At 27.3% G+C, this 139,184-nt stretch overlaps 1 protein-coding gene across 1 annotated transcript; it reads left to right on the top strand.

The window, feature by feature from the left end:
• The first annotated feature begins 24,346 nt into the window (after positions 1–24,346).
• Positions 24,347–136,718, top strand: LOC123294197 (steroid receptor seven-up, isoforms B/C). The gene is made up of 5 exons (XM_044875307.1): positions 24,347–25,069; positions 34,267–34,416; positions 74,635–74,933; positions 75,741–75,999; positions 135,672–136,718. The coding sequence occupies exons 1-5, from the start codon at positions 24,757–24,759 to the stop codon at positions 135,944–135,946; spliced, it is 1,296 nt and encodes a 431-aa protein (XP_044731242.1). The 5' UTR covers positions 24,347–24,756; the 3' UTR covers positions 135,947–136,718.
• The last annotated feature ends 2,466 nt before the right edge of the window (positions 136,719–139,184 follow it).

The following is a 139,184-nucleotide window of genomic DNA, read 5'->3' as shown; positions in this document are numbered from 1 at the left end:
TTCTCAGAAACTAATATTCGAATCATCAAATGAATACGATTTTGTATTTTTTGGCTCAAAATTACCTTTTATACAAAGTTCGGGCGAAATTGGAGACATAAATATTACTCTCGATTTTTTCGAATTTTTTCAAAGGGGGGGTCGGCCTCAGAAAATTAAAAAAATCGAGTAAACAGATTGGCTCCGATTTGGATAAAAATCATTTTCTAGAGTAATTTCAACCTGGAAAATACGAAAATCGTGTTCATTTGACGATTCGATGCTTAGTTTCAACAATATCGGCAAAAAATTATACCATAATGTCGATTTTCTCAGAAACTAATATTCGAATCATCAAATGAATACGATTTTTTGTATTTTTTGGCTCAAAATTACCTTTTATACAAAGTTCGGGCGAAATTGGAGACATAAAATTACTTTCGATTTTTCGAATTTTTTCAAAGGGGGGGGTCGGCCTCAGAAAATTAAAAAAATCGAGTAAACAGATTGGCTCCGATTTGGATAAAAATCATTTTCTAGAGTAATTTCAACCTGGAAAATACGATAATCGTGTTCATTTGACGATTCGATGCTTAGTTTCAACAATATCGGCAAAAATTATACCATAATGTCGATTTTTCCTCAGAAACTAATATTCGAATCATCAGATGAATACGATTTTTGTATTTTTTGGCTCAAAATTACCTTTTATACAAAGTTCGGGCGAAATTGGAGACATAAAATTACTTTCGATTTTTCGAATTTTTTCAAAGGGGGGGTCGGCCTCAGAAAATTAAAAAAATCGAGTAAACAGATTGGCTCCGATTTGGATAAAAAATCATTTTCTAGAGTAATTTCAACCTGGAAAATACGATAATCGTGTTCATTTGACGATTCGATGCTTAGTTTCAACAATATCGGCAAAAATTATACCATAATGTCGATTTTCTCAGAAACTAATATTCGAATCATCAAATGAATACGATTTTTGTATTTTTTGGCTCAAAATTACCTTTTATACAAAGTTCGGGCGAAATTGGAGACATAAAATTACTTTCGATTTTTCGAATTTTTTTCAAAGGGGGGGGTCGGCCTCAGAAAATTAAAAAAATCGAGTAAACAGATTGGCTCCGATTTGGATAAAAATCATTTTCTAGAGTAATTTCAACCTGGAAAATACGAAAATCGTGTTCATTTGACGATTCGATGCTTAGTTTCAACAATATCGGCAAAAAATTATACCATAATGTCGATTTTCTCAGAAACTTATATTCGAATCATCAAATGAATACGATTTTTGTATTTTTTGGCTCAAAATTACCTTTTTATACAAAGTTTCGGGCGAAATTGGAGACATAAAATTACTTTCGATTTTTCGAATTTTTTCAAAGGGGGGTCGGCCTCAGAAAATTAAAAAAATCGAGTAAACAGATTGGCTCCGATTTGGATAAAAATCATTTTCTAGAGTAATTTCAACCTGGAAAATACGAAAATCGTGTTCATTTGACGAATTCGATGCTTAGTTTCAACAATATCGGCAAAAATTATACCATAATGTCGATTTTCTCAGAAACTAATATTCGAATCATCAAATGAATACGATTTTTGTATTTTTTGGCTCAAAATTACCTTTTATACAAAGTTCGGGCGAAATTGGAGACATTAAAATTACTTTCGATTTTTTCGAATTTTTTCAAAGGGGGGGGTCGGCCTCAGAAAATTAAAAAAATCGAGTAAACAGATTGGCTCCGAATTTGGATAAAAATCATTTTCTAGAGTAATTTCAACCTGGAAAATACGAAAATCGTGTTCATTTGACGATTCGATGCTTAGTTTCAACAATATCGGCAAAAATTATACCATAATGTCGATTTTCTCAGAAACTAATATTCGAATCATCAAATGAATACGATTTTTGTATTTTTTGGCTCAAAATTACCTTTTATACAAAGTTCGGGCGAAATTGGAGACATAAAATTACTTTCGATTTTTCGAATTTTTTCAAAGGGGGGGTCGGCCTCAGAAAATTAAAAAATCGAGTAAACAGATTGGCTCCGATTTGGATAAAAATCATTTTCTAGAGTAATTTCAACCTGGAAAATACGAAAATCGTGTTCATTTGACGATTCGATGCTTAGTTTCAACAATATCGGCAAAAATTATACCATAATGTCGATTTTCTCAGAAACTAATATTCGAATCATCAAATGAATACGATTTTTGTATTTTTTGGCTCAAAATTACCTTTTATACAAAGTTCGGGCGAAATTGGAGACATAAAATTACTTTCGATTTTTCGAATTTTTTCAAAGGGGGGGTCGGCCCTCAGAAAATTAAAAAAATCGAGTAAACAGATTGGCTCCGATTTGGATAAAAATCATTTTCTAGAGTAATTTCAACCTGGAAAATACGAAAATCGTGTTCATTTGACGATTCGATGCTTAGTTTCAACAATATCGGCAAAAATTATACCATAATGTCGATTTTCTCAGAAACTAATATTCGAATCATCAAATGAATACGATTTTTGTATTTTTTGGCTCAAAATTACCTTTTATACAAAGTTCGGGCGAAATTGGAGACATAAAATTTACTTTCGATTTTTCGAATTTTTTCAAAGGGGGGGTCGGCTCAGAAAATTAAAAAAATCGAGTAAACAGATTGGCTCCGATTTGGATAAAAATCATTTTCTAGAGTAATTTTCAACCTGGAAAATACGAAAATCGTGTTCATTTGACGATTCGATGCTTAGTTTCAACAATATCGGCAAAAATTATACCATAATGTCGATTTTCTCAGAAACTAATATTCGAATCATCAAATGAATACGATTTTTGTATTTTTTTGGCTCAAAATTACCTTTTATACAAAGTTCGGGCGAAATTGGAGACATAAAATTACTTTCGATTTTTCGAATTTTTTCAAAGGGGGGGTCGGCCTCAGAAAATTAAAAAAATCGAGTAAACAGATTGGCTCCGATTTGGATAAAAATCATTTTCTAGAGTAATTTCAACCTGGAAAATACGATAATCGTGTTCATTTGACGATTCGATGCTTAGTTTCAACAATATCGGCAAAAATTATACCATAATGTCGATTTCTCAGAAACTAATATTCGAATCATCAAATGAATACGATTTTTGTATTTTTTGGCTCAAAATTACCTTTTATACAAAGTTCGGGCGAAATTGGAGACATAAAATTACTTTCGATTTTCGAATTTTTTCAAAGGGGGGGTCGGCCTCAGAAAATTAAAAAAATCGAGTAAACAGATTGGCTCCGATTTGGATAAAAATCATTTTCTAGAGTAATTTCAACCTGGAAAATACGATAATCGTGTTCATTTGACGATTCGATGCTTAGTTTCAACAATATCGGCAAAAATTATAACCATAATGTCGATTTTCTCAGAACTAATATTCGAATCGTCAAATGAACACGATTTTCGTATTTTCCAGGTTGAAATTACCTTTTATACAAAGTTCGGGCGAAATTGGAGACATAAAATTACTTTCGATTTTTCGAATTTTTTTCAAAGGGGGGGTCGGCCTCAGAAAATTAAAAAAATCGAGTAAACAGATTGGCTCCGATTTGGATAAAAAATCATTTTCTAGAGTAATTTTCAAACCTGGAAAATACGAAAATCGTGTTCATTTGACGATTCGATGCTTAGTTTCAACAATATCGGCAAAAATTATACATAATGTCGATTTTCTCAGAAACTAATATTCGAATCATCAAATGAATACGATTTTTGTATTTTTTGGCTCAAAATTACCTTTTATACAAAGTTCGGGCGAAATTGGGGACATAAGAATTACTTTCGATTTTTCGAATTTTTTCAAAGGGGGGGGCGGCCTCAGAAAATTAAAAAAATCGAGTAAACAGATTGGCTCCGATTTGGATAAAAAATCATTTTCTAGAGTAATTTCAACCTGGAAAATACGAAAATCGTGTTCATTTGACGATTCGATGCTTAGTTTCAACAATATCGGCAAAAATTATACCATAATGTCGATTTTCTCAGAAACTAATATTCGAATCATCAAATGAATACGATTTTTGTATTTTTTGGCTCAAAATTACCTTTATACAAAGTTCGGGCGAAATTGGAGACATAAAATTACTTTCGATTTTTCGAATTTTTTCAAAGGGGGGGTCGGCCTCAGAAAATTAAAAAAATCGAGTAAACAGATTGGCTCCGATTTGGATAAAAATCATTTTCTAGAGTAATTTCAACCTGGAAAATACGAAAATCGTGTTCATTTGACGATTCGATGCTTAGTTTCAACAATATCGGCAAAAATTATACCATATGTCGATTTTCTCAGAAACTAATATTCGAATCATCAAATGAATACGATTTTTGTATTTTTTGGCTCAAAATTACCTTTTATACAAAGTTCGGGCGAAATTGGAGACATAAAATTACTTTCGATTTTTCGAATTTTTTCAAAGGGGGGGTCGGCCTCAGAAAATTAAAAAAAATCGAGTAAACAGATTGGCTCCGATTTGGATAAAAATCATTTTCTAGAGTAATTTCAACCTGGAAAATACGATAATCGTGTTCATTTGACGATTCGATGCTTAGTTTCAACAATATCGGCAAAAATTATACCATAATGTCGATTTTCTCAGAAACTAATATTCGAATCATCAAATGAATACGATTTTTGTATTTTTTGGCTCAAAATTACCTTTTATACAAAGTTCGGGCGAAATTGGAGACATAAAATTACTTTCGATTTTTCGAATTTTTTCAAAGGGGGGGTCGGCCTCAGAAAATTAAAAAAAATCGAGTAAACAGATTGCTCCGATTTGGATAAAAATCATTTTCTAGAGTAATTTCAACCTGGAAAATACGATAATCGTGTTCATTTGACGATTCGATGCTTAGTTTCAACAATATCGGCAAAAATTATACCATAATGTCGATTTTCTCAGAAACTAATATTCGAATCATCAAATGAATACGATTTTTGTATTTTTTGGCTCAAAATTACCTTTTATACAAAGTTCGGGCGAAATTGGAGACATAAAATTACTTTCGATTTTTCGAATTTTTTCAAAGGGGGGGTCGGCCTCAGAAAATTAAAAAAATCGAGTAAACAGATTGGCTCCGATTTGGATAAAAATCATTTTCTAGAGTAATTTCAACCTGGAAAATACGAAAATCGTGTTCATTTGACGATTCGATGCTTAGTTTCAACAATATCGGCAAAAATTATACCATAATGTCGATTTTCTCAGAAACTAATATTCGAATCATCAAATGAATACGATTTTTGTATTTTTGGCTCAAAATTACCTTTTATACAAAGTTCGGGCGAAATTGGAGACATAAAATTACTTTCGATTTTTCGAATTTTTCAAAGGGGGGGTCGGCCTTAGAAAATTAAAAAAATCGAGTAAACAGATTGGCTCCGATTTGGATAAAAATCATTTTCTAGAGTAATTTCAACCTGGAAAATACGATAATCGTGTTCATTTGACGATTCGATGCTTAGTTTCAACAATATCGGCAAAAATTATACCATAATGTCGATTTTTCTCAGAAACTAATATTCGAATCATCAAATGAATACGATTTTTGTATTTTTTGGCTCAAAATTACCTTTTATACAAAGTTCGGGCGAAATTGGAGACATAAAATTACTTTCGATTTTTCGAATTTTTTCAAAGGGGGGGGTCGGCCTCAGAAAATTAAAAAAATCGAGTAAACAGATTGGCTCCGATTTGGATAAAAATCATTTTCTAGAGTAATTTCAACCTGGAAAATACGATAATCGTGTTCATTTGACGATTCGATGCTTAGTTTCAACAATATCGGCAAAAATTATACCATAATGTCGATTTTCTCAGAAACTAATATTCGAATCATCAAATGAATACGATTTTTGTATTTTTTGGCTCAAAATTACCTTTTATACAAAGTTCGGGCGAAATTGGAGACATAAAATTACTTTCGATTTTTCGAATTTTTTCAAAGGGGGGGTCGGCCTCAGAAAATTAAAAAAATCGAGTAAACAGATTGGCTCCGATTTGGATAAAAATCATTTTCTAGAGTAATTTCAACCTGGAAAATACGATAATCGTGTTCATTGACGATTCGATGCTTAGTTTCAACAATATCGGCAAAAATTATACCATAATGTCGATTTCTCAGAAACTAATATTCGAATCATCAAATGAATACGATTTTTTGTATTTTTTGGCTCAAAATTACCTTTTATACAAAGTTCGGGCGAAATTGGAGACATAAAATTACTTTCGATTTTTCGAATTTTTTCAAAGGGGGGGTCGGCCTCAGAAAATTAAAAAAATCGAGTAAACAGATTGGCTCCGATTTGGATAAAAATCATTTTCTAGAGTAATTTCAACCTGGAAAATACGAAAATCGTGTTCATTTGACGATTCGATGCTTAGTTTCAACAATATCGGCAAAAATTATACCATAATGTCGATTTTCTCAGAAACTAATATTCGAATCATCAAATGAATACGATTTTTGTATTTTTTGGCTCAAAATTACCTTTTATACAAAGTTCGGGCGAAATTGGAGACATAAAATTACTTTCGATTTTTCGAATTTTTTCAAAGGGGGGGTCGGCCTCAGAAAATTAAAAAAATCGAGTAAACAGATTGGCTCCGATTTGGATAAAAATCATTTTCTAGAGTAATTTCAACCTGGAAAATACGATAATCGTGTTCATTTGACGATTCGATGCTTAGTTTCAACAATATCGGCAAAAAATTATACCATAATGTCGATTTTCTCAGAAACTAATATTCGAATCATCAAATGAATACGATTTTTGTATTTTTTGGCTCAAAATTACCTTTTTATACAAAGTTCGGGCGAAATTGGAGACATAAAATTACTTTCGATTTTTCGAATTTTTCAAAGGGGGGGTCGGCCTCAGAAAATTAAAAAAATCGAGGTAAACAGATTGGCTCCGATTTGGATAAAAATCATTTTCTAGAGTAATTTCAACCTGGGAAAATACGATTAATCGTGTTCATTTGACGATTCGATGCTTAGTTTCAACAATATCGGCAAAAATTATACCATAATGTCGATTTTCTCAGAAACTTATATCGAATCATCAAATGAATACTATTTTGTATTTTGCTCAAAATTACCTTTTATACAAAGTTCGGGCGAAATTGGAGACATAAAATTACTTTCGATTTTTCGAATTTTTTCAAAGGGGGGGTCGGCCTCAGAACATTAAAAAAATCGAGTAAACAGATTGGCTCCGATTTGGATAAAAATCATTTTCTAGAGTAATTTCAACCTGGAAAATACGATAATCGTGTTCATTTGACGATTCGATGCTTAGTTTCAACAATATCGGCAAAAATTATACCATAATGTCGGTCGATTTTCTCAGAAACTAATATTCGAATCATCAAATGAATACGATTTTTGTATTTTTTGGCTCAAAATTACCTTTTATACAAAGTTCGGGCGAAATTGGAGACATAAAATTACTTTCGATTTTTCGAATTTTTCAAAGGGGGGGTCGGCCTCAGAAAATTAAAAAAATCGAGTAAACAGATTGGCTCTGATTTGGATAAAAATCATTTTCTAGAGTAATTTCAACCTGGAAAATACGAAAATCGTGTTCATTTGACGATTCGATGCTTAGTTTCAACATATCGGCAAAAATTATACCATAATGTCGATTTCTCAGAAACTAATATTCAAATCATCAAATGAATACGATTTTTGTATTTTTTGGCTCAAAATTACCTTTTATACAAAGTTCGGCGAAATTGGAGACATAAAATTACTTTCGATTTTTCGAATTTTTTCAAAGGGGGGTCGGCCTCAGAAAATTAAAAAATCGAGTAAACAGATTGGCTCCGATTTGGATAAAAATCATTTTCTAGAGTAATTTCAACCTGGAAAATACGATAATCGTGTTCATTGACGATTCGATGCTTAGTTTCAACAATATCGGCAAAAATTATACCATAATGTCGATTTTCTCAGAAACTATATTCGAATCATCAAATGAATACTATTTTTGTATTTTTGGCTCAAAATTACCTTTTATACAAAGTTCGGGGCGAAATTGGAGACATAAAATTACTTTCGATTTTTCGAATTTTTTCAAAGGGGGGGGTCGGCCCCAGAAATTAAAAAAATCGAGTAAACAGATTGGCTCCGATTTGGATAAAAATCATTTTCTAGAGTAATTTCAACCTGGAAAATACGATAATCGTGTTCATTTGACGATTCGATGCTTAGTTTCAACAATATCGGCAAAAATTATACCATAATGTCGATTTTCTCAGAAACTAATATTCGAATCATCAAATGAATACGATTTTTGTATTTTTTGGCTCAAAATTACCTTTTATACAAAGTTCGGGCGAAATTGGAGACATAAAATTACTTTCGATTTTTCGAATTTTTTCAAAGGGGGGGTCGGCCTCAGAAAATTAAAAAAATCGAGTAAACAGATTGGCTCCGATTTGGATAAAAATCATTTTCTAGAGTAATTTCAACCTGGAAAATACGATAATCGTGTTCATTTGACGATTCGATGTTTAGTTTCAACAATATCGGCAAAAATTATACCATAATGTCGATTTTCTCAGAAACTAATATTCGAATCATCAAATGAATACGATTTTTGTATTTTTTGGCTCAAAATTACCTTTTATACAAAGTTCGGGCGAAATTGGAGACATAAAATTACTTTCGATTTTTCGAATTTTTTCAAAGGGGGGGTCGGCCTCAGAAAATTAAAAAAATCGAGTAAACAGATTGGCTCCGATTTGGATAAAAATCATTTTCTAGAGTAATTTCAACCTGGAAAATACGATAATCGTGTTCATTTGACGATTCGATGTTTAGTTTCAACAATATCGGCAAAAATTATACCATAATGTCGATTTTCTCAGAAACTAATATTCGAATCATCAAATGAATACGATTTTTGTATTTTTTGGCTCAAAATTACCTTTTATACAAAGTTCGGGCGAAATCGACCGAACGAGTAACCGAACGATAAAATACGTTTTGGGTCATTTGTTATTAAAAGTCTCAAGAAAGATCAATTGAAAACAGAAAAACAAAAATTACAACAAAAAAATTTGATGGAATTCCCAAAAACTTAATAAATAAACGGAAAATTATTTTTAAAATTATTTTGTATGACTAAAAATTGAACTCCGATCACCACATAACTTCCATATACACTGGAGAACTGTTCAAAAAGCGTTCTTGCGATTATAATTGCAAACTCAATAATGAATTATTTTGAGATTGTCTTTTACTTTTTATTTTACTCTAACTTAGCCCTTCCGCTTTTTCATTTAAGGTGATGAAATGAATGGCATTTGTGTGTTATTTCTTCTAAAAGTAATTTTCTCCGAAACTTGAGGTATCAATATTTCAAAAAGTATCGATTTTACCAAGTTCAAATAGAGAATCTATCGTGTAGAAATCGTCGTAAATACTTTTATACATTCATTTCTTTGCGTTTGTTACTTTCTGGTACCTCCTGTACAGATGATACGTATACCCACACATAAAAATGAAATCCGTTCACTAAACAATATAAAGCTTGGTTTTGTAAAGTTTTGATAACAATAAAGTAAAGAATGATAATATATATATATATATATATATATATATAGATATAAATCCTACAATATTGTTTCCATCGCTATAAGTCTATAATAGACTGTAAGACTATAGATCCATAGACTATTTACAAACTATAGACTGTATATCATAGACTTTGTAAATAATATTTTCTTTTTATAATAATTAACTATGAGTATTCATTCATATTTCTCTTTATTTAAACTTAATATATTATTTGTATAACAAATGTTTATGGTTTGACTAATTTATAATTATTCGTGAATTTTCTATTCATCGAAAATGTGGGCTCTTGATTTTGTAACTACGGAACGTTTAGTATACAGGGTGACACAAAAATCATAAGGATTCTGTGAAGATTATATTAAAATATTTTTTTGCGTGTGTACTAAATCATGTTGGACGGATTGGAATGAGTCTGGATAAACATAAATAAATTATTTCTTCCTGAATCCAATTTTATAAGTCGCATGCAGGGTCTAAGTTTCTTGCCATTTTATTGTTGACAATAAAATTAATTTCACTAGACCAAGTCTCGTCTTTAGTTTGTAGAACAACCCTTACATAGAACGTTGAATGTCCTACCTTTTATATATGTTTAAAGTACTACTTTCTCCCCCTTCGGTTTATACTGAATGCTTGAATAAATTAAATAAAAGTATTTATTTGATTTAATAAATAAATACTTTAGTAAAGCTCTTTATAAATTGTTCAATATCGCATTTATATTCATGTTTATAATATTTTTATTAGACCGTTAGCCCATAACCAAGTGAACTTTCTGTGATTCTTTTTGGGTGGCTTGTCGCGAGCTGCGTAAGCTAAGCGGATTCTCTTAAAGATTAAAAACCCTACACATTTTTCTTAAAATCACAGTATTGTATTTTTAGTTTCCCAAGAAGTTTTATTTCGAAAACTCTTCTATAACAACAAATTTTTTGTTTCATAGCTTGATTTCAATGAATTGGCCACTAGAGCCATGATTAAAATGTCAATTTCTTTTTTAACAACCCTTAAATATGCAGCGGAAAAGAATTACATAAAATGTGTCCTTTATTATGGACGCACGGTCTAATTTATTAGTGATGGCATTTTGATTTTTAAGTGGAATTTAAACAGTTTTGTATTTATTATAAAAAAGCTACTTAAAGCTACAAAACACTTCATTTCATTTCATTTCATTTCACTTCACTTTAATTCAATTCAAGTGATGATTTTATATAAAAATCTATTACACTTCGATTATATTTAAGCCATGTAAAAAAAAAACATCATCAGCTTATTTAATTCATTTTAAGGGTTCCATTAAAAAGAAAAGGTTCCTTTATAAGTTTCTCGTATGTCGAAAAAAATATTTTTAGCAAAAAAATGTTTGTTTTATCGTAAGTTTTGATAAGTGCTGAAGTTCTATCACTTAACTTTGAAACAAGTTCATACTTCGGCTTCAGTTGTAGATTGTAATAGTTAACTGGAACATCCTGTATATACAGTAGAATCTCGATAACTTAAACCTCGGTAACATAAAAACCTCTGTTACTTCAAAAAATACTATGTTCCCTTCCCATCAGAGCCCAAAACCTCTATAACTTAAAATACGCAACCTCTATAACTTAAATAAATAATCTCTGTATAGGCCCTCAGTACCTACATAGAAACATGTACATACCTCTATATTAACTAGGGTACATAGAAACATGTACATATCTCTATATTAACCTTTACCTAACATAGACACTTGATAACTTAAAACCTCTATAACTTAAAATATTTTGTGTTTCCCTTGGACTTTAACTTATCGAGATTCTACTGTAATATTATGAATCATATATGAATAAAATTGTTTGTTTTGTCTTGATCAGCTTGTTGCCTTTAGATCTCAATTCGTAGATTAGCAAAGAAAACAAATAAATAATTTTATATTTTTGTTGAACCCATGAACCTTTAAGACCTTTAAAGATAGCTTCAGTTCAATTGAGATTTGAGTTATGTTAAGTTGAGACTTGTTAAGTTTATAAAGGTCGATCTGTTGTAGATCCATATAGTTAGATCAGTTTAAATTATCGTCCACAATTCAATGCCACAATATCGACCATTTTTTTCAACCTTAAGTAAGTTTTGTAATGCAGTTAAACTTTATAAAACGATAAATTATCATTGATTAAGGCTGTTAGGGTAGGTAATACATGTTTAGTCGATTCATAAAAAATATCCTAAGGAAATTTGCGACTTGTAAGGGCGTAATTTTATAATAATAATTTCCAATACTGTTTATAGACCCTTCATGGAAAACTGCCTTCATTTAATTTTACCTATTTTCGAATTATACACGTTTTATTGATAGCCAGTTTTCTTGTATTGCACCAACCACCTTAATAAAACTAGCATATGCAATAATAATAATAATAATAATAAGTATTGTTTTTTTTGTAACTTTATTGAATTCAATATAAAATATTTGTCAATAAAATCAAGATAATCGAAAACAATTCGCATACAATAGTATTACCTACAGTTTGTAAGTCTGTCTGTAGCAGAGGTCTAACAGACCCAACAAACCATTACAGACCCAACAAACCATTACAGACCCAACAGAGTTTTGATACATGACTGTAATAAAATTTTATCAAAACAATTTTAAATTTAATAAAAAAATATCATATTTATAATATTTATTTTATAACTAGCTGTAATCTGTCTGCATCGTTCGTAGGAAAACAATTTTTGATATTTTTAAATCTTTCTAAAAAATCGAATAAAAAATTAATTATTTTTACGAGCCTTAGGAAAAATTATGTTTTGAGATCATTTGGCACTTGTTGGAGATTTTCTCTTCGGGAAAATTACCCCTTAAGTTTATATCCAACCCCTTCAACTAAAAGTAGATTACAATAAATAAATAAATAACAATATGTAAACTAATCAGGGATTAAATTACCTATTACGAACTTAAAATAAGGTTTAGTTTTAAAAAAAAGGAACAAATAATGTATAAAATACAACACCGTCCCTTATTTACAGGATGTTTCACGTTCAACTTCCCATGTCATATAAATATTATGGAAGATAATAAATGAGAACTCTAGGATATATCGAAATAAATTTCGATTTTTGCCCCAATTTCCTAGATCAGTTTTTTGTTTTTTTAAAATACGTATTTTCGACTACCAAGTAGTCATCTTCAGTAAGAATTAGCTAGTGATTACTCTTATTATGAATGTTACTCTTTGCTAATTTGGTGGCGGACTGCACCAAATTAGCAAAGAGTAACATTCATAATAAGAGTAGGTAATCACTACCTAATTCTGCATATATAAGTTAATAAAAACTTGACTGGTTGACGATCATAGTAAACACCCTGTATATTTCTATATAAGTTATAGTTTCGCACTAATTAGTTAACTCTTAGTTAATTATTTTCTGCAGCTAAAATGTATACAGCATATATTGTTTAGCTGCATTTATATTAAATTTGATAAACCTGCAGATCCAGGTAGGTTTACGTACTTGTATTGTGTAGCTTTGAATAGCTGTCAATTCTATCATTATACACATGATATTATACAATATTTTATTTACGTACAGGGTGTAACAAGTTATTGGTGGCATACAAGTGCCATGGGTTTTATTACATTAGGAATGATCAAACTAGGAAGTTAAACACTTTGTTTGTGTGATGAAAATAACTTTAAAACTGCAATTTTATATATTATTACTCCAGCGAAATTTTTTTATGTCCTATCCTTACGGTCTAAAAATGTACCGCTTAGGAAAAAACACGTTATACAAATAACTTCATCAAAATAATATCATAAATTGATCACAGACGCAGACAGAGCGGTCAAAATTATAACACTTCTTTTTTATGGTTGAGGGGGAGTTAAAAATGATCTTGAACATCCTGTACTCGTATAACTTATAAGGTATTCATGTTTCATATTCAAATGTGTCAGAATGTATGGCATGGCGTTTTATAAATGATGTTAAAAAGAGAAATAAATAATAATGAAATGAAACTCATCAACAAACTTAGAGCTAAGCTATAAATAAAGAACACTTCATTCTGTTCTCATCTGATCTGATCGCTTGTTGTTGATAATGATCAAATATATTACAGTTCTCTCATCTCATCTCAGTCAGTTCTCAGTTCTCACTTTAGAGAGCTAATCAAGAATATGATTCGATTAACAAATTTATTTTGACATATGAGAAAAAATATTAAAACAAGGCTGGGTTCATGCGTAGCATTTGACAATCATTTTAGAATGATTAGAAAATTGGAAAAAATATGAAAAATTCAGTGTTTAGTTACGTGGTAATCTTGAAATTGATGAATATTCAACGGTGGCAACGTTCAAACAGGAAGTTAGTCGTCTGATTCTTACGAATATTGCAACTTTTTAAAGTGCCGCCCAACTCCCATGGAAATCTGATTCTTTGTGTGAGCATTGGACACAAATGCTAATTGCATTTTAATACCCTGTTTATATGAAATATATCAAGGTATGCTAGGTTTAGTCCCAAGTTTGCAACGTTTAAAAATGTTAACGATACCAACAAAATTTTGGTATAGGGGTTCATAAAATCACCTAATTAGTCCATTTTCGGTTATCCGTCTGTCAACACGATAACTTAAAAACTTAAAAAGTGATGTTAAGTTCATAAACCAGTAACACGGGTTCGTAGAACCCATTCTATAAACTGTTAGAGATATAGTGAAAGTTGAAAACGTTCTAAAATGATTGTCAATTTCTACTAATGACACTAGACTAATAAATATGATGAGGTGTTTGTTTGGTGATGGTTTTGACCTCCAATAAGTAATGACTAGCAGTAGATCTCTGCTCGTCTGTCTGTCTGTTTGTTTGTCTGTCTGTCTGATAATGACTATCAATCAAATCTTTAAACTTATGAAGATGAATTATATGATTTTACGTATTTTAAACATTAAAAAATTTAAATTTTAAACTCAAACACCTTCGTTATCAACCCTTTCTTTATTATCCAAACCTAGCGAAAATAGCGGATCTCTGCCCTACTCCACTAGGAGCCATTCAAAAGTTCAAAATAAAAGCTTGATTTGAAAAAAATATTATTTCGAAATAAAATAATTCTATGATTAAATATTCAGTTGGTGATTATTGATTAGATTTGAAGTATTTATTAATTTAGTCGATCATGATTGAACACCTAAGAATTTAATCAAAACTGACGATCATAAACACATAAATAACCTTTGAATAGTAAAAAAAATTTAAAAACGGTAAAAAATTTGTTTAGGTTGAAAACCTTTTTGAACCTTACATACAAGAATAAATGCAATAATAGATACCTATATTTACAATCAATACGGGAGAGAGTATTGATATTGCACATTCTGGAATTTGTAAATATCATAGAGGTCTGTTTTAACTTCGAACATAATATGCAACATTTAATTGGGAATAGTATTCTATTGTGTCAGATAATATTCGATAGCGTCAGGGGTCAGGTATATAAATGCTATCAAAACGTACATTAGGGCTGACTGACCAGCTATGTTCTTACATTTAACTGACTGACTAACATAACTGTTATTTATATGCAATTTACAATCTGTATAACAATTATCAGATTTAACAAATTCATTTAAAAGCCATGGCAATCATAACCGTTTTAATAACATATAACTGAACCTTGTTCTACCGTTCGCTTGACTGATCGCAGTATTTGTGTGTACACAACTACTATAACCAATCCTCAAATGATCAGCTTTAGTAAATTCAGAGAATTGTTTTTGATCTGACTTTTAATCCATAATGTGGGTACCATAAAAATTATTCTCGAATATCGGCTACTTTCATATTCCTGATTCGAATTCAATATAATTAGGAAAGACCACTTAAAGCTAAAACCGATTTGAATACATTTGATAAGATTACAGTACCTTTTGATGTTGAAGCTAGGGCTATGTTCGTCGAAGATGTTAGCCAGTAACAAATGTATGTCCCTACCTATCTAGTGTAGTTGTATACTGTAGCTGCATTGATTTTGTAGCCTGTGACCGTAGATAGATAGGTCCGTTTCATGCATACCTGGTGCTAGACTAGTAAGTGCATGTATTTATTATGAGATCAGAGGTAGCCAATGTTAAGATGCTGCGCTGGTCTGATGTGATGCTATTGTAAACATTTATACAACGTAATGTTGTAACGTAGTTCTGTATGCAGTTTGAAGTTGACCCCAAAAGGTCATTATTGTCATCTTAAAGTTCTTTCACTATATAGCATACAGGGTAAGATGCATGTGCCTAGGCTTGGTTCAAATTTATGTTAAACCTATTAAGTGTGGAGTCCGTGACAGTAAAACTACACTAACATCAGATTTCGAAATTTCGCATAAAAATCAATTCTATTTAACGATAGATACAATATGGACTAGGTGTGCCAAAAGTTATCCTGGCAGAAATAGTATTTTGAACTTTGGTGTGACAGCTCTTATCGTGGCCTAAAGGTCTGTCACGCAATTTTACTATTATGGGCATTTAAATTCTCAAAAAAAATGTGCATACTGTTGATGATAAAAGTGCTATAAACTTTTACAACTTCTATTGTAATATTTGAAAGCATGGCCTTAAGAATCACATAAATGTAATTCCAGGCACTACACTGTACCCTGTACATTATACATTCAAGTACATTCACTGCGTATAAATTCACCAGCTAGCTAGGTAGTCGCGTGGACGATTGCCAAACATCGTCATTCTTAAATATATTGATAGGATTATCGATTCCACATGTAGGTAAAGGTACGATTTCCTTCTGAATTTTCGAATCTACTTTCCCTGTTCGGTAACATGACACAGAAAAGTTTAAAATTAGAAATCTAATAAACAAAATTCGGAAAACTTTCGAGAAAGTTTTTATATTTCCCAGGCATCTCAAACGAAAATATAGTGCTCATAGTAAGAACTTCCCAATTTCGATTGTAAGGATATCTGAACGTAATGCCAATAATTCAACCGTTTTTATTATTCCTTAAGGCTTTCCTTTCAGTCATAGCAGTCATGTTTAACATTACAATTCCAAAGCAAAAGTAAGTTCCAAAATGTGACCCAACATAGAGCACAGTTATGGCCCGATATCTTTTCTTTACAAACAGCAGCGATATGATCTCCTAAAATTCGCATTTGACGAAATTGGTTGATGAACCAAAAGAGTCCAAACTTGATATTACTTGGATCGTTACGAAGTCAACTCTTTACAAAATAAACAGTTGATAATGCCAGCCCTGCTACAGCTAACTTTACCCAAAGACTATTACATTGTTAGTGACTAATGGTTATAGCACTCGCATGTTATAAAGTTGATTGTGTTGCGCGGTCAAGGAGTCAGGGACTGACTCTACGATATTTGACCTGTCTATATAATCTCTATCCAATTCTAAGTTTAGAATTCAAACAAACACAATGTTTTCTTGTTCATGTTCTAAAGAAAGTTATTTGTGACTTTATAAAATAATGCTTTTTATTTTTATGCTAATTAATGCATTCAACTACGGGTCCACGTTTGCCTAACGATTCAACTTAAATTCAAATAATTACGCTCTGTTTTGTAAAAATTTAAATTTAATTAATTTTTGGATAAGTAAATTTTTTTATTGAAATCGCACAAATCGATTCATGAATCAATTAAATAATAATGATGATATCAGGGTTAAACCTCCGTTTTTCAAACATCCATTTATAACAGAGGCCAACCACATCATTATTTTTAATTGATTAGAGTGTCGCTGCTTGGATTCGAACCCGCAATCTCCGAGTCAGTAATCATACAGTTAAAGGTGATAGCCCTTTACTCTCTCAGTTATACTGTAATCTGCTGGAACACGATAATCTGATAAAAGAATATTAATGAATAATTGACAGACTTGTCAACCAGAAATATGAATATGAATTAAAATTCATATTTTATTCAATTCTTATAAATAAATATTTTTGAAAGTGATCTTTTTAAAACGTAACGCAAAGCAACGCAACGCAACATCATTTAATTAATTTTAATTCAAAATACAAATTTAATAACAGAGCAAGAAACACGCTCTATTTTATTATCTACTGAGTGTGTTAAGTAAAACGGGCACATGTACCAGCAGTCAGTTATTATGAAGTCTTTTTAATCTACAATCAAGTCGTATGTTGTACGGTGGTGGATTAAACGTCTGCTGTCCGCCCAACGTCTTGCGGCTTCAATACGATGTCGAATTTGCAATCTTACAATATAAAAATGCTACTGATGATGATTGCGTTGCAATCGAAATATCGTTTATCGTGAAATGAAAATGTATTTTATGTTTTGAAATATTTTATTTCAAGTATCGTGGTATTTCCTTCAATAACTATGTCTCAACTCGAAATCATTCTTACATTAAAAATCATTTCTTTTTCACCTAATTTTTGCATGTTGAGTTGTCTTGATTATTCTGTATGGGTGCCATAATTTATTCGCCACACACTAGATTTATGTATAATTGTTTAAACACCCTGTAAATAGATACAAAAATTAACAATAGTGATTTATTAGATGTAAGTTTATCAAATGAAGAAATAACAGTTTTTAAAAGTAACGATGCGACGCGACACAGACTTATGAAAGAAATATGAATAAATTATTATTTATTTTGTAAAGAAGGAATGGTTTTGGTTTTCTTATAAATGTCCTTTATATCCTGTTAACGTTCCTGTGTTATCCTGCCTACTAGCTAACTAACAAGGAGCAGTAATATAGCAGATACTTGCTTGATTCTATTTTTATAAAATTGTCTTGTCTGTCTTATATAACAAATATCACACAGCTATAACAAGTTTTAATTTACAAGGAATATGAATGGTATAAAAAAACAGAAAAGGACTCATTCACCCAAGGATGGGCTATGACTATGACTATGAATGTGTAGAATGAATAAGATTCGTTAATAAAACTTCACTTCCTTTGTAAACGATATCTAATATTTCATCATATCCTTCTTTATATAAATATATATTATTCAAACAACTAATCAATTTATGTTATATGTATCAAGTCTAGTGCCAAGCAAAGTATTTGACGGTCTGTTGATTCTTTGTATAAAAATCTAAATATAATTCTCAATTTAAAAAAAAAAACGAGAAGTGTCGTTGGACACTCGGTTGAAACTATGTTCCTATCGTGTCTTCGTATATTAAAAATGTAGCGCTTACTTTTTTATTCAGATTTGCTTTGATTTTTTTTGACTATTACAGTCGCTGCCTGGATTCGAACCCGCAACCTTTGTCTAAAAAGCAACGTTCTAAAACTAGCGCCTTAGACCGCTCGGCTATTTAGGCTCATACACAATTACAGAATACTTTAAATTATTTCTATTATGTTTCACTTCTTCTGATAACTCACAACTCATTTTTTTGATTGAAAAATATACATTTTGGTTAAAAAATATAAATTGACAGATTGTAAATTATTCTCAATATATTCTCAAAATTCAGGACAAGCTGAATTGATTAAAAAAATTTTGTTTCCTAGCTAACACATTCTCGGTTTTTGGGGTAGTTTAAATTGTTGCACATTTTTTGGTTTTATCTCCCAACCAGCAAACAAATTATAACGTGTGATAAGGAACATAGTTCCAAAAATGTTTCAATCCATTTTAACATGTCTATCAAATACCATGTTCGGTCTTAGACCTACTACATAAAGCTTCTTTTAACTATAAAGCTTTTTAAAGCTCACCAAAGCTGGTTGGTACCATTGCTGGATGTTTGTTGATAGCCTTTAGTGATGGAATGAAAAGAGTTTTTTCTTTCTTTTTAGAAAGATTTGTTTGTTCGTAATTAAAAGTTGACAAATATAAATTTTCTTTTCCTGTGATGTTGAGGAAATTGTTCAAAGTAAAATTTTATTAAAATGGGAATAAAATGTTTTTATTTTTCTTTTAAAACGTAACCAACAAAAACATAAATTATTATTTTATCATCAAAAAGTTTTTCAAACAGGATCTCTCTTCAAGATGTCACCAACCTTACCGCATTCCCTCCCACAAACTGCCCACTGTGATTTAAGATCTCCTAGTATTTAATCATTTTCATATGATTTTCATTGAATGTTGTAATCAAATAGTCGGAAACTCGAAGACTAGCTCTTCCTCGTGATTCCACCCGCGATTTTGTTCGTAAAGAACTGGCAAGATCTTTAAAAAGTGAAAAGAATAATATGAAAATTTGTTTTTCTTCTGATTTTAATTAGTGCGAATTATTATCGCCAGTTGGCGAGTTGTGCGAATTGAAATTACATCTCGAATAAAAAACCATTTATTATCGAATATAGAAAAATCTACATCGAAAATAAAAATAAGCAATGCATAAACATACCTTCCTATAGATAGATAGATATGTGTGTGTATTCTAGAAGATTCGAATACAATATTCTAGTTAGAATGAATCTGAAATGATATGATATGATATGATGATATAATACTAGGTACTGTACCAACGATTGGTTAACTTTAATGGTGGGGGGTGACCTTTGACATGCGCGAGGTTAAATAGGCACGACCCTTTCATACACATATCATCATCTTATTAGTTAGAAATTTCTTATTTGTAAGCGCCCCAGCTCTTCCAACCATTAACAGCAACACCTGCGAAAATCTATTAATAAAGCTTTCGTTGCACACACGCATTTCAAAATTGGAGTTGTATGATTGGTTCACGAGCATAGTAGAATTTTCTAGAACTACCTACCTCGCTAAAAAATTACAACATTTTGAAATTTTATTTCGTGTTAATAATACAGGGTATCACTCACAAAATAAAATAATAAGTTCTCGAACGTTGGTTGTTTGCGACATTAAAACTGCACTTACACAAATTTCGAAATTTCTCGAAATAGCTACAATATGGACACATTAAATTCATCTTGTACCTATCTCCATGGATATTATGCTCCAAGGATATTATCAGGGCTCCAAGGATATTATGAGGTTACAATTTTTTCTCCCTTTTTGCAAAAAATGAGTCTTAAACAAGCAAAATTTTGCTGGAAGCAATTCTTTTTTTTTCGTAAATCAAATAGATTTTTTGTTACAATTGAATAAAAAATATTTTTTGATACAAATAAAGCCCTCCGTCAAACAATTAGATGTTGACTAAAATACAAAAAAAGGTATTGAATAGAATTAGGTTTTGGTTGAATAAAAAAATATTACCTTTTTTATATGTGAATGAAAGTACCTTCAAGCAAACCAACACACAGCATCCAAAAAACAGGATCTGATCTGATCTGATGTGATCTTAAACACGTGTCATAATCACGTGTAAACATGATACCTTTCTAATAATAAATAATAGAGATTGTTTGTTGGGATTCAAATCCTTTTATTATCTATCGAAGAGGTAAATAAAAAAAAAAATAAGTTAAACTTCATTATGGTATAGATTACACACCTATGAGCCTTTGATTCTTTTTATTATCACAATCCGTTCAAAGGATTTAGGGTAATAATAATCACATGAATACTAATTGAGATAAATATATGATCCTTACAGGAGAAAATCTGTATAGAGCCACGCGTAATATTTGTAAAATTTTTAGAATTTAACTTCTGTAAGGATATGTTCCTCCAAAATTAGGTTTTCTTAAAATTATTTTTAATATTCCTTACGTAACTACTGACTTGAATTGAAAAATTCGTTTAGTGTTGGATAGCCTATTTATCGAGGAATTACTACCCTTCATAATTTAATTTATGGCAATTATTTCGAAAACTATGGAAGTTACGAAGTAAACTTACGCATAAAAGTTGTAGATAATTAAATTTCGTATAAAATATATGCGCAGCATTTTTTCGTATCTCTGATAGTTTAGTCAAAAAAATCGATTAAATATTCTAGAAAAATTAAATTTGTGCCATTTTGCCATTTTATTCTATACCACTCAAAATCTAACTTAAGCAAAAGTTGCAGAGTTTGATAAGGGGACATCATGTTCGGAAGTCAGATTGGACCTAGTTCTTCGGGTTTTTTAATAGTTAATTTAGATTCTAAAAGGTAAGTGGTAGAATAATACTTGGAAAATCTCGAAAAAATTTTTCCTAATTTTAAAAGAATTCATTCATCAAAATTCGTAATTGTAGTCTCAAATATATATTTTAAGCTTGTCGAGGAAAGTCTTGCCAAATTTCCAAGCCTACTAAAATGTACTTTGAAGTTAGAAGTATTTAATTCTTTCAAAAATAATTTCTAACCACAAAAGTTTCTTTAAATAGCACAAAGTTTCCTTACCCTCGAAAAATATATAAAAAAAGTTTCATTATCTTTTATTTCGAAGCGTGTCATATTGTCACATAAACACGTGTGAAGCTGCGGTTTGTTTTTAATAAAGCTATATTGTATTTATATTTATGAGATGTTTTTTACTACATGATTGATTTTAACCCCTTATAATTTTATTTTGCTATAGAAATCCAATTGATTTGTTTGAAGGTGTCAATATTTTTATTAATCAATTTTTTGATCACAAGAGGCATATAGAAGTGTGACAAATTCGACTTTTATTCGAAATTTCTATTCATCAAAGTCAATCATAAACTTATTTAGAAAATATTTCTTTTTTTATTAAACATTAGAGTGTGCGAAATCTTAAAATTTAATAAAATTTATTGAAACAGAAATATTTCTATGTTGTTTTTTATTGGATGTATTTTGTGGATTTCTTCTTAGAAATTAAAAGGTGTCATGTTTCTTCATTTGTGTGGTAAATAATCGACAGTAAAAAACAGCGATTAATTGAAGATTATTGGGCCCATAACCTGTTCACCTCATATATCAATAACTTTTTTTGTGTTACATTTCTATACTCAAAGTCTGCTAATGATTAATTAAATTAATATTTAAACAGATTTTCATATTTGGAGAAAAACTTGTTTTTTATGAAAATAAAAGCCATAAAATTGTTTTAAAATTTTAGACAAAACATATTTTCTGGTAAAATAAAAAATAATTTTATTATTCTTGAAATATTTAAAAGAATTATGTTTCTAAAATTTTTATACAATTCAACAATTTTTTCTCGAATAATCATACACTAAAAATTTGACCATTAATGCACGATTAACAGTTTTTAGCTCGTGAAAAGGAACGGAAATTTCCAACAGAATTGGAATAGTTTTAACGTAATTCGTATCAAATTTTTACAAAAATCAACGTTATTTTTAGAATAAAATCACTTAAGCAACTGAAAAACTTCAATTTTCACATCAATTTAAACTTAAAAATTTCATTAAAAATCTGTAAAGAAAAAATAGAAAAAAGGTAATATTTTTTAATTTTTTGTTTCATATTAGCCAAAACAATTTTTTTTAATAATTCTTGTATTTTAAAAAAAATAACCGAAAAAAAAAATATATTAAAAAATAAATAACTGTTGCAAAATATACAAAAGTGGAGAAAATGAAAAATTTAAAAAGAAAATTTAAAACGTCACTTTCGAAGACAAACAAAAAACAATTCTAAACAAAACTTAATAAAATTTAAAGTAAAAAATTCCGAAGGCAACAGAAATAAAAATTAATAAACAAAAGAAAAAAGTAATAATAATAACAAAAAAAAATAAATAAATAAATTTCAAAAAAATTAGAAAATAAATTTCACAAAATCCGTCGAAAATTAAAATAAAAACCGTCACTTTCGTAGACAACAAAAAACAATTCTAAATGAAAATTAAAAAAATCACTTCCTCAAGACTGGCAAAAAAAAAAAAAATCACAAAGTTTAAACCTAAAAAAAAAAAAAAATACAATTGATTTGATAGAAAATGTTTTGGCTCACAAAACATGTTAGATATGTAATTATTGGTAGATGAGTATTTATTTGTAAGGTACGAATGAGTAAGTAAATAAGTGTTTGATGAAGCTGTTTTCTCTGTAGCTGTGTGTTAAGTGTGTTAAAAATAAGCTACACACAATGATAAGTCATGCACTAACACACTGTAACTACAGCTACAGCTACAGCTACAGAGACACTGTTAAAAATCTGATCTAAAATTAGCAAACAAATAGAATCAGAAGCAACTACAAACTTTACAACAACATTACAAACTGTGTAAAATGAAAGAGACGACACTATGCTATGTATATCCATTGCATTCTAACTTGTTACAAATATATATATCTATCATCGTTTAACATAAACAGAGTACAGAGTGGTGGGGAGAGATATATGAATTGAAATGTATATAGTTAGACAGGTTGTGGCGTGTTACAAGGAGGTGTAGACCTATGTAACCATGAGCCAATGAGCGATATGTCTTGGCCCATAACCTGGCCTAGGGAGGGCTGTATAACACACACTCTGTACACATAATAGTATACAGCAGTGGCAAAGGGGCATCGGTTAGGTCGCAGTACCACGGTCGTGTCAGTATACCCGACAGAGGGCTCACATAAAGTGCACAAGCCAGAGTTGTTCAGTTGCAAAGGCCACTGAAACCGCTCTCTCGTTTTTTGAGTTCGTGACCTGAGTTCGCAGACAAGTGAGACTGGCTGTGTGGTGTTAGAGAAAAGTTAACACACATATTATGAGAAAAACTATATATCGTTGCAAGAAAATGTCATGAACTTTGTTATGTGAGAGAAATATACCAAAGTCCAATTTTCTAACATATCTACGTTTATTTTTTATTTTTGTTCGAAATCGAATTTTTTCATTTTTCAAATAAACTTTTCGGATTTTCGAACTTATTTGTTTTTCATCATACAGTGTGATTTTTCAATTTTAAATGCAGTGCGAAAAATATTTTTGGGTGAAATAGTGAGACTTGTGTGTTCAAGAAGGGTCAATCGAAGGTTAAATTATTTAATTTTTGTGCAGTGCCAAATTTATTTATGTAGTAAAGCTTTTTTTGGCTGACTATTGATTAAAAAACAAAATCGAAATTTGAACTTTGCGAGAACAAATCGTTGCGTGTATAATAAAGCTCACCTGAAATATAGGTGTGTACGTGCGTGGTGTATAGTAAACCGGCGTCATCATAAAGATAGAAACGTTAGGTGGGTCTTTGGCCGAGGGTACAGTACCCGGCGGCACCATTATAACCCACGGTTGTTTAACGGGGACGGGTCCCGGCGTTGAGCTCGGGTTCCCCAGATCCATGGCGTTAGTAGCACCTCCATGGCGTGATCCCAGTGGAAGTGCGGCTCCATTACTCGGTACTGGAGGTCCTACGGGTAGCAGTGCTTCAGCATTGGGAGTACCACCCGGTGGTGGATCCAGTGATGAATGTAATGTGGCCACGGTGCCATCATTTATCTCGTCACGTGACCTACAGCAAGCTGCAACGCCTTCAAGTCAAGCGAATAGTACACAATCAGCAGGATCTCAACATGATAAAGGACAAAATATTGAGTGTGTTGTTTGTGGGGATAAATCCTCGGGGAAACATTACGGGCAATTTACGTGTGAAGGTAAGTTTATCAAAGTTTATTTTGTAGATAACTGGGCCCATAACCTGTTATCACCTCTTTTATCACTAATTGTTTTATTGTCTGCTTAAGATTAGTAAAATAAAAAATGTTGGCAAATTTCCACGATTTGCGAGGAAAAAAAATTAAAGTTAAAGTTTTCCCTCCAAAAATATCTAAGTTTCACTGCTCTTGTAGATTCCGTCGCCTAAACTAGTTTCTACGCATAATTTAAAAATATTCGTAAATCTATAAATTATACGCTTGATAGAAACTACCAAAAGCAGTTCATTAAGTCTTTAATGGTCCGTTTAAATATTTGCCAAATTGAAAATCGTTGGCGGTAAATTTTTTTAAATAGATTATTTAATTTCTTTTTCTTTGAAGTTTTCGATTTATCGAGTACTTCTGAGAGACATACATTCAATATTTTTGTAAAATATTTTCCAAAAAATATATGAATTTTTGTAATTTAAGTTAAAAAAAGATAACATATAAATCATATTAAAATTAATTTTCATCAATTTTCTTTGTAATAAAAATTTGAATTTTACCAATATATTAATCTAGAAATTTTTTAAAATGAAATCTATCAATAATCAATTCCAGAGAAATTTTAAGGACACTTCTTTAACATATGGAACAAATAAAATTCCTTCAAAATTAATTTTATGGCAATTATTTCGAAAACTATTAAAGTTACGAAGTAAACTTACGCATAAAAGTTGTAGATAATTAAGTTTTCTATCAAAAATATGCACAGCATTTTTTCGTAGCTCTGATAATTTAGTCAAAAAAATCAATTGAAAATTCATGAAAAGTTGAATTTTAAAACGTTTCTAAACTAATCAATTCAAGCTTTCGATAGTTTTTCCATACTTTTAATTTTATTCTCTTTATTTTTCTGACATATTTCGTATCCACAAATTAAACATTTTGCATCCACAATTTGAATATAAATTTTTTTATATAAATTTTCTTTTAAAATAAATTTTAAAACAAAGTTTTTTCGAAAATTTTCGAAAAGACGATGATATAATTGAGACATTATTACTAGAGGTAAATTAAATTTTTCAAAAAAAGAATTGAACCCTTTTTTTATGTATTTTGATTAATTAAATTAAATTAATAATAAATAAATAATTTAAAAAAATAAAATAAAAATAAATGATACCTGTTACCAAAAGTTTTGAATGACAAATTTGATATGCCATGAAAGTAATTGAAAAAAAAAAATGCAGACGTTCACCGCATCCCAAAGGGACATCAATTATGATTATTAAATGTATATTTTGAAGGGATGAAAGGGTTATCTATTATTATAAACTATAAGGGATGTTTTGTGTTATCATTATACTTTATATCCACACAAAGTTGACAAAGGTTTTGTAACTTTGGTTTTGCAGGATGAAATTACCTCTATAATTAACGGAGCTGGTAGTTTTAATTCCATCGAAAATAATTATTAATAACCAAATTTTTCATACATTAACCACGACGACAATGTGATCAATTCTGCCCATTAATTATAAATTGTTCACACTGCTGCTGCCTGGATTCGAACCCGCAACCTATGCCTAAATGGACAAACAGACAAAGACAAACGCCTTAGACCGCTCGGCCATTTAGGCTCTTTTTAAACTTATATTACAATTAATTCATACTTAACTTCTTCTGATAACTCACAACTCATGTTTTTGAGTGAAAAATATAAATTTCGGTTAAGAAATATAAATTGACAGATTGTAAATTATTTTCAAAATATTCTCAAAATTCATGACAAGCTGAATCGATTAAGAAAGTTTTAGTTTCTTAGGTAACACTTCTTTGGATTTTGGAATCGTTTTACTTTCAAACCAGAAAAAAAATTATAACGTGCGATCAGGAACATAGACAGTTCCAATAAAATGAATTGATAACCAGCTCACTGTAACATGAACCCTTACCATGATGATACCTAGAATGGTTTTAGAACTGATATAGAAATATGAAGGGTTTGAGTTGAACAAGTGGTATCATGTTTTAATAAATAATTGAATAAGTAACATTAACATTAACATTAGTTAGACAAGTTAGAATCACTAGAAGAACTAACTATCTAGATAGAATGAAGACAGTGATAAATATGATAACATTAATTATTATTATTATGAAACAGTGATTTTGTGTTGGAGATGCTTTATAAATATCAAATTTATATTCCTTTTGTTATAATTTTAAATCATTTATTAAAAATTAAAAATAATTATTTAAAAACTAAAAAATAAAAAAAGTTATTTGAGACCTGAGTTGATGCAAAAGAAAAATTATTAATATTTATTTATTATTATTTAAAAAAAATATTATTTCATTTATTATTTTTTATAATCACTATTAATAATTACTTCCATTGAAATTTTAAGGACACTTCTAATAGCCTTGGAGTCCATGACAGTAAAATTGCACTTACACGGGTTTCGAAATTTCGCCGGAGTTTATCCTTGCACAAAATTTTTTTGCCATGATTTGTTAATTTTTCTTTGTGTAATTTTGGGTCAAGCTTTGAGCTGTCGCACTGAGATATTTCGAAAGTAGAACTCAAACGTAAAAAATAAACAAATAAAATAGTTTTTTTATATTTTTCAATTTTGAGATAATTTTTTGGCTAAACTATAAGAGATAGGAAAAAGTTTCCCACACATTTTTTGTAGAAAATTAAATTGTCTACAACTTTTCTCCGTAAGTTTACTTCGTAACTTCCATAGTTTTCGATATAAATGACGTAAAATACTTTTTGAATAAAAATAAATTTTTTATAATGGAAGTAAAATGGATGCCATCTTCTCAAACAATATTAATTAGTGTGTTCAAAAAAAAAAAAAAAAAAAAAAGTAGGTATCTATCTGATTATAATGAAATTCAATCTTTTTACAAAAGGCATTTAATGGCTGTTGTAGATGAGGCTGCTATGGCTGACTGTAAAAACATTAAAAAAATGAATGAACAAAAAAAAAAAAAAAAAATTATTATTAATGACCTGTTTTGTGAGCGTATTAAAAAACAACAAACGTTAACTTTAACTTTGAACTATATGAAACACTAACATTAAGGTTGTTGGTGTAATCAATTCCATCAAGATTGGTTAAAAAGGAATTTCATAACATTCAGCCGAGTCGTTTCAAGTCAGGCGAGTTTTTTTTTTCAATTCTTTCCTAATCGGTTTTGCTTGAACGAAAAATGATATCGACTTCTTTGAGATGTCAATCAAAGCGTATTAACGGCAATATGATCCGAAAAATATTTCATCACATTCGTTCGAGACGGTCGATTTTATTATGCTGAGAAGTTATTCATGTGGACCTCAGGGGTCGCACCAGACCCTATCCATGGCTTGTTTTGATTTTTGTATTGCACCAACTGCCTTAATAATAGATTTTAACTAATGTTATAAGATTTTATAAAAGTAAAATTACATTTCAAAGATGTTTGTAAAAAAAAAAAATTTATTATTGATTACTATAAGATTTGTTCTTTAATGGATTTTTTAACACTATCCAATTACTTGGCTGCTATGGCTTGGGTTGGTTTAGACCAAGCCTTTTGAAAAATATCTTTTTTAACAGAAAAATAGTTATTAAAAGCTACTAATTATATGGTAGTTAATTACGAATTTTAATAGTAGTGTGGGAGTAGCTACAAAATTTGGACTAAACTTATAATAATAGATATAACAAGTGAAATTTACATAATTTAAAAAATCCCCGACAAATTTTCCGAATACGGAAAATTATCTTTTTTCCTTAAAGCTTTTTACAAATTGACTCGATTTTGAAGATCATCACCTATTTTTTCGTTGTTTCGGATACGGAACCCTAACTTCGCACTTGACATATAGCTAAGATTACTCTCCATTAAATTGCCTTTCAAACAAAACAAAAAAATTAAAAATCGGTTCATTCGTTTAGGCGCTACGTTACCACGGACAGACAGACAGGCAGACACACATAGCGGTCAAACTTTAATATTCCCATTTTGGTTCGGGGGTTAAAAATGTATAAAATTTATTCGGTTGGGTACACGGATTTAAGTAAAATTAGCATAAATGTTCACAAATGGATATATATATATCTGTATCTATTTAAAATTATGCGTCCATGCTTGGATACATGTATTATTTTATTGGTTCATCAGTCTGTTTGTCTGTCTGTATGTTCTGTATATGTCTATGGTTCACCCATGGTCGTCCGTCCGTCCATAAGTTTTATATAACAACAAAACAATCCCATATCATATCGTATCTCACACACATATTGTTAAAATATAATTTTTTAACACAAATATGTTAAAATCAAGAAGTGTTAACGTTTTACAATTTATGTAAATTCATGTAAATACGAACGAATAAAATTATCCAGAACTCATCCACAGCAGAGCTACACTCATACCTTACTCACAACTCTCTTTTACACATAGAGCTGGTCGAGTCGTTCGTTACATACAGGATGAATTCATTGTAATTCTAGAACGTTATATACAGCATGTTCTATGATTGGTCATAGAAACCTAAATATCCTTAATCAGCTCGTCAAGACGAACGAAAAAGCTCTTTACAAAATTTCAATCTGAGGACTAATTTCCGAGATATTAATTCTATTTTCCTAAACTTAACTATGTGAGCATAAAAGAGTACGGTCATGGGACCTCGGTTAAAAACGAAATTGCCTGCGAAATCTGTACAAAACGAAAAAGATATAAACTAATTAGTACTAACAATTTTGTTTCCATAGATATGGCACACACACACAGCATATCTCACATGCTTACGTGACGATTTCTACCTGTTTGCTCACTTTGAATTAGTCTTAGATTGGATCAATTTTTTTGTAATTAAAGTGTACCCACTCACATATCCATATTTAAAACAAAACCTATAGGTATATGTTTCTATGTAATATAGACGTATTAATTTCTATATAAAAGCTAGAAAGGTCCAATTCAATTTGATTCGAACCATTTCATTATTTGTTATAGAATATAAAAGTTTCTTTTGTATATTCTCTCCCATATCTCCTGATCCCTCCCATGTCATGTTTAAACAATTCACAGATATGAACAACAAATTTTCCGTTTTAGTACATTTCTGTTTGATTTCCGTGTATTTTGATTGACACTTTTATAATTCTAGATCGAATTATAAATTATTCTATTTTCTAAAGTTATACGAGAAAATAATTTATCTATAAAGAATCGAACCATAGACTTTAAGCCCTGAATTCCTTTAGGTTAGGAAAGTTGCTAAGGAAAACTCACTTTCAGATCAAAACGGAAATTTGAGAGGCTTTTTATATGGTCGAAATCTAACAAGTTTAAAAAATACGAAAATTTCCACAAGTCAGCTATGAAAATTAATGTGAATGTAAATTAATATTTATACAATTAATTCTGTTAATTGTATTCCTATATCTTTTGTTAATTATATATAAAAAAAAAAAGTATCGAATAAAAGTTGTAATAAAAAGTAATTAAAACATTATGATTTGTTGTAGAACCTTGCGGTTAGAAGTAATAATAAATACCTAACTAATAACAATAATGGTTTTAAAAAACAGGTTCTATAAAATATGGTTTTTTATCAAATAAAATAAAATAATCGCGTGCCATAGCAGAGAATACCATCAAACACTAATTCTTTTACTTCCCATAAATGTTATAATTTTTGTAAAACTTATTTTTTTCTTGCGGTTTCCAATTTTAGTTACTAAATAATTAAATCGGTGTCAAAAATTATTATTTACGTATCGAATCAACCTTCCTTAAATTTGCTGATCAATGGTACAGTACGTTGTTTGATTCAGTTTGGAAAAGGCTTTAAGGAAAAAGTTTATTTAATCGAGAGTGTTCCTAGATATGTTTCAAGTGCGAGTTTAGGGCCTCGTACCCGAAAATTTTGTCGGGGGTTTTTTCAATTTTGTAAATTTCACTTGTATAATAAAAATTGATGAAATCAGATCAAAAAAATTCCCTTTTAAATTAAAATATTTATTTATTTACGTAAAAAAAAAATAACAAAATTGAATTCTTTTAACAAATTTATTCTCACGGCATTCCCACGCACAGCGGCATTCAAAACAACAAATAACAAAAAAAAAATGTCAACATACAAATTATTTAAAAAAAAAATCACTATCAAATACTGTATAATTAGATTGACGGCGAGGGAGTACACCTGACCACAACTATTTAATTTAAATCACATGCATTTTAGAATTCCCAAAGTTATAAAATCAAAAATAATTTCACATATACTTACAGAGGGTGGTTTTACTATACAATACTGTGGTCAGAAGGGCACTAGTCCGTGTCACCCCTACACAAATATACTTATATTATTAATAATAATAAATATGAAGTGATTTTTAAAAAAAAATGTTGTTTTTTTGATAAATTTTTCATTCAAAATGTTCATTCATTTGGCACAAATTATCTCTTTTAGAAAAAAAAGTAATCACGGAACGCGGACAGATGTACGGAAAACTATATTTAATTCGAAGTATTATTTCCCATCGAAAAATATTCACATACCTTTTATCCAAATAACTAAATGTAAGCGATTAATTATAAAAGAGTGGATATAATCTCTCAGGACTAGACTAATAACTTTCGTTCCATATCAGACTATTCGCAGTTCTGAAAGTTAATAATGAGCCAGTATCAACTGCGGTCAAAATGGCATAAATACGATTATTTTTAGCTTGTTATGTTTTAAATTTCTTTCATATCTTATATATTTAAACGAGTAATTCTTGTGTGTATATATCAGCAATCTCGGAAACGGCTAAAACGATTATCATGAAGAAAATTGGTTTTGCAGAGAGTTTTTGGGAAAAATCGATCAAACTAGGTTTCATTTTTAGAAAATATCGTTTTATCTGTGTTTTCAGAAAAAAACTGAAACATTGACTGCAAAATATGACTCTTCCTGACATCTAACGGTGACGAAAGATGTACAATTACCGGGACATTCAAATTGATATTTGTGTAAAGACATTTTAAATGGTTCTTATATAATTGATAAAATCTGTGCTTTTTTAACTCAAAAAATACGGAGTAAAGCTAAATAAATTTTTGGATAGTTTTAAAAATAACAAAAAATAAATATTTTGATTTAAAATTTTCAATATTTGATATAATTAATATTTAATATTTAATGTGTTTGACTAAATAAGTTTAATTAACTACAATTAAATCAGTTAAACAATATATATATATATATATATTTATCTGGTTCAAACTAGTTTTATTAAAAGTTTAATTCAAATAAAATAATAAATGATATTAATTGACAAATATCATTTTTAATAACAAACAACAGCCAACTAAGTTTATAAGTAATAATTGTTACGTCATCATATCACGTGGTACGTACTTCTTGCTTAGTAAAGTCTTTCTTATATATTATTAGTACTCTAGTAAGTTTTCTTCTGTCCTGAACTTATCTTGCTTATTCCTTTATAAAATTTGATAATTCACCCCTCATTTTCAAGATATCATGTCTAAATTTGGCGAAAAGTATACTTACAGACTAAAAATGCACCGCTTAGAAAAACTAGCTACACTAGTTCGGGAGGTGTCTCGAGGAACGCCCGGTAGGAACTATGTTCCTTTCGTACCTTCGTACGTTATAAATATAGCGCTTACTTTATTATTTATATGAGTTTTTTTTGAAAATTTAATATATTTAATGAATTAAATTTGATAGCTACTTTAATTTTCTCATTTATCATGAGAAATTGGGAAAAACACCCTTATTAATAGATCTTTTATATTTGGAAAAACCGAGGAAAAGCTATCTGGTGTCACGAATTGAAGTGAAATATAACGAATTCACGCGAGTTTATTATTAATAAATATAATAAATAAGTAAATATTTGTAAAAATATGAATAAAATAACTTAAAGTTAAAGTTAAGTAAGTAAATAAGATAACCTTGTTAGAATGCGTGGCGCGGTCAAGCCGTTGAATGTTGATGGCGTGCAAGTTGACCACGGTTGGATACCCTTAAGGTTAACGTAATTATCGCTATCAGAGCGGGTCACTGTGTGAGAACAACTCACTTATACATCATAGGTTACTTAAGTAACATCATATTACTTACTATACTCACTCATAAGTATACTTAACTATGTATTACTTTCTTGACTTTAAAGTCATTCCATTTCATTTATTTTACTTATTTATTATAAAAATATAAATGATTTGTATTCAATCATCACAAATTATTATTATATGAGACTAGGATCATGCGTAGTATTTGATAATTATTGGAACTATGTTCCTTATTGCACGTTCTGATTTCTCAATCAGAATCAATACAAAAGAAATAGCTCCATTTCCTTCGACAATTCGCTAAAAATCTTGAAAAAGATTTAAAATCAAGAATTAAATTATGTACCCTTTGATTTTAAAAAACAAAATCAACTACATTTAATGAGTATTTAAACAAATTTGAAATGCATGCGATTTTTATCAGCAATTATTGTTTCCGGTTTAATAATTTATGAAGCGATCTTACATTACCTGGTCTATGTAACTAAGAAATTACACGACGTTTGACTTTAGTTTGTTGCAAATATTGTCATATATATGTTTATTATGGAGGCGCAGGGAAGTTATTTGTTTTTAAAGTAATACAATTTAAGTCGTTTGATATATAATGCTTTATAAAGGCTCACATATTCACTCGAGTCTTTTTTTTATGAAAAGAAATTTAGTAGGCTTTTACTCATGACTAACATATAAAAATAAAGGGCTTCAATTTTACAAGCACTTGATTTTGTAAGAATTTCGATTCGCTCGTATCTTACGGTACAAAACTTGTAATGATCTTGAAACGATTTAATTTTCATTAAACCATGTTTAGGATTTTCGTAAAATTTATAAAAATCACGATGCTTGAAAAAAGATAATTAAAAAACATAAAATCGACTTTCACTAAATATAAATATTTTGATTGAAACACAAACATCGTCAGTAGCTAAATTTATTCATATAACACATTAAAAACATTTTTTGTGATATATGATACAATTTTATTTCGAATAATTAAGTCTCAACTCCAAATCAACAAAAATTACCCAAAAAAGTAAATTTATAAAATCCTAAGTAAATTTTGGAATGGTTCAATTAAAAATTAATATATTTCTTTTGTTTTCTGTTCACAGGTTGCAAATCATTTTTCAAACGTAGCGTAAGACGAAATTTAACGTATTCATGTCGTGGATCCCGAAACTGTCCAATCGATCAACATCATAGAAATCAGTGCCAATATTGTCGACTCAAGAAATGTTTAAAAATGGGAATGCGACGCGAAGGTAATTACATTTATTCTTTTTAATATTTATTTTAAATTTAAATCCTGGATCAAATTTTAACATTTCCTCTTTATTATTAAATATTTTGGATACATTGCCCTCAAACTTGTGGTAAACATTTTATATTTTGTATAAGAGAACAATTAAAAACGTTTTGTTATATAACGGTCAGTTTATTTAACACGGTTTTACAATGCGATTATTTTAAAATCCTTTTTTGGGACCTTCATCAAATAAACACCAAAAAAATTATAAATCTTCGTGTGAATTCAATTTAAAAGGGTCCCGGATAAACGTATTTAATCTGGCCAATGGTCAACCAAATAAAAGTAGTATTTCTTTCAAAAATTGTAATTAATATAGGTAGAAAAAAATTTATTCTTACTGCCCTTTGAAGGAGGTGTCCGGCAAGAAAAGGGTTCGTTTGTTTTTTAATAAAATTCTTTCAATAACGGTCTTTTAATAACCTGTTTTTTTTGGTGGAATGATAAATCGGTTTCCAAGGAAAATTTGTTACCTGAATTTGTTCACAATTTTAGATCTAAATTATTTTTTTCTTTTTTGTAAGACGGGCGTTACAAAAATTTATTATTAATTAAAATCAAGTTTTGGAAAGAAATTTGAGCGTCTGTTATTCAAACCATGTCTTACAAATTTTTTCTTTATGAAAATTCTTCTAGTTGGGAATTTGTCTTCTGACACATGAAAAAAACACGATGCTCAATGTCAATTTTCGGAGTCAAAAATCTTCTGCTGTTAATGAATATTCTAAAATAAATTTAAGGAATGAGGTTTTCTCGTGGAGAGATCTTTTTTTCAGGTATCAAAAGTCCAATGGCCTTACCTAGTCAAAACAGATATTTTTAGAATAATTTTAATCCAGATTTATCCTGAATATAACCCGAATTTTTACAGTATATTAATCCAGGAAATGAATAATAAATATATATTAATTTGTATAATTAAAAATTTTTTGCATTGTGTGAATCATTTCAATTAAAATTGAACAATTTTGATTGGTCTGCAACAGTTCGAATTAACATTTTGAACTGTTTAATTATATCTAAGTATTATTTATAGTACTAAAGTTTTTATGACTAAGTCTACTTATATTATTAACGACTCTAATAATTCTGGACATATTGATTTTATTCGAAAAAAAACATGATACTTCCGTTTTTAATAAAAAACCCCAAAAAAATTAACAAATCTCCACAAATTATGTAAATTAAAATCAATTTAAAATCAAAAACGATATTTTAATGGATTATTAAAACAAAGAAACGATTTTTTTAATCGATAAGACCCCGAAAAACAAGAACGAAAAAAATAAACAAAGAACAATCTTTTTTAAATTTTTATTATCAAATGCTAATTTTAATGACAAAAAGTGAAAACAAAGAATTGACTGAGTTATTTGTAGAAATATCCTGTATAGAAAGTGTTGAATTAAAAAAATTAACACAATTATGGCGGTTTTTCGAAAAATTTTTCTAGAAATTTAGTTCCATATCCAAAAAATTTGTCGGGGGTTTTCCGGTTTTTTAAATTTTGTAAATTTCACATGTAAGCAATCGTGTTGATAGTCGGAAAAGACAGACAACCAGAAATGGACTAATTAGGTGATTTATAAACACCTATACCAAATTTTTGTTTGTATCATCAATATTTCTAAGCGTTACAAACTTGGGAATAAATTTAGTATACCTTGATATATATTACATATATACAGGGTATAAAAATTGTAAAATCAGATTATTTTTTATAAATTTTGTGCATCCGTTAAACTTCTGATCGAATTTAAAACTTCGAAGCAAAAATGAATGATATACAAAGTTAGAAAACAATTTTTTTTTCGATAAATCTCACTCCTTAAATAAATATTATATAAATATTTAAAGGATATAAAACTTAAAACCCTTTTTTAGTACTATCTACCCTTATAAATAAATACAGCTACTATAGCAGACCCAAAACTGTAAACAGACAATAAATGTCTAACAAAGTATTTTTACAAAATACAAGAAGCATTTTATTGTGACCCAAAAAATAAAAATAAAAAAAATAAAGAACTGAGATGGTTATCTTATTAACTAAACAGAAAACAGAATTAAAGTGACCACAGCCAGAGTTATTTGTTGAACATGGGTGTTAAAACGATACCTATGTTGTGTTGGATCCTTTGGGTCATACCTATACCTACTTAGTTAGATGGATCCTTTGTTGACCAGACAAGGATGTACATACAATTATTTATATGTTTTTATCACCTTTTTAAATACATTTTATAAATAGACCACACAAAAAACATTTCCATGTTTGCTGTTTTTTAAGCGAATTGTCGAAGGAAATGGAGCTATTAATTTTGTACTGATTTTGTTCATATTTTCATCGATTTTACCTAATAGATGTCAGAAATGACCATCGTTAAAATTTGAGTATACATATGTATCTATCATTTATATGTGTCTGTAAACTCTCCAGCGGTCGTAACTTAAATCCAATTTGAATAAAATTTGGTATCAAGAAAGGTTTTTGGTATTTGAAAGGTCAAGGTTGCACAAAGTCCAAAATATTGAATTTTTTTTAAAATAAAAACTATTTTTGTATAATTTGATCAGTTTTAAGCAAAAAAGTATTCTTGTGATTTTTTCTCTGAATGTTTAGTTTTCGAAATAAAAATTCTTGGAAAATTAAAAAAAGCAATTTTCGATTATAAGAAAAATGTAATATTTTTTCCATCTCTGAGGGAATTCGCTTAACTTACACAGCTCCTGCGCTACGAATTGTGTTATACAAGAATAAAAAATTTAATTTTAAAGTTACATAAGCATTTTAATATTAAATACACTTTGTACAAAATAAAAAAGTAATATAAATTATAAAAGTTGAAATCATTTTTCATAAAAACAATAAAGTTTAAAGTTAAGTAAACTCTTTCTTCGTTGCTTGCTTGCTCTGATCTGAATAATAATGTAAGATTTTTATCTTACTTTTTTCTTTTTTTTAAAATATTTGTATAAGTTTTGTTGGGATTCTAATCTTGTGACAAGCTCTCATCTTGTTTTATTCAGAATCAGAATAAATAGAATTTTACATACAAGAATAAAGAATTCTTTTAAAAAAAATAACAAAATAATTTAAATTTTTATTATTACACAAAAATTTAGAGTCGAAAATAGTTTGAAATAAATTACAATTATTATTTTGTTAAATATTAAAAATTGTTTAAAAAAAACTAAATAAATAATAACTTAAAAAACTACTAGTTCTTCTTTCGAAATATTTTGATGGGACAGCTCAAAACTTGACCAAAATATCTGTCACACTAGTAAAAAATTAAAAAATCTTGGCAAAAAATCTTTCTGCCAGGATAAATCCTGGCACACCTAGTACATATATATAATAATGGGGTTTAACCTCCGTTTCTCTGACATATACGCCTATAACAGAGACCACCCACATCATTATTTGTTAATCTTTATTTATTTAATTACAAACATATTTACAATTACATTTTGATGTGGGTGGAGTCGGTTACTTCGTTCTTATCCAAGCGACCACAATGTGATCAATTCTGCACTCCCATTAATTATAAATTGTTCACACTGCCGTTGCCTGGATTCGAACCCACAACCTTAGTCTAAATGGACAAACAGTCCAAGGCAAACGCCTTAGACTGCTCGGCCATTTAGGCTCTTACCTAGTACATATTGTACTAATCGTTCACTAGTATTGATTCATTTGCGAAATTTCGAAATTCGTGTAAGAGCAGTTTTACTTTCACGGACTCCAGGACTAATAATTCGTTAAAGAATTATCTAGCATTACACAAATTTTTGCTTCGGTTTGTAATAGAAATATTTTAATAAAATAAGAGTTCCCTTGGGATGTAACAATTATAAAAACGGGTTAAAAGACATGTATCACAAAAAAACCAATTACATGTTTTAAATGGAACAAAATGATCCTAAATATTTAGATCATATTGTATTATCTATGATTAAAAGGATCTTTGTTACCTAAGAAGGTGTAAATAACCTTTTAAACATCAATAAATCCTTTTTCATGATGATCTTTTACCTGTGATGACTCAAAGAGGAAGCTACATCAAAAAAACTGTAACAAAACATGTTCTCTTATTCAACAGATTAAAATTTGATCTTTTTTTTTATGTTATTGTGTTCGGGTCAACAGAAAAAAAAGGATCCCATTCATAATAAATTAGTGTTTACTGTATACAAGACCACTAATAGATTTAAGAGTAAAAAAGATCTCTTTACATTCTTCTTAAATCTTTGTATTCGATCTTTGTCTCTCATATAGTTTTATGTATAATTCGATATCTTTGTTTAAGTGTGTTGTTTTTTTTTATTACAACAAAATACTTTGACCTCTATTCATTCCGTAATAATTATTATCTCGTGTGTGACCTTTTTTTTTACAAGTCAAAAGTCAAAGTGCAACAAACACGCGGCTGCTGCGGGCTTTTCTATAAAACATTTTAGCACCTGTTTTTTTTGAAAAATAATATTATTAATTTTTTTGGAATTTTTATGAATTTAATAATGCTTTTTTTTAACACTATTTGAATAATTTTTGGGCGCCTCGAGTATCAAAATTTGTATCGAGTATCGAGAATCTTTCACAAGAAGCTAGATAGGACCACCTGCAAATTCAACGGTCTATCCTTTTTTAGTTTTGGACACTAAATATTTGCCCTAATTTGCGCCCTGACGTTTAAACAGTGATGTTTACGAAAAAATGTTTCAAACAAAAGTTGTTTATTATTTTATAAGCCAATTGAACTATGTTACTCATTTGCCAACTTTAAGTCACTTTTTACGTCCTGAGTATGCTATAATTTCAGTATTGTATTAATCTTTTCGCTTTTGAGTAAGTAAACGTCTCCACGAGTGGACAGACGGACAGACAGACAGCCTAAAATGGACTAATTAAGTGATTTTATTAACACTCATACCAAAATTTTGTTCGTATCATCAATATTTCTAAGTGTTACATACTTGAAAATCGAATATTTGGTTATAAAAATGTTAAATTGTAGGTAATCTAAATATATAAAAAATCCTTTTTGGAATCATAAACAATAATTTAGAATATTTATTCAAAAAAATAAATAAAAGAAACGAAAAAGGGTCGCCCGTCGCATCCATATAACTAAACTCACATTCATTTCTCATCCAGTGGAGTGCAGGGAAGGTAAAGACCACTATTATACCTATAGTTAGTTGTTGGGTGACATATGGAATATTTTTGCATTTTTTTTAAACATTTACATATTATATGTTGCTAGAGTACTATAGTAGCCAGTCCATCTGTAAATGCAAATCCTTTTGGGTCAAGAGCCAAGCATTGTATTTGAGAGTCGTTACAGGAAGGATGGAAATTGATAGAGATAGGCAACTTTTAAAAATATGTCTACTTTCTAAAGTAGCCTTTGAGGTAGCTGATTTTTTTAAATTACGTAGCAATCATAAAATAATTGATTAAAAATTCAAAAATCATATTTTGTATTTCGATCCAAAACAAAACAGCGTGCCTGTTTATTAATTACAAACTTTAAGATGTTGAACACATCCTTAATAAAGACTTGTAAATGTTCCTACTGTTTTTAAAACATTTGGCTCCCACTCAAGAAAAGCTTGCGAGGATGCCATACCAAGAAGGTCTTAACAGATTAGGAGATAATCTGAAAAACCAACAATTAAAGGCATGGACCAGCTACGAGGGAGGGCGAATCGCAAAAAGTCTGTTGGGTGAAGGAAACTCGCTCGGTAACAGAGTCGAGGAGATCTTGAAACTAAACAGAGCTGATATTAGAGTCATCGTAGAGTTACTCACAGGGCATGATAACCTGAACAAGTTATCATTCCAACATCAGATTGGAAAAAGACAATCTCCCGCGTGTGACAGATGCGGAGAAAATTCAGAAGAAACATCGATCGACTTTCTCTGTAACTGCCCGGCGCTCATACAGCAGCGAAGGAAATGGTTTGGTCCGGCCATAGTCGAACCAGAAGAAATTAAGAAACTTAGCGCTAGGCAAATCCTGGGTTTCAATACATCAGTTGGTTTATAATAGCCACTGAAAAGCGTAGCGGGGATAGAGTACAAGGGTCTATTTGGCTAGGTGCTCTGAACCATTGCTTCGAGGCCCGATGCTCGAGCACGGCCCGCTAACCTCCATACCCAAAACTCCTGTCAAATTCTACTTGTGACTCTGGCCTTAATAAAACATATTGTTATATTATCCAACATTCAAACAGTATAAAATTTGAATAAAGTCCAGTCCAGAGCAATCCAAAGTAGATGATTATCGAATCAACTTTGAACAACAGTTACCTTTTAATACTTATTCTTGAATGAGAAAACTATGAATTAGGATTTTGAAAAAAAAAATTGGGTTTCTATTTTGAAAAGTTTTTTTTTAAAATGTCTGTAACTTAAAAATTATCGTGCAAAAATAGAAAATAAAATCAAGTTTCGTTATAAACTTATGATCATTCCATTTTTATCACCAAAGAAAATTTGGTTCAGAATTGTGGATTTATTTAAGTATGTAATTACATCCCTTTTTGATCCTTCTATTTTCATCCAGTTCTTTGGCCATAACCTATCACAATAAATGTATAAAATATATTAAAATAATAATAAAATATATTTAAAAAAATTAGCATAAAAACAAAAATTAAAATTCCATTGAGAACTTGATTTGAACTCTGTGTATGTGTAAAGCCAACATCAAAGAAATTTTTTGTTCTTTGCTTTTTGGATTTTATTTTTGGCACGTCATAACTGTATTGTACCGTGCTTGCATACATCATGCATGCATTATTTTATATGTAAAGACTTGCAATATATTTATTTAATATATAAATAAGTTTGGGGTCAAACGTACAAATTGTCAATGATTTTCGAACGAACGCAAATTCGATGAATTTTATTGCTGTTAGGTACAGTTCTGTCTAGTTACTTTAAAAAAAGATTACTTTATTTGATAAATAAGTTTTTTTACTGCTTAAAAATTAATTTCACTTGTATTTTTATACTCTGTTATATACAGGGCGTTCTGTTATTAACTGCAGATCGTCGGCCTACAGAATAAGCTCATAAAGACGAACAAAAAAGATCTTTACCAAATTTCGATCTGAGCCCTGATTCGGAAGTTGTGGCTATTGGAAAAATAGAAAGATTTATGAATTCACAAAACTATCAAATTCATGAAATTAGTAGGTGTCACTTTAGAGAGCCACAATTTCCGAATCAGAGCTCATTTCGAAATTTGGTAAAGAGCTTTTTTGTTCGTCTTTATGAGAATATTCTGTAGGCTGACGATCTGCAATTAATAACAGAACACCCTGTATATTAAAGTATACTAAGTTTAGTCCCAAGTTTCAAACGCTTAAAAATATTGACGCTACGAACAAAATTTTGGTATAGGTGTTCCTAAAATCACCTAATTTTTCCATTTTCGATTTCATAGCGTGCTCAGGACATACAAAGTGAGATTGAGTTCGTAAATGGGCAACATAGGTCAATTGGGTCCTGAGTCCGAAGGATCCATCTTCTAGACAACTTGTGTTCCCTAAAATAGAAATCTCCATTTACCATAGTTTTCGTATTATAAAGTATTATTGTTTAAGTCGATTAGCAATAACTGTCAAATACAACGATTGACCCTAACGTAAAGTACGTATAATAAAACCATTGGACAGTTGATTATAAGTACAGGCTGTGTATAGCTTGAATGAGTTAAAGTAACAATAACTAAGTAAGGTAGACCTAGCTAGCTATGATGATGATGATGTTGATGGTATGGTCATAAAGCTGACCGGCAGGTTAGACCAGGTCTTAGTTCCCACGGTCAATACTATTACATTCTGTGATGTTATGTACTCAGTACTGTAGTTATAGTAAGTATTATGACCAATGGTCAAAATAATATACTTACCTTTATTAATACACATTCAATACTTAGATAGGGTGATTTATACATGTTGAGTACAATTTTAAAACAATACACAGCTGCCACACCAAATTTGCCTGAAAATAGATAAAATTTGCAATAAAATGGTCTCTAACAAATTAATTTCCATGAAAGTGCAAAATACTTGTAATTATTTAAAATATTTCTTCCATGATAAACCCTAGTACACCTACTTCATATTGTACCTATTGTTAGATATTATTGATTCATATGCGAAATTACGAAATCCTCTTAAATGCAGTTTCACGAGCTCTCCGCTTATATAAATAGTTAATGATTTTTTGTTGGAACCGTAGAAATAATATTCTACAAAAAATATATTAATTTCATAATGTACATACTTCTTTTTGATATTTTGTTGAGAATTTTCATGATTTTAGAGAAAAACTCGTAAATATACATTCACAATTTTAAGATATATTAAAATTATCTAAAATAATAACTAATTTTATGATTTAAAAAATCCAAAAATCATGAATGAACAAGAATGAAAAATATTCCTAGTTATTGGTGAAAATTCATTAAGAACTCAAAAATGTCCATTATTTTTCTTTCTTCCCATTAAGACAGAAGAATTATTCAAAAAGTTTAGAAGTAAAACATATCAAAAATTCAAGTTATCTAAAAGCGCATTTCTATAAGATTTGTACATGATCATTTGAAATGATATATAAACTAGAGCCAATCACACTGTACATAATAATTTTGTATTATTATTAATAGTGTTGTTGAATAATTTATTATCTTTATCTAACACATTATAATTATTATTTATAATATTTATATATTTGTCTTTATCATTTTAAATAAATATCAATATAAATAAAATAAAATTTTATTTAAAATAAAAAGTCTTGAACTGAATGCTAAAAAAAATACTAAAATAAGTAAAAGTATGACAATATTAATATGTTCTTTTTTATACTTACACACTAAGTGTAAAACACTACACTTTTACTTTATTTACACTAAACATAAAAAAAGAACAAACTTTAATACCTTTTATGATTAACAACTAACTGTATAATGTATATAAATAATATAAATATATACTTAATCATATGCATAAATGCCTTTTTATAAAAAAAAAATAAGGCCTTTTATATTTCATTTATACGAATATGGATTAAAATTTGCATATCAAGCAAGCAAACAGGAGCATTGTAAGCAACCACGATGTTAAAAGTGGAAAAAATAACAACTAACACTGTTAATTGTTTAAATATGTTTCCAATTTGTAATGGGAAAATTCATGCTTAAGAATCGACAGAAAAAATCCTATTTTGTTATTGGGCTACTGCAAAAGTTTCTAACTTAAATTAAACAAGTAAAATTTAAAAAACCCCAGACAAATTTTTCGGTTACGGAACCCTAAACTCACATTTGAAGCATATCTAAGAACACTTTCCATTAAAATTACAAAATAATAAAAATCAAAATCGGTTCATCCGTTTAAGTGCTACGATGCCACAGACAAACAGGCAGATATAACGGTAAAACTTATATCACCTCTTTTTGGTACGGGGATTAAAAATATATTTGACTAAATTTAAAAAAGTAATATATTTAAATAACAATTATTTTCTAACTGACATAAATCGAAGAAATTTCTCATCAAATGTCCAGTAATGGGCCAAGTCATGTTTGCATTAATTATTTTAGCGAAGAAAAAAAATAAATATTCCCAAAGCATAAATAATTATTAATAATTTATTACTTTTCAAAACATAAAAGAAAAATAGAATTTATATTTAAATTTAAAATGATAACGGTCAAAAAGTGTCCTGTCTTGTTCTTAGGGTGGATTAGATATAGTACTGTCATGTCCCATGTCCAGATTAAATAATGACCACTGTAGTCCTCCAGTCCAGTTCAGTCCAGTCCATGTGTGTGTTTATATAATTATGTGAAATATATATTTAATATAAATATTATGGAATCTTTTATTTATATTCCTTTAATAAAAAGGGGAGAATATTAAAAATGTTAACCCATAACAAGTAACAAGTTAAACCCTTTTTTATAAATATAAGTTTGCTTATTCTGGTCACTTTGTTTTTATATTATAATAAAGAAGGACTGGACAATGCATGGGAGCCCTTTGTAAAATATTAAGATTGGTAAAGGGTTGTATCATTTAAGATTTATTAAAATTTCTGGTCTACTATGGTCCACTCGGATTTTTCATTAAAGTTATGGACCAGCTACGGGGGAAAGCGAATCGCCAAAAGCCTGTTGGGTGAAGGAAACTCGCTCGGTAACAGAGCCGAGGAGATCTTGAAACTAAACAGAGCTGATATTAGAGTCATCGTAGAGTTACTCACAGGGCATGATAACCTGAACAAGTTCCAACATCAGATTGGAAAAAGACAATCTCCCACGTGTGATAGATGCGGAGAAAATTCAGAAGAAACATTGATCCACTTTCTCTGTTACTGCCCGGCGCTCATACAGCAGCGAAGGAAATGGTTTGGTCCGGCCATAGTCGAACCAGAAGAAATTAAGAAACTTAGCGCTAGGCAAATCCTGGGTTTCAGTACATCAGTTGGTTTATAATAGCCACTGAAAAGCGTAGCGGGGATAGAGTACAAGGGTCTATTTGACTAGGACTGAACCATTGTTTCGAGGCGCGATCCTCGAGCATGGCCCGCTAACCTCCATATCCATACCCATACCCATGATCCATTCGGTATAGGTATTTGAGTAATTATGGCTTGATAGAATTTCTCAGAAAATCTTGTGTCTTTAAGTGCTACCAGAAATGTGCAAAACTCAATGATTTAAATATATACAGGATATTTAAACAGTTACTTTATTAAAACTAACGAAATTTTCATAAATTCGTGTGAAAAAAATTACATTTTTACAATTTAACTGTCTATAAATCGAATAAAAATTTAATCCAAGTATTTTTCGATAATTCCTTTTTTTAATCAATTTTCTCAATCAAAAACTTTTGAAATAAGTAAATAAATTTCAGTTACTTTTTGTATTGTCCTTTATTACAGAAAACCCTCCGAAAACAGAAAGGAATTAAAGATTATAAAATAAATATTTTTGTGTAAAAATAAGATATTTTTGATTTGAAATAAATAAGATTTTGTGGTTGGTTCTCAGGTTCTCATTGATTTTGATATCAATCAATACTAACCAAAAATATTTAAATCTTTAATCCTCACCCAAAAAAAATTATACCGTTTTTACCTTTTGTACGAAATGAATAAATATGTCACCCTTGTGTTAGCCAAGTCAGTCCATGTTGCAGTTTGTTTGTCTGATTCGATCCAAAAATATCTACATATTTACATAAAATATCTATTTAAAACAACAATAGATATATTTCTTTTTTGGGTGCAATATCACTAAATTTCAATCAATTTTATTTTTTCAAATATTCGATGTCCCTTTCTATATTCTTTTTATTTTTGTAAAAACGTCCCTAAAAATCATCATCAAATGTCTTATCGTACTTATTATTATGCAACTTCCATACCGTCAAATATTTGTCATAAAAAAAAAATCGAGATGTGCCGTGGGACACCCGATTGGAACTATGTTTCTATCGTATCTTCGTATATTATAAATGTAGCACTTACTTTTTACTCAGATTTGATTTGATTTTTTTCCTGGTATGAATGATTATGCACATGTTGTCGATTTGCTATAAAAAAAATACAATTCCCCAAAAAATTACAAATATACAACAAAATACTTTAAAGTATTAATAAGACATACTTCTGAATTAGTAGTCAACCCAATATGTGCGTACATTACCTACATTTGGTTTGAGCAGTACTCACAATTCATTTTGTTTGAATGAAAAACTAAAATTTGGATACAAAACATAAATTGTCAGATTGTAAATTATTTTCAAAATATTCTCAAAATTCATGGCAAGCTGAATCGATTAAAAAAGTTTTAGTTTCCTAAGTAATACATCGTTGGATTGTGGGGTTGTTTTACCCTCAACCAGCAAACAAATTATAACGTGCGATAAGGAACATAATTCCAAAAATATGGAAAAAATTTGTGTTTCAATTTTCGATTGATTTTTTTCAATATTATAATGGAAGTAATTTTAATGTGATGTCTTTGAATAAAATAAAAATATGTTTAGATTTTTGTTTTATAAAAATGTTTTTGTAATTTCCATACAAAAAGAATTTTATTGAGAGTGACCAAAGCCATGCCAAGATCAGGACTGTACAGGACCATCTATTGTAAATATTATCCTATGTCATATACATATATTACATATAATATAAATATGATCCTTTATTCCTTTTTAAACAAGAGCCCTTAGATACCTTTCTTGTGATCAATAATGATTGATGATATAACTATAAATATGTAATATCCATGATAAATATCTAATATCTATCTCATCCTTTATTATACCTATAGGAACCCCTCTGGACCCGTCACCCCCCCACACTCCTGTCCAGTCCAGTTCAGTCCAGTGTCTGCTATTTAAATATTACGTTGCTACTCTAATGCTTGCTTAAAATTATTCATGAATTTTAGTATCTGTATGCTAAATAAATTTTAATATTTTAGTACAGTGTCTTCAATCATACGTTTAGATACTTCGTATTTGGTACAATGAAATTAAATATCGAAAAGGAAAAAAGACTCCTAGGGGGGTCTAATCCATGTAAAAAACAGTTTTTTATAAAAAATAAAACAAGAACTATGCTTCAAATAAGAAAAAAAAAGGTCTATTTGTTTTAATTGTGTACATTTTCCTTTCCTAGAGCATTTTTTTACATTTTCGTCATACAAATTGCCTAGTTGACGATAGTTTTATTATCATTTTTATATATTTACGTCATACAAATTGGTTAGTTGACTAGTTGACGAGTCACATGACAGCCGAATCACTTTAAAATTACATTGAAAGATTAATTTAAAACTATTTTTGTCTATTGATCAACGAACTAAATTTTCCATAATTTTGGATTTATGAAATTTTTTTTTGCAGTCTTTGAATTGAAGCCACTGTACATGTACAGTGTATACATGTATAATATTAAAATAATGTGAAAAGTTAAGATTTATAATATTAATAATAAGGGTTGGTAAGCCTAAACAATACAGGACTATATACGTACATGGAGGGGTCACTTTTATTATGTAAAGTATATGAAATAAAGTTGACCCATCCTTGAGACGCTCATATAGACTTTATATAGACGATCATACACAGAAGCAGAACAGAACAGAACAGAACAGTAAGCAACTATAAGAAGGGATTTATTTCAATAACTATCTATATATAATATTCATTCATGGTTGCATATTAATTTAATGACCAGAAGGCTTTCTACTTTATTCTTTTTATTCTAAAATTCATGATTAATGGCCTTATTTTAAATACCAACCAAAAATTGTCCAGAATAGAATAAAACGGTAACGATCTAATATATTCATTTTATATATTCCCATCATTTGAATTTCTTTATTTATGGATATTTTTAAAATGTACCGTCTTGGGACCTTTGGGAAAAGTTTCAAACAATAAAAATTATTCTAAACTATAAGAATTTTTGTCGACTTTGAGTGGAAACATAATTGTTGAACTGAATACCTCGATACTCGAAATAAAATTGTATATTAATACAAGAATTGCTCGTTTAAATATATTAGGCACTAATTTTCAAGGAAATCGTTGAATCCGTTTGTCTAAAAATGATTGAAAAGTTTGGATCAATATTTTTGATATAAATTACAAATTTTATAACAAAAAAATTAGATCATTTTTGGAATTTCACTTTCTTTTAAAAAATTCTTTTTGTTTGGCCTTGACATAAAATTAAAAAAATTGAACAATTTTTACCGACAACATCCATAAAACATAATTTTTTTTTGTGGTCGTGTTGAAGCTGATTTATTTAGTCAAAAAAAAAAACGACTTGACCACCTGCTAAGTCAATTATTGCAGGTCTTATAATAAAAGTATTTTTTTTTTTAATGAACACGATTCTTTAACAAAGATGTATATTGACCCTACAACGGAGCTGTGTTGGTTATTAATAGTTTTACAAATAACAACAAAAAAGGTATCGATCTGCTGCAGAGGTCAAACAAGTCAAATTAAGTGAGCTGTCAATCATTCAAAGTGTATTTATGACAGATCATCGATTTTAAAAAAATTATTTTTATTAAAAAGAATGTTGCAGTTATTTAAAATATTCCTCTATAAACTGAAAAGTCTCTAATCTTGGAAACGGCTCCAATGATTGTCATGAAAATTAATGAGCAGGGGGTTTTTGGATCGAAAAATCGATCAAGCTAGGTTTTATTTTTAGAAAATGTCCTTTTAACCGTGTTTTCAGGAAAAACTGAAACATTGACTGCAAAATATGACTTTTACTGACATCTATTGGCGACGAAATAAAGTACAATTACCGGGACATTCAAATTGGTTTTTGTGTACAGACATTTTAAATGGTTCTTATATTAGTGATAAATGCCTTTATAACTCAATATATACCGAGTAAAGCTCGGTCATCGAGGTAGGAACTAGCCACTATAAATCGATCAAAAAATTTTTTGTTTGTTTAAAAATTTTTGTAAAACTTTAACGAATTGTAAACATCCTTTTCCTTAAAAAAAAAAAGGTTTTTTTTTTTAAATGCCCTTACGTGCTCTAAAGTCAATGATAACAATATTTACATAAAAATTTAAATATTTAAATGACTTTTAAGTTTGTTAAGGTAAAGTAGATTTCTACACTCTTTTTAAAAAAAGAGATTAAAATATAAAAAAGATAAATTGTATGAAGTGTTTATTTATTTATTTATTTATCTTATAAAATAAAGTCAGTAGCAGTCCACACTCAAAGTTGTTTTATTTACTTTAAGTAAATATAAGGATCTACCCAATTGGACTAGGCTCAATTCTAGTAATTGACAGACCTTTCAAAAGGTATGAGTGTGCCTATCTGTGGCATCGTAGCGCCTAAACGGATTAACAGATTTTCATTTGTTTTGTTTTGTTTGAAAGGTAATTTAATGGAAAGTGTTCTTTCTATTCATTCCTACCTAATTATTCCGAATTTTACGGGTCTCATGATAGAGAAGTTCCCAGTGATAATATTGCTTGAAATAATATTGTCTCCAACCTTTCAGCTTCTCAAATCTTTTGAAATGACTATCAAATATCACAACTGACTCCAGACTCACAAGGTACACTATTTAGGTTAGGTTCTTCTAAGTTAGTGTTAGGTGCAACTGAATGTGTGGGTGCATATTTGATAATAAATAATAAATTGTTTAAATAAATATTTATTTAAAAATGCACTAAAAATCATTACCCCCACAACATATACAGATTATTAATTGTTTACAAAATATCTTCTTAGTATATACAGGATGTTTGAATAATTACAGGTTTAGAGTATTATTTATTACATCTAGAGTTTAATTTGAATTTTAAAATTGGGATAAATAGATGATAATTTTATAAGATTTTTTGGCAGATTTAAAAAAAAATTATTTCATGATTTTTTTAATCAAAAAATAGCTTTTGCAGAAAATGGTTTAACGCCAAAAATTCTTAAAATTCGTTAAAGTAGTTTTCATATGAAAAGACCATTTTAGACCAATTAGTTTGTCCAATTATTGAAAAGCTTTTGTTTAACCACCTAATGAAAAAGCTCTTGTATCCTAAGTGCTTTCTGATTGGATGAAAGATATTTGGGGATATCTCGGAAAGTACGAATCAGATCAAAATTTGTTAGAGACCTTTTGCGTTAATTTTAATGATCTTAATTTCGTACTAGAGTTGTCCAGGATCAATTAAAGGACACCCTATATATATATATAGATATTTTTTTTCTTAAAATCAAATATTTGAATAAAAATGGGTCTTGTTAATTTTATTTAAATAAGACTACCAAGTTAGCTATAGTTGATATGGCCACCATCAAACTTATGCCTGCCACTACTTTAAAACCTTAATAAATAAAATTAAATTTTAAATTAATATTTAATAATTCTCATAAAATGGTAGGTATTTAACATTTTTTATTTCAAATCATTTCCGGTTGATTTTTTATTTGAATAAAAAACGATTTAAAATAGTTCTTTTCTTTATTTTACAACTTTGTTTTAATTTTTAATAAATAAATGTAAATATATTTAAATTATCATTATCAATATTTATACAAGTGCCTATACTTACAGGGTGTACAAGGTTTTATGCTACTTATTGTCAGTGCATAAGTTTAAGAACTACAACTACTCATTTTGGTTGTAAATTGAATGAACAAACGCACAAAAAGCTAGATTTTTGCTATCAATTGCTGTCTAAGTTATTCAGTTTACAAAAAAAATGTTTCAAACAAAATATATTTATAAAGAACAACTTTCTAATTTAAAGCGTGTTCATCTAATGTTTATCAGTTATGAATCAGAGTGAAGTTTTAATTGAACCTTAAATTTTACAACGAAGATGTATGCCTTTAAAATTAACTTTTTTCGTATGAAACTTAAATTTGTTAATCGAGTTTCAAGTATATTTCAGCTTAAAGAAAGGTACCCTGTATATGTAAATGTATGATATATTAAACTGGGAAAAAGTGTTATAATTCCTGTAACACCCTGTCGCCATTGTCCACAAAATTTACATTTATTTAATGGAATGAAATTAAAAATTATATTTTTAAGGTAATTTTATATTTATTGTCAAATAAAAACATTTTTAAAAATATCAAAAAATAAACTTCCATTCAAAAATATTAAATTTATAATAAATTCAAATCAAATTACATTCATATTAAGTGTGAGGACCCAGTGACAGTAAAACTGCACTTACACGGCTTTCGAAATTGCGCATAAAATGAATTAACATAGATTAATTTTTATCTAGAAAGAAATATCTCATTTTTACGAAATACCAACTAAAATTATTTATTGTTTTGTTGATACATGGAGCCGTGAACGAAGCCACGAGTAAACGTTTGTAATAAATAATTTCAAGTAAATCGTTTTTAATACAATTTTATTATACATTTATTTATTTATTTTTTTTCAATTGACCTTTAAAAAAAAGTAATAATTGAATTTATTGGCTGGCAATCAGTTATTCAGTTATTTAGAATTAGAACCTACTTTTTTTTTGTAATAAAAATTGACTTTTAACTAGTTTTAAATTATTTATTTATCAGAAATGAACTTCACAGTTACCTTACGAAAACTTATTATACTTTATGGAATATGTAGGTACGGCTTAAGACTTGCAAAAGTTTCCAATGTATTTAGTACAAAAGTACAATCAACGGATACAAAATATTGAGTATTTCATTAGCCCTGGAGTCCGTGAAAATAGATAAATTTTGCAATAAAATGGTCTCTTACAAATTAATTTGTATAAAAGTACAAAATACTTGTAAGTATTAAAAATATAAAAATATTTCTGTCAGGATAAATCCTGGAACACCTAGTCATTTTCAGTTATTGTAATATTATTATTAATAAATAAATCGTTCAGTTCAGGTATTTAAATGTTTGAATAGAAGATGTAAAAATTTTATTTATTTTGATAAAAAAATAAATTACATAATTCTAGAATTGTTTTTACCAGTTCAATTATTTTGTTGTAAAAATTTGTTTAAAGTATAAAAATATCTTATTTTAATGAAATAAAAATTTGAAGGTCACTTATTCAAAATTATTATTTTATTTAAATAAAAAATTTGCAATGAAGTGCATTTTAAACTAAAGTAACTACATAAGCCTTAAAAGTAAATAATTATTTAAATTGTAAATAATAGTACAGTATTAAACTGTACATCAAAATGAATTAAATTGATAAATGAGTAAAACCTTAAAATACCTACTTTTGTTTTTATATAATAATATAAAAATAATGAAACCATTGGTTTTAGAAAAAAGGTGAGAGAGAACCTATCAATATAGTTAAAGGTAGAACCTAACTAATTCTTTTAATAGGTTTTTTATTTTGTTACCTATTAATCATTTAAAAAAAACACAAAACATTAAAATTAAAGTAGAAGTAACTAACACTAACTCTATGAACTGAACTCACGCAGCTAAAACTCACAATACTCATCAGAAATCGATTTGTTTAATTTTTAAATGCATTCATTTATATTTATAACATTATTATACAAAGTGTTTCAAAATTAATATCATCATTTTTTTACTTTCGTTCTTTAACGGCGCTGAATATTTGGAGCAGTGGCAAGATTATGTCTAAGCAAACTTTCTTTCGCTGAGGGTTCCTTTCTCATACCCAAAAAGGGGTGTTATAAGTTTGACCGCCATGTTTGTGTGGCTGTATGTCTGTCTGTGGCATGGTAACCCCTAAACGGATGCACCAATTTAGAATTTTTGTTTCATTTCATAGGTAATTTACTGGAGAGTGGTCTTAACTATGTTTCAAGTGCAAGTTAAGAGTTCCTTACTCGAAAAAATACAAAAAATTTGTGATGATTTTCAAAATCGGTTCAGTTCTGATTTATAACTACAAAGAAAATACGCTATATATGACTTTTACGTTTAGGTACATAATTTTGGAATACCTTGTTTGACTATAAACTATTAGAATCAATAGAGCTCTACCTAACTCTACATTAGATTGGAGTTGATTGAATGAATTGTTAGTTCTATTATAAATAATACAAAAACCAAAAAATAATTACTAATATGTGTGTGTGTGTGTGTGTTAGCACCACTCTTTTAAAAATTGATGTTTTAATTAAAAAAGTATCGAACCAATGTTGTAACTATCTATTCTATTCTATAGTTCTGTATAATAGACCACCAAATCAAAATAAAAAAATAAATTTTAAACAATACCGTTATATATTTATATATGTATGTACAAGGTGTAACAAAAGTACGCATACAAATTTAATGAGTAAACGTCATGATACCAGGATATCGGTTAAAAAAAATGATGATCTTGTATTTTGAAAAATGAGATCGGTTTGAATGTAAAAAGAAGGTCCAACACTTAATATTTTTATAGGAAAATGATTTATTTTTCGGTATTACTCTATTATTTCATTATTTGTGCTTTGTGTATGAGAAAACTAGCATTAATTGAAGCATTTTTAATAATTTTTTTATCGTTCCAAATTTAAGGAAGAAAAATATTGGCATTTATTTTATTAAGTCTCCCATAATTTTGCATTCGAGTTCTTAATATTTCAATCAAATAAATGTAAAACCATATATGACTACCATCAGCTGGATCACCCTGTAAGTGTAACTGTGTAGTAAAGCTACATATTGCACGCAATATATAAAACTAAAGCAACAATTGGCTGGTTATCATCACCGACATATCATGCTTTTTCAATTCAACCTCAAACCTCAAACCTTCAACTGCACCAAAACCTACAACCTTTTAATTAATTTGTAAAAATATTGGATGATTCATTTGTGTTAGCTGCAACTATCTTAAATTTTTAGCAACATTAAATGTTTTGGATTCTGATGGCGTGATAAAGTTATTATTTTTTTGATAAGGCATGTAAATTTGATTCAATCTTATTGGAATTTTTTTTGAAACTCACTAATTTTGGGTCTTTCTTTTCACATTTTATGTCAGCTTTTCGCTATAGCTATCACTTTTGTGCCTATATCACATTCTTGAAATCTATTAAACCTAGGTCAATTTTAAACACAAATTTGAAAAGTAAGACTCAAATTTAGTAGGATTTCATAGTTCTTTATCAAAATCGGATAAAATTTGGATGTGATAGATCGATTTTTTGATAACACAGGCAAATTTTGTCCGATCTAATTGGAATATTTTTTGAAAGCCATTAATTTTGAGAGAATTAATTTTTCTCACATCATTTTGCCCAACATAAAATTTAAAATCATCCTGTACATACTTGAACTGTTATGATAATAAACCCTGATCAGTATCTCTCACTTCAGTATCAAACCTTCCCAAACAACTGTGTTGGTAAAGATATATAGATGTGTTCAACAAAAACGTATTTTCTCATTTTCCTGCCAAAACATAATAATAAAGCCTTGCATGGATGTAAAAAACAATAGTTATCACAGAGTCCTGTAGGATAACAAAACCATTTTTGTTGTATTCAAATAATATGCTATGTCTATAAAGCTTTAAAAAATAATAAAACAAGGACGGATTTAATAATTTATGATTATTATTTATATAACTCTATCTTTGTTTAGCATACCTACATACGTCATAGCCCTCATAGTCACGTGATCTGATGTGTGTGTATGTGTAAAATGGTTGTGAAAACATTGATAAAATTTTCAATTAAATGTATTTATTAATAATTTACAATAAAAATATTAATAAAATGGGTTTGTAAAATATTAATGGTGTCAAATTTTCCAAGTCCAGAACTAACAGTTTGGAAATATTAAAATTTTCTTTTTCAGAGTGTAAGGAAAATTTTAAGTGCGCTTTAACATTCAAACTGCTGGATATTTATCGGCGCTTCGAACTTGTGAGTTGAATCTGGCCTTTCGAGTTTCGGACAATTGTTTTTCTATTGAATTTATGAACTGAATAATTTAAGAAAATTTTCAATTTTATATAACTTAAAAATTGCGCTAGATATCGAAATATTTTATGCTTACGTTTCGTCTTATATCGTCAAGTTATGACATAATTCAGTATCAAAATTAGAAATACATTTTTTTTTTCATCTATCCTTAAAATGAGTTTTTTTTTTATAAATGAATCATAATTTGATACATAAAAATTACAAGGGAACATAAAATATTATGTTTTAATAATTAACGGGATAGATAGGATGCATAAATTTAACAAAAAGTCATTAATTCAAATTTGTAGTCATAATAATAAAAAAAAAATTTTAGTCAAGTGTAAATTGTACTCAAATGAAGAAGGTTGCGTCCTTCTTCACACATTTTTTTTTTAATTTTACCAAACCTTATATTACTTAATTCCTCGAATCGCCTACAAGGGTTTTAAGAATTCTTCAATTTCAGTTTTGTATCACAGGCGGACTTAGCTAAGTTTCATATTTGATAACGGAACCCTAAAAAAATGCACATGAGTTTTTAGACATTTGTTTTTTGTATTTTTCTTGAATTGAAGACAAATATGATTTGTCTTAATTTTGATATTTATTTAAAAATAAAATTATTTATTTTAAAAAGAAGACAAATCATTCGAATCTCTTTTAAGATATTTAATATCTTTAATTTTTATATATTTTTTATTATTCAATTCCTGATAGCAAGTTATAATTTTCATCCTGAAAAATTAAATTGAAAATTTTATGATATCTCTAAAATAAAAAATATTTTCATGGTCTTAAAATTGTGCCCAAGGGTGCATTTTTAGATGTCTATCATTATCAATGAATTCAACAAACTGCAATTGCAATTTTGAACCAATTTGAAAGATTATAACAAAACTCTTTTTATTTTTTACATTTTTTATGATAACTTTAAAGTTACAAACAGTTTTAAAAGAACTTTTCAAAAGAGAAACGAAATTACCCGACAAAAAACTGTACCTAAAGCATCGTTGTGACGTAATAATGTTAATTGAATAGTATACATTATATACAATTATTAATTGACATTATGACGTTATACGATCTTTTACGAACATTTTATTGTCGGGCATTTTCGTTTCTATTTTGAAAAGTTCTTTTAAAACTGTCTGTCACTTTAAAACTATTATGATAAAATAAATTTTTCTTCAAATCCCAATTAAAGTGAAATTCTTAATCTGCTTACTAAAAGTCTCATACAACGCAATTTGTTTGTTTATTTCTTTGCTATCAGTCTCAGCATTAAGTTTTATAACCTTTGAATTGAATTGAATGTATAATAGTCTTGATTTTAGTAAGAACAACAAGATAAAGATTCATTTTGTAAGATGAATCTTTTTATTTTATTTTATTTATTTACAGTTTTACTGTAATACAGTAAAGTACAGTAATCAATTAAATTATAAATATTATTGAGTATATATGGATAGATAATATTATTATTTATGGTTCATGACCAAAATACATATCTATATTCATGTAAACTTAATGTAGTTTGTTTTTTTTTTTATGGTTGTTTAAATGTGTCGCTTTTTTGGTGTCTTGTACTAGAATGTTCAGAATTTTGGAAGCGAAAATATTCAACTTAATAAAAAAGACGAAATATTCCATCGATAATCGTTTGTGAAAGAAAAATTTGGGATAAAATTCCAATTCCACATTTATCTCTTAAATGGCAATCTGTGCTTAGAGAATTATAAGCGTAGATATTTGGCTAAAAATACTTTCGAAACATGCGTTAACTCGAAACTCTAGGGAATTAACGTTTGCTGAAGAAGAGATTATTTGGTTGCTAAACCGTTTAACCGCTTAAATATCAAATATTTCTTCATTTTTGTTTTTACTTTTCATCTCACGCAACATTCTAGTACAAAATTGAATTCAGTGATAGAGATGTGCTAAGTAGTTAAGTAATGTATCAACTGAACCTTTTAGTATGTTATTAATGCTCATGTATGATCGATTTAAAAATCTTTTATATTTAAAATATTTTTAAATTGTTTTTATTCATTTTTATCATACTTCAAACACAAGCAAGCAATCCATTTCATTTCAAACTACGAAATTATTTTTATTACTATTTTTACTAATAATTTTTGATAGAAAAATAAATTGTTTTCATACTGAAAATAGAAATCTACAGCTTTATCATTAATTCTAGTCCCGTAGGATTGATCCAATCTAATTAAATAGGAGTGGTAAAAAAAAAGTTTTAAAAAATTTGAAATTTCTTAGTATTTATAAGTAATATAAGGGAACACAAGTTTTGTAATTGTCTGATTTTGTTACTATTTATTTAATTTTATAATTATTCAGAATGTTATTGGTCTGAATTCTATTAGTCATATACATTACATTATGATTGTATATAAATTTTTTTGTTTTGTTTCAAAGAAGGTCAATAAATATATATATTTTTTTCTAAAATTATTTACAGTTCAATTTTTTTTAAATTTAATATGATACGATTACTCAAATATTGCGAAATATTACTCAAATTATTTTAATTCTATTTTAAAGCAACGCATTCCAAAAAATTTGAATTGTAAATTTATTTTTCAACTCCAGTACCAAAAAAAGTGTGTTATAAGCTTGACCGCTATGTGTATCTGCCTGTGGCATCGTAGCCCCTAAACGGATGAACCGATTTTGAGGTTTTTTGGTTCGTAAAAATACTTTAGTATGGTCCCTAACCCTGTAATACTTTTAGCTTTCAGTGACTTGTTTAATTCTTATTAATTGTACTCAAAAGAAAAACATTTGTATATTTTTAAAATGGTTTCGAAGTTTTTATCTTGGGTCCTGTAATATTGATTTCTAAAATTTTCTTTTAAAATACAACTATTTTGTAATCCACGGTAGTGTCAGTCACAATTTACTTTATAACTAAGGTTCTTTATTTTATCATTTTCCAATAACTTGTTTTATGCAATTTGACTCTAGATACATTTTAAGATTATAAATCCGGCATCGAGGAAGATATTCTTTTGCGTGTAGTGTCAGTCACATTGTAAATTTATTAGAACAGAGGGATAATTGTTGGATCAACCATAAAACTATTAACTAAAACTTGTCCAGTGAAGTGATCGAATAATTGCTAGTAGTTGATAAGGTAGTATGTATAATTGATATAACTCATAACTCCTAACTCATATGAGTTATAACTCTTTGTAAAATAATTAATTTTACTCATATTATAATATGTTATTATGTTCTTTTTGTAATAAAATGTAAAATAGAGATGGAATGCTTGTTCCATCATACTTTACCATCATCGTATCCATTTCTAAGTACACTTTCTGTGTACATAGTTAGTGTAGATAAATATACACCTGAACTGGTACAAAAAGAACAAACCTATCTATGTATGAATTATGTACACAAATTGATATACATTACTGTAATAACTATCATATATTTATATAGAGTGTCCTGCAAGTACCGCACTCTTTTGACAGACTTATTAATGATTTTTGATAGATTAATAATAAAATTTATTTATTTATTTATTGTTAATCTATCAAAATTAATTAATTAATCAATCTCAGTCAGAGTCGAATGATTTTCATTTTTAAATACAATGCTTCTGATTGATTGCCTATTTTAATTATTAATAGCTACCAATCTGTGCATCGGATAGAAAAATGAAAGAGAACTTTTCGTCTTAGAATTTTATTTAGTATCTTATGCAAATAAAAGCGTGCGGTTGTAACTGAACACCGTGTATATGAATGGTTCTACACTCCCACACATATATTGTATGTACTTGTTAATATATTTACTATGACTCCCACTTCAACTAACTATACATACTAAGGTACATAAGTACACATGTACCTAATAAAGTAATATATTATTACAATTGTGATAAATGGTACACGATATAATAATTATTATTATATTACCTATCAAACAATAATATAATGTATCATCTATATCTATCTATTATCTATTATCTATAATATGTTCTATGTTCTATGTTCTATGATACCTGTTACTACTAACTATATTGTTAACATTGATTTTAGGGTGTTTAAACTTTATACTAAATACTACTAGCTGGTCTGACCACGCATTGATTGCTGTGACATCTAAAATCATCATTAAAAATAAAACGATTTTAGTGTGACAAATATATGTATACCTTGGTACAACATCATCATATACTATAGTTCAAACCCTCTAATATACCTTGAATCACCAACATCGATTTTTTAATCATGTAATGGCTACAATGAACTTTTGGAAAAACAATGTTTGAAACATTGAAAACCCTACATTCAATACTCATTTTCACAAGATACCTATTTCTTTCCCTACTTAAATTTTGCTTTCCTATACTTAAAAAACCCGGGAAAATACATATAAGAATATAATTCAAGGTACATCAAGTTGTTCGATTCAAGGTATATTACTTTGTGTATTCAAAGCTTTACCTCTTCAACATGTAATATTATATGTTTGAAACTATAATATTGTATAACAAGTTATTTACGAATGATAATCATTGATTTACGTTATGAGATATTATATTTTACTATAATAATATTAATTATTTGTATAATCTACCTTCAATATTAATTAAACACACAGTATTTATTAATAATAATTCTATTCATTAGATTGATCAAATAATTGATTCAAAACTATTGATGTTCGATTCAATTACTTCAATAATATATATACATACATAAATGTATAATGGTTAGTTTTAATTATAATACAAATTACATTTATTAGTGTGATCAAATTAACTTTTTGAATTATTTAATTCTGAGTTCGGAGTAAAAAATTGAATTTAGTAGATCATTATGATACAAATTGAAGAAACTAAAATCTAACATTTTTTGATGATCGGAAAGGGTCCAAAAAAAATGGTAAAGTGGCCTAATCCGGTCTTTCGCGTCAGACACCCTCGGCTTGAGTTAAAAATAAAAAAGCGTTTAATAAGCTTAGGCGCCGTAAAAAGGCGAAAAAAATGAGATGCGAATGAACCCGATTGGTCCATCGATGTCCCCACAAATTGCAAAAAACCATCGATTTTGCTCGAAATTTCAAAACTTCATAACTCTTGTTGTTTTAAAGATTCAAAGCTGAGATTTAAATGGATTGTAGCTTTTATGCCCATGAAGTATCACACACAATTTCAGCAAGATCGAATGTATACTTTTTGCAAACCGCAGCTGAATGCAAAAAACAGGACTTTTGTAAAATAATACCTACTAAAGTGCCAACCTCTTATCTTTAGTAAAAGATACTAAAATATTAATTTTAAATTACTATTATTTTAAATTATAACATTAAAAATAGGATAGGAGTAATGGGAGCAATTGTTAAGAGACAAAAGTTGTGTAACATTATAACAACAACAGTCACTTATGGAAGAACTAGGATTATTCTTGCTACCCGGGTAAAAAAAATTATATATAAATTACATATAATTATATATAATTATATATAATTATATATAATTATATATAATTATATATAATTACATATAATTATATATATTTATATATAATTTCATATAATTATATATTATTATATATAATTATATGTAATTATATATAGTTATATATAATAATATATAATAATATATAATAATATATAATAATATATAATTATGTTTAATTATATATAATTATATATAATTACATATAACTATATATAATTATATATAATTATATATAATTATATATAATTATATATAATTACATATAATTATATATAATTATATATAAATTACATATAATTATATATAATTACATATAATTATATATAATTTCATATAATTTCATATAATTATATATAATTATATATTATTATATATTATTATATATAATTATATGTAATTTATATATAATTACATATAATTATATATAATTATATATAATTATGTATATTTATATATAATTATATGTAATTATATATAATTATATATAATTACATATAATTATATATAATTATATATAATTTCATATAATTATATGTAATTATATATAATTATATGTAATTTATATGTAATTATATGTAATTATATATAATTATATATAGTTATATGTAATTATATATAATTATATATAATTAAACATAATTATATATTATTATATATTATTATTTATAATTATATATAACTATATATAATTACATATAATTATATATAATAATATATAATTATATGAAATTATATATAAATATATATAAATATATATAATTATATGTAATTATATATAATTATATGTAATTTATATATAATTATATGTAATTATATATAATTATATATAAATATATATAATTATATATAATTACATATAATTATATATAATTATACATAATTTATAACTTTTATCATGGGCATAAAAGCTACAATCCATTTAAATCTCAGCTTTGAATCTTTAAAACAACAAGAGTTATGAAGTTTTGAAATTTCGAGCAAAATCGATGGTTTTTTGCAATTTGTGGGGACATCGATGGACCAATCGGGTTCATTCGCAGCTCATTTTTTTCGCCTTTTTACGGCGCCTAAGCTTATTAAACGCTTTTTTATTTTTAACTCAAGCCGAGGGTGTCTGACGCGAAAGACCGGATTAGGCCACTTTACCATTTTTTTTGGACCCTTTCCGACCATCAAAAAATGTTAGATTTTAATTTCTTCAATTTGAATCATAATGATCTACTAAATTCAATTTTTTTCTCCGAACTCAGAATTATCTAACAATTGACGCCATTTTTTTTTATTTGATCACACTATATATAGAAGTGGGAGCTATGGGGAAGGACAGAGAATCCTGAAATAAATGATATACAAACTTTCTATAGTTCATACACTTGATAAAAGTCCCAACTCAAGATATCAACATTCTGAAATCTATTTTTAAAGTGAAAAGTTTTAAAAAGATAAGATCACATTATTCTTAGGTATTTTATCCTCTAGGAGCGGGCAGGAGTAGTCTATAAAATATTTCGATTATTTGACAACGATTTTACGATCCTCATAGTGTGTGCTGTGCGTACGTACATTCCTTGAACATTCATAAAAATGATTTATTTTTTTAATGGACTTTTAAGAAATATTATTTTTGAAATAATAATAATAATAAAAAAAAAGTGTTAAAGTCAAAACAAGGTCCACAAAATACTGGACTGGCTGCTATGGCAGTCTATCAAAATAATAACTTTTATTTTTTATTTTTTTTTGAACAAGGAATAAAAAAAAACAATCCAACTAACTTAGTTAGTTTTTAAAAGTTTTCTAAGAAATACGTAGTGAATTTATAGACCTGGAAATAAAACACAAAAATAACGAAAACCTATCAAAAGTGCTCGCTGGAAGTTAATAATTTAAATTATACGGGGTTTCGGAAATACTGTGTATCTACGGATATAACCGAAGTATAACGAAGCCACCTGATTTGTGTTTTTTTTTACGATTTGACTGAAGTGATGAGAAAAACACTTTTATCTTAAACTCGCTTATTTTCTTAAGCTTTTAAAATAATTTTTATTGAATGATCCTGAAATTTTGTGAAAATAAACAATTTTTAAGTGGTCATTCTGTTTAAAATTTTGAAAAAGAAAAGTTTCAAATAACATTTGTCTATATTCATAAAATAAATGCTCATGATGGTATGAAAAAACCGCCCAATTTTTCCAAAATTACGTTAGTTCAAATAAAAACAGTTCTTACGTACCTAGGTAGTTATTTCCATGTCTATAAAGGTTGTCCTCAAAAGTGCAATGAACCACCAAATTTTATAATTGGGTTTGTTTGTTTGTTATTATGTTTTTGTCAAAATGATGTCATCAACTTTGTGATATGTTTTGACGTCATTTAGATTGTAACTTTAAGATTAGTTTTTTAGTAAGAACGTGATTTTGACGTGAATTTATTTTAAGTCATCTTACCACCAACATATAGACTTATGCATTGTATTGAAGGTCAACGGGAATAATGTGTGTGGCATATCGCGTATAAATTTAAACGAGTTGAATGTCGGTAAATAGGGACTTTTACAACGAGGACCGATGTAATAAGAAGGGATGAGCTGATTTAATCTATTTGGAGAGGGAAGGATTTTCAGGGGAAAACTGCTTTTTGAATGTTTTTATGTATGTGGGATTTTTGTTCAATCTTTCCAAATTGAGCTGTAGGATTTAAACCGAAAAGTATGTTTTAAAAATATATTGAGGAGGAAATATGACTTTATGTATAGAGATCTGCTGCTCACGAGGTTTTTTATTCCTAAAAACTAAGTCGTTATAATTGTTACAAACAGTTTTTTTTTAAATAATTTATATTTTTTAAATTAGTGATTTATTCATTTATAAATTTAAGAACAACTTAATCCGTCAGCACTCGCATCATTCGTCATTAATTGTCACGTGATGAGAGATTTACTCAGATATTACAAATCTTTTGAAAGATTATTTACAATTTGCTGTTTTTATGGATACCATAGATATCTTTTAGAAATACCATTTCATTCGAAATTTTTATCAAAACGTGTAATGAAAAATGGATTCTAAATTTTTGACTTAATTTTTTCGAATCCGTGTGAAGCAATTTTATTGATCATTGAGCGTGAAATACGAATTTTAAGTATCTAATTTATGTGGACGTACTCAACAAAATATTAAATATATTACCATCATGTTACTTCCATAATTATATTTACTTTTTTTTTTGTCGAAAACGATTTCAATATTATTCACAAACCAACATAAAATTGTTTGAAGCCTTCAAATTTATTGATTAGCATGGAAGTAAAAGTTCAAGTTCTCCCATATAATCGTTGGTCAGTTTTTAAAAACTCTTTTAAAATATGTATATGTTTGTTGGGTCGTAAAAACACAGTCATAAAATTAAAAAAGTAAAACTTGTTTCTATATTTCTATAGTATATAGCTTCTTAAAGTTTTATTTTTTTTAGAGGTCCATACTTGTGCACATAAATAAATTTTGATAATAAAATCAATTTTTTTTTAATAGACAATTATTGGATGTGAAATTACTTTTACAAGTATTAGGTACAAGTTACACGTTACAGTGTTACACGATAACTACACCTTTTTAATTCGTTATTCTTGTACAAAAATAAAAAGAGTTTTAAATTGCTTTTTTTACAGAATGTTCAAAGATTTGATATCTAAATTTTATACTAGTTGATACCGTGCAATTCTATTCATTTTTAACCCCTGAACTAAAAAAAAGGGGTTTTACAACTTTGATCGCTATGTGTGTGTGTCTGTTTATATGTCTGCCTGTGGCATGCTAGCGCATAAACGAATGAACCGATTTTGATTTTTTTTTGAGTCGTATGAAAGGTAATTGAATGGCAATTAAGGGTTCTGTACCCAAACAAACTCAAAATCGGATCACTTTGGAAAAGGTTTTAAGGAAAAAAGCAATTATGATGTTTTTTCGTTCTAATTTTCAGGCTGTGAGTATATTTTTTGTCAAATCCAGACATAATAAGCTTAAAAATGAAGAGTGAATAATTAAATTTGATAAATGAATAAGAAAGATGAGGATAGGACAGAAAAAACCTTGCTAGAGTAATAATATATAAGATAATAACTAAATAGTTAGTCTGTAACATATTGTAGGTATAGATATTAAAATGATACATGATGTGATTTTTTCTTTTTATTTTTTTTTATAAACTAATAATAAAATAAAAATAAATAAATATAATTTTAACACTTTCTAATTCAAATTCAAAGTGAATTGAATCGATTGAATTAGATGATTAAAGATTAAACTTTTTAAATTGATATTTATTTGCATTTAAAACTATATAAAAGTATTATAAGTAAGTAAGCTATATTTATTTATTTATTAGCTGTTAAAATATTTATTTCTCACGATATTTAATCAAGTGATTGTTTTAAGTTTAGTTAAAATGTTTAACATGCTAACTAACATGTTAACATATTCATCTGAAAAACTTTTCAAAAGTTTTTATTTAAAAAATAATAATTAGATTACTTAATCCGTCAGAATAATTAAAATCATTTTAACTAATTTCAACATATTTCTAACACAAGTTTTTTTTATTTACTGACTGCGAAAGGAAGCTTTATAATCAAATTAATATTGAGAACTTTGTATAAAAATGAACAGGACTCGAACCTGGGCCTCTTGGATTATTCAAACCAATCATATTCATAAATTAAATGATACACTAATCGAATTAAATCAATTATAGTAATAATTAATTGATTTATGTGTATTTTAATACCTACTATTACTTAAGATTATTAAAAGTACTTAACTTAAGTAAAGATTCAAACCATATTCAACTTTCCATAAAAACATAACGGAACTTTTATTAATAGTTATTATTCTTCTTTACTATCAAATAAAAATCATATGCAAATTATTTTAAATAAATAAATTTTATTAAAAGATTATTTAGTAAACTTGTCTTGTAAATCAATTAAATTATTATTGTTTTTTTTAATAATTTTTTAATTTTTACTATTTTAATGTTTTTTTAATTAGGCAATAAAATTATTTCCTGATTTATTTAAATATATTTAAAAAAAAAATTATGATCAGGAAAAAATATTTAAAATAAAAATAAAGAAAATTCATAGTTTTTTATAATTTTTGCATTTTGTTTAATTTGATTTGGTTTTTACTTTGAGTCGGTCGAATCAAAGAAAATGGGGCCATGGTTGAATAAATTTATAAAAATATAAATAAAGATATTTAATGAATGTATGAATGTATGCATGTATGTATTTATACGCGTAATAAATATCATAATTATTAGTTATTAACGAGGGTTTTACATTGAAAAGGATAGAACTTTAAAACTTGAATTAAAACAATTTATACAATTTCAGATTTCATACAAATTTTTTATCTAATTTAAAAGACTTTTCAATGTCCAATGTGTTTAAAATATACTGTCAACCAAGTTTCAGTTTCGCTGGGAAGTGATAATATAATTATTTTTGGGTAAATCTATCATTTTAAATAGAAAACACTCTTTATTTATAATATTAATTATTTATTTATTAAAATTAATAATTGTATTTATATGGAAAAATATTACGTCGTGTTATGTTGAGAAATATTAATCATATCAAATAATGCACTAAAAATATCAAAAATTATTTGAAACCAATACTTTTATTGGGAACCAAATAAAATAGACTACAAGCTCAAGCTGAAATTTTTCGGGTAAAATGACCCAAAAGATTCTCCTATGTGTAAAAATAAGTTTAAGCAACATGGTGTCAGTTTTGCGCGGTACTGGTGATAATATGGATGTCACAACCCTTGGTGTCACACCCCTGCACCATCAAATATGTACGACATTGCTGGATACTAACTTTGTATAGAAATAAATAAAATAGGAGCATCTTTTTAAACATGATTCTTGGTAGGGTCATTTCACCGGAAAAATTTCAGCAGGAGCTTCTAAACTACAATTTTTTCTCTCACGGAGAATATCCAATCATGTATTGATCCGTAACTTTTTAAAATCCTTGTACCAATGTGTTAAATAATTATAAAACAATAATTAATGATACAACATTTGCAAATATTTAAAAAGAATGTTTAACTAAAAAAAATAAAAAAACTTTTAACTTTATTAATGGCTGACATGAAATAGATTCATTAATAAACTTTTATGTTTAGATTAATTTAACATTTAAAATTATTAAAAGATAATCAATTTTCTTTTTCTTTTTAAATGGCATTTAACTTATTAAACTTGGACCGAACTTATTATATTGGATTTCACTGCAATACGAAAATAAATCAAAATTTTGATAAAAATATTTTTAAAAAAATACACAATTCTAGCATAAAACAAAATTAAGTATGTTTAATTATGAAGACACTTTACTAATAGCAATAAATACAATGTCTTCCATAAAGAACAGGACGTATTTAATAAAATAAATAAAGTTGTCATTTACTTAATAATAATAATAATAATAATAATAATAAATAGATATTTATAATTGTTGACTGTTACTTATAATAATTAGATATTATTGATTGATTTGTATTCAAGGTTGAATACTTAACTAATAATATTTATAAAGCTTAAAAGTGTGCTTATTACGTGTGAAAATATATGTTTTGTAGCTAAATATTAAATGATACTTATTAAAAAATAATCATTTTTATTTAAATAGCTTCAAGTGTTCATATCATAATCATAACTTTAGTACTTAACTTTAAGTCAAGTTAATTGTTTTACTTAACTTTATTGCATGAATATATTTTATAATTACATGTAATTAATTCATTTTTTTATTTTTTATTATTTTATTGCAGGAAAAATTAAAGTCATATGATTTAAATATCTCATTTTAAATTACAATACAGATGTGGAGTCATATCATCGGAATCTTATTTTGAATAGAAAAGTATTAGTTTTAGAAGTAGATAAACTGTACAGTACTAAGTACAGTAAACCTAGGTTCCTAGAGTACCTAGGGACACCTAGCTATACAAATGAATCTATTAGATAGCGAAGAGAAGTGAACTAAAGTGAAGAATATTGTTATGAAGTGTAAAATAAAAAACTATTACACGAACACAAACTATAAAGTATAGTATAGTGTAATGTACACTAGTAAAGTGTATTTGTGTAGTGTAATGCATAAATTCATTGCATTTCCTGGAATCAAAACCTGTTTTAACATAAACATATAAATGTTACTTATACAGATTTAATATAAGCGGCAAACACTTTAATCAACTTGCAAAAATATTCATATTATAGTTACCAACAAGTATTAATGTTACATTTTATTATTTCTCTTTCGGTTGAGAATTCTGGTCACCTTCTGAAGCTGAAGTGATAAAATTATGATCCCTTAATCTGCCACCTTTACCAGTTATGAGCCCTTTAAACATATCTAAGAATACTCTTCATTAAATTATCTTTTTCCTTGAAGCCTTCTCCATACTGAGCCGATTTTGAGGATCATCTCATTTTTTTAGTTGTTCCGGAACCCTAAACTCACACTTGAAACGAATTTAACAAATCATTTCATCCATTTAGGAGCTATAATGCCACAGATAGACATACAGACACATAGATACACAGACAGGCGGACAGACATACATAGTGGTCAAGCTTGTAACACTCTTTTTTTGATTCGGGCTTAAAAAGTACTTAAATTAAAATTTCAAATAGATTTTAAGTAAATAAAATTGATTCAAAAACATATATTTATGGAAGTAACATGATGTATTTAATAATTAATGTAATCAGTAATAAATGAAATGAATTGAATGATTAATTAAAACATGCATACATGTGTATGGATGTGGTTAGTGATATATTCACACACTTGATAGAAGTACTTAAGTGATTTGCCGCTTGATTAGACCAGTGAACAGGTGCATGATGCAGTCAGTCACCACTAGTGATACCAGTGATACACAGTCACAGTCACTATCAACAGTGAATGCAGTGATATCTATAGACTGACTTCTATAATTGTATAGATAGTATGGATGACATAGTTACAACTAAGTTGAAGTGTGTTAAAGCCTAAAGCATTACTATTATATCAAATCAGATGCACAATATTTTATTATTATTATCATTACTAGTTCGACCCGTGAGGAATATAATTCCTGTAATTACGGAAAATAAATGAATGGTTTGATGAAAAAATGATGTATTTGTGATGTCTCAAAGTGAACCTTCTTTCATGATGCATCATACTATACATGTGATATAATTATGTGTTTTATTTGTTAGCAACTTAAGCATAAATAATTATTGCTAAGCTAAAAAGAATAAATAAATAAATATAATAATTATTTATTTAATTAACAAATAAATAAATAAATAACTATTTAAGTACAATTAATAAAACTAAATAAAATGATAGATAGGTATATCTATATATTGAATTGATATTAAATTTATTAAAAATATGATTATTATTAAAATTGAAAGTAATCAATTTTATAATTAATTACACACAAATATACATTCTCACATATCTGATTTATTATCAAATGATTTAAATTGATGAATATTAAAACATTATCAATGTGAAATATATATTTATAGAATGAGTATTTTAAGTGGGGAGCCTGTTACAATAAACTGCACTTACATGGATTTCGAAAATTCATAAATCTTTCTATTTTCCCATAGGCATATCTCCCGAATCTGGCCTCAGATCGAAATTTGGTAAGGAACTTTTTTGTTCATTTTTATGAGCTTTTTCTGTAGGCCAACGATCTGCAGTTAATAACAGAACGCCCTGTATAGTTAAATTAAGTTAAGTTAAGTCAACTTAACTCTACTAAGTATAGTTAATATAGTAAGGTTAACTATCAAAACTAACAGTAACAGGTGACATTATTATATATAACTACATCATTGACTTTTAAAACTCTGTGGTTGGTTGGTTGAATGCATTTTAAAGTTATTACTTAACTTAAGTAATGTAATATAAGTTAAGTGTGTTGTTATATATTTATTATTATTATTACACTTTATTGAATAGCGACCAATATTATATAACAACAACAACACATACTTAAATATGATACATTTAACTTAAGTCAAGTTTAACTAACATTACTAACTAACTAACTAACTAACTCAGCAACACTCACTTTACTTAAGTATAACATTGTATTTAATTCAATAGATATCATTTATATAAATATCCGGTCTAATATAAATAATAAATACTATTTTATATTAATTTATTACTTACACTGCATTAAATCATAACAACAAATAAGTATACAAGTAACAACTAACTGAATTAAATGTTTAAATACTATATAACACCTAAATATGACTTGAGAATGTCAAAGCAAATGATTTTTGTACAAATTGGCGACACGAGTAATTTTTGAGATAAATTGCTTGTATTTTTTAATAATAATTTGTAAATAATACCTAATATTGCATTAATGGATATTGCATTAAAGGCTCAAAATTTGTTTATAGGTATGTTCTTAAAATTTCCGTTGAGTACAAAAGGCAAATTTTTATTGAAAATCGATATAAAATACATTGCTTTTATAGAGAAATCACAAAAAATGACATATTTTAAAAGTTTAGCGAGCAAACTAAATTTAGGATTGAAATTATTTTTATCTTATTTTCAACTCTGATTATCAACTCTGATCTGATTAATTCACCATCAAACTTAAAAGAATTTATTTTTTAAATTTGTGCCCCCATTACCGTGCTTATACTTCCTTAAGTAGTATAACTACCAACTAGACTTTAACTTTTAAACTTTTATTAATTTTATTTTTAAAACATTATTAACTCATATCATAATGAATTAATGTTCATTTTAATAAATAATTAATTAAAACTAAGATAATTAGTTAAAGTTAAGTCACTTTGTTGTATTTTATTTTAAAAATAAATAAATAAATAATTAAAAATGAATAACTATCAATTTCATTTCAAGATTGTACAAAAGTCAAACTTACTTAACTTTAACTCACTAAACATTTATTATTAATTATTTTTAATATAAAAAAAAAAAAAAACAATTAAAGTTAATTTTACTTAACTTTATATAATATCATAGATATCTTTTTATTTCAAATACACATTGCTTTTGTACTGATGGTAGAATTTTAAAATATCAGAATCATTTAGTTAATAGTTAATTGTACAGCTTTAATTATTATTACAAAGGTGTCGTTTTGTCGATTGAAAAAAGTTTTAATTTCCTAGGTTACGATGTTTTATCTGTAGCTTATATTTATAGCATGTTACTGACGCAACTCCATAAGCTTTTCCCTTTCCAAAAATCGTCTAGAATTTTCACTTCAAAAAAAACATGGCTTGTGAAATTTACCATGCTAACGCCGCGTATTAAGTACAGCTAGTTTATAAAAATTAATGATTAATATAAAAAATTAATAGTTTTTATTATAAAAATAAAAATAACAATAATTATTAAAAATGACAGAACAATACTTAAGTTAAGTAACAACAAGAAATACTTAAGTTTAAGTATGTACAGGGTATGTATACAAAGCATGATATGTTTGTATTATTGTTTTGTGTTGGGTTGGAAGTGAAATTGAAAAATTTGTACCTTATTTATTATGAGATTGGATCCTTTACAATCAATTGTACTGATTAAAGTAGTCCATAGACGTTCTTTATTTTTTATCTTATTTATGGTAGTACGATAGATTTAGAGTTTAAATTATTTGTACCTGATTTTTAACTTTAATGATGAATTGGGTTATAACTTCATTAATGTAGACGAAAAATAATTAAACAAAATTTTCAATTTTCAATATTTTCAAAATTACTCCAGATATCAAAAATAGTGTCAAGTTATAACAAAATTCATCATCAAAATTGAAAATATATATATTCTTTATTTTGTGTCCCCACTACCGTGTGCTCATACATCCTTAATTAGTGTAGCATCTACCGTTTTCCCATGAGACTAATGTTCAATATAATCTACTTTTGAAGTCATTTCTTTATTTAAATAATCGAGCAACCCCCCACCCCCAAAATTTTTAGAATTGATTTAAACTTAGTCCAATTTATGTATGCAAAATTGCCCCGGAGCTCTTGCAATCTTAAGAAGTATAAATTTATCACGTCTATGGTCCACTTTCTCCATATTTAATAAAATATATTATATGATGTTTAAAGGTATCGTAAAGCCATAAAGTCTTAGTAAAAGCCAATCAATGCTAATTCAAATGTCTGTTTTTGAATCGATATAAATGATCTTGTATTGTATACGTACAGTACAGACTTCAGACCATGATAGACCGCTTGCTGCATGTCTATCTACCTGTCTGTCTGTCTGTCTGTTCAAGATCTTATGATTAATGATATCTATGACCAATTCTTAACAGATATCTATCTAAAGATACAAAACTACAAGATACAAGATACAAGAAATGAATATGAATAATATTATAATACTAACATTATTTTTATTAAAAATATCTTTTGTTCATTTATAAAAAACGGTACAAATACACTTTAAATCAATTAAATTGAAACAATATACAAGTGATTTTATTTCCTCAATTCTTAAACCTTAAAGTTTTGAATTTTTTCATTTTAAAACTATGATTTTTAACATAGTACTAGAAAATTTATCACAGATTGTGTTTATGCAAAAAAACTGTACTTTCTGGCGCTTTTTTTACATTTGTGTCCTACAAATTGCCTAGCTTACGATATTTTTTAAGCATTTTCTTACATTTACGTCACCCAAATTACCTAGTTTACTAGTTAACTAGCACGTGACAGCCGAACTACTTTAGAAAATAACTTGTAAGAACTCTACCACAAATTTTTGTATATTTTTAATTAAATCGATCAATGGTGTTAAAAAAAAAAGGTTTGTATCAATGATAAATTGAATTCATTATGGTTTGAATCCTCAATAAAATAAATTTAAATATTATTAAAATAATATTCAAATATATAAACACATCATATTATTAATATAAAAATGATAAATGATAAGTAATATTTTTATATTATTTATTTATTTATTTATTTGATAAAATATAATTTGTTGTAATGTCAATTTCTTGATTATCAACAATAATATAACGACGAATGATAGATAATCAAGTGTACTGTGAACATATTCATTTAAATATCTGCCTACGTTTATTTTTTATAATAAATCATTAAACAATATAATTTTATTATTTAAATAATGTTGATATTACAGGTATCTACATTCTACACTTTACATAAATTACAAACATTTATTTTAAATCTAATTTGATTCTTGTTCAAATCCAAATAAAAATTTATTAAAATTAGAATTTTAAACTAAATTAAAGATTGTTTTGAAAGAATATAACTTTTTAATTAGATATAAATTTATTAGAAATTGACAGGGTATTTTTGATTCAAACCCGTTCTTTTGATCATTTATCATGGAAACAAACCGTAAATGTTAAAATGCATTTAAATAAAAATTAATTACTTTGAATACCAATTTATTATTAATATTATTTTTTTTTTAAATGCATAAAAGAGCATTAAAATATGAATTTAAACGCATAATAAAATCATTATTCATGTCTATAATTTACTATATTAGTTATTAATTATATTATTTTGGTGAATTTCATCTTCAAAGATAGTCAGCTATTGGTTTTGTATACCTTCCGATAATGAAATTATACGAACGAACTCCGTAATACCGGGTATAATATTTATGGTGCATGGCTATGACATCGGACTGCTAATTGGAAGGTTGGCTGTTCAAATCCACGTCACTCCTTTGAATTTTTTTTTATAAATAATTTCTATGACTTAAAAAAAGAACGCCTTTAATTTTAAAATTTGATTTATAATCAGTTATAAAATATTAAACTTTTATCTTTGAATGGCAGCTTTACTTTTAATTATTCGTCAAAGAGAATTCACATAGTTTACGCATTCTCTACGATCTGAACTAATATAAATATTACATTATGATCATTAAATTTGATGTATCATAGCACTCATTTGTTCGCTATTTTATTCTGAAGGTTAACTGGTTATGAGCTAATTACCTTACAAACCTATCAAACCTAATCCAAAAAAACTAAACTTATTACATTTTTTTTCCTTAAATTATTTATCATTAAATTTATATGCAATTAAATATTATAAAGATATGGAATGAGAACAAATTATGCGGTTCATGCAAATGCATTTAAAGACGAAAAAAATAGCTGCATACCAAATTTCGATCTGAGTCGTAATTTTCGAGATAATTAACCAAATCAAAGGCGAATGTCTTCTATTGCCTTTGACAACTTTGGGCTTAATTATTTTTCCTTATAGTTAGCTTACAAATTCAATTTTTAATTTATGACTCAATAATGCTTAAAGAATTTTTCAAATTTTACACCATCCCCTCTTAAAAAAAACATTAATTATGTCTTTGATTTGATTTGATAAGCTGTAATAAAAATTAAATTATACCTTTTTAATAATGTTTACTTAAAATTAACCTTTAAGTCATCTTACAAGTTATAATTATATAATAACTTGACTTAAGTAAAATATAACTTTAATGACAGATTTTAAAATATTATGTTAGTTTTAAAAATAAAAATAAAACTACCAATTAAATTTAATGCACTATTTAATTTAATTTTATTAATTTTTATTTTTTAATAATAATTATAAACATTTATTTTAAAATTCTTTTATTTATTTATTAAAACGTGTCACTTTAAATTATATACTCATTTATTGAATTCATAATTTTAAAAAAAATATTATAAATATTCCATTTCAAATTCATTTATTTATTATTAATTATTAATTTGTTCGTAGCAACACTTACTTATTTAATTTGCTATTTATTACTTTTAAATAAAATTATTTTATATTAATCATATTTTTGAAAGAAAAAAAACGAGCGTGTCGTGGGACACCTGATCGGAACTATGTTCCTACCGTATCTTCGTATATTATAAATGTAGCACTTACTTTGTTACTCATACTCGCTTTGATTTTTTTGCTGATATTACATATTTCCAAAACTGAACATAAACTGATTTCAATACATTTACATATTTTGAAGTATTTTTTGAAGGGCAATGATCCAAAATTTTCTATCCATCCAAAAGTAAGAGGCAAATTCTTGAAAGAGATTTAATTAAAAAAATTTTTGTATTTTTCATAATTTACTTTCAGCTGTTCAAAGAGGACGTGTGCCGCCATCTCAGCCGCCCGGTTTACCCGGCTTACCTGGTCAATTCACGTTAACAAATGGAGATGCGGCCATGGCTGCAGCCACATTAAATGGCCATTCATATCTATCATCGTACATTAGTCTGCTGTTACGTGCCGAACCGTATCCAACGTCACGTTACGGTCAATGTATTCAACCTAACAATATTATGGGTATTGATAACATATGTGAGCTGGCCGCTCGACTATTATTTAGTGCGGTGGAATGGGCAAGGAATATACCTTTTTTTCCGGATTTACAGGTATGTGTTGTATTAAATAACTCTTATTGTCTATAAATGTATTATTATTATTATTAATATGTGCGTCTGTCTGTCTGTTTGTCTGTCTGTTAGCTTACAATATTATTAGCTTTGAATATTGGGTTTAATCTATAACTATACATTAAAATATACGATGCTTATTATACAAGAGCTGTTTTATCTAAGACCTAAGTGATTTCAACTGGTTTATTAGTTCGTCACATGCTATTCAAAATAAATCGGCTTCATACACTTTTTCCATCATGCTAACCCCGTCAATAATCACGTCAACCGTTCAGTAATCTTCAGTCGCGTTCTGTACATGTGTCAATCATATTTTGCATATTAAATATTCTGTAATTTTGTAAATCATAACCTCTACATAATTTTAAAATATCTATTTAAAAATAATTTGATTACGTGATTATTAAATGATGTTTGAATGTGAAAATATAAATTTATTTTGATCGTGGCCATAGAATCAATAGACCACAAACAGTCCACCGATGATTATTGAAGTTATATATGAACATATAGGCTGGTCAGACCTTAATACGCCACACAATGCCTATGTTTTTAATTATATATCTACGAAAGACCATATTCAATAATTATGATGTTGAAAAAAAAAATTCTTTCAAATTTTTCCCAGAGAAATTATTCTGATAGAAAGCTATTGTTTTCATTCAATTTTTTTAGGAGATGTGCGCGTACTTTTAACTTTTTCTTAAACAGAAAGTTGATGATTTAGTTTTTAAGGGCCATAATAAATATTAATACTAAAATTTATTGAATTTAATTTTGCAGGTGACCGATCAAGTAGCCTTATTACGACTGGTATGGTCCGAATTATTTGTATTAAATGCCAGTCAATGTTCGATGCCGTTACATGTGGCCCCATTACTGGCTGCAGCTGGCTTACATGCATCACCAATGGCCGCCGATCGTGTGGTCGCATTTATGGATCATATACGAATATTCCAAGAGCAAGTAGAAAAATTAAAAGCGTTACATGTGGACTCAGCGGAATATTCATGTTTAAAAGCAATCGTGTTATTTACAACAGGTAAGATTGCCACTGAATTATTTACGGATTCTATGATCTCAGAAACGTATTATTATCGATTATCGAAAATACAGAATGTTTATACGCAACAGATGTGTTATGCAACCAATAATACATCGGGGGGTGGTGTTAATCATCATCCATCACTTGGGGGGTCACCAGCTGGTCGCTATCCTTGATTATTTTCAAAATTTAATTTGTCATTTGTTTCCCTCTCAGATTTTGGGAGACAAGTGATAAATTGTAGCGAATAGGCTAATTCAAATTTATCATTTGCCTCTCTATAAACCTTTTCTGGAAGCAAGTGGCCAATTTTTGTGGCCAGTTATTGTTGATAAAAGGATATATTCTGAAAGAATCTTTGGCTTTCGCACTGTTGTGCTATATTTGTATACCAAATATAAATTAGGAGATGTATTTCTGAGTCATCGACTCATTTCTAGAAGAATTATAAAACTGTCCTCGTTTTAATAGAATTTTCTACCTAGTCCCAAAATTAGTTACCAATTTTTCGATTAAATTTTTTTTGTGATATTTCGTAAATTATTTATTTTTGTAAATATTAATTATTTTAATTTATTTATTTATAATTTTATTATTATTTTTTTGTAAAAATTAATCCCACGTTATAAATTTTGTAAAAATTAATAAAACTTTTGGAAAAAGTAAAGTAAAATCTTTTTTTAATTTTGTAGTGCGTTATTTTTTATTTTTGTTCGTTTTTAGAAAAGTGATTTTAAAAAAAAAGTGATAATTAATAAATTTATAAAAAAAAGTGCATTGTGATTTTGTTCTTTAAAATGCGTGGTGCGTTTAGTGCATCTTGGAAGATAAGTTTATCAAGTGATAACTTTCGAAATGGTTGTGCGAAAAAAATTAAAATTTAAAAATTATTTTAAAACAATAAAAACTCGAAAACAATAATTAATTATTAAAAATTAAAAATTAAAAGCAAAATTATTAATTTAAATCAATCATTAATTTTTGGGTTTTTGTTTTGGGGAAAAATATTTAAGCTGGAGTGACTATTGAAAGAAATTGATATCAGTGAAAACTGAAGTGAAACTTTTCTTAATTACAGTTTTTTAAAGAATACTTAAGTCGAATTTATCCATCTTGGAAGATTTTTACAGGGTGCTACATACTACATTTTTATAAATTGGAGACATGAAACAACTAATATAGTTAATTGTTCAAATACTGAGCATATAAAGTTTATCATTTATCATAATCAAATAACTCTACAAATATTTTATACAAAATACGAGACTTATATATGGTTACTTTGAATTTAATTTTGCCTTTTCGGGCCATTAATCCGTGATTTTCATATTCAGGACCATTATTGAGTTATTTCCTTTGGGAAAAAATATTTTTACAACTTGTAAAATTGGATTTTTACCCCCGAACCAAAAAGAAACGGGTGTTATAAGTTTGATCACTTATTGCGCCCTTTGTGAATAGCACCCGGGGCATGATACACCCTCTTGCCTAACTCTCGCTACGCCACTAGAGTTGCTCAACCATATCCACACTTATTTACCACCCTGTATAAAGTATGGTTGATATCTATTTGTTTTTAACAATATCATATTACAATTATATCATTTACATATTTAGTTGTAATAAGTTTTATAAATGGTCATTATTTAGTTTGGAATTAAATAGTTAATATTTAGTTATAGTTATAGATGGGTATAGTTACTTAGTTAGTTAATAGTTAGTTAGTTTGTTAGTTTTGTATTCTAGTTAAAAGTTAGTTAAAGTTAAGTAATATTTTATATTATTAACAATACATTACATGATCTACAAACCTATCAATATATTTATTACACATTTCATTCTAATAAATTATATCTCACCACTTGATGTTGATGAATCAGTGAGTCAGTCACTGATTGAGTGATAATATATACAGGGTGTCACGTAAGTATCGTACGATTTTGTTGCATCAGGTAGAAAATACAATTCTAAGACGAAAATTCCTCTTTCATTTTTTGATACCGATGCATTCATTGTGTGCAACAAAAGTGTATAGTACTTAGAACTCCTTAAACTGCATTTGATAAGTTTGAAAAAAATTTAAATAGAGAACGAGAGGTATCGTGGGTACCCGGTAGAAACTATGTTCCTTTCGTAAGTTCTTACATTATAAAATATCTTCAAAGAATTAAATTTGATTAAATTACTTCCACGTCCCTTACGAACACTTCCTTCCATCTGCTCTTATCCAGTGTATTTTTAGCTATTCCCAACTATTCGGTTTCCTAAAAAAATCAACCAAAACCGTTCACGTATGTAAATAGTAACCGTACACGTATTCATTTGATTCGATCCGGTGCATACAATAAAACTTGATCAAACAACTTTTTGAATAAAAATATAAAAACCATATTCATTCATTCATTCATATTGGCAGCCATCTCATATCACATATCAGCTACAACAGGAACGGGGGAGGAGCATTAAAGAGCGTACCTAGCGTACCTAGCATACCTAGCGTACTGTGTAATGTAGCATGAATAGCTAACATTGTTCGACACAAAATGTTTTATGAGAATATATTTCAAACTAAATAACTTGTTATATGTATATGCAACTAGCAATGCATATGATGGGTTATAGATAGATGGACCATGGACCATGGACCATATCATGTGAAATACATAGGGTATACATACAGAGTGCCAATTTTGGAGTCTATTACAAAAAAAATGGTCTATTACAAATTTTAAAAGTAGTTATGTCACTTTAAAAGTAATTCCACAATTATTCAAACTAACTTAGTTTAATATCAAAATTATCGTATCTTTTTTAAGAAAGCTGTTCAAATTGAGCTTCGTCTGCGCCTTCTAAAATCCAGATTCCCACGCTCGATTTGTAGACAAGAAAATTTCAAGGAAGATAGACTTGTAAGGAACGCATGGTCCAATCGAATAGGCACCTTGGTTTCTCAAAAATGTGGCATCAACAGAAAAACAACCCTTGTGAATAACTCAAGTTTAAAAAAACCTTTTCAGACCTAAAAGTTGTCGATGGTTCTTACTTTGAACAGAATCTCTCTTAACAGTATTTTCTTAGAAGAAAAATATTTTAAAATAAACTAGATTAAATAATTACTCAGAAATTTTAACCTTTTTTTTAACAATAAAAAAAAACTAGCTTTCAGATTGAAATTTTGTAAAGAGCTTTTTCATTTGTTTTGATGTGCTTAATCTCGCAGTATATTTTTCATGAGTCCAAAAAAAAAACACCCTGTATATATAAATATGTATGACAAACAAACAGGCTTTCGTAGATTGTTGTAGCAAATAGGTCTAGATACGAACATAGAACATAGAACATAGAACATAGAACATGCTTACACAAAGTTATCAGGTACATGAAAGGAATCTGTTTTGTCATTATTACTATCCTACTCTGCACTAGTTATTGAATAGCTGTCTGTTAGGTTGGGGGTGGTTACAAGGGTGGAGTAGCTGATTCTACCTCATCTAGTTAGTTCTAACTAGAAACTGAAACTAAACTGACATATACAAGAGGTTTTGTTCACCAATCATTCATTCATTGGTTGGTTGCTAACTGAGTCTTTACATACTGTTCTGCGCTCCCATATACAATTCAATGACATATCCTGTGTGTTGGACATTATACAGGAAATATTACACCTACCTACTACCCTTAAAACTCTCTAAAATATGAAACAGATTTGAGGGGTGCTTTTTTTAAAAAACTTTTAAAGTATTTTTTATTTTTAATATTTTTGTATAGAATTGATTTGTAAATGATATCTACTTACTATTATGATGAGATATTGAGATATTTTTTAAATAATATATCTCATTAGTTGATATTGATATCGAACACAGATATTTTGGTTAAATTATCTGTCTATTTGAACATTAAATTATTTTCTAAAACTTTTACAACTTTTAATAATGTGCTTTTAAAGTTCTGCAGTCAATAACAGAACACCGTGTATATAGTTTGATAGATAACTTAGGCTTTATAATATTAATAATATGTAATATTATTGAATGATATGACCTTATAAACATTATGGCTATGACTAGGACTGCCCTAGCAGCCATACCATCAATATTGTATTATAATATATTGTCTGTATTACATTTGTATTGTATTGTATTCAATAAATTGGGAAATGGGGTTATGTCTGCATATCAAATCATTTTTAGTACAATTGATGATGTCATACAATAAGCAGTTACTGAGTTACTACTACTAGCTTCTATCTATTTAGTATTTAGCTATTCAATAGCTAAATAAATACCTTTACATATACCGGATGTTCAAGGTGTTCTATAGGCGTTCTTGAAATCTATTAAGTTGGCTAGAATAAGTTTTGTTCAATTGAAGCTGCTACCGAAATATCAAGTTTCGAAAAAACTTTCGATGGTAAAAGTTACTGGTAATAGAAAATTTAATAAAGGACCATAGTTCCAAAAGAATTGATTCCAAAATGGTATCACAAAAAAATTAAGTTTAATATTATTTTTAAAAAAATAATGTACTTTTTATAGTGTTTCTCTTAGTAATTTATTTTCTTGATATAAAATTGATTAAAATCAAAAAATATAATTTGACTTACTTCAAATAAATAATTTTTGGTAAGTTAGACAAAGTCTAAGTAACATTATTTTTTTTGATTTATAAATAAAAAAAAAGATCAATAATTATTGATAAATATTAAATTATTAAAAATACATGTTCACTGCTTGTACATTCAATTCAATTCAATTCAATTCAATTATATTCATTTTTATTTATTTCAAATTCAAATTCAAAATCAAAAACATTTTATTTTTATTAAAAAGTCACGATTATTAAATTATTATTATTATTATTATTATTATTATCATAGATATATTTTTGATTTTGTATCGGTACAAATCTGATAAAAATTATTGAATCAACTGCAGTATTATGAATGGTGTAATTTAATATTAAAGTCAGAATAGAGTATTTATGAGAGAATAAAATATAATTTTTACGAACATTTAGACATTCATTGTAACTAATTTAGAGTTAGAACCAAATTTTTTTGTTGTCAAAAATGGAAAGAGCATATATAAATTTTATAACAATACTGTTTTTATTTTTCATAATGATTTTAAAGTTACAAACAGTTTTAAAGGAACTTTTTAATAGAGAAACGAAAACGCCCCACAAAAATAGTGACGTAGTAATGTTAATTGATTAGTATACACTGTATGAAGTTTTCACAGCTGAAAAAAATGACCCGTATTAGTAGGTTTCATAAAACATTCCAATAACATCGAATCAAATTTGCCTGCCTTATCAAAAAAATCGAAGTTTTTACCTTTATGACGTCATTAGAATCCAAAAAATTTAATTTTGCTCTAACAAATTTAAATTTTATTCAATTTTGATAATTCAAGTATGAAATCCTACTAAATTTGAGTCATACTTTTCAAATTTATGATCAAAAGAAACCTACCTTTAATAGGTTTTAAGAATGTGGTGTCTTGGTCTCGGAATTAAGCACGTAAATGATAGCTAGCGAGAAACTGGCAGCACAGCTGAAAAGAATAACCCAAAATTAGTACGATTGAAATCTATAAAAAAAAATTAGAAAAATACTAAAAACACTCTTTGTAATAAATAAAGATTCAGGTTGCAAGCACTAATCAACAAAATTTCTGGTAGCAACCAACAATAATTATATAAGAATGATTCATTTAAGTTTGAATGGATGTGTACTGTACTACCTTATGAATAAAAATATGAGTTAAAATAAATACAAAACAATACTTAAATCAATATAAGTATCCTAAGTACGCATTACTTACATACATAAAGTTTTTTTTAAAATTATTTTATGACTAAGTAAAACTTATAATAAATAATTTTTATTAAATATAATTTTTAAATATTTTATATTGATTACATCACTGAATATTGATTGAGTTGAATGTTTTAGAAACCCTTGGCATAATTATTAATATATTGTTTGCATACATCTAGCGTCAAAATTATAGGTTTATGATTATAGCGTTACATAGAAAAATATTACCTGACTTCTAAGGAAATCTAGAGGATTAAATCCAGCATTGATATACGAAGTTTTCTTCAAACTTGAATTCACTATTTCATCGGTTTAGGGAAAATAACATGATAAGTCCCCGGTCTGACACATAGATGGCGTCGCTAGTATTAAATGCATATTATTTTTATATAGTACCAACCTTCAAATGATTCGTGTCAAAATTTGACGTCTGTAAGTCAATTAGTTTGTGAGATAGAGCGTCTTTTGTGAAGCAACTTGTGTTATTGTGAAAAAAATGGAAAAAATGGAATTTCGTGTTTTGATAAAATACTGTTTTCTGAAGGGAAAAAATACAGAGTCCGGAAACTCATTATCAAGCCAAGTTTTTGCTTCCACTGTATTTTTTCCCTTCAGAAAACAGTATTTTATCAAAACACGAAATTCCATTTTTTCCATTTTTTTCACAATAACACAAGTTGCTTCACAAAAGACGCTCTATCTCACAAACTAATTGACTTACAGACGTCAAATTTTGACACGAATCATTTGAAGGTTGGTACTATATAAAAATAATATGCATTTAATACTAGCGACGCCATCTATGTGTCAGACCGGGGACTTATCAGCCAACCTATTATGTATATGAAAAACTGCTTGCTTAAATGATATCTACGTTATTATATTAATAATCTTTATGTAGTTGACTCAACCACATAAAGATTAGACATGAAAAGTATGTGTTCGTAATAATCAAATCTTATATTTAAAGCAAACATAAAAATTTGTTCTTTTAATTCAACTATTTGCTTTATTTACACGATTATATATTCCAACTAAGTACAATTTTATTAATTATCAATAAAATACATGATATTTAAACTAAAATCAATCTCTTTCATAAAAGTAATGATTTTGTTTATTTAACTTCAGTGATTTTGTATCAAATGAATTCATAATTTAAATTCAATCCCATTCTATAAGTATTTTTTCTACTTGATTTCAATATTTAACAGCCAACTTCGGGATGAGGTTGTCATTAATTTAATGTTTTTCAGTGTACCTACATATTATTAGTTTTAAGTTGATTAGCTTCATGTAGCTTACTTGTAGCTTGTATGTATGTTGATGACATCTTAATGCAATGAAAGTTATTTATTATAAAATAAATTAAATTTATTTAAAATAAAAGATCTTTACTTTATTATTATTAATATTATTGAATGTTATAACGTATAAAGTAAGTATTTGTAAGTTAGCTTACTTTATCTTGTTGTAGGTGAAAGCTATAAATATATATAAATAAGTAAGATTTTACTTATATATATATATATGTTATGTACGTATCTTCTTTATTTTTACTTTCTTAAAATACAATATAATATTATATAGCTTAAGTTAACTTATTTAGCTTCAAGTTACTTATAATACTTAAGTCAAATCATTAACTTACTTATTTTAAGTACATCTTAATTCAATTTTATATCTGCTTGTACACTTAATATACCTGCTTGCTATTTTTATTTTTATCTATTTTATTTATAATATTCAATAATTATTATTTTTATTTTATTGAAAGGAATACAAAATTAAATTCAAGCTACCAGCTCGACCCGTGATCACATCTGTAAAAACTTTACGTGATTATTGATTGACGATGAGGCTTTATTAACTTTATGCGGCAAAATTCTCCACTATATTTCATTACAATACGAATCGAATGAAATAATTAATTTGTAAGTTAAAGCAAATCTTAAATGTATATTAATAATACGTGTCTCATTTTTAATATAATTCAGTGTATTTTACAAATAAATCACGGGTTTTAAGTAAGATTGTTCATTGAATTCTTACATCGCCATCGATTTCATTTAATTACTTTTATTGAACTTTTATTTACTTATTTTGTATTTTAAAATTATTTTAAAACTTTCATATTTATTAAGAAAATTATCATTTTATGTACAAGCAGTTAAAAGTTAAAACTACAGTTAAAATCATTTATAGCGACGTTAATATGGTCGTTGAAGTTATGATTACTGATTTGAAATCAGAATCAAAATAAGAAAATCTTTCAGGAAAATGTCCACGCTCAAAATAAAACTTCTCATATAAAAAAATATTTTCAGACCCTTTATAAAAGTATCAAGTCCTGTCATACAATTTAAGAATACGAATTTTGAAATTTGTTGAATGTTTTAAGGTCAAATGTGAGTCAGATTCGTTACATTCATTTATTTGTTAAAAGTGTAAAAGAATGACGCATTACAATTATTATGACTTTCCACGTTTATTAAAACTTTAAAACTAGTTTTAAAAAAATAAAATTTTGATAACGTCACAAATTATTTATTTTAATGTAAATAATTTTAATGAATCAAAGGAAAATTTTTGCAATAAACTTATTTAAAATTGTTATCAATCAAAAAGATGAAATGAAAGGTCAAAAGTTTATCTATTACTCAAGTTTTGATGTAGCTTAAGTAAACAAAACAAGATACATCATTTATTTAAGTATGGTCTGATTGATTGGGGGGAAACTTTAAAATTAGAATTACTTAAAAATTTTAATTTGTTTTTTAAATAAATTTTCTTAATTAAAATATTAAAATGACTATTTTAGTGAAAATTCGATTTTAATCAAAAAGATATCTTTTTTTGGCTTGGTTATAACATACTTCAAATCACATGGATTGATTTATTAACCGAGGAAAAATGGAAAAGTTTTAAAAAGTGGGGTAGAAAATATGAAAATTCTCGGTGTGACAGCTCAAAACTTGTCCAAAATATCCGTCACACAAGTAAAAACTAAACAATATATGCGAAATTTCAAAATCCGTGTAAGGGCAGTTTTACTGTCCCAGACTCCGGGTCTATTAAAGTGGTAAATCGTACAATTCATAAAATAATTACAAATCCGCCGGCAACGAATCATATATATTACTGACATTGACATTTGTACTTAAAATTAATAATATATCGGCGACGGTATTAATATTCTTGAAAATATTTATTTCCGGCACTGATCCCGTAATAGAAATCTATCAAAAACTATTGAATTGACAGTTATAATAGTTTTTTTTTCTTTTAATCTTGGATATCATTGATTCGTTATTTGATTCATTCATTTCAAAATATTTTGAAGAATTAAAAAGAAATTAAATTCGTTTTATTAAATAAAAATAAAATTAAAATTATATAGATAGATTAAAATTATTGTGTCTAAAATTTCAAACATATCGTATTTCAAATAACTTAAGTAAGTAATACTTAACTTTTAAGTTAACTTAAGTAATATATTTTATTTAAAAACGAAAACTTAATTAACTATCGTCTAAAAACTATGAGAGATATATATATGTGTGTAAAATAACTTGCTATAATATAATGTTCAATATTATAACAGTTTTTTTTTAATATAATGAACATGTACACTTGTGTTCAATCTATTTGAACTATCTAATTCATATAATGAAATGGATATATTTAATATAAGCAAATATGAACTTATTATGTCACGATTTTTTCTATTAAATAAGAGTGATATTGTCAACCTAATATCAAAATGGGTAATCGGATTAAATAGACTTTAAAAAAATATATATTTTAAATTGAAATAAAAACAAAACGGTATAGGATATCAATATTATATTCTTTTTTAATTTTGGATCATGGATTTATTATTTAAATATGATTATTGATTCTAACACAAGAGAAAGGAGTTCTTGAATAAAAAAAAAAAGTTTTGATCAAAAATAATTCCGGTTTAAATCATTTTATCTTCTTCATTCAAAAAATATAGTTTCTTAAGCAACTTTAATTTAACTTAAATGTACGTCTTGTATATATTTAGATGTGTCATTTATTTTGATATTAAGTGTACTTAAGTATATACCTATATATATATATATATATATATATATATATATATATATATATATATATATATATATATATATATATATAATTTTAAATACTTTATAAGTGTGAGAATATATTATAAAAAATATAGCTATAATGAAATAACTAACACATGCAAGTTTTATACCTTTATACAGCGTGTGTAAGTGTAAAAACTTACATAGATACCTAATACTGAATAGTACTACTTATAATACTAGTAATACACATAATGAGACCATCTCCCACATCTAAGTGTCTCTGTATTGGTGAAATAATTTGATAACTATGTATTATGTTTTTGTATTCTTTATAAATAACAACAACAAAATTTTTGACAGTGACACCTACTAATTTAATGAGTTTTATAGATCTGTGAATGCACAAATCTTTCTATTTTTTCCCATAGTCATCCTGTATCCCTGACATCCTGTATACAATATTTAAAGATGATGATCCTAACAGTGATTTTTGAAGAACGTTCTTAAGTGTCCTAAATAAAAATACGTCTCAAATATGGTCTTAAATCTTCGCTAACTACAATTTTTGAAGTTCAAACATTTGCTATTTTTACGTGTCTTTACTTTTTTAGTTCATTTGTACTTTAGGTACAAATGAACTTGAATCATTTAGTACTACGTGGGGCTGCATGAAAATAACAAATCCATTAATTCAAGTTTTGTGGTATATGAGCTGAGATGAGCTGAATGTAAGTGTGCAAGCATTTATATGCCAAGCTACGATACTTAAACTAAACTAAGCTAAACGTATAAACATGTGTATATGTGTGTGTGTGAAGCTTAAACATTCATTCTTAAGAACAGCTCAGCTCTAAACTGAACTAAGAGTTACATGAACATCACAAAAATAATACATATTTAAAAATAAATAAAAAAACTGTTTAAAGCAGATTTTACTAAAAGATAGCTACAAACAAAAGGTACTGCACAAGAATACAAGCTGAATACTAAACTTCATCGATAGGACCAGGGTCTACAGTAGTAATAGACAGATTGATTCCATCATAGCGATTGGAAGTTTGAGAGACTCGTGTCACGGTGTTTGTGTTTAAACTTCTTCGAAACAATTGGATTCGATTTCAATGAAATTTTGTGTGTGTATTCGATAGGTATAAAAATAAAGTTGTAAAGTCACCCACCTACCCTCACTCCATGGTGGTGCAAAAAGGGAATTATAGTTTATATAAGGAAACCCCATGGATCAATGTTTGCTAAAATGTCAATGTTACTAAGGCTTTCTTAACTGCTTGTACTTTATCATATTTACAAAAGAAGAACCTAATTATTCTTCTCAGAAGCAGTATGTTCGGAATGTTTCTTTATAAATCGAAAATCGTAAAGTTATGTTAAAATTTTATATAATATCTTGATGATACATAAAAATTTTATTTGATTGTTAACTGCCACGCAAACGGAAAAACATTCAAACCTTCCCTTAATTTTGGAACTCTTTTAAAGAAGAATACTAAATAATCATTTCATAAATCAATTTTTTACACGCATTTTAAAGGCACTAGCACGCCACGGATCTTGAAACTTTTGAAAATTCTAATAGTTCTCAAATGACTAACAAATACTACACATGGCCCTAAACGTAAAAACCTTTAAAAGAGTTAAAGTAAAGAGAAACGTATAAGAGATAAAAAGCGAATATTTTTTAAATATTACGAATCTTTGGTTTTACGTAATTTACATCGCTAAATATAATAAAAGATTTAGCACTTTCATGTTTCGTTCTCGAAGATAGTAAATACTGACAAATATTTCTACGTTTCAAGTAAAATTAGCTCTAACGAGCTTCTAATTACTTATTGATTTCTCAGTTAGCACCATAGATCGAAAAATAAAACCGTTAATACAATTTACGATTAACCAAAATAGCTATAAATTTTTTATAATTCGTTTCGAAATTGAAGTACTTTTCAGGTCATACAATTTCATTTGCAATGGTTTTAGTAGAAGAGACGGTATAAGGTTGACCTTCACCCATCTGATAACCAGATGAGACATATTTTTTATGAAATTTTATTGATTTATAAACACACCTCTGGTAGTTTTTTTATCGAAAATTGTTCTATCAACAGTTTTTTGCTAGTAAGCCAATACCATTATTTTCGAAATTAATTTATAATTATTCTGATACCAATTTCGATTGGTTAACAGATCGATGTAGTTAACCTATATTGACTTATCTGTATATATGTTATGAACAAGTTCTACACCGATCTGTTGATCAATCGAAATTGGTATCAGAAGGAATATAATTTAATAACAAAAATAATTGTATTGGCTTGTTTGAAAAAAACTGTCCATGGGAAACATTGATTAAAATTAATCTAAAAACTCATCTGGTTCATCAGATGCATGAAGATCGACTTTATATAAATTAAATTTTTTAGTGACGTGTTTCTATGACACTGTTTACCAAAAAATTGATTTGATCATAGTTCACAAGAGCTCCATGACGCAACTCACAATTGTATTGAACTCTTCTAAATTTTAAGTAATTTTAAAAGTATGTGTATCCGCCTGTTCGTCCGTCCGTCTGTGATTCATCTGTTAGTCTGTCAGACATTGTAAAGGTAATAATAATAATAATAATAATAATATCGCTTATATCGAGATATACGTATTACGTTCTTTTATAGCGTGACCAGTGACCACGGTCCAAGAGCGAGTCACGACCTGTTACTTGTGTATGTATGTATGTAGGCCTCCAGGGTGTCTTAGCAGCTTGAGGGCCGTCACCTCATCTGTACTGTACTAGTATTATCTGGGTACACCCGCACATCACATCTAAAGGCTATTATAGCCTAAAGCTATTCAATATGAATGTTGCTATATCTTTTGGAAGAAGATGGTTTTGCTTGGTTAATATCCATCTTTGTCTATCTAAATAACTTTTCCATCTTTATATATATTTACCATCTTTGTTTAAATCTTACTTAAGTTAAGTCTGTTCAGTTCTGTTCGCTGCGCTGCTGATGTTGATGATGATGTGTGTTGTAAATTAAGCATCATTATGAAACTTAACTGATCAGGAGTGTATTGTTTTCATCCTGAAAAATTCAATTAAAAAAACGAGAGATGTCGTTGAACACCCGGTTGGAACTATGTTCCTATCGTATCTTCATGTATTATAAATGTAGCGCTTACTTTTTTACTCAAATTTTTTCTGGTTTGAATAATTGACTATGGACATGTTCAATTTTGTAAAATCATTTTGTGCATTATTCTTCTGTCTATTTTTTAAATTTTCAGTGTGACTTGTAGTCGATTTGATAACCCAAACCCCCCAACCAGCAAACAAATTATAACAAAATAAGGATAAGGGACAAAATTTTCTTAGAATATTTTTTTATGCCCATATATCGATTTTCATGGAAAAATTCGTGGTCCACACTCATAATTATTACAAGTCTATTAAAATATTTACAAATATAACAAAATTAAATTATCAATTTTTCCAGTTCTTACATTCCACAGCACAAATCTATAGTTATAAAAGTTTTTGTTTTTAATTTGGAAGAAAGTTCTTGGTATGGATACTAAGTGAACTATCCACCATGTGCAGCATTTTGTTAAGTATAGGTTTGAAGCATAGCACTGTAATGTACGTTTTAGTCTTAAAGACCTATCTATGTCCTATAGCCTTAAGACCATGAACGGACATAACAAATAAAACACAAAAAACAGTTAGTTTTTATATTTATTATTATGTATTAAAAAAATCAAAAGAGAAATTTGCATTTTTCACGTTTCATGTCTGGCCAAACATATCAAAAAATTTATTTTTATCGATATTTTCCCCAAAAAAACTTTATTTATGCACTGTATCGAAAATTATTTTTAGTCAACATTAAACTCCTTTTCTGAGATGAAGTGAGTTACAAAAATGGATTTAATAATTTAAATCCAAAAGGTTTTAAATGTAAACAAAGGTATAAAAATTAAAACAAAATATTTGTATAAATGAATAGTAATAGTACAAGTATTAGTGTGTAGTTAAGGGTTAAATACACAATTAAATATTAAAATAAAGCATTAATTATGATAGTTATGATAAATTTAATGACTTGTTATAAACCTTGGTCCAACCAAGCTGTACAGTCATGTTCCTTGGACAACTTGGAAAACTCTTTTTATAATGTTACTACAGTTAGCTTACAGTTAGCTTAGGCTTACAAGTGTTTAAAAGCGTTTATCGTTTAAATAATGTTTACAGTACAGTCTTTAGAAACTGTTAAGGGTTCAAATGTGCAAGTACATGGTGATCAAGTTGATCGTGGCTCAAATTCAAATCATTAAATGAGCAAAAATTTGGAAAATTCGGGAGGCCTCTCGAAACCGACTGAAAAGCAATGCGACGATGAATTTTAATTTCGTGGATTTAATTTTCCACGATATTTGTTTGTTTGTTGTTTTTAGACACAGGTACAGGAGAGCCATAGGTTACGGTAACTACGGGAGCGAAGTTCCGCGCATTAGACTTTCCTTATTATATCAATAATAGACTATCAATTTTTGAAAGATATATCATTAAATAGCATTTTCTTCATAACAAACGTAATAATTGTGCCATGTATACTTTGTACACGGTGTAGCTACTTGACCATAATATAGCCCACAATAATATGAACACAGTAGAACAGATACAGAATGATATGAGATGGTATATATTATGGTATGTTATGGTATGTACTAGAGGTATATCTGATAACTCTCACTTACACTGGTAGTATGGTGGAACGTTACTCATAATGGTTTGTATAAATCGTTGCTTGATGATAGAATAGAATTACATAGAATGGGTTTAAATAGCGAAACATTTTGAGATAGCTTTAACCACTCAACTCAACTCAACTCAACACAGCACAACAATGTGTACATATTTTAAACATTGTTGTACCAGTCTACAGTTTACAGTTTACAGTTTACATTATATTATTGTTATTATAAATAGTTCTTGTATAATATTTAACATGAGCGGACAATCAACTGAACATTAAGCTTGCAACTTAACTTTAGAACTTATTCTGTTCAAGCATAATTTTAAAATTTAGCGCTCGCGTTATGAGCAGTTTGCCTACGCTCGATTTAAAACACTCTTCAGATTTTATCGACCAGTTTTTTAAATTGTTTGAGACTAAAGGAGTCAGCAAAAAATAACTTCAGAAATTTGTGGACCATTTTGTGTACTTTCGTTATTTCAATGAAAGTCGTACTTAGTAAATTAAAAAAACTTGTAATAAAAGTATGGTGAAATCAGTTAAAATTGAATTATGACGCTTGTAAAAGTTTTAATACTTGAAGGGAAACAAAGTATGAGTAAAATATTCCTCTGATAATTTTTCTTAAAACAACTTTTGAGAAATTTCCAGGCGGCTTCTGAATGTAGATCCCCAAATGCCGCACTAATGTGACAATGACACCAAATATTGGTATAAACACACACACACACACACAAACGCACACACACATACATACATGGGTAGGTAAACTGATATTATTATATAAAGTATCGCGAACAAACCATTGAATAACTCTCAGAAGGGGTTGGATGAAGTGTGGAGGCGCTGGGTACGTAACGATGATGTTTATAGTGTAGGTATATACATATAGAATGTGTAATTTAAATTGAAACCTTATCTGAGAGTATATGACCTTTGACATGTATAGTCGCTACTGCTGACCGCAACTTTCATAGGGTCAGGAACTACCTACACCTAGTGATACTAGTGCCTATACAACACTAATGTTTTATACGTAACATACCAACATACCACTGGTGCGAGTTATCCATAGCACCATAGTCTTTAACTATTGTAATAATGGCTGGCTGGCTGACTGGGAGCTGCTATAACTATGTTTGGCCTATAAACAATGCACATACCATACACTGATATCAGTTGATGATACTAAAACTCATACCACCCTTCTAACTCCCACCCCCTTTGCTAGTCATATGAAATTTATCATATATAAAGTATGCACCCATGCCATTTAATAACCTTATCTGTAGCACCCTCTCAGTAACCCTTACTAAAGTTCACAGTCAAATGTGTAGAAAATATCGTTAGAGAGTCAGTCAGTCTATCTGTCTCTTCTATAACATTGTTTTTTCTTTCTAATATTTCGATATGGTGTCTGATATCGACTTAGAAAAATATTCGACAACCAATTTTAGCGAACGAGGAAAAATATTGGAATTTTGGAATTTTTAACTTTAAAAAGAAATAAATTTAAAAAAACCATCGATTTTCTAAAAAGTTTTTGCTGGCTCTTAGGAAAAAATGTCTTGAGATATTTTTTATATTTATCTATAATTTTTGTCTGAACTAATTTTAAAATAAAACTTACCGTTTCGCTAAACCCATTTTTTGTAACCTTTGACCCCGCGTAAAATTTTTTCCACATCTAGGATCGATGATGACTTTTTAGATTTCATTTAAGAAGGTGTTTTGATCAATTCAATACCTCCGAATATTTAACGGTTAATAAGCTTGATCAGTTTTATTTAATTGGATTGTACCTTATAAAATATTGAATCAATTGATTACCAGTCAATAAAGTCAGATCTAAAGATATGGTAGAATCAATATGAAATATTACTCTTTTTTTTTTTATTAAAATATGATTGACCTTTTATTAATTGATTTTCAAATAAATAAATGTCATCAATTGATTTTAATAAATATTTAAATCTCTACGTTGTTTTAATTAATAATAATTTATTATTTTATATAAAAGAGTCTTCAAAATCACCGCATTGCACATGTACCTACACAAAATGAAATTCTATAAGCAGTGGCAAAACACCTTGATAGTTGATCAAACTTTCTGTACAAATAATGTATAAGTACAATGAATTCAAATAAAATTAAAGAATTAATTTATTTGAAAGTAATAAGTTTGTTGATAATAAATATTTAGACGCATACATATTATTATTAATTTGTATCCATAGTAATAATATTAGATTACATTACATGTAGTTTTGTATCTGTTGTTATAAATAAAACGGAAATACTAAACAATTTAACATTTAAATAAATATGAATTTAACTTGATTTAATGACAAATGACTTTTTAAAAACTAATTCACACGATCTCGATTAATAAACTCTTTAAAAAGGCTTTAAGAAGGCTTTCCTTCCAATATATTTTATCAGATTTAAGCTTAAAAGGGTCAATTTCGGGACGAGGTTGCCATTGTTTTAATTTTTTTTCAGTGTACAAATTTATTAATAAATTGAATAATAAATACCTAAAAATTACAAATTGATAGTAATTAAAATTAGCAAAATTTTTATGATTTGTATTTTTTTTTGTGGAATAAATACGTCAATTATTACCAAAAAATAAAAATTGTTGGTAATTTGATGATAATGAAATAAAAAAAATGATATTAAGGTCATAAATTTAATTATTAATTATAGAAAATTCAATTAAACTTTATATTTAAGTAAAAAAAAAATTGTATTCTTATAAATACAATACAATGAAATATTTATGTGCTTACAAAGTGTTTCAAAAGTTATGTAGGTACCTTCGTGAAGGTTATGGAGCTATTGCTTTTGTACTGATGATGGAATTTTGAAAATTTTTTTCAAATAATCATCGAAACTACCTAATAGGTGTCAAAAATGACCATCGTTAAAATATATATGTATCTATAATTAGTTTTGTAAAACTAAAAATGCAATAATATTCGATTTTAAGAAAAATGTCTAATTTTTTCAATCTCTGAGGGAATTCGCTTAGCTAACGCAGTTCTTGCGCTACGAAATTTTTATGTTTTAAATCGAGCGTGACCAAAATGTCATAAGATTGCTATAGAAGTATTTTTCGTATATTTTAGAATGAAATCAGATAACTTTTTAAATACTTTGTATATTGTAAACATACAATTGTATTGTATATTGTAAATTTTTGAAGAAGACAGTCAGACAACAGCTATATGTATAGCTTGTAATATCGCTTAACTATAGCTTGGTTTAGCTTAGCAGCGCACAATACTTACTTATTGTTAGTTATAGGTATACAAATACCGCAACCATCAAAGAAAGGTCACTTAAAATTACTGTTTTTGTTGTCATTTTAATATTATTTTATTTTATTTCATTTGTAAAATGTAATTTTTTATGTGGTTTTATACAAATTCATTTTTGAAGGCTATAAATGCCATTACATTAACAATTACAAAATTACAAATTACAAATTACAAATCATTATTATTATTATTAAACTTTGGTTGGAACAGCGAAAAAAAAATAGTATTTGATATAGAAGTAACACTTTTTTTGAAGTTAATTTAATTTGAAGTTAAAAGATTCCTGGTGTAGACAGACGTGGAATAAGTTTCGTATGCATTTACAGGTACCATCGAACAAGGATTTTATTTCGACGTATTTTGATCCGCTGAATCCAATATATCATTTTATTTAACATGAAAAAACAAATATTTTTTTTTTAGTGGTCTTGATACGACCAATAGTTATATAGATGACGTGACCTTGACATTATATGTCATAAATATTTACATAGATGATTTTTAAGTTAGAAAATCTCCTAGAAAAACTAAAATCAAATAAATGCATTTTTTAAAAGTAATGATTTTAAATAAATATTTTAACTTTCAATATTTAACTAAGAATGTAATAATAAATAAATATATTCTCGCAAATATTTAACGTGAAATACCCACAGAGCTATTACGAAAGATAATACCACTAAAAATTGAGAGATATTTTGTTCAAAAAGATATTACATCATTTAAGTAGAAGAGACGAGTGCTTTAAGACCATTTATAAGATAAGATTTACTACCTCGGCCTGTACGAAATCCGATCTCATAGTTACCGTTACCCGTGGCTACCGTTACCTGTGCTTATGCCTAAAATAAAAAATCAACAAATTTCGTAGAAATTTCGGGTTGGGTTGGGTTGGGATGTGTTTTAAACAATAATAATTATTCATTTTCCAATTAGTATGTAAATAATTAAAGAAATTTGTGTTAGATGATTAGCTGCAAGCGTTAACTGGTTTCAATTTCCAACTTAAACAAGTTGTTATTTTATTTGTAAAGATTGATTCTTCTTGAAAATTTATTGACACCTTTATTATGTCATCTATTATTAATGAATCAGTTGTAAAAAACATACACCCCATTTAAACATATTGGTTTCTCGTGAGTAAAAATTACAAGTATTTTGTACTTTCATGGAAGTTAATTTGTAAGAGACCATTTTATTGCAAATTTTATCTATTTTCAGTAAAATTTGCTGTGACAACTCGTGACAGAAAGGTCTGTCAAATCGATTTTTAATATATAAAATCAATAGAAATTTACCCTTATCACGGAATTACTTTTTATTCTACTGTCCAAATAACTCGGTGTTACAGCTCAAAACTTGATCAAAATATTTGTGTCAGGATAAACCATGACACACCTAATCCATATTGTACCTATCGTTAAATAGTATTGATTCATATTCGAGGTTTTGAAATCCGTGTCAGTGCAGTTTTACTGTGACAGGCTCTCCGTTTAAAACCTAATAGGTATTAAATAAATAATTAAATGTTAAATAATAATTAATAAACAATTAAATATACAATACAATACAATACAATGTTTATTTATTTATTTATTTATATTTTATATTAATGTTTATGATGACATTATACATAATAAATATTTATTATTTAATACCTAAGATTGTTAATTATTTAAATATTATTGATTAGATATTGATTAACTATCTACCATTATAAGATATGGATATAACAATATTACAAGCTACAGGTGTACTAATACTTTGTATGTATGCATGATGTAATTAATTATTAATTTATTTTTAAAATTATTTTTATCTTATTTTTAACTTTGTCAATTAATTTTGATCAATTTTGCTATCAACTTTATAAATCTGTATGAAAATTAAGAATTAAATTTCTGCGATATCTGCCTTGGTTTTAATAAATATTAAAAGTTGAATATTTATTGAAGATGAATTAAGTAAAATAAAAATGTTTATATATTTATTATTTTTATTATTTGTGTATAGTAATGATGTAAAAATTAAATTCTATTTATAAATATTTAATAATTATTGAATTATTAATTATTACGTATATTTATTTAATTAATATCTAACAGGATTCAATGATTTATTTTAAATCCGGCATCTATCTATTTATCTATATAAATATATAATCAAATACATTTTATTATAATTCATTTATTATACATATTATTTTTTATAACTACTCAAAACAATTATGCGAATTACACATTTTAAATGTGTAATTTATACAAAAGTTGTAGAGTTTGATGGTGGACCATCATGTTCTGATATCAGATTGAACTTAGTTCATCGAGTTTCTTTATTAGTTAATTTAGATTCTAAACGGTAAGAGATAGAATAACCCTTTAAATTAGAAAGTTGATCCTTAAAAAAAAAAACAAAATTTTTCATCTAAACCATTTTCCGAAAAACCCTCAACTTTCACCAGGTAATGCAACTTAAAAATAAAATGGTCAATTATAAATTTTCTTATTAAATTATGGTTCTTCATAATCCTGACCAAGTTTTGTTTCCCCAATAGTCGTGTATTTGCTATATAAATATTATAGTATCTACATAGCCAGCTCCTTATAAACAGACCATTGGACCATTGGACCATATATATATAGTTGATGTGTTAAGTGATGCACTAATAATAACAATTGTACACATATAACATTGTACACTTGTCAATGGTTATAATGACGTAATATATGCACATATCACACATATATGACGTAACATAACATAACATAACACATTCATTAGTGGATAATAGTGGACTCAAGTGGACTGGACACAGCTACAGTATACAAACATGTGGAACTACAACCATTTAATTAAATATATTAAGTGTGTTTAGTTTAGTTTGGTTTGGTTGTGTTATAAGCTAATTTATTGGTGTTGATGCTAACTAGCTGCTAACGAATGAAATGCTAATAAGCTCTACACATATAGCTAGTGTATGTATATGTTAACATGAGTATTTTCATGGTTAGTTAACTTTTAAAGGTTTTAAACAAATATCTAAAATGTATAAAATGGTCTATATTTATTTATTTATTTTAATTTTAAAATGAGCTATCATGCAGTCAGTATACACTACTAGCTAGGTACGTACATGTTATTTAAACTGGAGGGGGATTCAGGAGTTCACTAGTACATTGATACACGGATTTATTGGAAAATATGTCCTTAAAGTAACGCAAAACATAGTTTACACGTCATTTGTTTAATTCAAATGTCGAATGAATAAAAAAAGTTGAGAATTTAAGAAAAGGCAGTAATTGAGAAAAATATTTTTACTGTTAAGGATGTATGAGCATGGTAGTGGGGGCACAAATTTAAAAATAGATATTTTCAATTTGGATGATAAATTTATATTATTACTTGACGATATAAGACGAAAAGCAAGAATAAAATTTAATTATTTAGCTTTCGATATTTCGAAAACCAAGACACATATCGAAAAATTTTATTCTTATTTTTCGTCTACATTCATGAAGTTATAACAAAATTCATCATCAAAGTTGAAAATAAGATAAAAATAATTTCAACCCTTAATCTACCCTGCTCTTACTTCCTTTATATGGACGGTGACACTTAGTTTTTTTCTTTTCTAATTCATTGCTAATATGTTTACTTTCTATTAAAAAGTTTTTTTTAAATTTGTTTTCATTCATTCCAAATGAAAATTATCAAAAACTTCCAAAATATGTCGTTTTTTGAGATTCCTCCATAAGAGCCAATGTATTTTATATCGATTTTTAATGACTTTTTTCTTAAAAATTTGCACGGATACCTAAGCTGAAATTTTAACCACATATTCTTTGAGTAAAAGACTACCTACAAACAAATGTTAAGCCTTTAAATCAAACATTGTTGTCATGCTCATACATCCTTAAAGATCATCTGCAAACTACAATAATTATTATTAATATTTGGTAGAACAGCCGTCATGTCATCATATCATGGCATCCAGAACGAATTGAAAACGATTTTAATATAATAATAAAATTTTGTATGAAAATAATAATATTTGCACTGCACCTGGTTTAAATGGCGTTATTTAAAAAACTATTTAAAAAGTATATATAAATAATATGATTTACACATAAATTTCTTTTTTTTATATAAATTCGTGTCAAATGGTTTTAAACAACTCAATAATATCATTTAGAATAGAAGCACCCTCTAATTCATATAGAAGCATTGCTGCTTTTTAGAAGTATGTGAAGCGTAGCTAAATATTATTATTATCAAAGTCTTTTTTACGTTGTACGTAGAATACGTTCAATGTTGTACGCTTTTAATATAAACACAAAAATAAAATGCATATCTTTATTCTTCACTCCCACCATCATTCTATGATACCACACAACACATTTCATTTATTTTAAGGGTGGAATTCTAACACAAAACCAATTCTTCAACTTCCATTAACAAATATTTTTACAAGTGAAAATTGCAAAATTTAAAAAACCCCAAAAGATTTTTCGTGTACGGAATTCTAAGCTCGCACTTAAAACGTATTTAAGACCACTCTCCATTAAATACATTTTGCCTTAGAGCCTTCTGAAAACTGAATGGATTTTGAGGAACAAATTGATATAGACTCGTTTCTATTATTTATACATATTCGAAAAAATTAGTCCATTTCAAAAATTCAATTGCTTATAACTCGATAAAGATACAAAGGGTCGAATCTTGACTCAAAATACGCATTTTTTAACTATCTTCCCAATGGTTTTCCCAAAAGCTCAAACAAAAACGTCAAAAAAGATCGTTCTAGGTCAAATTTTTGTGTAAATTGGTCACAAAGTGTGTACCTCAAAGAAGGTAATCTCGTTTTTCGCCTGAATTATAATGGAAGTAATGTAAATAATAAATAGATGTGATGTATTAGAGTACAACACTAGAACACATAATTTGATCGTTTTAAAATAAATATATGATAAAATAAAAATAAATGCCTCATGTTCTTCACTTCAATCTGTGCTTCTCAGTCAACTCATAGCTCACAGCTCACAGCTCACTCAGAGCTTCGTTGATGTGATTTCCTCTTTTTTCACAACACGCAAAATGTACATTCGTTGACTTTTTCATCCTATATAATATAAGTAATAAAATTATACCAATATTGGTGTTGACAATTTAGACAATACTCCTCTATTCTGCATCCAGTAAGTTGTAAGTAACAGCTGTTTGTTATGGTTCTTTAAAATTTTTACCATAATCACTTTATTTTGCTTTACCGTGACATAACAGTCTTATGACGTCATCTGCCATTCTTTATTTCTTTTAGCATATCATTTAATGTCTTTATTACCGACGGTGACAATTATTTTTAAAAAGTTTGAAATGGAAAAATGAGTAATATCGTGGCAATCATAAAATTGAAGAAAACATTCATCTGAAAAGAAAGTGATCACCGTTTTCTAATATTTAAAAAAAGGTCCATTGTCTAACGCATCAAAATTGCTTCTGAATGTAAAATTTTCGAATTAAAAATCTATCAAATTCTACACCTGGCTAAATATGCTGCTAAAAAACAAAATAAACAAGAGAAAGACGTCGGAGTTGGAATTAATTGCATTAACTTAAATTGATAATTAAATGACCTATTTTAAAATTATTTAAGAGTAATTGTTACGGGTCACTAAAATTAAATCGTTATGGTTTAGTGATTTAACTTGACTTGAACTTTGCACACTAAATCCAACCCAGTCTAGCTTGCACCCCTATAACTTGACATTTTATATAAATTTGTTGCATTTTAATGTCATTCAATCAATAAAATGTGTTTCAAAATTAATTCGTCAAAAAAAATGATACAATTTTTAAACTTATTTTTTATTGACATAAATTCCTACACTATGACACCGACTAGACTAGTTCATGTTAATTTGTTTTGGAATAGTTTTTTAGAAGTCGATTTTAACTTAAAAATGAATCATCGAAATTGGTTGGCGTGGTATTAAGTTATTCGTCAATTTGTCGGGCAAATACTTAATGCAAATTTAAGATTTATATGGTTTTCCCACTGTCACAAGTAGACCTAATTGAAATGGGACCACACGGGAAGCATCAGCTTTCAAATAAAAATAGAGACAGTAAAATCGATTCACCCAGTCGAAAGTTCTGAGGTAACAAACATAAAAATAAAAATACAGTCGAATTGAGAACTTTCTCCTTATTTTGAAGTCGGTTAAAAATGAACGCACTTTTTGAGACACACGAAAATTTTTGAGACACAAATTCTTCTAAATTGCTTATACATACTTTAGCTCTAATGAAATATAAATATTACATAATGGTCTGTGTGTTGATATTTAACCTTTTTTTATACCTAATATCTAAAAAACCTTATACCTTATAGTTATGTATGACAATAACTTTAATCTAGAATGAACTTTTCCACTTTCAACCTAAAAAGGTCATCGTTGTGGGTTAGCATTATTACTATTATTATTTTAGTAATATTATCTATACCTATACATATAGATATGTATTTAGGGATGAGTTCACTACTATAGCAACCCTTTTTTTTATATATATATATGTGTGTGTAATAACATTAACGTGGAAGTGGAGATGGAAGTGGAGGTGACCTTTAACGATATGTGTTATGTTTAAAGATATATCTATTCGTTCAATCTAAATGATATTTTAATATCGATTTATTTGAACAAAAACAAACAAACAAAAAAACCATATTTTTATAACAAAATATGGTTTGAAGAATAATATATGTATCAACTAATTGACTGAATTGTTTAAATATCTTGTGTATACTAAAATAGATCAAATCTGTTGACAAGTGCATTCATGTTAGAAATACCTTAAATGATTATTAATTAAAAAGGTGTTTGTTATTTGATAATTATGTCCAACACACGACAAAACAATAATACGAATCATTTACTTAACTTAACTCTTTACTTAACTTAAGTAATGTAGAATCAAACATAGAGAGAGATAAATATATATAAAATGTAAAGAATAACAAGAATAGAGTTAAATGTAATTTATAAACCACTTAAAAAGTAAGTTAAGTGTTGTACATGTTGTAACTTAAGTTAAGCTTTATACGAAGTCTCCAATCCAACAACCAGATTCCACAGTGTATAATGATCTTTATTTAGTATATGTTTATAAGTCTGTAAGTAGAATGGATTCAATTGTACGTATCAAAAACCACCACACAATCAATTGAATTAAAATCATATAATGATTAAGTGTGTACGAAACAATTCAAGAAATGGTTCTGTATAACAAGGATCAGTTTTCAAAATACAAAAAATTTTATAATTGGAATTGTTTCATGATAATTTTAAAGTTACAGATAGTTTTAAAAGAACTTTTCAAAAAAGAAACGAAAAAGCCCTACAAAAAAAATTGGTCGTAAAAGATCATGTAACGTCATAATGGTAATTAATAATTGTATATAATGTATACTATTCAATTAACATTATTACGTCACAACGAAGTTTTACGAACTTTTTTTTTGTAGGGCGTTTTCGTTTTTCTTTTGAAAAGTTTTTTAAAACTGTCTGTAGCTTTAAAATTATCATGAAAAATACAAAATAAAAACAGTTTTGGGATAAATCCCAATTATATTCTCTGATAATTATTGTCGATTTAGGTATCATTTAGGTATCATTAGTATCAACAAAATTTTGTGTAATGTTTGTCAGTTAGGTAGCGCATGCTAATCATACATTAAAAACTTTTGTAGTTTAATATTTATTGAATCCAGTTGATCAAATAATTATTTTATTTAAATGTAAAGTATATTTGATTTGGATTCATATAAATGGTCCACTTTACAATGGTTTTGGATTGTATTTGTGTGAGGTCTACTTAATAAATCCATATATTCACTAATGGGCTTTAAAACTCTACACGAAGGACTGACTGGCTGCAAGGTGTTTGTTTGGTGTTTATCATGTGCCAAAAACATTTTATTAAATTATTAAAAATCATTTTATATTCAAAGTTGTTGGCAAACAAATATTCGCGATATTAAGTTTCTTTTCGAAAAGGTAATTCTTCCCACAATTTATCAATAAGATCTTTCCATACTTTTAATTAAATTCCTTTTTTCTTTTTCTTTAACTTTTTAAATATTCCAAATCTTCCCCAAAATAAAACATTAAATACAAACCTACCCCCCATCCCAACTTTATTTTTTTCCTCTATAAACACATAATTGAAAACATGTGTTTTACTATGGTCAGATTATTAACAAAAAAAAAAAAGTGTGGATTTTATTATGGCAAAGCAAAACCATCCACCTCGTTGTGACAAAAATAAGGGAATAAGCAAATAAAATAAACACCCACCTCTAAACTCACCCACTCAATATACATTTGATTTTGTTTATTAATACGAATAAATGTAATCCCCTATCAATATGAGTACCGTACGTACGAAGGGAGGGTGAGGGGTGGTGAACGAGAGAGAGGAGGGTTGTTTGGATGTATGTGCTATGATTAATCAAAATATGTTGTGTATGACACGGGAAACAGTCTGTGTATACAAACAAATATTCGGTGACTATTCAAATGAACAATGTCATCTCATATTTTTTAATTTACTGAAAACACAAACGCCAAGATTTTACAAATCACAGCGCTCTAAAAACTAAATATGCAAAAGTGTTCCAAAAACTAAATATTCATATGCAACATCTTTAACGGCGGTCTAGAACTACTGTTGCCATGGCGACACGTGACGGCACTAAAATATACTAAAATATATGAATCTGCCTTTGCTATAATGTCAATGTTACTAAGGTTTTGTTTAACTTCATATGGTTTATAATATTTACAAAAAGAATTATAATTATTCTTCTCACAAACAGTATGTTAGCAATGTTCTTTATAAATCGATAATAAGAAATTACATTTAATCGTTGTAAGAAAAATTATTAGTCAGTCAGTCGGTGCTTTTTATACAAGAAAAGACAGGCTTGATGTTTTTTTCAAAGCTATCAACAACCATGATTCACGCTTTTGTTAAGCGAAAATTTTTAGTTTAAAGACCTTTAAAAATATATCCTCAAATTTGCAGCCTTTCTGAAATGTTTCACTTTTGATTTCTTATAAACCAAAAATCAGTGAATTCCTCGGTAGAAGAAAATATCTTCATAACTCCATTGGCTACTTGTGGGAATTGAATGTACCCAAGAAGCCCTGGGTACATTGGCCCTGAAACTGATTATAAATAGTACAAATTTGATGAGAAAAAATTAACCTAATTTTAGTACTTGAATAAAAATAAATTCATAAACGTGCTTTTAGCTAAATATAAAAATATTATGAAGAAGGTGCTTGAATGAATGCCACCAGCAAGCAGCACCAAAGTAGAAGGTTGTAAAGAAGTGGATGGCCTGACATGACGATGTTCTTTTGTTAATATCATCAGTGCTACAACCCTTGAAGATTATCAGATAATAAAGATTATCATTACGAACATCGTGGGGATGTCAAAGTGCAAAGATCGCAGAAAAAAAAGACAATCAATATAGAAATAATAATAATGAGCAGATCTTACACCATTCAGCAGGATATTATGTTACTTATTAGTACGGCACATGCTATCAATAACTGTACTGATTTGATACATTTCGATTAAACTCTCATACCAGTGTTATTTTTGTGATATTTAGGATTTGAAATTTAATTTTTAACATTAAGAAGAAAAAAGACTGTGATGATGGGACTCCCGTCAGGAACGAAGTTTCCTTTTTCTTCAACTCAAACGAATTCATGTTTAGGATAGTAAATTAAAAAATACTATTTAATTTATAGGTGTTTTCTACATGGTACTTCAATTTGATTGGTCTATAATTTTATAGTCAACCCAATAGAATTTACTCACATACACACAAACAGCATACCTCACACTCTTACGTGACGATTTCTATCAGTTCAGTTCCGCAAGCCGCGTTAAGGAACTTTTTTCCAGTAACTTTGTATGCATTCTAATGAATTCTTAAAATCTATTTGTATTTACACATAAACGTTTCGAATTCGACCTTGTTTCTGTGAGAACTATTATTGTATCAAGTTGGTACAATTTTTTAATTGCATGTATTGGACTATTTAGTGCAGTACAAACCTTAATTGATATGACCTATTAACTAACAACTATAGCATCATCCCTTGCACATCGTATATTCATTATCCATGTTGGATAAGTGGTCTATTGTTTTTATTTAATGTGTTCTGTGGTGTCACGTATAGGCCTTCTAGAACCTTCTATTCTATGAAACAAATATGTTGGTTACAAATATGTAAAATATACGCCGATTTTACTGCATTTAAGAAATTTGTTTTCTATATTTGAAAGTTTTTGTACAAATTTTATCAGTTTTTAGCGCCTTTTTGATTTCTATTATTTACGGATGTAGGTAATAAATCTTTGGTCAACAGTTAATATTATTATTTTGTAAACATAAGTGGGAGTGTGTTTAGTTTGATTAACTAGATTTAGGTAATTTTTTGATTTCCAGTCGATTGAATAACAAATAAATAACTTTTTGTTTGCTACTAAATAATAATGAACTAATTTGAACAGATGTTTATGGACATTAGTGGACAATCAAAATCTATAAATAAATAAATAGGTACCAGGATATGTCCTAGAGGCACCCCCGTGTTCTTTATACAACAAACAAATTGTCACTTCTTTGTCAAATTTAACATGCATTCTTATGTATTTACTTCCATTAATACATCAAAATATTCATACAAAGTAAAAAAAAATTATGTAACCAGAAATTTTACCTAGAACCAAGAACTTTTGCTTGAAACAAGAATTTGAACATTGCTCTAATGTAGAAATCTCAAAAAAATGGCATTTTTTGAAAACTTTTGATAATTTTCACTTAAAATTTAAGAAAACAAATTTTAAAAAACACTTTTAGGAAAAGTAAAGTGGGGAGCCCGTGACAGTAAAACTTCACTTACACTTATTTCGAAATTTCGCATATGAATCAATACTATTTATCGAAGTACAATATGGACTGGGTTTGCCTTGTAAGTACAGTTTTACTATCATAGACTTCTGGGCTATCAGTATTTTATTTTTTGTATAGTATTTCGATAATAAAATGATCCTATTCAGCATATTCTTTAGTTATAGTAATGGAAGTAACGTTAACAGATATTATATGAATATCTTTTATATGAAGTCTTGATCTTTGTTGTACAAACAAACGGATCTAATAGATCTAATAGATCTTAAAGATATTTAAAGTAACCGATTTAAATTTATTGTTTGCATATAACACAAATAAAAAAATAAATAGATTTGAAAATCAATACAAACAAATACATAAACACCTTTATTGTTATTTTAAGGGCGTTACTTGAAAAACAGAACATAACAGAATCTTTGGTTTGGTAATGCTTTAAAACCTTGGATTCATGTCAAAATTGAATGCATGATTTGTAAGCATATTTTAAAAATAAATTTATGGGCATTACTTACGTTACGTTGTTACTATTTAATGTTAAATTTTATATAATCATATTGTACAACTTTTGTATGATATTCTTTTTAAACAGTTTATTTATAATCTATAATCATATATTGTCAATACAATATAAAATATAAATCTGTATAAAAGTATAACTTCCTTGTGGACATCAATTGATAGATTCAAATCGTGATTTTAAATATGAAAAATAAATAACTACTAACTCGATCCGTGCAGAATTATACACCGTGTACACGCGGCTAAAAACAACAAATTTCGTAGTAAAAGTATACGTTTATTTGGCAAAAATTTTTTAATAAATTTAAAAGAAATTCTCATCTTTCATCATCATTTGTACGGTCTATTTGCATATTCACAACCGAAATGTACAGAATAAAATATTCCGGTATAGTACTGTGTACCGTAAACCGTATTCATATAATAAAGTGAGTGTAATGTAAGAATGTTTTTAAAAACCGGTCCTAAACTCAAGAGTGTAGTTGGTTATAGTATTATTATAATCTTTTTATATTGTTGTTACTATCATTTTTATTTTTATAACTTTTATATAAGTCTGTAGAAGGTATGTGTAAGTATACATTGGGTCTGGGACTGGGGTCAAGTCTAGTATTTGACAGGAACCACGAATGGCACGCGAGGAAATACATAAAGATTCGCCAATCCACGACTAAAGCCTTTCAAGAATCTGGTAAAATTTTTAATTGCATAACAAATAAGATGATAAATGTTCATTGTCCGACGGGACGAACGCCTTACAAATTACAATCTGCAAGTATGGTAACCGACGGGCGATAATCAAAAGATTGTTCCCAATGAATAATCATTAATTTTTAGTTTGTGCAGAATTAGAAAATTTTCATGTTTTAAAAGGTTGTTAAATATGACCTTTTAAAATTTCCCAATCGTCTTGAAATCAAAATCAAATATACCACCCCTCTGACCCTAGACCTGTGTACGTTAAATATCTTGAACATAACAATTCACACACACACTGTCTACAATTCATATAAAGCTGAGGATCGTTTTGGATCTATCTAGGTAAGAAAGATCCAACTCTTAATTATCATTAGATACCAAATATATTAGTTATGGCTGTCAAGTAATTAATCAAAGATTGTTTTGTATTTTCAAACAAAAATTTATTATTTTTAATTAAAAATGATCCATAACATTTAGGATGAAAGTGACGGCTTTTAAAGTATATCGCTTATAGCGACTAATTTACTAAATCTACCTATATAGGTATAGTATTAATTCAATTAGTTCTTCTAATTAATATTCATACTATTTTTTAGCTAAATATAAATAATAAATCTTCATAAAATATAGATTTATAATATTTGAGCAAATAAATAAAAATGAATTATATAACACGAGTTGTTTTTACAAGTTTATTATTTTGATATAAAAATCATTAAAAATGATAAAAAATTATTTATTTTAAAATTATTTTAAGAAATACATTTATTTTGAAATTTATTAATTTTAATAAATAAAAATTAATTGTTTAAATACTCTGTCTTTACATATTAATTCAAATGTTAAAACTGTCTTGTTTATAAATCTTTAAAAATATTTAAATAATAGAAGTAACATGATGTTTTAAGCTATACATTTATCATTTAAATAAAAATGATAATTAGTATTTTTTATGATGACAAGACAACACCTGATCAGACAGACAGACAGACAGACAGACGGACTGTACAGTTAGTTGCCATGAGCAAAATAAATTTCTATAGAAAATTAAAATTAAATAGAATTAAACATTTAATGAACCTCATCAAGTGTAATGTTCTAAGTGTTCATGTTAATCACTTGATTAACACTTTAATTTATTTTAAATAAATACTACTTTTTAACTCTTTAATTTGAGTTGATAATCGACCCAAAGACCCTAAGGATCTCTGTATCTGAATTATTATTAGAAATTAAATAATAAATCAAATTAAATCTCATTATTAACAAATAATTTATTAAATAGTTTACAAAAATTTGGACTTCGACTCAAAGTTTTGGCGTTTCTTAAAAGATTGAGCCTATGAATTCAGAAAAATTGTTCTGTAATCTTTAGTTGCATAAGAAGAGATTTGCTTACGCGTTCTGCAAGTTAGTCAAATGTTTGAAGATTAACTTTTAAAATTCTCGTCCGTTCTAGTTAATTCTTTTGAACACTATTAGCCGAAATTTTTGAGTTTAACTTGCAAGCACTTTAAGTTTAGACCGCTTCGTTAGAATAGTGTTTTGTATATTTATTTTAAAGATGTTATCACAACAGAACGAACACATTCTTGTTTTTGTGTGTGCGGGTGTTTTATGGGCTTACAAAACAAAACAAAAACAATATAGACAATGAACAAGAACAAGTCAACAACGTAACAAACGCAACAACGCAACAACGTATAACGTAACTTAACTTATAACGTAAACGTAACGTTTTTTTAAACAACAACAATTTTATATTTTATTTTATTTTCTTTTGAAATATAAGAATAAAGAATCTTTTACAATAATGTTAAAAATGTGTGCTAAACGATTTATGTCCACAAATATATCCAAAAAAAAAAAAGAAACAAAAACATTTATGCGATTACAAAAATATCGTGATTTATGGATGAATTGTATTTTTACAAATACAAATACAAATAGCTGCTTCAACAGATCATTCTTTTTGGAGTTTACTCCTTAAGAATCGATTTTCAAATACGGGATACCTGGTATGAAAAAAAATGACGAGTAGGTCCAATCTAATGATCGAATGACTTCGTTACTTTTTTGTGCGAGACTTATCGTGCGTACCTTTTACTTTTTAGTAACTTGTGTTTAATACTTGATACTTGTGTACTGCCAACAAGGCCTCTATTGTTCGAAACTGGCAATAACCTGACGGACATAGCACACTGTACAAAAGTTAAGGTGACCACATTGCACCATGCTGGCCATTCAAATATTGCCCTGATTTTGACTAAAACTTGTGATCAAACTGAGGCACAATAGGGAAGGGAAGTTTCTAAATTTAGTAGGGCTGTTACCAAGTTTTAAATACGAATTCATCAATTAACAATTTTCCGAGGAATCAAGAATTTCTCAATTTTTCATCTCACCCAATTTTTCAACTTTTTTCATATGGCTCACAAATATTGCACCGAACCCCAGACCAATATGAATTTCCCTTCAATTTTGTCGTCTCTCCCGTGCATATAAATCGTTAATATTTCTTTATTCTGTCACTTACGGTAATATTTGTCTTTCCTGAAATCCTTCTTTTTGATCAAATTATAAATAGGTAATAAATATTAATATTTTTTAAGCCAAACCTTTAAATAGGTTAGGTTTCAACTAAATCGTGTACAATCACGACTTTAACCAATAATCCATATATGTACAGATCTACAGAGTGTTTCAAAATAAACGTAGTGCAATAACCTTAATAAAGGCGGTAATATGTAAAATTAAAGAGAGGATTAACCATTGTTTAAGCATGTAAACACTGAAAGCTCGACAGTCAATTATATCCTAAAAGCTAAAAGATTAAATATAAATTTAAATTAGAAACACAATTTTTCGGAAATCTTGTTTTTCTTTTAGGAAATACGACTTAAAATTATGTTATTTTTTCTAAACCATTCTGTATATTATTTATATATCGATATAGATTATATTATGATATTGTTTTAAAATAAAATATCATATTAAATTTATTTATTTTTCATTTTTAAGTTTAAAGTTCGATCTCATAAATTTTATAAAAATGTCAACAACATTTAATTTTCAAATAAAATTAATTTAGTTAGGTTTTTTTTTTTATTAAAACTAAAAAACTAAAATATTGTAGAGCCCGTAATCGTGAAAATATTTATATATTAAATAAGAATTATATTTTATTATCTTGATTCACGTTAAAGTTAAGTTTACTTAAAAGTAAAGTTAACTTTAATGACTTTAAAATTTAACTTTAAAACAATTTAAATATTTCATTAAATGTCACACATTTTATAAATTTATTTATTACTTTAAATAAACTCACAAACAATTAAATTATTAAAAAAATTTATTTCAAAAATATTTTCATATTTCTGAATATAATAAAATAAATAAATTTCTTCATAATTTGTCCCAAAAAGTGGGTTGAAACTCACTGCAGATTAAAGTTGAATTCAAGATGTTTTAAAACGTGTCTCTCTTTGAGTTCAATATTATCAATAACTGAAAAATTTTCCGATTTGAATAAAAAAAACACTTGCTATTATTAGTTTTAGCGAATTTTCGAAGGACATGGAGCTATTGCTTTTGTAGCTGTGCTTAAGCGACAGATAAACAAAAGCTCAAAATAAAAAATATTTTTGTATTTTTCGACCATTTTTAATTTTTTCATATTCGTTTATATTGCGTTAACTCATTAGAAAAACTTCACTTTCCACACTAGTTATATAAACTATTTAATTAATTTACTTTTTATAATAATCTATTTATAGTAAAATGTCTCATTATTTTTTAAAGTTTAAAAAAAATTGAATGCTTTCAAAGAATATGTATTTTTTTAATTAATAAAAGCTACAGATCAAAGCTTGGTACTTCAATATTTATTCATAAATTGGCATTCAACAAATATTTAAATAAATATTATGTTTATTTTAATGACTTCAAAAAATATACATAATTATATATACCATAGTACAAGATGTCACCTTCTTTTACAAATATTATTAAATCTACAGGTGATACAATCATATAAATTATATGATTCTGGATGGGGACATCCTATATGTGTATTATATTTGATGTACATATTCAGACATTTCATTTCATTTTATACCAATATGATTTTATTTTCATGTGTGACACTTGAATAGTATTGGGTGTCACTCATTCACTTACTCACCATGTATGAAACTTATGTCATCTTAAAAACTCATTTGTCAACTTAAAAGGAAGGACGACATTCTGTATTTGATGGCCATACACAAATTAAAAATTGTGGATTTTTCCACCATTAAAGTATCTGATATCATATAAATGATGTCGTATTTTAATTGAACACAAGTTTACATTACAATTAATTTGTGTTTGATGTATGAGTGAGTGACACCCTGTCTGATGATGGTATAATAAATTTGTCTCCAGCACAGATAGGTACAGATAGAGTTGATATTTGATGTAAAATCTCTTGAGAATTACATCAAATATTATTAGATCAGTGCTTTGCTTTTATAAGATACGATATATCATCTGATATCTATAGATATCTGATGTATATGTATATGTATGTAATTATAAAACATGTATAAAGATATCGAATGTGAGATATATAATATATATCTTTTAGATATCTAATAATATATATATCTCAATCAATTTATATATTTATTTATTTATATATGTATGTTATGTTCAAGTTTATTTAAATAGTTTAATGATATATAGATAGATGTTAACTAAATGTTTGTTAATTTATTTATTTTAATTTAATTTAATTCAACATTCAAATTTACACAAATTTACACACTTATTCATCTAAATAAATAAATATTACACATTTAAGTATTTACTCACAGCTACAGCTTGTAAAGAAAATCTATTTAACTGAATATTCTTTAAAACAGAAATACCAATAAAAACAATTGAAATTTACAAAATTTAAAAAACCTCCGAAAAGTTTTTCGTGTACAGAACCCTAAATTTGCACTTTCGAATCGCAGATTTGCAGATTTCGAATCGAATCTTCCGTCTAGGCGCTACGATACCACAGACAAACACACAAACATAGCGGTCAAACCCCTTTTTTTAAGTTCCAGGGTTAAAATGATGAAACATGTATTTTTTTCCCGTAAAGCGCACCGCAAGGACTACGTCAACCTCGTCATGTAAATTAGAATGCCAGAATCGCATAATCTTGTAAATTATTATGGCTGCACATGTCAGATTTAAGATGATTTCTATCAAAAGTATAATTTATAACAAACATTATTTATTTATTATATTTATTATTATTGGATGGCTAATTGAAAAATAAAAAGAAAAGATTATTATTATTAATATTTATTTATTACATGAATATATATATACCCTGTGTCAATCAAGGATTGGGTACCAACGCAAGAGCTTAATTTAATTATCGATATAAAATGGTTGGAAATTAAAATGAATAATAGCTTTTAACTTACAAAAATTGTTTTAACTGAAATAGAAATCTTTCATGAGAGCTTGGGAAATCCCTCTCCTAAAATTTTCTGAATTGATTTAGACTTAGTCTACCTTCATATAAAAAAAATCAAACTTTTTATATAAAATTTCCTTGGGGCTCGTACATCCTTAATATTTATATTTTAACTACTACTCGTATATATTTTAAATACGTATTTCAACTACAATCGTATCATTATCAACACGAATTAAGTTATAGTAATAAATCCTCAAAGAGGTAGGATTTCCTATCCGTCACTAATTTTGGTATCAATCAAAATGCGTAATGATAGCACAGTTTAGAGTTTAGAGTTTTCATCAATTTGATAGCACACGTACAGATTAACAATCCTGTATATACTAAATATAAATTTGAATATTTATTTATGCGTGATTTAATTACTATCTTGAATTTTAACGACCCTCCAGCGAGAGCAAGCTCTACAGTTCTATACAGTTCATAAAACTTAATAACTAAAATATGACATACAAATCTTTATGACTTCTACCCCCTTATCTCTCTCCATAATAATAATAATAATAATATTTCTTTATACGTATCTCTTCTAGCACACCAACCCCAAGGTCACATTCACCCCCCTCCCCCACAAGTACATGGTTGGTTGCTTGGTTTATGCATTTTACTGATATGTATGCAAATTACGAATGACTTTTAAAATATCGTAAGTTAGTTAATTGCTTTGGTAGCAGCTTCTTGTATTATGTAAGTTATGATGGTAGCGGAGCGTAGCTTGCTTGAGCTTTGTTATTACAGTTATTATAAAAGCTCAAGCTTCTTACTAAATTTGTATTTAATTACCCGGTAAATTTATTCTAATTTATTTATTAAAATTTATTAATTTATATTTTTTTTAAATTGAAATTTAATTTTACTTTACACTTTGATATATTAAGGCGTTATTTTTTTATCTGTGAAATTATTTTGCTTCAAAAAAATTTTTAACAATATTTGATAGTTTTCACGAAAATTATGGCTAAGTCTACCAAATTTGTGACGTTTTAGTAATGATTGGACTGAGATGGAATTAATTTTTGACTGTTAACATCTGGAACAGGATAATTTTTCTGCCACGATAACTGCCACACCAAATTTTCTTGAAAATAGATAAAATTTGCAATATGGTCTCTTAAAAATTAATTTCCATATAAGTGTAAATTTATAATGGGTGAAAGGAAAATAGTTCCGACCGGGTGACCCATAGCACCTCTCTTTCTGTTTTTGGATCTAAACCAACTCACTTTTAAATTTCTACGTTGTATGACATGTACAGATTTGTTTTTAACAGCCGAATTTAATCCAATTAAAACTTTACTTATAGCGGAAGCGCTGTCCACATTAACCATGTAAAAAATTAGTAGAAAAAGTAAATAATTATAATTGAAAAAGGGACAGACAATGTAGAGTTTTCTTAAAACTGTGTCATATTTGACACTTGATTGTTGTTACGCGTCACATGTGTGGAAAAATCAATGCACCTCATCCCAAAAAAACCACAAAAATATGTTAAGCGAGGGTTATGTAGTGAGTTGAGGGTTGTTGATGCACTATAACGATAAAAGCCACACGATCATAGTGAATGTGGTTTTTTGGTTTTGTAGTTCTAAGCGGAAAACATAACGCATACAGTTATAGAGTGGAGTGGAGAGAGTATGGAGCATCATCACTGCTGCTTGATAGAAAAGGGGGAACTTGAGCTATGTACATGTACAGATGAGATATTATTCTATTTTAAAAAAGAGGGTTAAGATCACTGGGTTAGAATATACAGAGTGGACATCTAACATCAAATTATATTTGTAAAGATTTGGTGACTAAAACTTTATGAATTTGACATTTGCATTTTGCACTTTGGATAATTATCGCTTACAAAATGTAAGGAAGTTTAATTACCCATTATACAATTCGGTAAAAACACAAAACTTTCATGCTTTTTTCCTTTTTTTTTTCAATCGTTTCAGAAAATTGTTACAAAATCGAAAAATTTTATTTCTATAATTTGGATAAAAACCAGTTTATTAAAATTTAATTTAAGAATTTCGGAGTTTTAGTTTTTGAGCTTTATTTTATAATAGTTAGTGATTGATGGTGCCACTCTATACATAGATAATATTATATTACAAATATGTAGTTATGTTTTGAATGAATGTCGTCTATTTTGCGTATTTAATATCATATCAGTCCATGTTGTTTGTACCATGGACCATGGTGTTGTATTGTAAAATGATTCAAGACCATATAAATGTTATATTGTGGTAGACCACCAAATATACCAATACTACCCTATTCACTCTTATGATTATTACAAGGGTGGTGGTAGGGTAAGTAAGGGTGCAATATGATTATATACATTTGTTATGTTGTTTGTATGAAAAGAAGATGACACTTTGTTGTTAAAAAAGAACTTTATTATTATTATTATTATTATTTGTAATAATTGAATCTGAATCTGTATGAAAAGAAAATTAAATAAATATAGAAAGATATCAAATGACAATACATCATATGGCAGTAACTATACCTAGTGAAGGGGTGGGGGTGGGAGCATGCTATCTATATGAATACATATATTTATTTACAAATGATGACGTTTTGGGTTAGACAAAAGTTTAGAGGGTTTAATTAGAGTCTTGTCTAGTGAGTTACTATTTACTACATGTATGTGGTTTAAAAAATCAATAAAATTTATTTAATTTAAGTACAAATGTTATATTTTTTAAATACCACGATACTCAAAATAAAATTAAAAAAATGTAATAAAAAGTTAAAAATAAACTGAAAAGAAAAAAATTATTCCAGCAGTTTACATAGCGACTTTAAGAGTCGCTTTAATTTAATAATCTCTTACAAATTAATTTCCACGAAATTGAAAAATACTTAAATTATAGAAAATATTTGTACCAGGTTACGGTAACTTCGGGACTGGACCTTTTTTATTTAGAATGAAGGACAATTTGGTACAAAAACAAAAATTGTCTTATTTTAAGATAATTGTATTTATTTTCACTTAGTCTGAATTGATTGGGACTAATTATCTACTTGACTAATTAACTAATGAGTCAGTGAGAGATTTTGAATGTAAATTAAAAATTATAATTGGTTTTTTTATGGACCAAGTTTTTTTGATTAATAAAATAAATTTTATTAAATTAAATTAATTTTATTCTACAATATAAAAATAAGTCGGGTTTTCCTTCCTGACGCTATAACTCCAGAACGCACGAACCGATTTCCACGGTTTTGCATTCGTTGGAAAGGTCTCGGGCTCCGTAAGAAATTTATAGCAAAGAAAATTCAGGAAAAATTTCAACAGAAAAGCGGAAGAGTCTTTTTTCACATACAGCGCCATATTAATGGTGGAAACGCAAATAAATAATGCATTATATTAGATGTTACTATGTACTAGGTATTTATTTGCGCTCCCACCATATTTATATAGAATTATGAAAAGGAAGGTATTTGAATAGGATTGAGGTATTATTTATGATTATTCAAGAGATAGTAGTAAAGTTTGAGTTCAGCGGGCGAGCTAAGCAGAATACGGGCTTACGGGTTGCCTTAGCGGATGGACTGAGCATAGTATAGCTATTTATGAATTTGATCTGCAGATTAGTTAAAATTAATAATCGCTTATCAATAGTTACAATTAAATGAATTGTAAGTGAAACTAGGTTCCACGAGTCATCTAGAGGTATCGATATCGAATTCAATATTCATAGTTAAGACAGAACAACGTCTGTCGAGTCAGCTAGTTATTTTATATATTTTTTGGCTTTGAAATCAATAATTTTTAAATTTATTTCATATTTTATGATTTACTACACCATTTAATGAGTCCACCGCACAGATAAGACTTCTGATTTGTAACTTTGAATGAATTACCAACAAAACCACATAAAACAAATCAGTCAGTTTGTTCAAATAACCACACTATGTTTTTTTGTAACCACAAAAATGCCACTTAAATACTTCTGTTATAAGTTTGTAAAGTTAATGATGTAATGGAAGTCTTAAGCTATGTTCACACTTAACCACTTTACTGAAGATTAAAGTGGTTCGGCTCTTTCATTTTAAAATTGTGCTTTTTAACACAAGTACCTTATAGAAAAACTCTGAATAATGTTAATTCTATACAAATTAATTGGTGAATGACTTTCAAAAAGTTTTCATCATCAAGAAAATTTATTACAGATTCTGTTTATGCAAAAAAATACATAACCATGCGGCGCTTTCCAAAAATAAAACTTTGGTTTTTGACAATTTTACGATATTTTTAGAGCATTTTAATACATTTACAAGTCATAAAAAAGACATGATTAACTTGGTTAGTGTGAACATGGCTTTACTTTAATGTTCGGTTCAAGACATTAAATCTATTTTATTTTTTTTTAAATTTATTATTTTAAGATTTTTGTATTATTTTTTCGGGGTTACAAATATTTTTATTTTATATTTTTGTACTAAATTACATTTTTGGAATTGTTTTTATCCATTCAAATACATCATTCTTTACTTCCATTATTCATTTAATATCACTTTGAAATCATATATATTAGAAAATTCAATTATACTAGCTCGAAGGAATAAGGAAGATAAAGGTAAAGCAGAAAAAAACTTGCTAGAGTAATATAATATATAAGACGGAATCTAAATTCCGTGATAACATTTTATCAGAAGGTAAAACAGACCTCATAACTTTTATAAAATATATTGTCTATTAAAAATAGAATTTATAACTTATCAAAGAGTGTAGGAGGGACACCCTATCCTGTTGTTAGAATATAAGAGATAGAGAAAATTCATTGTACAATTTATTTTGTACTAAATCACATGTGTGGGTGCTTGATGTGGGGGGTGTTCGTAAGGGATGAGTTGGGATGTGAGCTTGTTAAAGACAATGCAGCTTCAACAAGCATGAGGTGTTTTAAATCTTTGATAACAACGCACAGTACCTCCTACATTATGTACCATTCAATTTAACAGCGATCACATGAATAAACTCTATTCGATCGGGAATGTTCGATTATATTCGGCTTTTTTTTTATTAAAAAACTTTTCATATATGTATTCGTTCATTGATTCAAAAATTTACACGATGTGAAAATTTAAAGTTTATTTAGGTCATACCTTTTTGGAAAATTATTCGGATCCAGCGTAAAAGTTACAATTTCAAATTACCCAGATAATAGTTTTTTCGGATAAAAAGCTATGAGTACAATCTTAACATGGTTTTAAGTTTAAATCTTATAAAACATGAATTTGGTCAAAAATGGTTTAAACATAAAATAAACAGGATAAAATACTACTCAGATGATTTGTGTACAACTAAGGTAGTCAGTCGATGCTAGTGATTTATTTCAGGTCAGCCTCTTTTACATAACACTGACATTAGGCCCATACAGCCATTGAATACTACTTTCATGCTCTTAACTTTAACTTTGTTTAAATGCTAGTGGAAAAGCTTTTATTTGCCAACGTTTCGAGCTCAAATGGGTCTTTTTCAAGGCTCTAAAACACAATTTTTAATCGCAAGATTTTTCATCCGGTCTAAAATACCAATCAAATACTACAAATTTGACTGGGCGTGATAACCTTTTTTCACATTCATTATAAGGTTTTTTGACCAACTAACCGTAATTTAAAACAAACGCCTATAATGGAAGTAGGTTTTTTTTAAATTTAGCACAAACATAAAACTAATAATAAAAATAATATCTATCTAATGATGATGAAATAAAAATATTTTGATTCTTTCTTAAAGGGCGTTAATTTGTTGGATGAAATTTAAATTTAAAATATTTAAATGTTAATAAATTTAATAATAATTTATTGTGTTCAAATATTTATGAACACAAGTCAAGTCATAAATTTTATTTAAAAAATAAATAAAACTTACAACACAACAAACACCAGTCAAATACAAATATAGTCAATTAGTCAAATGGTGACTATATACTATATATAGTGAGTTAGTGACTAGAAGTAGCAGAAACCACTGAAAAAATAGTGATATATCTTTGTTAAACGTCTATTTTTTAACTTCCTGTTAGCAAATTATTGTTTTCATCACGAAAAAACGGTATCGAAAATTATATGAAATCATTTTGTTGTGACAATGTTCAGTTTTGTTGGAAAACTAAAAGGTTTTTATTGGATTCAGCTTGCCATGAATTTTGAGAATATTTTGAAAATAATTTCCAATCTGTCAATTTATTTATTTTTTTTCCAAAAATGAGTTGTGAGTTATCAGAAGAAGTTAAATATAATAGAAATAAAGTAAGCGCTACATTTTTAATACACGAAGATACACGATAGGAACATAGTTCCAACCGGGTGTCCCAAACCCGACCGACCATAAAGTGATTGATGTAAAGTGTCTAAATGTGATATTCACCACAATGTGTTCAGTTTTGTTATTCAATTATTCGTTATAATAAAAATTATTAGGATAAAAAACATTTAAGACAAGCACAACCACACAATACCAGAATGATTTACAAAAGATTTACAGCATTCTTACATCAACAGCATCTACCCTGCATTACCACCGTGGATAATGTAATATATTACTTACTTATCAACCACCAAAAACCTTCAACCAAAGCAAAAAGCAAAATCTAATAAAAAAAATAAACATATTCTTAATAAAATATAAAAACAGATATTTTACACATAAATCTATTTACTGCGAAATTACATTTGACGGCCAATCATTTAATTTATTTACCGGGTGTTTAAAAAGTAACACAACTCTTTTAGTTATTCTTCATCTATACAGCTTAAGTTATTCATTGTAAGATGTAGTAAAAACCGTGATGAAAGGTTTTAAAACTAACGAAAATTATATATATTGTACTATAAAATCGCTACATAGTTTTAGAAATGTTTGGGATTATTCTAAGGTTTGAGATATTTTCGTTTTTCTTGGATCGATTTGGCTGAAAATAGGAATAATCGAGAATTTAAAGCTAGGTAATCTTAAAAACAAATTGTAAAATCAGAAAAGCGAATTAGGAATCTGGGAAACAGCTCCAACGATTTTCATGAAAATTAATTTGCAGGCTGTTTTTGAGACGAAAAATCAATCTAGTTAGGTTTAATTTTTTTTCAGGAAAAACCAAAAAAATCTGGTTAGGTTGATGACTTTTTAAATACCTTGTTTTTATATAAACATATAAATTATGAATTCTAGGCAGTACAACATGAGCAGTAGATACCTACTTGTTCAATTCAGTTAAGAAGCACCAGAAAAAGGAAAAAATGGTAAAAAAATAAAACACTACTTAAATATTCACCCTCCAAAACTTTCATTTTCACTCTGGATGAGATGCGAAGTGATCAGATATATATTTATCTGTATCTGGGTAAGAGATATTTATTTTTGGTGTGTGTGATAAAACACCTACTTCTTGTGTGTTTTTTTTAAAAGACGTTTTATTGTGATTTATATCCATGGGTGGTGATACTGATGGGGTAGTGGACAGCCATGTCAAAAGGTCATCTTAACACCACGGAATCTAAATCAAAAGCACTTAGCAAAATAACTTATGTAACTTCACATCACTTGAAGACACATGACTACACTTCAATTCTTTTTTTTTATATTTGAAGTGAATGAATTATTTGTAAAAAAATAAATTTATTCACATTATATTTTTATTTTGAGCACCTTATAAATTATAGAAAATTTGTCATTTGTCGAGGGACTATGGACGAGCGGTTTTTCGGAACTTAATCGCCTAGACTTCTTCGAGCATGATATGTTTGGGGCAGATAAAATTTTTTAATTTTTAATGTCGAAATTTTCTCAGAAACTTGCACTCGTTAATAAAGTTACACGTATCTTTCGTGTAACGACGGCTGTGCTTCGGTTAAAATCGAATGGTTCTATATATCTGTGCACATTTCTTATTTTAAATTATTAAAATTTAAAATAATTTGATTAAATTACAAGAAATAAAAAAAGTAATTTAAATAAATAAATAAATAAATAAATGGTATAAAAGTGATAAATGAATATAAATTTAAAAGATATAAAATAAAAAATTAATAATAAAAAATTATTAGTTATTTTTGATTTGTGTTAAATTAAATAAATTTATTTTATTTTTAAAAGCTATTCATAAAAATTTTAAAAATTAAAATGCATTCAAATTCTGAAATAATAAATTCATTTGATTTTCATTCTTAAAACAGTGATACTCAAACAGTTTTAAGATTTTTAAAATAAGTAATAATAGTTACATTTCCTTGGGACGAAAACTCGGTAAAATTAAAATTGCACAATATGCGAATCTAAAAATGGTCCGTCTTGTGATCACGATAAACCAAAAACGAAAAGCGATATCAAGCTAAAATTTACATGCTCAGGAAGTAAAAATAAAGTTTTATTTCATATATCAGTAGCATAATTGAGTCTTGGTTCCAAAGGACTCATTTTGTGATCCGTTTGTGATAGAACAAAAATTTAAACGTAAGAAATGCTTCTTATTCAAAAATAAACAACTTTTGGTTGAAACATTTCTTCGTAAACATCACTGTTTACCCGCGAGGGTGCTAATTAGTACAAAATTTTGTTGCTCATTTTCTCCAAAACTATAAAAGCTAGGCACATAAAAATTTGTTGTTAATTACTGTTAGCCACGGGTTACGGTACTTACGGGAGGAGAATTCTGGACGAGTCGAGCCAGTTATTTTTATTGATTGATTGTTTGATGGCCACTGATTTGTATCATTCACACTTAACAACGAACGTAAAGTATTATATAAAAAAAATTAAAATATATTTATAAATACAATTTAAAAACATTTCATTAATGGATTCAAATAAATAAAAACATAAAAAACATTAAAATAATAAAAATTAATGACATGATGGACCTGACTAGATCTCACTAGATCTGATCATTTGAATTTTAAACAACAAACTTATAATAATAAAATTTTACTAAAATCATTCATTATTAATTAAATTTTAAAAAAAGTGTTGAGTTGAGATGTTAAAAATCTTAAAACTTCAATAATAATTAATAAAAACATACATATTAAAACCAAAAACCCACACACATAAAATATTTTAAAGTGGTCAATCATTAATAACTAATTAATTATATCTTATTTAACAAATATTTTAAATTTTAAATATATTTATTTAAAATTTAAAATCATAAATCACATTTTAATTTTTATGTTTTAATTATTTTTTATTTATAAAAAGAATTTTTGTTGCATTCTCTATACTTGCGGATGTTCCCAAAATAAATGAGAGTATGAAAATATTGCTGACTTTTGTTTCAAGTTTTGAGGGTGGATTCTGATAGAACTTGGGAAAATTAGACGAAAATTATAAGTAAAATTTTTCAAAACATATCATAGTTTTAAAATATCGATGCCTAAAGATTTAGCGAAACTACACACTATGCATATTGTGTTGATACGATGTATAAAATTTTCTTCTAGAGCTTTTTTTTTGTAGAAGTAATTTTGCATTTAGGTCACTCCTTCCACTACGATAAAACACATTCTCTGTTTAAGCAGTGTTTTATTAGATGAATTTGATTTTGAGGAATGTAGTTTTTATTAATTGATTATAATAAGAGTAGGATAATTATCTCGTAAATTAGGCCTCAGATCAAAATTTGGTAAAGAACATTTTCTTCTTTTTTTTTCTCAGCTTATTCAGAAAGCGAAAGGTCTGCAGTCAATTAAGGAATACTCTGTATATAGTTTTATTGATTATATGTACATAGTTTTTGAGTAAATTGAGTAAATGTTTCAATTCGATATGAATTAAAATATCATTAACATAAATAATTAGAACAGAAAACAACTGAGAAGTGTGTTTTCTACAAACAACAAACTACACACTTGTTACATCTAGAAAGCTTTCTAGAATCGATACAAAAAAGCCTGTACTGATAATCTTCTGTTTTCTAAATTTTAATTCATATTTGATATGTTTTCACAGTAAAATGACTTTTAATAATTTTTTTTGTCATCTCTCGACACACGATTATGTAAATATTTCTTTTACTCATACAACACCGTAAAGAAGGTAAACGGAAAAAAGAGAAAAGCTGTTGAGAGCTTTAAAATTAACTTATGTGTGTAGAAAAAAGGGTTACCACTTTTATTTAGAATGTTTGAAGGGTGTTTATTTTCAATTTAATCATAAACAAATCTTTTTTTTTATTTTAATATTCTGCTTGTATTTTTTTTATAAGCTTAATCTTAACCTTCATCTAAATATCTATTTAAAAAAAAAAAAACATGGAATGTAGGAGCTGCGTAAGCTAAATAAAGTATCACTTTTAAGAAAGGCAAAATTATTTATCAATTGGTGATGTTTGAGGCTCAAAATTTGTTAATAGGTAGACTTTTACTACGAGAATATGTGGTTAAAATTTCAGCTTAGCTATTCATCATGCAAAGTTTTAAGACATTTTATTTATTTATTTATTTATTTTATTATTAGTGACATATTTTGAAAATTTTTTATAATTTTCTTTTGGAAAAAATGAAAACAAATTTTTAAAAATACGTTTAACAGAAAGTATGTTCTATTTTCTTTTAATAGAAAATGTTATATCGTCAAGTTATAACATAATTCATCATCAAATCTAATAGCATGTTTTCCTTGAAAATGAAATTCGCATAAAAAGTATCATCATAACAGTTTTCTATATAATTCTAGGTGGAAAAGTGAACATTTCTCATTAGAAAAAGGGTTCAAAGATGAATAAATTACAAAAGGTTTTTTAAATAAAATTCAATTGTTTTTATATTTTAAATGATACCTAAAATAAAATTACTTTTATACGACACGCTTCTAGGTAGAATTCCTGTCTTTTTTAATCTGTTTTTCTAGGTAAAAGGGTAATTTTTATTTAAAGCTGGGTCATAATCTGTTGCTAACCTAAGTCTGCCGTAGTAGTTGGTGAAATATTATTAATACCTACAATTTAATAAAAACTATGGCATTAAGAAAAAATTACTTTTTGTATAAAATATTTTGTTTAGTTTCATGAAAATGTTTTTTTTTTAAACTTGTCCGTTTTGAGTTTTACTTTTGAAATATCTCGGTGTGGCAGCTCAATTTTTGACCAAAATATCTGTCATACCAGTAAAAAATAAAAAAATCCAATTTTTTCAATCCACCAAAGCCATATTTTTTCAAATATTATTAAATTACAATTCAAAATTGATTTGAGACATTAACACGGGGTCGATGTTAAAGATGACCTGCTGTGTTATTACTTTTTAAAGTATGTTAAAGCACGTGGAGCTAACCCAACTAACTGATTTAAGTCTATAAGATTAGAGTTAATAAGTAGACTTACAACTTTAAGTAGTATTTTGTTGAGATTCAATTAATTCAATTAGAAATGTTTTTTTTTTATAGTTATTTTATTTATTAAAAAAAAGGTATTATGGGCACGGCACGGTACGTCTGCCATAGCCAAGAGTTTACAATAAACATTCTATTAACTGTTAATAATAAAACACCCGAAAACAGGCTTTTATAACAAAAATATTATTAATGTTTATAGGTGTAGGTACACTGTGAATCATCAAAATTGAATCTACTTGAATGAAAAATATCTTATACTAGCTTGACACGTGCATTTAAATTTACAAATTTTAATAAAATTCAAAGCTTGGTTCTTTAAACATACAAAGCCAAAAATTGATTTCCCATTCCTATACGAGATGTCTCAAAATACAAATCAAAGGGTTTTAAATGTGGTTATAGATTGAAATTGAAAAGAATTTTAAATTTCATAAATATAATCGGTGTCAATTAATTATAGCTTTAAGTGTACATGTTTGATATTAAGAGCATAAAAACTTTATGGATCCATGTGCATTCAGCAGCAGGTCTATTAGATGTTTTAGATCCATAAGATCTGGTTGTTGTTGTTGACAAATATGTATTTGTTAACAATAATAATAATAATAAAAATAAATATTATATTAAAAATATTTATTATTTAAAAATGGTTTGATTTTGAACACAAATAAAAAAACTAATAAAATAATAATAATTTATAGGATGATTATTAAATAACTACTCATTTAAACTTAGTCTGATAAAGTAAACATTGAATAAGTAACAAAGATCTTCATGTAGTTGACTCAACCACATATAGACTAGTCATAACAGGTATGTGTTCGATATAACCAAATCCTATATTTAAAACAAACGTAAAGATTCGTTTATTTAATTTGTCTTCTTGCTTTACTTACACGATTTAATACTTAAACTAAATACAATTTTATTTGCCATCAATAAAATACATGACTTGAAATAAATGAATAGAAAGTTTACTTATTATTTAAAAATAAACTGGTAGTGATCGAATAACCTTACATACAATATAAATACAATAAATACACCTAAATATAAAAATTATAATATTTTAACATATTCATAAATTATGTAAATTTAATAAATTTATCAATTTACTGCAGGTTTTAAGTACAATCAAGTCACTATTATTAAAATACATAAATCATAAAACAGGTACTGTCTTCTGTCTGTCTGTACCTTTGTACACGGGGGAAGTCACAACTATTTAGGTATTCGGAAGTATTCATTTGTAGGGCAATCAAATTTGTTTAAAAAAAACCTGATTAGGTTTATTAATAAGTAATATTAATTAATTTGTGACATACTTATTACTTTTTTTTGTATAAAAATATTTTTAATTTATTTATTGAAGATGATTCTATTTTATTTTTGAGGCTTTTTCGTTTCTCTTTTGAAAAGTTTTTTTAACACTGTCTGTAACTTTAAAATTATCATTAAAAAAAACTGTTCAGTTTTGTTATAAAACTGATAAACAATTTTTTTCTTTGAGGCATTCATTCTTTGTCTAAAGTTCCAAAATATTCTGGTATCTTCGATAATATTATTACCCTATGTTTCTCAAATACTAAAATTTTCCTTGATTTTTCATCGGTTCCACCAGTTTTTTAAACAAAATGTTAATTTAAGAGTCCGTTCGTTTTGCCACCACAATGAGGAGTGTTGAGGAATGTGAAATGTAATAAAAAATGTAATTTTATTCCAAGGAATTTCATTTTTTACATTTTTTGTTATTTTGATAAAATCTAAACTTTTTGAATTTTTTACTTACTGGATGGACAGCAGAGGTCACTTTTATTTTGTAAAACGTGATTTGTAATTTAATTACAAATATTTTTATTGTCAAATAATTAGCAACAAAACACATGAAAAAGGGACAAAAATAATGGCCAAAGAGTTGGGATTGTAAACACTTTGTAAAAGAAAGTTTTCTCAGGGGCGTATCTAATCCCCTTTTGAGGGGGTTTAAGTATAAAAGTTATTCTACTATATAAAAATAAGTCGGGTTTTCCTTCCTGACGCTATAACTCCAGAACGCACGAACCGATTTCCACGGTTTTGCATTCGTTGGAAAGGTCTCGGGCTCCATGAGGTTTATAGCAAACAAAATTCACGAAAAATTTCAACAGAAAAGCGTCAAAATCTTTTTTCACATACAGCGCCATATTAATGGTGGAAACGCATATAAATAATGCATTATATTATATGTTACTATGTACTATGTATTTATTTGCGCTCCCACCATATTTATATAGAATTATGAATAGGAAGGTATTTGAATAGGATTGAGGTATTATTTATAATTATTCAAGAGATAGTAGTAAAGTTTGAGTTTAGCGGGCGAGCTAAACAGAAGACAGGCTTACGGGTTGCCTTAGCGGATGGACTGAGCATAGTATAGCTATTAATGAATTGGATCTGCAGATTAGTTAAAATTAATAATCGCTTATCAATAGTTACTTTTAAATGAATTGTAGGTGAAACGAGGTTCCACGAGTCATCTAGAGGTATCGATATCGAATTCAATATTCATAGTTAAGACAGAACAACGTCTGTCGAGTCAGCTAGTTTCTTATAAAAAATTAACAACGATTGTTTGAAGTATTTTTTTCTAAACATCCCTTTTCATCTTTGAGGACATTAGCAAAATACTTTAAAATTTCGATATATATATATTTCGAGTCACCATTCTTTTAACCAAATAAATGATTATTTGAATTTGACTTCAGACTTTGTAACCCAAAACAGGTGTGAGAATTAGATACATGCATACACCTGAGTTGATAAAAACAAGTACCTAAAGATATAAATAAATAAAATATTTATTAATAATTTATTTTTATAAAATATAAATCATAAATAATTTATATAAAATAAAGATATCTACAATAGCGACGCGATGCGACATGAACATCACAGAACATCACATCATATAAGTATTTACTGTTATAAAAGTAGGTATTTAAATACTTTTTGTAATTCTTTCACTTGTGTTGTAAAAGTATCAACTCAATGAATGAATGTAATAATAAATGTAATGGTTACATTGGATCGCATCGTATCGATAGACCATGCAATCCACAATCCATAAACCATAGTTCAGCTTAAAACGCTCGCTTGCTCGCTTCATACAGTTATTATCATGGTGAGCAACAAGAAGAAAGAAAACGAAGATTTATTTTTAAAAAAAATATGCAACATGTCGATACTTACAAACTCTCACTATGATCAATAGTGAGCTGGTAGTTTTTGGAAATTTTTATATCTATTTTAGTTTAATATCGGGGAGCTCGTCACAGTAAAACTGCATTTCCACTGATTTCGAAATTTCGCATAAAAAAAGATATTTAATGATAGGTACAATATGGATTAGGTGTGCCAGAATATTCTTTCACTTTCAGGGAAATTAATTTGTGAGAGACCATTTTATTGCAAATTTTATCTATTTTCAATAAAATTTGTTGTGGCAGCTCTAATCGTGGTAAGTAAGAGTCTGCCACACCGATGTTTAATATGTAAAGCCAATAAAATTTTACCCTAATCGCGAGATTACTTTTTTTTTTAATTTTGTTCGTTTTAAGTTCTACTTTTGAAATATCTCGATGTAACAACTCAAAACTCGCCCAAAATATCTGTCACAAAAGTACAAAATAAAAAAGTCTTGACAAATAATATTTCTGCCAGGATAGACTCTAGTCAGTGTAGTTTTACTGTCTCTGGCTCCAAGACTATAAATATTAAAGTCTTATTAGATATTTGGACTACCAGCTCACTAGTTTAACATTTTTTTTAACTCATACTTGTTATATTCGTACAAAATAAAGTATGCTGAATGTTGATGACCAAACCAAACTGAACCGTAACCGTTTGTAGCTGTATGGATCTCTAAGAGGTCATGAGGTCGAGTTCATGTACACTAAGAAGTAAGTAAGTAAAGTAAGAACGAAGTACCTACCTAGCTAAGTTAAGCTATAATATCTAAGTAAGTAACATGTTGTTTTTGTTGTTGTTGACGCTTACTTAAAGTACCTAAGTAATACTTACTTACTTTAAGTCAACTAAAAAACATGTACTTAAAACTTACTTCAAAATTCAACTAAATTATTATTAGAGAATTGCCCAAGGAAATGGAGCTGTTGATTTTGTACTGTTGGAGGAATTTTTAAAAAATTTCGTCAAATGTTCATCAATCCTACTTAATAGATGTCAAAAATGACCATCGTTAAAATTATAATTAAATATTAATGTGTCTGCAAACTCTCTAGCGATAGCAATTTCAGTCCGATTTGAATAAAATTTGGTATCAAGAAGGGTTTTAATACTTTTAAGTTCAAGCTCGTTAATGGGAAAAGTCTACCAATAAACAAGGGGTGGAGGGATGCGCAAAGTACAAAGTTACGAATTTCTACAAAATAAAAACTATTTTTATATTTTTTGATCAGTTTTAAGCAAAAAAGTACTCCTGTCTGATCTTTTTCTCTAAGCGCTTGATTTTCCAAATAAAAATTCTTAAAAAATTAAAAATGCGTTCGATTTTAAAAAAAATGTGTTATTTTTCAATCTCTGGAGGAATTCGCTTAGCTAACGCAGCTCCTGCGCTACGAATTTTTATTATTATTTATAGACTTTATGACGTGAGTTGAACTGGTCGATCATGGGACGAAGTGAGCGTACTGGACAAGTTGTTTTTTAAATAGTACGTGTAGAAATTTATAAATGAATTAATAAGGAATTATAAGTTTAATATCAAGATTAACGCTTAGAAATATCTCGAAAAGTACGTATCAGATAGAAATTTTATAAAGAACTTTTTCGTTCAGCTTAATGAGCTTAATCTTGTAGTACACTTTTTCAGAGTCAATTAAATACCACCCGGTATACATTAAGATGAGACCTAAAATACAAGGACATCAAAATATGTAACACACAGCAATGCTCATCGCTCTGACTTCTATTATTTAATGGATTATAATAGGATCTGTATGAGTGTGCTCATGTATATTAAAACATATCATCATACAGAGTGAGTCATTAGTGGATACACAATTATAAAAAGTAACAATTTTTTTTTATTTAGTGTTGATTTGTGTGATGAATTTGAACTATGAATTTTTATGATGAAACAAATTTTAAAATTTACATTTATAATTTTCTTGTTGAGTAGTTTGTAAGTGTCTTAGCAAGTTTTGGTAGTTATTGGTGTTTTTTGCACCAATATTACACGTTGTAGACGCCAACATAATTTTAAGAAAGTGATTCATAGACTATATTTAAATAGATACGTCTGTGTGATGTATATTTACATATTCACCACTCTGTATAGAACACAACCCACAATATACAATATTATAAACATTCACACATTCTAAATAGATTGTATGTGTGGTATTAATGTTTTGTATGTTATATAACAACACAAAACAAACCCTTAACAAACAACGTAAAGTTAAAAACTTATCTTTTACAATTCATTTAATTCAAAATAAAATAAAATAAAATATTATATTTAAAAAAATCATTTCAATTTGAATGAATCAGAATGTATGTTGTAGATTGTGTTGTGTAGATGAATAAAAAGGCAAGAATTATATTGCAGTGAATCCAGTGTGAATCCAATGTAAATACTGATGACAAAACCTTTTTAAAATGTCTAGTTTTGTGTTAAAAGTTAGTAGAGTAGGAGCTAAATGTGCTAAACATTTAATACTATAACTACTATTTACTATTATGTTTACAGTGTGTCAACCTACGGATAGCGGTAGCTATACTTGTAAATTTTCAGAAAAAAAGCCCTTTTTATAAAGCAATTTGTGAATCACAGTAAATATGTTAATATGTTGGTAAAGCTATAAAGTGTTTTTACAAAAAAATGATTAAAAATTATTAAGAAATTCATATTCTTGTGATTGAATCATATTTATTTAATATCGCTTGCGTGCATGATGCATAATGCATGCATGTATGCATGTATGTATGCGGTGCTTTATATTTAATAATTTTAAAATTACTTTTAATTGGTTTTATACACATTTAAAATAAATATATAAATAAAAATAAAATAATTATAATTGTTATACTTATAAATGTTTAAAAAAAAAACTAGGCCAAAATTATTAATTATTATTATTTTTAATAATTATTATTATTATTAAAAATACGAACTATATCATTCAGTCACTCATATTCGTACATGTTCGTTCATAATAAATCTACTTGCATGCGTGCACTTAAAGAATTACTATAAATAATATTTTGTAATATGTATACAGTAAAGTACCTGAATACTAATTTTCATGAAAATAGTTAGAGTCGTTTCTGTGATTGCTAATATATAGAAAGTTTTCTTAAAGTAAAAAAGTTGCTTGTTTAATATCTTGTTGGTGTTTCTATGAACATATGAATTCGTTGCTTCGATACTAAACCAATAGCTTCTTTTTTTTTTTGTTTAAGAAGAAGAAATTCTTTAAAAACTTATATAAATTAAATGGTTAGTTAGTAACAGCAACAGATCAGATGATGAATTAAATTTAATTCAAATAAAACTAAAATTAAATGCAATATATTAAAGTTTTAATTGTAACTACAACATAACTATACTTATGTAGTAGAATTTTATATTTTATTTAAAAGTATTGGGTGTCCATCCACCCACCAATGTTTATACTGTCATCATCATTAAAAAAGCTCTATATTTCTAACGAACTAGTCGCGATTTTATGAGAAAGCTCCAAATCCGCTTCACGGTGAATTATATTGGAATTAAAAATAAAGATTTTGGGCTTTAAAACAACTTTTACATAAAAAATTGTTTTCAGTCCAAACTTTGTAAAATTGTTTTTCTGTTTATAAATCATATAATATTTATTGGATAATCAAAAATGTGCAACATTTTAAAACGACCCTAAAATTCGAGGATGTGTTACCTAGGAAACTAATACTTTTTTTAATCAATTCAGCTTACTATGAATTTTGAGAATATTATGAGAATAATTAACAATTTGTCAATTTATATATTTCATTCAAAAAAATGAGTTACTGTTCTGTTTACATAAAAATTTATTTAAAATAACTAATAAATAATTAAGTTAATTTTTCAATATATTGATTATAAATATTTAATATGTTTAAAGTTCCAGCCTGTACTTAAGTAAGTATATAGTATATGTATAGTTGACAATACAATACAATACAATACAATATTTTATAAAATGTTTATTATTTATGATAATTAAGGTTAATTATTGAATAATTAAAGATGATGTTTAAGTTTAGTTATTTAACTTAACTATAAAGCTATTTATAGCACAAACATACTTACTTACTTAATACTACATTACTATGATGATGTGCTTGCTTAGTTAAAACTTTAAATTTTATTTTTAATATAAAATTATAAAACTTAATTTATTATTTCTTTCATTTAAAAAAATATTTATTTATTTATTTATTTTTAAAATAAGAACAATTATAAATTAATATACAAAAGTGATGTCAAAGACTTATTTAAGCGAGGATGTCCGTCACAGTAAAACTGCACTTACAAAGAACATTCGATCGAGCCGTTTCGAGTCGGTCGAGTTTTTTTCATTAAGATTTCTATGATGCTGGGAAGTTATTCGTGTGGACCTCAATGGTCGCAGCAGACTTCTTTAACCACAGCTTGTTCAATCTAACATTAATCAACTTATTTATATAAGGACCAATTTTAAAAAGGTGATATTAATGATCATATACATTTATTATTATATTAGAAGAATAATAAAAATAAAACAAATCAAAGAAAATATAAATTTATTTTAAATTAAATTCAATTAAATTAATGATAGAAAATTTATTTAAATTGAAAATATTATCAATCTAAAAAAAAATAACAATAGTTTAAAGTGAAAGAAAGAAATAATAGGGAGCAAAGAGGGAGCGAAGTAGGGAGTTGATGAAAAATAATTTATAAGAAAACAAGTGAAAACAAACAAGTGACTGAGTTAATTATTAAAATATCATGTATAGAAAGTGTTCATGACCCACACACATGTAACTGATATTCCCATATATTACATACTTAAAAAATTTGTACTTAATTTGCGTCTTGGCGGTTAAATAATGATGTTTACGAACAAATGTTTCAAACAAAAGTTGTTTTGTTTGAAACATTTTTTACATCTAAACGTTTGTACTATCTCTAACACAGACACACAGACAGATAGACTCCAAAATTTTGTTGGTAGCATCAATATTCTGAGGCATTTCAAACTTGGGACTTAACTTATAATACCTTGATATATATATTGCATATATATAGAGTATAAAAACACATTTGATATGAGATTCCATGCAGAAATATAAGAAAAAGTATGTCAACACCAAAGAATTAATTAATCTTTGAGTTAATTTTGCCTGTTTATGAATTCTACTTAATTTGAAACAAGCAAATTGATGAAAACTTTAAGGATAGAATTTTTACATCTTTTTACCCCAACTCACACCCTGCAATACTTTACCATTTTATCACGTTTTTTTCTATAAAATAAAAATAAAAAAAACTAAATAAAATTTTGAATAAACTAATAATAAAATAATATTAGGAATCGTATAATTTTAGCGTTTCAAATGAATTGTCTCTGTTTAAAATTCAACCCTTTTTTTTATTGACATGTAAAACTTTACATCCAACTATCCTTCTCCCCGCTGCCACTCTTATAATAATATAAAATTTTAAAATAATAATAAAAATGGTTTTAATAACTACTTAAATTAAAGTACTTTAAATCAAACAACACAACTCAATGCTTACTTGTCACTTGTCACTTGTCTTGTATGTTATTCATATTCATATGTTGTTAATATTAATATTTTAATAATTTTATTGTTTATGATTGGCGCCATCGTCATCATTTATTCAATAATAAAAACTTTACATCATATTATACATATATGCTTATTTGTTATTTTCATATAAAAATACTAGCAGTTATTCAAACGCTTCGCTAGTCAAATTAAAATTAAAAAATAACAAAGGTCGAGATAGTTTATTATTATTATAAAAATATAAATAAATCATAAAATTAATTATCTTTTATATCAACCGCTATCTATGAACCTCACTTTATTAATAGTTAATTATACAACTTAAATAATTATTATATAGCTGCCGTTTTTCTATTGAAAAAGTTTTAGTTTCCTCAAATTAGAAAAAAAAAGTGTAATAAAGAATATAGTTGCAAAAAAAAAAAAATAAAAGAACAATTATTAATGAATAAAATTAAAATTGTTTAAAAAAATGTTAATTATTAATAAATATATAAAATTGTTACATTAAAAATTAATAATAATAATTATATTGTGTATAAAATAATTAATTAAATACATTAATGTTTAATTTTAAAAATTAAGTCAAAGGTCTAAATGTGACAAGACAATAGATCATGGATCATGGATCATGGATCATGGATCATATTTATAATAATAATTACTCACTTTTATTAAAAATAATATATACTTTTATATACTTATTTATATTTAAATTCTTTTTTTAATATTTATTTATTTCAATGTCTTTTTATTTTGCATTTTATTTTTAGATTTAAATTTAAAAATATCTTGGATTTATTTTTAAAAATAGATTTTATTTTAAATTAATTTATTTTAATAAATTATTTTAACAAATTTATGTCAAAAGTATGAAATGGATGGAACTTTATGTGATGTCATAATAAATTTGACTTCTTAAATCACTTTTTAGACAGATGAAAAATTCTCAAAATGATCTTATAAAATTGAACATGTGTTTAATCAATGATTCAAACCAGCAAAAAAATTAAAGCAAATTTGAGTAAAAAATTAAGTGCTACATTTATAATATACGAAGATACGATAGGATCATAGTTCCTATGAGGTGTCCCACGACACTTCTGGTTTATTTTGTTGTGATTCATTTATAAATGTACATCAGTGTACTTTATAGGTATAGATGAATTGATTAAATCAAAATGATATTAAAATGATTAAATATAAATTATTTATTAAATATGAATATTATTTTATATTATTAATAATAAATAATAATTATTATATGGGTTCTTATATCACATCAATGTGAACACACTAAAATACTAAAATGATCGTGATGTGTGATATCACATGATATCATATCACACATCAATTTTAATTGTAACCAATTTTAAATATTATTTATTTTAATTTTAATAAAGATTTATTATTATTATTATTTATTATTTAAATTAATAATGCATCACATGGCAGCATCATCAAAACAGTGTTGTATTTTATTTATTTTATTTAAAAAAAGAAAACGAGAGATGTTGTGGGACACCTGGTTGGAACTATGTACCTATCGTATCTTCGAGTATCATAAATGAACGCTTACTTTTTTACTCAAATTGGCTTTGATTTTTTTGCTGGTTTAAATGATTAATTATACAAATGTTCAATTTTGTAAAATGATTTATTTATTTTTAAAGAAGACAATAAAGTTTGTATAAGTATACATCTGTACGTATATTATTTTAAAAATAACACATTAATTAATGAATGAATTAATATACTCATATAAAAATATTTAAAATAGTTACTTAAGTCGTCACTTTAATTAATTAAAATTAAAATAATGTAACATAAATAATTATATAAATACTTATTACATAAATAGATACAAATTTAAAGAATGTTTAACTACATAAATATAATTAATACTTTTTAACTGACTTCAAATTCAAAAAACGATTCAATTCTACTCTATTTTATGTTTGTTACATCACAACTTTCGACTGGACGAACCGATTTTGATGATATTAAGTAACTTATTTGTCTTGAGTATATTTTTCGTCAAATTTAGACATAATAAGCTTGAAAATGAGAAGTGAATCGTGGAATTTGTTAAGGGAGTAATAATATATATAAAATTGGGTTAACTTGAATCCAATAATTATTTTTACTGTGTAATAAATAAGATTCTTTATCTTGTTCAGATTATAAATCATAATAGATAAGATATCTGATATCATCCATCTGATGGTTATTCTAAACAAATTATTTTTATCAATATTTACTCTTTAGTTTTATGTTCAAGTTCTTCTTCTTGTGTTATCTTTTTTAAAATTAATGAATTTAAGAAGTGATTCATTTCATTCAACATCAATGAGTGTTCTTCATTTTAAATAAAAAGGGTCTTTTATTAATAATTTATTATCATTATTTATCAACATCATATTTATTATTATATACAGGGTGTATTTTATATAAAACCTTCTTAATAATATTGTTTATAGAAAAGGTTTTCCATTAAGAGTGAATCCTAACTATAAACTTAAATTCAATAAGTTGTATATGATATATTTTTGTACGTCATAATGTTAATTAATAATTTTCTAAGTGTACACTATTCAGTTAACAATATTACGTCACAACGATATTTTAAGAACATTTGTTTCGTCGAAGGTTTTCGTTCCTCTTTTGAAAAGTTCTTTTAGAACTGTCTGTAACTTTAAAATTACCATAAAAAAAATAAAGTTCTGTTTGTCATAGAATAAATTTATTATTTGTGACACCCTGTAAACGATATTTAATAATTAATAACCATAATAATAATTTTTTAAATAAAAGTCTTTGTTGACATTTATTTAGTCTTCTAACACTAAAACTAAATCTTTTTTGTATTTATTTATCATATTTATTTATTAAGATTTATTTATTTATTTATTTTAATATTTATTATCTATTTTTATTTATTAAACTGATATACATTCATATTATATGTATATTGAATGAATAATATTTTATACCAATTATTATATAGTTCCTACAGAGTGTCACTACACATATATTATATTTTATTTAAAATTAAAATAAACTATCAACGTTTTAATTCAAGTAAATCTAATTTATTTTTCTGTGTACATGTGATGAGTGTGTTGTGTTATTATTCCAGAATGTAATTCTAAGATGAAAATTAATTAAATGATAAAAATTAATAAAGAATGTTGAGTTTAAACTACAAAATAGCGTGCGTAATACTGCGTGATCTGTGATGTCTGCGTTTAATTAAGACAAACATTTTATAATTAATTATTGTACTTAGTGTATTTATTTATATAATTGTTTTATAAAAGTTATTCTCAGTCACATCGATTACTGTTTATGTATCTATTAGACATTTATTTGTCTGTACGCTCTCTAGCGGTCGCAATTTAAGTCCGATTTGAATCAAATTTGGTATCAAGAAGGGATGAGGGAATGCGCAAAGTACAAAATTTTTCGCTAACGCAGCTCCTGCGCTACAATTTTTTGTTTGTTCTGTTAAATAACTCTTTTTTAATGAGACCACTCTGTATAAATTACAAAACAAATTGACTTAAATGCTTCGTGATAAGACTAACTTAAATTTTATTAAGATGGATGGACATACAGACAGACCTTACTCATCTTGAATGCAATCAACATTTTGATAATTATAAACGATGAAACTTATTCTTGTTTTTGTATTGATAAAGTTTTATCTGTATATCCAGTACAGAGTGTCACCCACCCCAACAAAATTAATAATGTTTTGTCTTTTTCTTTGTTACAGATGCATGCGGGTTAAGTGACGTGGCACATATCGAATCCCTACAAGAGAAGACCCAATGTGCGTTAGAAGAATACTGTCGTACACAATATCCAAATCAACCAACACGATTTGGTAAACTGTTGCTACGCTTACCATCCCTACGAACCGTTTCATCTCAAGTCATAGAACAATTATTTTTTGTCCGTTTAGTTGGTAAAACACCGATTGAAACGTTAATCCGTGACATGCTCTTATCAGGCAGTTCATTCAGTTGGCCGTACATGACCTCCATGTGACACAGTGTTTGGAGGCAATTGGCTTCCGCGTGATGAACACTTAACACCCAGACTCCAACACCCACTACCACCCTCACCACAACTTTATCCACACAAAATACAAATAATTTGGTAAATACATCCAATAATAGTGGCGCTAATAGTCCAACAATTATTGTGGACAGTAGTTTTGACATATGTCAATCTAGTGCCACTCCTCAAGTGCCACAACCACCCCACTTGCTAGGACCGCCCCCACTACCGCCATCTTTAAATGGCGGTCCAGTTTGGAATAATATTTATGATAATTGGAGACTTTATTGTTTAATTAATAAATGTTATATGTCATTAAAATGATAATGACGTCATTTTGGTTGTTAGTTTATCTGTCAATGTCCATAAATTATAAGTTCAAGCATAAATTTAGGGTTCACAGACCACATAAACAAGTCTTTTTGTGGTCTATGCTTCTTGAATCTTCTGTGCCTTAACCAAAGAACATTGTGGCCAAGATATAATTTTTCAAATTGACTGCTTCAGAAAGATCCCAAATCAAATGAAATTAAAACTTTGAGTCCATTTTCAAATAAATAGGTTTTCAATACAGTCATATTTGTAAGAACATTTAAAAGGCAAATACCAAATTTGTATATTTCGATTAAAGTCGTTACTCTTCATAAGGCATGGTTTAATTTAGAAAAAACTTGAATAAATTTGGAACTTTTAATTTATGGATGTTAGACCAAAACTAAAGGATTTCTATGAAATAAAGACTTTCTTGTGAATACTTGGGAAATATATATGAATTTTGAATAGGAAATATATTTATGAATATTAATTTAAAAAAAGACATATTTGCCATAATTTATAGATAAGAAAAGTACAATTTAGTGTGGAAAATTATAATTATTTTCTTAAAATTACTAATTTTGCAAATTCCTTTTCTTGAAATTATTCGATACATATTCTCAAAAAGGAAATTTGAATGTAAAATTTGTTAAAAAAAAAAAAATCCAATTTTTTCGGAAATTATAAAATTTCGATAAAAATACTCGATTTCCAATAAATTTTTTGACGTTATATGGCATACAAAATACAAGTATGTGGATTTTATAGATTTTAACGATAGGACCTAAAAGTATTGATTCATATGCGCAATTTCAAAATCCAGACAGTTTTACTGTGACGGGATCCAGGGCTATACCACTAATTATGGTTAATCTAGTCAAAAAGTTTTTGAATCTTTTTTTTTTTAAATTCAAATATATTTCCCCAAAAAAAAGAATCCTTAATAAAATAAATACAGGGCTATAATTACAATACCTTGAGTACAATAAAATTTTTGCCAATTTAAAAAAATAAAAAACCATTTTTTTTTTTGTTTTTTTTGTTATTATTTTTGTATGTTGTGTAAATGTGTGTACGTCCAAAAAAAATCAATATAAATAATAAATAATAATGAATGTTTGTGCACCTTTCAATATTTCATTTTATTTTCACGCGTAAAACAAGACCGTGTGCTGTTGGTTTTACACATTTTATGTTTACGGGATTACAATGTAGTCACTTTTTACACAAATTTTTTGATATAGGAGAAATGTTTAAAATTAAGGATGTACGAGCATCGCAACACTATTTGATTCAAAGTCTCAAAATTTATTTATAGGTGGACTTTTACTCAAAGAATATGTAGTTATTCTTACTTCTGGTCTTATATTGTCAAGTTATAACAAAATTCACTTTCAAAATTAAAAATTTTTTTTTATTGATCTGAAGTTACGTGATCATACATCCTTAAAATTTTCAAGTGAGTATATTTCGTTGCAATCAAAAATACACAAGCGGGTAAGAAGTTACTACACTCAATTTTACACATAAAATGAGTAAAAACTACCGCAGGTACCGTTGATTTTGTGAGTGTTCAATTCAATTAAATTCAATATACAGTTTTTTTTGTTTTAATAATAGTATTCAGATCCTTAATGCCATGTTTTATTTTTCAAATAATGTGCCATAATATTTAATTCAAATTTTAATAAATTTCTAAAATACCCAAAAAAGATAAAAGTATAAAAAAAAAACATATATTTTTATCTTATTTTGGTATTTTCATTCTAATTAATCACAATTTTTATAAATACGGTTAATAATTGTTAATAAAAATATATTTATTTATATATTCTGGCATTGTAACCACAAAGTAATGTGTTTATCCAAAATGCAAGAAAAAATAAATAAATTTTATCGTTTTATGTTACTAAACCTTTGAAATAAATTCAATACTTAATTTGAATTGAACAATTTAATAAATTAATTTAAAATCACTTAAATTGTCATCCATCAAATAGAATTTAAAATTAAAAGAACTGTATATTGTTTTAATAAACTGATGACGTAGTTTGGTGAATATTAAAAATAAATTGTTGTAAATCATGACGGAATGTAATTTAAAAAAATACATATTTAAATTCAGACAAGCCATATAAATAATTATTATTTACTTTCTTAATTAACTTGTAAAAATAAATTAATAAAAATTATTAAAAAAAATATATATATATATAAATTGTAATTAATATAAAAATTTAAAATAAACAAAAATAAATATAGAATTACGAATTTAAATAGAAATATAAAACAATTAGAAAGAAAAAATCAAAAATAAGTTTTTAGGAATCGAACGTGAAGGAATCTGAATCTATTTTACCGACATGTTGATTGTATAGAAAATTTTAGATTTTAGGGACACATCTATCAAATTAAATACAGGTATAATAATTTAATAAATGTACATTATTAATTTTAGGATTTTTATAGGAAATCAATCAATCAATTTTTCTACCCAAACTTTTGATTAGAGAATCGAATGAATGCGGTTTAAGTTCTTAAAATAAAAAGAGTCCTAGTTTCACACACTTTATGTGCGTGTCATATTTGATTGTAGTAACTTTACACATTGAAGAAGTGTGTCATATTGAATTATATTTATTTACTTCATTTCAACATATTACAAGTGAGAAGATGAGTAAAAAAACAATACAAAATGTGTAAAAAAGTTACTACACCAAAAGAAAAAAAGCTCAAAACTTATTGAAAAAAATATTTTTATAATTTTTTATTTCAAATGACAAAAAAGAAAGAGCTTTTATATAAAAACTAAAATGGTGCAATAATTAATAAAAAAACAAAACAATATATATTAGAATATTTTTTGTAAAAACAAATAAATTCTTTTAAAGAATTTTTGATTTTAATTTAT

The sequence above is a fragment of the Chrysoperla carnea genome, chromosome 2, assembly GCF_905475395.1.
Source record: "Chrysoperla carnea chromosome 2, inChrCarn1.1, whole genome shotgun sequence".
NCBI lineage: Eukaryota > Metazoa > Arthropoda > Insecta > Neuroptera > Chrysopidae > Chrysoperla > Chrysoperla carnea.
This window is presented reverse-complemented; position numbering and strand designations above follow the sequence as displayed.

Bases quoted from the DNA above. Each gene is read 5' to 3' on its own strand.
- LOC123294197 (XM_044875307.1), top strand. From the start codon at position 24,757: ATGGCGTTAGTAGCACCTCCATGGCGTGATCCCAGTGGAAGTGCGGCT. The intron at 25,070-34,266 runs GTAAGTTTATCA...TTCTGTTCACAG, and splicing joins CGGGCAATTTACGTGTGAAG to GTTGCAAATCATTTTTCAAA. The intron at 74,934-75,740 runs GTATGTGTTGTA...TTAATTTTGCAG, and splicing joins CTTTTTTTCCGGATTTACAG to GTGACCGATCAAGTAGCCTT.